The sequence below is a fragment of the Saimiri boliviensis genome, chromosome 14 (assembly GCF_048565385.1).
Source record: "Saimiri boliviensis isolate mSaiBol1 chromosome 14, mSaiBol1.pri, whole genome shotgun sequence".
Lineage (NCBI taxonomy): Eukaryota > Metazoa > Chordata > Mammalia > Primates > Cebidae > Saimiri > Saimiri boliviensis.
The window spans coordinates 40,516,432-40,655,541 of record NC_133462.1 but is presented as its reverse complement, the minus strand read 5'-3'; the positions used below and the strand labels follow the sequence as shown (position 1 = coordinate 40,655,541).

The window sequence follows — 139,110 nt, the reverse complement described above, 5'->3', positions numbered from 1 at the left end:
GGACGTATGAAAACAGTCAATGTCAGAGTGTTGTTTTGTTTTGAGACGGAGTCGCGCTCTGTCGCCCAGCCTGGAGTGCAGTGTCAAGATCTCAGCTCACGGCAACCTCCACCTCCTGGGTTCAGGCAATTCTCCTGCCTCAGCCTCCTGAGTAGCTGTGATTACAGGCACCCGCCAACACACCTGGCCAATTTTTGTATTTTTATTAGAGCCCGGGTTTCACCATGTTGGCCAGGCTGCTCTCAAACTCCTAACCGCAGGTGATCCACCCACCTCGGCCTCCCAAAGTGCTGGGATTACAGGCGTGAGCCACCACTCCCGGCCAAATGTGGAGCGTTTGAGCATACAAGTGTGCTGGAGTGAAAACGCTTGAGCATGTGTGATTGTGAGGACATGAGAGGACTGGGTGTGTGAGTGGGCACACACATGTAAGCCTGCAAGTGTGCTGTGTGAGATGGGGGATCTCCCTGTAGCCTCGAACTCCTGGGCTCTGGCAGCTTGTTCTCCTGTGTACCCCTGTGTGTGTGGCCGGGATGAGGGTTCTCAGGGCGCAGGTGATCTGGGTTAGATTGCAAATGACAGTGGACATTTCTGTACCTACAAGTGTGTGTCTCTTGTGCAACTGCTCTGTGCAGTTGGATTTTTTTTTTTAATTTTTTTTTTTTTAATTAGAGACGGGGGCCGGGCACGGTGGCTCAAGCCTGTAATCCCAGCACTTTGGGAGGCCGAGGCGGGTGGATCACAAGGTCAAGAGATCGAGACCATCCTGGTCAACATGGTGAAACCCTGTCTCTACTAAAAATACAAAAAATTAGCTGGGCACGGTGGCGTGTGCCTGTAATCTGAGCTACTCAGGAGGCTGAGGCAGGAGAATTGCCTGAACCCGGGAGGCGGAGGTTGCGGTGAGCCGAGATCGCGCCATTGCACTCCAGCCTGGGTAACAAGAGCGAAACTCCGTCTCAAAAAAAAAATAAAAATAAAAAAATAAAAAAAAAATAGACGGGGTTTCACCATGTTGGCCAGGATGGTTTCAAACTCCTGACCTCATGATCTGCCTGCCTCGGCCTCCCAAAGTGCTGGGATTACAGGCGTGAGCCACCGCACCCGGCCATCTCTGTGCGGTCGGACAGGTACAGCTGCCTCCCCAGGCGAGGGCCTCCAGGACACAGGAACACGCATTGTGCACGCCCAGCCCCTCCCCGTGCCCTCCGACACACCCACATCACCCCCACCGGTCGTGTCCTTGCCACAGACAAACCAGTTAGGTGACCCCAGAGAACAGAGAGGTCCATTGTTTGTGGTTGCTAATCAGCCCCGTCTGCTGGGCCCCCTCAGCCGATGGCCCCCCGATTTCCTGCCCGTCACCAGAGCTCTAGGTGGGGAGAGTCTGCAGCTCCGAGGCCTTCAGGGGATCCCGTGACTAGCCCATGCTGGGGGCTGCGCCCTCAGTACAAACAGATCACCACAGCCCAAGGCTTGTTCCAGTCCAACGGGGAAACTGAGTCACGCCACTCCAAGATTTGTACATGTCAGCAAGCGGGGTGGAGGGGGTCCAGGGCCGGGTAGGTTTCTTTCTTGCCTGTCTCTCCCTCCTGCCACCGGCTCTATGACCTTGGGCAAGTCACTTGCCAGCTCTGGGCCTGTTTCCCATTCACACAGAGCACATGAGGTTACTGCTTGCAGCCAGGCGCAGTGGTTCACGCCTGTAATCGCAGCACTTAGGGAGGCCAAGGCAGGAGGCTCACTTGAGCCCAGGAGTTCAGCCTAGGCAACATGATGAGACCTCGTCTCTACACAAAATTTAAAACTGGCATGGTGGCGCATGCCTGTAATCCCAGCTACTCAGGAGGCTGAGGCAGGAGAATTGCCTGAAGCCAGGAGGCGGAGGTTGCGGTGAGCCGAGATTGCGCCATTGCACTGCAGTCTGGGTAACAAGAGCGAAACTCCGTCTCAAAAAAAAAAAAAAATTAAAAAGGGCCGGGCATGGTGGCTCACACCTGTAATTCCAGCACTTAGGGAAGCCAAGACGGGCAGATCATGAGGTCAGGAGTTCAAGACCAGCCTGACCAACATGGTGAAACCCCATCTCTATAGAAATAAAATAAAGGGGACGGGTTTTGACATCTGACAAAATGCTGCTGCTGTCATCCGCTTCCCCAAAACCTCAAGCAAGAAATGTCCTCCCAATGGCCCACACGAGTCCCTGCACGAGCTGCCCCATCCCCTTCCCGACCTTTCCTCCTCTCGTTCTCCCCATCCTCACTCTGCTCCCGCCACATGGGCCTCCTCACTGTTCCTCCAACACACCACGCGTGGTCCTGGCCCAGGGCCTTTGCACAGGCCGTGCCTCTGCCTCCAACACCTGCCCCAGATTTTCCTATGGCTGACTTCCGACCCACCCCCAGTGAAGCTAGCCCGACACCCACCTTGCTTATTATGCACCAACTGTATACTAAGCCCAGAGATTTCAACTGTGGACTCTTTTTCATCGTTCCAGTAAATCCATCCATCGATCCATTCACTCCTGAAACTCTGGACCCTCCAGTTCAGGACCTGGGCCACCCAGTGCCCAGCTTTGTTTTTTCGTTTTGTTTTTGAGACGGAATCTTGCTTTGTCACCCAGCCTGGAGTGCAGTGACACGATCTCGGCTCACTGCAGCCTCTGCCTCCAGGTTTAAGCTATTCTCCTCCCTCAGCCTCCCAAGTAACTGAGATTACCGGTATACGCCACCACGCCCGGAGAATTTTCATTTTTGTAGTAGAGATGGGGTTTCACCATGTTGGCCAGGCTGGTCTCGAACTCCTGACCTCAGGCGATCTGACCACCTCAGCCTCCCACAGTGCTGGGATTACAGGCATGAGCCACCGCACCCAGCCAGCCTAGCTTCTTCGTGTTCATTGGTTGGTTCATTCATTCACTCATTCATTCATCATTCAGCAAATGTCTATGAGCGCCTATTCTATGCTGCTGAACCAGCTGGGCTGGCCCTGGAGGAGAATCAACTTCCCCTGCAATTTCACTCTCATGAGTCCCCAGGCTGGTCTAGGATTTGTTTAGATGCCCTCATATTGGGGAGCTCATTCCCTAAGAATAACCACCACCAATACCAACCAGTATCAAGTACCACCCATAGTGGCGAGTTCTCAGGGTGACAACATCTGCTCCCAAGCCCAGCTCAGCCCAGACGGTGTGTGCCACATCAAAGAACCCGAGTTCAAATGCCACATCCATTTCTAGCCCTTGGACAAGCCCCTACCAGTTTTGTCTCGGTTTCCCTAGCTGTAAGATGGAGATAGTAGTGCCTCTCTCGTGGGCTCAGCACCATGCCTGGTACACAGCTGGTGCTTAATACAGGAAATGTGTCCTGTTAGTTAAGGTCTGGTGGGTGTAGCTCCTGTGGCCGCTGTCCATGAGGGTGAAGAGGGTGGGGAAGGGGTGGCTGGAGTTTCTGCACATCAGGACACGGGGCGTGGTCCATGCAAATGAAACACAAATCTTACGCAAATAAACGTCTGTGAGCAATGCGGGGTCGCCCACAAGCCGGGAGGGCAGGGTGCATGTGTCGGGGGGCTACTGGGCTCCCCGCAAGCTGAGCCCAGGCGCAGAGACGCTGACTTGCATCCAGCCCAGCGTTCAGCGCTCCGTGTAAATGTTTACCCCTGGCCGGCTGCCAGGCTCCACGCCGCCCCGCACTGGGCAGCCAGGAAGCTGGTGTAAACGAGGGCTGTGGGGCCACAGAAGGCTGGGGAGGAGCCCAGACGGGGTCGGGGTGGTGGGGAGGGAACACGTGAGTTGTTAAACACCGACTATATGCAGTGATCAGGAAGCCGCTGGGCACCCAGAGCAAGGGGGAAGCTCAGGGCATTTCTGGGGGCCCACGGGTACCCCTGCACCAGCCAGAGGCTGAAGTGAATAGGGTAGGCGGTCAGGGAAGGCTTCCTGGAGAAAGTGCTATCCAAGCTGAGATTGCAAGGGGCGTGGAAGCCAGGTACAGTGGCTCACACCTGTAATTCCAGCACTTTGGGAGGCCAAGGTGGGAGGATTGCTTGAGCCCAGGAGTTTGAGACCAGCCTAGGCAACACTGTGAGACCGCCCCCTCCCTATTAAAAAAAAAAAATTAAAAATTAGCCAGGCATGGTGGCTCACACCTGTAGTCAGTCCCAATTACTAGGGAGGCTGATGTGGGAAGATCTCTTGAGCCTAGGAGGTAGAGGCTACAGTGAGCTGTGATCACACCACTGCACTCCAGCCTAGGCGACAGAGCAAGACCCTGTTAAAAAAAAAAAAAAAAAAAAAAAAAAGAAGGCTGGGTGAGGTGGCTCACATCTGTAATCCCAGCACTTTGGGAGGCCGAGGTGGGTGGATCACTTGAGGTCAGGAGTTCGAGACCAGCCTGGCCAACGTGGTGAAACCCCCTCTCTGCTAAAAATACAAAAATTAGCCAAGCATGGTGGCACGTGTCTGTAATCCCAGCTACTCGGGAGGCTGAGGCAGGAGGATCGCTTGAACCCAGGTTGCGGTGAGTTGAGTGGAGATCGTGCCACCTGTACTCCAGGCTGGGCGACAGAGCGACTCCATCTCCAAAGAAAAGAAAAAAGAAACAAAAAAGAAAAAGGGGGGTATGGGAGCGGGGAGGGAGGGAAGACGTGCTCTCCATGGAAGGACCTGGCTGTGCAGACGCCCAGAGCTGGGACTCAGTGTTCAGGACAGCGCCGGTCCATTGCGGCTCACTTCTGGGCCTGCTTATCCATCTGGATGGGAAACAGACTCAGAGAGGGGCAGAGTCACTGGAGGACACCAGTGTGTAGGGAATAGTATCAGCCCCAGATTCCTGCCTCGAGGCTGCCCTAAACACCACCCTCCCCGTGCCCTTGTCCTGCAGTGCCACCTGCAGAGAATGACCTCTCTGCTTTCACTCTTCCCCCTGGCTCCTCAGCTGCAGCCGCTCCGGCCTCCTCGCTGCTCCTGGGATACGACACCACGCTCGGTCTGGCCTTCGGGCCTTTGCACTGGCTGTGTCCCCTGCCTGGGATGCCACTCTCCTCTGCCTGGCCAACTCTTACCTTTGTTCACGTCTGGACCCTGTCATCGGCTCCTCAGGAAGGCACTCCAGGACCCCCAGATGGGGGCGGTTCCCTGTGACTCCTGGCACGGAGCCCAACCCCTTCCTTGTTCAATGGTTCCTTGAGGAATCATTCCCATGTGATTATCGACCGTTTGCAGGCGTTGTTCCAAGTCAAGGACCCCACTGAGTCCTGGCTCAGCGCCCTGCACCCACTGGTTGCCGGAGGGACAGACCGGGCGTGCGGCTGACCATCCCGTGCCCGCAGGCTGAGGATGCAGCGTTGGAAGGCGGCGGCCTTGGCCTCGGTGCTCTGCAGCTCTGTGCTGTCCATCTGGATGTGTCGGGAGGGCCTGCTTCTCAGCCACCGCCTCAGACCTGCGCTGGTCCCCCTGCGCCGCCTGCCTCGAACCCTGGACGCCCGGATTGCCCGCCTGGCCCAGTGTAAGCACCACCCCTTTGTGGGGTGACATACCCCCAATGTAGGGGGTGAAATTTCAGGCAGTGGAGTAGGAAGTGGGGGGGGTCATAGGTCTTTTAAAGATAGGGCCAGCCGCCGGGCTGTAATCTCAGCACTCTGGGAGGCCAAGGAGGGCAGATCACCTGAGGTCAGGAGTTCGAGACCAGCCTGACCAACATGGTGAAACCTCATCTCTACTAAAAATACAAAAACTAGCTGGATGTGGTGGTGTGCGCCTATAATCCCAGCTACTCAAGAAGCTGAGGGAGGACAATCACTGAACCCGGGAGGTGGAGGTTGCAGTGAGCCAAGATCACGCCCCTGCACTCCAGCCTCGGCAACAGAGTGAGACTCTGTCTCAAAAAAAAAAAGAAAGAGGCCGGGCGCGGTGGCTCAAGCCTGTAATCCCAGCACTTTGGGAGGCCGAGGCGGGTGGATCACAAGGTCAAGAGATCGAGACCATCCCGGTCAACATGGTGAAACCCCGTCTCTACTAAAAATACAAAAAAATCAGCTGGGCATGGTGGTGCGTGCCTGTAATCCCAGCTACTCAGGAGGCTGAGGCAGGAGAATTGCCTGAACCCAGGAGGCGGAGGTTGCGGTGAGCCGAGATCGCGCCATTGCACTCCAGCCTGGGTAACAAGAGCGAAACTCCATCTCCAAAAAAAAAAAAAAAAAAAAAAAAAGAAAGATAGGGCCGCCAGCTCCGTGGCAGGGAGGCAGGGACAGACATCCTAAAAGATTATTCAGGGCCAGGCATGGTAGCTCATTCCTATAATCCCAGCACTTTGGGAGGCTGAGGCAGGAGGATTGCTTGAGCCCAGGAGTTCATGACAAGCCTGGGTAACACAGCAAGACCCCCATCTCTACAAAAAGCCTTTAGAAATTAGCCAGGTGTGGTGGCGCACGCCTGTAGTTCCAGCTACTTGGGAGGATGAGGTGGGAGGATCGATTGAGTCCGAGTTCAAGGCGGCAGGAGCTATGATTGCACATCTACACTGCAGCCTGAGCAACAGAGCAAGACTCTGTCTCAAAACATTGTAATAATAAATAAATTTTCTAAAAAAAGATGGGGTGGAGGGAGGTTGCCAATTCCCCCAGTGGCCTGGCGGAGCTAGGGTGACTTCTGGGAACTGGGGTCTTTCAGCTCAGCTGTCACAAGGAATTAGGCTCTGCCCTGAGGTCCCCTGGGGGCCAGATGGCGATTAGACCTGGGCATTTGCCCGGTTGGCCCTGCAGCGCAGCGGGGGTGGGGGGGGTGGGGAGAGGTTGGATCTGAGGTCCCAGCCCAGGGGACAGGAACTGAGGGGAGGCAGGAGATGGAGTGCAAGCTAAAAGCCACAAGAGACCCAGAGATTCGGGGATAAGGGGGCTGGAGAAAGAGAAAGGAAAGACAGGGTTGAGGGCAGACAGACGGGCAAAAGCACTGCTGTAGGGACATGGAAATACCTACCCTGAGGGCGAGACCCTTTCCCAACTCCCCACCAATCCCTAGTGCCTGCCCCACGGCAGGTGCCATGGGGCAAGGGCGGTACACGGGCCCTGACTCCCGTGCCCACGCACATGTCCAAGCGTGCAGACACTCGGGCATCTGAGGTGTAGATGCCAGCGAGGTGCGTGTGCAGCACCTTTGGGTGTGGGCCGCGAGCACGCCTGTGTGCACGTCTGCGCCCGCCCCTGCCAGCCCACACGATCCTTTCTTCTTGTCCTTACAATGCACAAGGGTGACCTCCGGCACAAGCTCCACATCTTTCCTCCCAGCACTTCCCTCTGCAAGCAGTGAGAAGTCCTTCCTAGGACACTGGGACAGAGACCCCAAAAGTCAGTGCTCCCGGACTTGGGGGGCAGGTCATGAATGGAGGAATTTCAGGCGCTGGGGAGGGTCAGAGCCCACGGGCGGGTGCCTGCCTGCCCTACTGCAAAAAGGGAGAGGCCACTGAGTCCCCAAGTCCCCACGTTCTAGGCTCCATGGTGGAATTTCAGGCTGGGGACCTTGTGTTCCGGTCCCTGTGCAAGCAGCCAGCCCCATTGCAGGGAGGCAAGGACAGACATCCTAAAAGATGATTCGTAGTTTATATGGAATTCACATTTAGCCTGGCATCTGTATTATATCTGGCAAGCCCCCAAATGTCTGCCTCGAGGCACCCCTCTGGGTTGGGTGTGCCCCTAAACCCCCAGCACAGTCCCGTCCGATCCAGGGCTTACAGAACATGGAACAGGTTGCTCAGTCATCAGCCGCCCCCCAACACAGACTTCTCACCCTCTCAGCCCCAGCCAAGGCAGAGATTCTGCGAGCTTCATGGAACAAACAGGGAAACGGAGGCTGAGGTTGCGAAAATGGCCAAAGTGGCGGAGCCAGGCTCTGAGGCTGGGTGTGTCCCGTTTCTGAGACCCCCTGTGGGAACAGACACGCCCCCACTGCCCTCGGGAGACAGACAGCCCCTCCTCCCCCCAGGGCCACCCAGAGGCTCATTCTTTTGACAGCCAGGTGCACCAGCCTTGGGGGCAGGTGGAGACTCAACCCAAGATTTCCTCTCCCAAGCACAGGCGTGACGGCCACCTGCTCTGGGGCTGGGAGTCCCCCGGCCTGCAGGTCCGTCAGCAGCGCTGCCTGTCATTCCAACGTCTGCACTGCTCTCCCGGGGCTTCAGAGTTTGGGGGTGGAGCCAGCCGCTTGGGTAATAAATTTAGGCTGTCAGGCCCTGGGAATCGGTGACTTGGGCACCTCCTGGCGAGTGTGGGAGAAGGCGGCTGGACCTGGGCCAAATTTGGGTGAACGATGGAGGCAGGAAGAATGTCCTTTAAGCCTGTCTCTCTCTTGGCCACCTGTTAATGGTGTGACCTTGGGATGGTCCGTTTTGTCATTTGTCACATGGGGTGGCCGTGACAATACCTGCTGCCACCCCATGGAGTCCCCACACAGGCCTCGCACACAGTGGGCTGCAGTGCCTGCTGCTCCTTTGCATTCTGAGAAGACCAAACACCCCGGTTAGTTTCTTCACTGGGGAAACTGAGGCTCCACGGCACGGGCAGAGCAGCCGGGATGGAGTCTGAAAAGCCCCGGGGCTCAGAGAAGACGTTGGGGACTGAAGAGGGGGCTCTAGAGATAGACACCTATGACACCTAGAGACGACACCTATGACAGCCTCACTAAAGAGGAATGGGGGCATGGGAAGCAGCCCCCTAACACTCCCCAGAGAGGGTGCACCAGGGTCGTGGGGCAGCCCAGCACAGAGGCGGGGTCCAGATAGGATTACGATGGAGGACGGGGAGAATGGAGCAGCAACGGGGTGAGAGGGGTGAGTTCCAGACCCTGGGCAGCTCAGCTCAAGGTGGGATGGGCTGGAAAGCGGCCCAGAAAGGGTGAACCAGGTTCGGGGCAGCCGACACAGGCTCAGGGTTGAGAAAGGGGTGCTGGACCAGCGTGGGGGTGTGAGTGTGCACGTGCCCCTCAATGCCGCCCAGAGAGGGTGCGTGAACAGCTCAGCAAGAGGGTGGGAAAATCTGGGATCTGGGAGTTAGATGAGAAGCCGTCCAGGCCTGGCGTCCCAGCAAGGGTCTTCGTTTGCAGGGGTGCAGCGGAGGCACCCCTGCACCCACTGACCGCCCTCCTTTCTCTTCCTCCCCTCGCAGACCGTGCACTGCTGCAGGGCGCCCCGGATGCGGTGGAGCTGCGCGAGCTGACGCCCTGGGCCGGGCAGCCCCCGGGTCCGCGCCGTCGGGAGGGGCCCCCGCGGCGGCGCGCCCGTGAGCGGTCGGGGGCGCGGCCGTGCGGGCTGCGCGAGCTGGAAGTGCGCGTGAGCGAGCTGGGCCTGGGCTACGCGTCCGACGAGACGGTGCTGTTTCGCTACTGCGCAGGCGCCTGCGAGGAGACCACGCGCGTCTATGATCTGGGGCTGCAGCGCCTGCGCGAGCGGCGGCGCCTGAGGCGGGAGCGGGTGCGCGCGCAGCCCTGCTGCCGCCCGACGGCCTACGAGAACAAGGTGTCCTTCCTGGACGCGCAGAGCCGCTACCACACGGTGCGCGAGCTGTCAGCGCGCGAGTGCGCCTGCGTGTGACCCTACCTCACCCAGCCGGCGCGATGGCCACGCCCCCCGCCCCGACGGCACCCCCGGCCGGCCCAGCGGCAGACTGCGCGTGCGCAGAGCACGTTGGCGCGGCCTTCTGACTCTCGCGATAACTGTACTGAGATAAAGCGTGGGAAATGGAGCTGGCTCGTGATTCACCCTCGACGAGGGGCTCGCGGGTGGGCCGTGAAAACGGGGACCAGTGGGAGGATGCAAAGTGGGTCCAGCTTATAGCGGACAAAAAGGAAAATAGGATGAACGGGGCCACGCTGGCAAAGACCGTCCTTCCCGCCTCCCTACGGGTCCCTCTGCCCGTCCCGGGCGTGTCCCCACCTCTCGGCCGCGTGGGCTTCTGGAGAAGGGGCCCTACGCTGCGGAGGAAGAGACCGAGGTCTAGGTGGACCCAGTTTCCGCAGCTCGTTCCCGTCCTCACCTTTCTGCGGTGTGGGCCTCTGGGGTCTAGGTGGACCTCGTGTCCCCAGCTTGTCCCCGTCTGTACCTCTCTGCTGTATGGGCTTCCGGAGAGGGGAAAGGGAGCCACAGTGCACGAGGAGACTGAGGTCCCGCCAGACCCAACTCCCGGGCGTCTCCTCGTCCGCGCTTCTCCCACTCTGCGGGCTTCTGGGGAGGAGGAAGGCGGAGCTGAAGTTAGTAGAGGGAGGTGGAGCCACTCTGGGTGAAGAGACAGGTCCAGGTGGACCCACTTCTCCCGCTCTCTGGGCTTCTGGGGAGGGGGAGGGTTAGCCACTCTGTGGATGAAGAGACTGAGGTCCAGGTGGACCCAGTTCTCCATCGTCTCCTTGTCCGCGCTGCTCCCGCTCAGTGGGCTTCTGGGGAGGGAGAGCCTGAGGTCCAGGTGGACCCAGGCCTGCCTTGCCCTACGGCCTCCTCGGGCCGGTCCTCCCCCACGAGGGTGAGCTGAAAGCCACTGTCTCCTTCCACCAGCTACTAAAAATACCCGCAAGCTGCCCACCTCCCGGCGGGGAGAGGCCTGGGGCAGGCGCCAGGCCCATCCAGCCCGAAGCCGGCGCCTGCTGGGGTAGAGCTGGGTCCCCAGAGACCTGGGTCCTCTGCTCATAAAAGCCTTGGCTGGGCCTCGAGGGGGGATTTACGACGAGCCCCTGCGGAGGATGGAAAAAGCCCGGCACGGTGTTTAGATTTGCCCACGGTGTCACCTTGATGCTTGGCAGGCCTTGGGCGTTGGGTTCCCAGAGCGCGGGAGGGGTCGGAGGGTCCCACGGTCTGGGGGGCGGGGAAGGGGCAGGCACTGCGAGCCCAGGGCGGGCGGTGGCGACGCGGGACCCCTCCCCTCCTGCCCCTCAGACTGGGGGCTCCCGAGGCCACAATTCTTCCCCTCAGCTGGGCCCCGTCCCCTCTCTCCCACACATCTGCCCTTAGGCCCACCCTCTAACCACAGTGTTCGCCCCAGGCTCAGTCCGCCCCTGCCCTCCCTTCCCCCCACAAAGCTGGAGGGCAAAGACCGCCCCCAGGGAGAATCCCTGGCACCTGGCTCACGGGGACCCCCAGCTACAGCTGGAGACACCCACGGAGGCTAATCAGCAGGACTTCCAGGAGCCCCGAGAGCAGGGCTTGGCGGCCAGGCCCCAGCCCGTGGGTGGTCTGCTTGGGAAGCAGTTTCAGGGCTGCTGCTGGCTGGGGCCCCCGTCCACCCCCAATCTCCCCCTCCTCCCCGCCGCCGTCTCCTGACTGAGGTTTGGGGTGCTGGATTCCTCCACCGTTTGGGCTGAGACTGGCCTCCGCAGAGAGGCTGGAGTTCTCAGATGCTCCGGAAGCCCAAGTGACCCCTTACTCTGAGCCTCAGCTTCCCCATCCTAGATAGCCTGGCCTCAGAGAGGAGAGTTGTTCAGCCCAGGACACTCACGGGGGTCTGCCGCCCCGAAGCTCCCCTGCCGACGTGTATGTGTGTGTGTGAGTGTTGTTCACCCTCCAGGGCCTCCCAGGACCTCGGCCTTCCTGCACCCCGCGAAGATCCAGAGTTCCAGCCACAGGCCGACGGCCCAGCCTGCCAGGGAATTGGAACAAGAACAGAGAAGCCCCTGCAGTCCCCGGGGGCTGCATTCTCATCAGCGCAGGCCGCACACCGGCTGGGGGTCTGTCACACAAGGCACAGGGACTGCACAAGGGTTGAGCAGTCAGGACCCATGACCCTACATGGGCTGTATGGGCTTCTGGAGAGGGGAAGGGAGCCACACTGCATGAGGAGACTGAGGTCCAGCTCAACCCGGTTCGCCAGGGACTCCTTGTCTGCAGTTCTCCCACTCTGTGGGCTTCTGGGGAGGACGAAGGCGGAGCTGACGTTAGTAGAGGGAGGTGGAGCCACTCTGGATGAAGAGACTGAGGGTCCGTGTGGACCCAGTGAGAGAACTGCACACTCAAAAAGGGACACTCATTTTCTTCTTTGTCTAAACTCGCCCAGGCTGGAGTGCAGTGGTGCAATCACTGCTGACCGCAACCTCTGCCTCCCAGGTTCAAGTGATTCTTGTGTCTTAGCCACTGGATAGCTGGGATTACGGGCACCCACCACCAAGCCCAGCTAGTTTGTTTTGTGTGTGTGTGTGTGTGTGTGTGGTTTTTTTGAGACAGAGTCTCACTCTGTTGCCAGGCTGGACTGCAGTGGTTTGATCTTGGCTCACTGCAACCTCTGACTCCCTGGCTCAAGCAATTCTCCTGCCTCAGCCTCCTGAGTAGCTGGGATTGCAAGTACCCACCACCACGCCCAGCTAATTTTTGTATTTTTTTTATTATTATTATTTTTTTTTTTTTTGAGACGGAGTTTCGCTCTTGTTACCCAGGCTGGAGTGCAATGGCGCGATCTCGGCTCACCGCAACCTCCGCCTCCTGGGTTCAAGCAATTCTCCTGCCTCAGCCTCCTGACTAGCTGGGATTACAGGCAAGCGCCACCATGCCCAGCTACTTTTTTGTGTTTTTAGTAGAGACGGGGTTTCACCATGTTGACCAGGATGGTCTCGATCTCTCGACCTCGTGATCTACCCGCCTCGGCCTCCCAAAGTGCTGGGATTACAGGCTTGAGCCACCGCGCCCGGCTAATTTTTGTATTTTTAGTAGAGACGGGGTTTCACCGTGTTGGCCACTATGGTCTCAATCTTCTGATCTTGTGATCTGCCTGCTTCGGCCTCCCAAAATGCTGGGATTCCAGACGTGAGCCTCTGCGTCCTTCCCGGCTGAATTGTTTTTTGTATTTTTAGTAGAGATGCGGTTTCACCACGTTGGCCGGCTGGTCTTAAACTCCTCAGGTGATCCTCCTGCCTCAGCTTCCCAAAGTGCTGGGATTACAGGTGTGAACCACCACGTCCAGCCTGAGAGGAACACTCTCAAAGTCACTTCTCATTCACAAAAGCACACTGCATCACACCTGTGGTCACAGACACACAGAGTGCACACGTAGCCTGAGTCGCCATCCTGTTCATCACACCTGCAGACACACTTGTGTCCACGCACAGCCCTGCAGCAGCCACACAGCGAGACCCACACAGACACAGAGAGTCTCGCGCACTCAGAGAGGGGCCCCTGAACTGTCCCACATGCGAAGGTACACTCAAGGGCAAGACGCGGTGGCTCATGCCTGTAATCTCCGCCTTTTGGGAGGTTGAGGCCGGACAATCGCTTGAAGCCGGGAGTTCCAGATCAGCCTGGATAACATAGCGAGACCCCCGTGAGGGTGCATGCTTCCAGTCCCAGCTACCTGGGAGGCTGAAGTGGGAGGATCGCTTGAGCCCAGCAGTTCCAGGTTTCAGTGAGCCGTGATCATGACACTGCACTCCCATCTGTCTCTAAAACTATAAACAAATAATAAATAAAAAACACACTCTCAGGCCGGGCACAGTGGCTCACGCCTGTACTCTCAGCACTTTGGGAGGCCAAGGTGGGTGGATCACTTGAGGTCAGGAGTTCGAGACCAGCCTGGCCAACATGGTGAAACCCCATCTCTACTAAAACCACAAAAATTAGCCAGGCGTGGTAGGGCACATCTGTAACCCCAGCTACTTGGGAGGCTGAGGCAGGAGAACTGCTTGAACCCGGGATTTGGAGGTTGCAGTGAGCCAAGATCGCGCCATTGCACTCCAGCCTGGGTAACAAGAGTGAAACTCCGTCTCAAAAAAAAAAAAAAAAAAAAGGAAGGTCTAGAACAGACAGGTCTAGAAGCAATTGGAGATGCATCACCCAGGGCTCCGACACCTGCCCCCGGGGCCATAGAAAGGTCTAGAACAGACAGGTCTAGAAGCAGCTGGAGATGCATCTCCCAGGGCTCCAACACCTGCCCCCAGGGCCGTAGAAACTTCTATCTCTGGACACTTGGGACCAGATCACTGTTGGTTGGGAGGCCATCTTATGGATCATAGGGGGTTGAGAGTAATCTGGCCTCTCCCACTAGGTGACCTCATCCCCCTCCCGCACTTCGATGGCCACAAATATCTCCAGACCTTGCTGAGTGTCCTGGGAGTAGAATCACCCTGGGGAGACAAGCACTGTCCTAGAATGAGGAGAACACATCATCAGTTTTCTTTTTTTCTTTTGAGATGGAGTCTTGCTCACATCTCCCAGGCTAGACTGCAATGGCGAGATCTCAGCTCTCTGCAAACGCCGACTCCCGGGTTCAAGCAATTCTCCTAACTCAGCCTCCCGAGTAGTTGGGATTACAGGTGCCTGCCACTGCACCCAGCTAATTTTATATTTTTAGTAGAGATGGGGTTTCACCATGTTGGCCAGGCTGGTCTCAAACTCCTGGCCTTGTGATCTGCCTGTCTTGGCCTGCCAAAGTGCTGGGATTACAAGCATGAGTAACCACACCTGGCTCTATTTTTTCTGAGATGGAGTCTGGCTCGTGTTACCCAGGCTAGAGTGCAATGGCGAAATCTTGGCTCACTGCAACCTCTGCCTCCCAGGTACAAGCAATTCTCCTGCCTCAGCCTCCCAAGTAGCTGGGATTAGAGGCACCCGCCACCACAGCCGGCTAATTTTTATATTTTTAGTGAAGATGGGGTTTCACCATTTTGGCCAGGCTGGTCTTGAACTCCTGACCTCAGGTGATCCACCAGCCTCAGCCTCCCGAAGAGCTGGGATTACAGGCATGAACCACCACGCCCGGCTACCTCATCGGTTTTCCTTGCAGTATGACATCTGGAAAGGGTACAGTCACTGTCTCTCTGCACCCCTCCCAGGCAGTTGACAACATCACAAACAAATCAGCCGGAACTCTCCCTCGTGGATGGGGCCCCAAGGGTGCCAGTTCCCAGGGTGAGGTCCCCAGGAGGTGAGGCTCCTAGCAGGTGAGATGCAGTGTGGCAAGGTCTCTGGGGGCAGGTCCCAGTGGGTGAAGTCCCCGACAGCCAAGATCCCTAGCAGGCAAGGTCACCAACAGCTGAGGTCCCCAGCAGGTGAGGTCCTCAGCAGGCCAGGCTTCCACAGGGGATGCTCCTGGAAGCAGTGAAGCATGTAAGGTCCGTGGTAAGTGACATGCCTAGCCACCAAAGGCTCCAGCAGGTGAGGCCCCAGGCAGGTGATGCCCCAGGCAGATGATGCCCCAGGGAAGTGAGCCCAGTAGATGAGGTCCCAGCAGATAAGGCCCCAGGTAGGTAAATCCCCAGACTAGTGAGTCCCTAGGTGGGTGAGGTCCCACTCAGGTGAGGCCCCGGGAAAGCACCGTCCCCGGCAGCCCAGGCCCCACGCCGGCCTCTCAGGTGAACCAAGCCGCTATGCTGCGCACCGTCTGGTACCTGGGTTCCTGCTGCAGCTTCCGGCAGGCCTGGCAGAAGCCCAGTGCCCAGCTGAAGAAGCGAGGCCGCAGCGTGTCCCGCCAGCGGAAGTAGCGCAGGTAGCGGGCGTGGTCCTTGTCCAGCCCCTGCAGGTACCGGGCCAGGTCCTCGGGGCTCTGGAAATCGTCCACGTGGATGAAGGCGTCGGGCGGCAGGAACTTCTCCTAGTTGCTCCTGCTGGGGCCCAGCACCACGGGCACGGCCCAGGCCGCCAGGGCGTTCCTCCACAGCTTCTCGGTGATGTAGTCGGGGTGCAAGGAGTTCTCGAAGGCCAGGTAGAACTTGTACCGGGACAGCGTCTCCATCATGGTCCCCTGGGGCAGCGGCTTGTGGGAGCTCCCGTACACGTCCACCTTGAGATGGGCCTGCAGGGTCTGGTAGTAGCGCACCCTGGCGGACTGTGGCCTCCAGCTGGACACCACCCAGGCCACCAGCTGGGTCTTGGCCGAGAGGTTGAGCGGGCGGTGGGCAGGCTGACCGGACCACGGCTCCAGCCAGCCGTAGGGTGTGAAGATGTCGGAGTCGCTGCGGTAGGACATGGTGAGGTTGAAGTGTCCGTCCAGGGCTTGCAGGTGCCAGCAGTGGCTGGGGGACTCCATGCTGAACCAGACCCAGCGCTGCCCCGGTGGCCTGGTGGGAGGCGGGAGCTGGGCCTTGGGGTTGTACATGATGTCCCGGTGGTGCACGATGACCGCGTCTGCCTGTGGGTACACCTTGCGGTCGGCAGTGATGTGGCAGTCAGCCATGCTGGGCACCATCTCTGAGCAGCGGGGCAGAGCCACGGGTTTGTTAAAAGGCCACGTCCACAGCAGGATCAGGAGGGTGGGGCGGGCGGGGGTCCCCATGCTGTCCTGGCAGCGGGACCTATTGGGAGCCCCAGTGACAGGTGCCACTGCCATGAGGGACCCAGTGGCATTGTCTCGGTACACACGCAGGTAGGAGAAGAAACACACAGCCACCAGCAGCTGAAACAGCAGCCCGGCCAGACAGTGGCGCCACGGCCATCGTGGCATGGTGGGGCCCAGGAGATCCATGGGTCAGAGTAGCTGGAGGACGAAAGAGAGGAGTAAGGGTCACTGGTGACAATCACCTGCTTACCAAAGCTCCCGGCCGTGAGTCCTTAGAGGAGCTGCTATTATTCCCATTTTAGAGATGAGAAAACTGAGGCCAAGTGACTCACAGTAAAAATCAGCACAGCTGGTGTCTGAACAAAGGGAGCTTGGCCCAGAGTCTACTTCCTCCCACCCATTAGACAAGCCCTTTCCTGGCATCCCCGAACTCTTCCCCAGGCTACTAAAATACATAGGACATGTAGGCAGGGGACAAGGCATAGCCATTCATCATTGCTCCCCGTGTCCCTGAGGCAAGGCTTGAATCCATGATTCAGGCAGGGAAAGGTACAATGGGATTGGGTTTTTCAGGTCATATACAAGCTGACTGGCTGAGCACAGTGGCTCATGGCTTGTTACTTCCAGCACTTTGGGAGGCCGACGTGGGTGGATCACCTGAGGTCGGGAATTTGAGACCAGCCTGACCAACACGGTAAAACCCCGTTTCTACTAAAAATACAAAAATTAGCTGAGTGTGGTGGCACACACCTGTAGATCCAGCTGCTTGGGAGGCTGAGGCATGAGAATCGCTTGAATCTGGGAGGCAGAGATTGCTGTGAACCAAGATCACACCACTGCACTCCAGCCTGGGCGACAAAGGGAGATGCTGTCTCAAAAATGAATACAGTAGGCCAGGTGCCGTGGCTCATGCCTGTAATCCCAGCACTTTGGGAGGCCAAGGCGGGCAGATCACAAGGTCAAGAGAATGAGACCATCCTGGCCAACATGGTGAAACCCTGTCTCTACTAAAAATAGAAAAATTAGCTGGGCATGGTGGCATGCACCTGTAATCCCAGCTACTCGGGAGGCTGAGGCAGGAGAATTGCTTGAACCTGGGAGGTGGAGGTTGCAGTGAGCTGGGATCATGCCACTACACTCCAGCCTGGCGACAAAGCGAGACCATCTCAAAGATAATAATAATAAATAATAAATAAATAAATAAATAGGCTGGGCATGGTGGCTCAAGCCTGTAATCCCAGCACTTTGGGAGGCTGAGGCGGGTGGATCACGAGGTCAAGAGATCGAGACCATCCTGGTCAACATGGTGAAACCCCGTCTCTACTAAAGATACAAAAAATTAACTGGGCATGGTGGCACGTGCCTGTAATCCCAGCTACTCAGGAGGCTGAGGCAGGAGAACTGCCTGAACCCAGGAGGTGGAGGTTGCGGTGAGCCGAGATCACGCCATTGCACTCCAGCCTGGGTAACAAGAGCGAAACTCCGTCTCAAAAAAAAAAAAAAAAAAAAAAAAAAAAAAAAAAACGAAAAATTGGCCGGCACGGTGGCTCAAGCCTGTAATCCCAGCACTTTGGGAGGCCAAGGCGGGTGGATCACGAGGTCGAGAGATCGAGACCATCCTGGTCAACATGGTGAAACCCTGTCTCTACTAAAAATACAAAAAACTAGCTGGGCGTGGTGGTGCGTGCCTGTAATCCCAGCTACTTAGGAGGCTGAGGCAGGAGAATTGCCTGAGCCCAGGAGGTGGAGGTTGCGGTGAGCCGAGATTGCGCCATTGCACTCCAGCCTGGGTAACAAGAGCGAAACTCCGTCTCGAAAAAAAAAAATAATACAAAAAATTAGCTGGGCATGGTGGCACGTGCCTGTAGTCCCAGCTACTCGGGAGGCTGAGGCAGTAGAATTGCTTGAACCCAGAAGGCGGAGGTTGCAGTGAGCCGAGATCATGCCACTGCACTCCAGTCTGGGTAACAAGAGTGAAACTCCGTCTCAAAATAAATAAATAAATAAATAATACATTAATTAATAATAAATAGCTGGGCTTGGTGGCTCACGCCTGTAATCCAGCACTTCGGGAGGCCAAGGTGGGCAGATCATCTGAGGTCAGAAGTTTGTGACCAGCCTGGCCAACATGGTGAAACCCCATTTCTACTAAAAATACGAAAATAAGCTGGGCATTGTGGCTTGAGCCTGTAATGCCAGCTACCCAGGAAACTGAGGCGTGAGAATCACTTGAACCCAGGAAGCAGAGGTTGCAGTGAGCTGAGATCCTGCCTGGGTGATAGAGCGAGATGCCATCTCAAAATAACATACATACATACATACAAAATAAAATAAAATAAAACATTTTTAAAAGACCAGCCTGGGCAACATGGCAAAATCCCAACTCTACTAAAAATACAAAAATAAGCCAAGCACAGTGGCACAAGCTTGTAGTCCCAGCTACTTGGGAGGACTGCTTGAGTCTGGAAGTTCGAGGCTGCAGCAAGCTGTGATCGTACCACTGAACTCCAGCCTGGGTGATAGAGCAAGACTTTGTCTTAAAAAAAATAAAATAACCAGCTGGGCATGGTGACTCATGCCTGTAATCCAAGCACTTTGGAGGGCAAGGCGGGCGGATCACCTGAGGTCGGGAGTTCAAAACCAGCCTGACCAACATGGTGAAACCCCGTCTTTAAAAATAATAATAATAAATAAAATAAAATAACCATCCTGGCCAACATGGTGAAACCCCATCTCTACTAAAACTACAAAAACATTAGCTGGGCGTAGTGGTGCATGTCTGTAGTCCCAGGTACTCGGGAGGCTGAGGCAGGAGAATTGCTTGAAATCGGAAAACGGAAGTTGCAGTGAGCCGGGATCATGCCACTGCACTCCAGCCTGGCGATAGAGCGAGACTCTGTCTCAAGAATAAAATAAAATAAAATAAAACAAAAATAAGGTAACACACCAAAAACTTTCACTTGTACACCTTAAATGGGCTCGCTGTATGGTTTGTGAATTAACATCCGATGAAGCATTTTACTTTTCTTTTTTGAGTTGGAGTCTCGTTCTGTTGCCCAGGCTGGAGTGCCGCGGTGCGATCTCAGCTCACTGCAACCTCTGCCTCCCAGGTTCAAGCGATTCTCCTGCACACCACCATGCCCAGCTAATTTTTGTACTTTTAGTAGAGACAGGGTTTCACCACATGTTGGCTAGGATTGTCTCGATCTCTTGACCTCGTGATCTGCCTGCCTTGACCTCCCAAAGTGTTGGGATTACAGGCATGAGCCACTGTGCCTGGCCTCAGATGAAGCTGTTTTAAAACAACATAGTGGTAGCAGAGTGTGGTGGCTCACGCCTGTAATCCCAGCACTTTGGGAGGCTGAGGCGGGCCGATTACCTGAGGTCGGGAGTTCAAGACCAGCCTGACCAACATGGAGAAACCCTATCTCTACTAAAAATAGAAAATTAGCCAGTGTAGTGGCGCATGCCTGTAATCCCAGCTACTCAGGGGACTGTGAGGCAGAATTGCTTCAACCTGGGATGTGGAGGTTGCAGCGAGCCGAGATTGCGCCACTGCACTCCAGCTTGGACAGTAAGAGTGAAATTCTGTCTCAAAAAAAAAAAACAAAACTGAAACACAATGACATAGTGGTTGACTGCCTTCTCTGTGGGACCGAGCTGGTCTCAACCTTGCAGTGCTGAGTGGAATTCCCTGCAGGTGACCTGAGTGTGATGAACAGGGATCCAGACACCAAGTCCCAAGTTCATGCCAAGGTTCTGGAAACAGACTCAGAACACAGGCGCTAGGGGACATTCCGAGCTCAGAGTGGGAGGGACGCTGAATTTTGACCAATCACTGCTTTGCACTCAGGCTCTAGAGGCTCAGGCACAAGGTAAATTTTTATAAAGTAACTGACATTAAAATGAAATTATGTCAGCCCACGATTTATGGTACCTTCTAGGAGACAATGAAGTCTTTGTCAGTGACCTTCAGGAGGGTAGTTTGTGGGAAACAAGTGATTGGTGGGGGGTAATTAGGACTGAGATCCCACCCAAACTGAACCCAAGATTACTTTTCCTATTAAAAGACAGAAAAATGCCACTCTGGGGTGGGGCGAGGTGGCTCACGCCTGTAATTCCAGCACTTCGGGAGGCCGAGGCAGGGGGATCACGAGGTCAGGAGTTCAAGACCAGCCTGGCCAGCATGGTGAAACCCCTTCTCTACTAAAAATACAAAAAGTTTGCTGGGTGCTGTGGCGTGCTCCGATAGTCTTGGGAGCTGAGGCAGGAGAATTGTTTGAACCTGGCTGGCGGAAGTTGCAGTGAGCCGAGATTGAGCCACTGCACTCCTGCCTGGGTGACAGAGCGAGACTCTGTCTCAAAAAGAAAGAAAGAGAGAAAAAGAAAACTGCTACTCTGCTGAGACGCCACAAAGATCAGGAAGCAACAAAGAAAAAATAAATGGCTGGGAGTGGTAGCTTGTGCCTGTAATCCCAGCACTTTGGGAAGCCGAGGCAGGCAGGTCCCAGGAGCCCAGGAGTTCCAGACCAGCATGATTGGCTGGGTGCAGTGGCTTACGGCTGTAATGCCAGTACCTGGGGAGGCTGAGGTGGGCAGATCACCTGAGGTCAGGAGTTTGAGACCAGCCTGGGCAACATGGTAAGATCCAGTCTCTACTAAAAATAGAAAAATTAGCCGGATGTGGTGGCCAGTGCCTTAATCCCAGCTACTCAGGAGGCTGAGGCATGAAAATTGCTTGAATGCGGGAGGCAGAGGTTGCAATGAGCCAAGATCACGCCACTGTACCCCAGCCTGGGTGGCAAAGCGAGTGTCTGTCTCAAACAAAACAAAACAAAACAAAAAAACACAAATGGCCGGGCATGCGCCTGTAATCCTAGCATTTTGGGAGGCTGAGGCGGGCGGGTAACCTGAGGTCAGGAGTTCAAGACCAGCCTGGCCAACATGGTGAAACTTGTTCTCTGCTAAAAAAAATACAAAAGTTAGCTGGGCATGGTGGCACAGGTCTGTAACCCCAGCTACTCAGGAGGCTGAGGGCTGGGGCAGGAGAATTGCTTGAACCTGAAAGGCAGAGGTTATAGTGAGCCAGGATCACGCCTCTGCACTCCAGCCTGGGCGCCAGAGCAAAACTCTGTCTCAAAATAATAATAATAAAAAACTCAAAACAAAACAAGTTCAGAGTGAGCAACAGAATGAGACCGTATCGCTACACACGCAAAAAAAAAAATACTGAAAATTAGCTGGGTGTGGTGGTGGCACGTACCTGTAGTCCCAGCAAGGCTGAGGCGGGAGAACTGCTTGAGCCCGGGAGTCTGAGGCTGCCGTGAGCCATGATCACAGCACTGCACTCCAGCCTGGGCAACAGAGCAAGATTCTGTCTCAAAAAAAAAAAAAAAAAGAAAAGAAAAAAAACCCCTGCATCTTAAGTCCACCCCGAGAGGACAGAGAGAATCCACGGCCAGAGAAGATGAGTGCGCACAGGGTGCCGACGGGGTCGGGGTGCAGGGGGGATTCCACCCCAGAGCTCTGCCAGGGAGGTGGACGAACATCCCTTTCCTCCTTGTTTGGCGAATGACCTAGAACCTTCCCTGCCCTCCCCCACGGTGGTGCCCAGAAAGACCCCTGACTGTGACTCGGGGGTGCTGACCAAATTCCGGGTCATGGGCAATTTGGTGACTTTCCGCCAGGATTTTGTGTCAGCCCAGCCACACCCGGAATCGGGGCAGGCAGGACGGGGGCCGAGGGGAGGAGGAACAGAGACAGGAGGCTTTTCCTGGGTGGAGGAAAAGGCAGAGGAGGAGAACTTACCTGGGGGGGCAGCGAGCGAGCGAGCGAGCGGTGGATGATGGCAGCCCACCAGGAGACCACAGCAGGGTTCCTAGGGCAGGGAGGAGGTGCGGACAGAGACGAAGAAAAACAAGGAAGTGTATGTTATGGCACACACCTCTCACAGGTGACCCAGGGTATTCAACCTTGTGGCCAGGATGTTGTCTGAATGCCAATTTCTGGGATCTCCTAATTTCACCCATAAGATTGGATAAGGGTGCAGGAATTCGGAGGCACAGGACATGACCCGGGTTCCAGCTGCAGCCTGAAGGCTAAGGGGCTTTTGGGTGCATAGCTGATCCATCCATCCATAAAGTGAAAGGGCTGGCCTAAAGCACTGATTCTCAAAGTGGGTTACGTATGGGGCCCCATGGGTTTTGGGGGACATGGTAAAGGGAGGGAAGTGAGCAGAATTTTAACCTTCCAAACATGGCTTGTGCACCTATTGTATACCAGACCCAGGGAGACTGCAGGGAGCAGCTGGGAGAATCAGTCAACACGTGACTTTTGCCAGGGAACAAACAATTATGATTCAAAGACGATAAAGGTGGCTGTGAGGTGGTCTGGGCTTCCTGGAGTTTTGAGCTGGCCGCTGAAGCCCTGTAGGAGTCCCCCAAGTCAGAGAGGAAGAGAAGAGCGTTCCACGTAGAGGGAAGAATCTGTGGTCCAGGTGCAGCGGCTCACACTTGTAATCCCAGCACTTTGGGAGGCGGAGGTGGGTGGATCACCTGAGGTCAGGAGTTCGAGACCAGTCTGGCCAACGTGGCAAAACCCCGTCTCTACTAAAAATACAAAAATCAGCCAGGTGTGGTGGTGGGCGCCTGTAATCCCAGCTACTCAGGAGACTGCGGCAGGAGAATCGCTTGAATCCAGGAGGAGGTTGCAGTGAGCCGAGATCGCACCACTATACTCCAGCCCACTCCAACCTGGGCGACAGAGGGAGACGCAGTCTCAGAAAATAAACAAACCAAGGATCTGTGCAAAGCAGAGGTCCAGGCGCATCAAGGAACGGCAGGAACTCGGCAGGCTGGGTCTTCACAAGCGGAAGATGACACAGAGCCACTTCTGGAACTGGGCCAAATCCAACATTCAGCCATGGTCAGTGGTGACAAGTTTAGCACCAGGGTGATAAGCTGTTCAAAGCTTCAAGCAGTGTTTACCTTTTTACCTTTTTTTTTTTTTTTTTTTTTTTTGGACAGAGAATCTCACTCTGTCGTCCAGGCTGAAAGTACAATGGCATGACCACGACTCACTGTAGCCTCCACCCCCCAGGCTCAAATGATCCTCCTGCCTCAGCCTCTCGAGTAGCCAGGGCTACAGGCATGTGCCACTATGCCAGATGAATTCAGTTTATTTTTTGTAGAGATGAGGTCTCGCTGTGTTGCCCAGGCTGTTATCAAACTCCTGAGTCAAGTGATCTGCCCCCCTCAGCCTCCCAAAGCGCTGAGATTACAGGTGTGAGCCACTGTGCCCGGCCAGGTTACCATATTAATGAGATGTTTTATCAGGATATGCTACGCACAGGGCATCAGCGGGGTGGGGTGGGTGCAGAGGAGAGCGGAGAGGAAGAGGGGGATGTTTCAGGTGTACTAGCAAGCGATGAGGGCCCTCTGACCCAGAGTGATGGCTGAGGCTTCCTCTGGTGGCCTCACCAAGTTCCTCATATACCTCAAAAGCACTCCGTTTCCCCACTCTGTCCTGTGAATCACAGAAGTCCAGGGAGCCAGGTAAGCTTCCCGGAATGGAGGGGAGAAATGATCTGGAAGGCTGTCTTTGGGAGAGGATGGCCTTTAACTCTGTCACTAATTTGGTTTATTTTTTGTAGAGACAAGGTCTCGCTATGTTGCTCAGGCTGGTTTCAAACTCCTGAGCTCAATCGTTTGGATTTTCGGTTGCTGGAAGTGCAGTGGCATGACCACGACTCACCGCAGCCTCCGCCTCCCGGGCTCAAGGGATCCTTCTGCTGACGCAGAAACTGGGTGCAGAGGTGACCAAGTCTGAAGTCCAGACTCCACGTATGATGGCTTCCCTGTTCTAGAAATCATTTCCAGGAGGCTGCTTCCTGCTGCCTAGGGTTCCACCATTTCAGTGCCCAGCCAGACCCAGGCCAGCAGGGGGGACTGAGGGGAAAGGGCCGGACCAGGGGCTGGCATCTCCCAGGCAGGCCATTTCCAGAAGGGGTGACCTGAGTCTGCTCTCTGCTCATTACCTTGCTGGGGGCACTGTCTGTGACTGATTAAAACATCACTCATGGGGCTATCAGTCTTGGTGTCACTTTGTCCTGGTGTTCCAGGACAGGGGTCCCGATCAGACCCCAAGAGAGGGTTCCTGGATCTCAAGCAAGAAAGAATTCAGGGAAAGTCCCTAGAGTAAAGTGAAAGCACGTTGTTATTTTCTTGTTTTGAGACAAGACTTGCTCTGTCGCCCAGGCTGAAGTGCAGTGGCACAATCTTGGCTCTCTGCAACCTCCATCTCCTGGGTTGAAGCGATTTTCCCGCCTCACTTTCCTGAGTAGCTGGGACTACAGGCATGTGCCACCATGCCCAGCTAATTTTGTATTTTTAGAACACCTTAAGAGACAGGGTTTCGGCCGTGCATGGTGGTGGCTCACGCCTGTAATCCCAGCACTTCGGGAGGCTGAGGCAGGTGGAATAGGAGGTCAGGAGTTCGAGACCAGCCTGATCAACATGGTGAAACCCCGCCTCTACTAAAAATACAAAAATTAGTCAGGTGTGGTGGTGTGTGCCTGTAATCCCAGCTACTCAGGACTCTGAGGCAGGAAAATCGCTTGAACCTGGGAGACAGAGGTTGCAGTGAGCTGAGATCGTGCCATTGCACTCCAGCCTTGGCAACAAGAGTGAAACTCCATCTCAAAAAGAAAAAAAAAAAAAAAAAAGATGGAGTTGCTCTGGTTCACATGCCTCTGAGACTAGGGCCCCAGGCAAGCCTGGATGGGAGGGCTTCCATCCCACACAGCCGTGAAGACCAGGATCCTGAGAGAGGGCGTTCATTGCTGCCAGTCACTTGGAGTCTCCAATGCACCAGGCTGTCTCTGGTTGGACAGTGGTACTCTCGGCCCCCTGCCTCCTGCCTAATTCCCAGCCACCCTCAGGGCTTGGTGCAGATAGCTCCTCCAGGGAGCCTCCCCCGAGAGGGGTTCTCCTGCCCTCCCAGCCTGACCAGTCCCTTTCACTGGCTCCTCCAGCTGCCTCTGTCTCCCCGATCCTAGCTCAGGCCACACTGTGTCCCTTCTTTCCCCTTCTGGCCTGGGGAACAGAAAACCTAGAAGAGCAAGAGATGAAGGAAGGTGGAGTGAGAAACCCAGGGACAGGTCTCTGGTGGAGGCCCACAGGGCCCCGCCCTTCCACAGGTGTGATCACCAGGCAGTGGGGGGCTGTAGGACTGGGCTGGCTGAGACAATGGTGCTCCTGGGGGCTGAGGCCATACTCCAGGCTGAGCTCCAATCACACCTGAACCCAGACTCCGCCTAGCCCCAACAACAAGGAAGCAGAGGTTGGTAAATGCTTTATTGGGGCAGTAAGGAATCCCGGTCAATTTAACCACACCTGCCCTTCCCAGCGTGTCCTATCCCTCCGCAGGGACTGGAAATGAATCTCATGTGGTTTTTTTTTTTTTGTTTTTTTGTTTTTATGAGACAGAGTCTTGCTCTGTTGCCCAGCCTGGAGTGTAGTGGCACAATCCCAGCTCACTGCAACCTTCAGCTTCCCGGAAGAATGAATCAAATGATTCTGCCTCAGCCTCCTGAGTAGCTGGGATTACAGGTACGCACCACTATGCCCAACTAATTTTTGTATTTTTAGTTGAGGCAGGGTTTTACCATGTTGGCCAGGCTGGTCTCAAACTCCTGACCTCGTGATCTACCTGCCTTGGCCTCCCAAAGTGCTGGGATTACAGACATGAGCCACCTCACCCAGCCTTTTTTTTTTTTTTTAAGACAGAGTCTCGCTCTGTGTCCCAGGCTGGAGTTCAGTGGCCTGATCTCGGCTCACTGCAATCTTTGCCTCCCAGGTTCAAGTAATCCTCCTGCCTCAGCCTCCCAAGTAGCTGGGACTACAGGCACACGCCACCACGCCTGGCTAATTTTTGTATTTTTAGTAGAGACAGGGTTTTACCATGTTGGCCAGCCTGGTCTGGAACTCCTGACCTCAAGTGATCCATCCACCTCAGCCTTCCAAGGTGCTGGGATTACAGGAGTGAGCCACCGCGCCCAGCCACATGCTCTTTTGATAGAGCAGGGCAGAAGACAGAGATTCCTGGTGAGGTTACCGCACCCCACTCGCATGTGGTCATTCCCACACTGGCACTGTCACCCACGGAGCTCCTGCCCTGTCCCGGAGATCCGCCCTGGCAGCTCATGGCCCACCCTCAGACTGGCCCTCACCCCGAATCCCATCTTGTGTCCCTTGTACTGGTTCCCTCCTCCTGGGACATCCAACCCCAGTCTGCCTTGTTCATGTAGCCAGGAGTCTGGAGGGCTGGGGCTGGGGGTTGGGATTCCCACCCAGGCCCCTTGGCCATCAGATCCACAGCTGGACCAGCCTCTGGCCACTAAGATCTAGAAGAGGAGCTGCAGCCCATTGCGAGAGATAGTGTGTGCTTGTCCTGACATTGCTGTGTGACCTGAGAGATTTCCTGGCCCTCACCAGGCCGGTGCTGGGTGGGACCTCCCTGTCCAAGAGCCCGGAGTAGGGTATCATGAGGACCTCCTCACTGGCGTCTCTGCCCTCATCGGATCCCCAGTCCTCCCTCCGACTGGGCTGGGTGGGTGATGGAGCTGCCAGCCTGCTGGAAATTTCTCTCCCCTTGGGGCCTCAGGGCTGGGAGCCAAGGGCAGCTGCAGCTCAGGAGGAGGGAGAAGGCCCACAGGCTGGGCTGGGTGCACCGTGAACCACACGTGAGATCTGAGGTAGGCGGGAGGCAATGGGGGTTTGGGGCGGTGCCCGGGTTCCACAGAGGGCAGGCCTGGGTCCCCCAGTGTTGGCCAGGTAGCTGGGCCTCTGCCCTTGTGGGAACCAAGGAGGGTTTCCATGTCCCTCTAAGCCTCAGAGGAAATTCCAGAGGGAGAGAAAGAGAAGTTGGAAAAGGGAGCTATTCATTCTGACATGAGTTCAGGTAGAGGTGGTGACCACGGGGGCTCCAGGGGTGCCAGGGGACACAGCAACCTGTCCCCACACCTCTTCCCCTGGGGACTGGCCCTGTTCCAGCCTCTTAGGAAGCCCTGGCCTGGACTCCTGAGGGTCCTGATCCCTTCCTGGGACCTCTGGCTTGCAGCCAGGCAGTGGGGAGAGGGGCCCAGGTGTGTGGTGTGGGTGGCAGGTGAGTGATGGGCCCTGCGTGGCTGGCTCAGGCCCGGGGTCACCAGGGGGCTTGGCAGAGACTCTCCAGACCCCCCACACCCTCCCACTGTATTCCTCTCCACCGTCCCACCTGGGCCTCAGGGAGGCATCACAGGCACCTCTGCATGTCTGCTGTGCAGATGGGGAAACTGAGGCTCTGAGAGCACCTGGGATTCATCACCACCCTCTACCACCAGGTCCCTCTTGGCATTCTCTACAGAGCAGCAATTTCTCCCAAGCGCAGAATGTTCTGGAAGTCCTCATTTACAGTCAGAAGCCACATGCAGCCCCTAACTGGTGGAGCAGGGCTCTGTGCAGGGCTTACCTGACTTTGGAGTTCTTGACCTGAGATCTGACTTTTACTTCTGGCAGCTGTAAGCCCTTGGGTGAGTTCCTCAACTTCTCTGGGCCTCAGCCACCTCCTCTGCAGAGTGGAGCCACTGTCCGCACCTTCTTCAGGAGGCTGAGGTCACACTGATCTTCCCAACATCCTGCAGGGTCTCTGCATACCCCCTGCAGGGAGGAATGATTGGCCTGGGTCCCTGGCCCTCTGTGGGCCTCAGTTTCCCCTCCCCTAATACTTTATTTTTTTTTTTTTGAGGTGGAGTTTTGCGCTGTCACCGAGGCTAGAGTGCAATGGCACGATCTTGGCTCACCACAACCTCTGCCTCCCAGGTTCAAGTGATTCTCCTGCCTCAGCCTCCCAAGTAGCTGGGATTACAGGCATGAACCACCATGCCCAGCTAATTTTGTATTTTTAGTAGAAATGGGGTTTTTCCATGTTGTTCAGGCTGGTCTCGAACTCCTGACCTCAGGTGATCCGCCTGCCTCGGCCTCCCAAAGTGCTGGGATTACAGGCATGAGCCACCGCGCCCGGCCTCTAATACTTTTAAGAATCATACCTCTCCCTGCTCATCCACAAGGCCACACACACGGTCACAGCCACTGGCAGACACAGCTTAGAGCCCCATATGTGGCCGCACACAGCCCACTTCACCACATCCAAGGACACAGGTCCATGGAGACACAGCCTTGCATGGTCACATAGAGACACACACAGACTCAGAGAGGCCCACACACTCAGAGAGGGGCCCCCACGCCATCTAACACTCAAAGCCTCATTCCCAGGGACACACAGTCCATCTCGCACTGGGAATCACCACCACCCACGAACACCCACATAGCCATGGGTGGGCATGGCGACACATCCGCAGGCACTACCAGAGTCACACCGAGGTCACGCCCACAGTGATGCGTTCGTGACACCGACCTGCTGATGGTCATACCGAGTGTCCCCCCAGCCATGTGCATACCCCTGCTGACGGTCACACACATACCCTTCGACCTCCTCCTCAGGGGACGCTTCTCCTCCCTGACCTGCCCTGCACAACTCAGGAAACACATGCACGCCCTTGGGCCCTGTGCCCTGGGCCAGAGAGGGTCCCTTTATCACAGTCTTGCCCAACTTCACCTCTGGAGAGCATGGGCCCCACTCAACCCTTGGAGCCTGCATGTCCACTGTGCAAATGGGGAAACTGAGGCTCACAGAGCACCTGGGATTCACCACCACCTTCCAACACCAGGTCCCCCTTGATATTCTCCAGAGAGCAGCAATTTTCCCCCAAGCCCAGAATATTTCAGAATGTTCTGGAATGTTCCAGAAGTCCTCATTTACACTCAGAACCCACTTGTGCCCCCTAAGTGGTGGAGCAGGGCTCTATGCAGGGCTTATCTGACTTTGGAGTTCTTGATCCGAGATCTTCAGAAAACCGACTTTCACTTCTGGGTGCATGCCAGAGCCCGCTCTCGGAAGCCAGCTGGAGGAGAGGACCCCCGAGGGATCTGACCTCCACCTACCCCAACCAAGGGGCTTGACCTCTAGGGCCATAGAAAGTTCTAGAACAGTGTTTTCTGCCCCTGGATATTTGGAACCATTGTTGTCGGTTATGGAACCCCGACCTGTGCATCGTAGCGAGTTCAGAGTAATCCTGGCCTCTGCCCACTAAGTGACCTCATCCTGCTTTCCTGGTTGTGACAACTGGAAATGTCTCTGGACATTGCCAAGTGCCCTTCGGGGCAGAATCGCCCGCGTGAGCACCCCTCACGAGTGAGGGACATAGGAGTTTTCCTCGAAGCATTCTTGCCTAAAAATGGTAAAGCGGGCTGGGCACGGTGGCCCAAGCCTGTAATCCCAGCACTTTGGGAGGCCGAGGCGGGTGGATCACGAGGTCAAGAGATCAAGACCATTCTGGTCAACATGGTGAAACCCCGTCTCTACTAAAAATACAAAAAATTAGCTGGGCATGGTGGCACGTGCCTGTAATCCCAGCTCCTCAGGAGGCTGAGGCAGGAGAATTGCCTAAACCCAGGAGGCGGAGGTTGCGGTGAGCCGAGATCGCGCCATTGCACTCCAGCCTGGGTAACAAGAGCGAAACTCCATCTCAAAAAAAAAAAAAAAAAAAAAATGGTAAAGCACTGTCTGTCTGTACCTCTCATGGGTGGTTACAAACAGAGTAGAACCACAGGTCAACCAGCCAGCACCACCGCCCGGGGCAAGGCTTCAAGGGTGCCAGTTCCCAGGGCCCAGTGCCTTCCAGGGTGAGGTCCCCAGCAGGCGAGATTCAGTGTGGCAAGGTCCCTGGGAGCTGGACCCCAGCAGGTCAAGTCCCGACAGGCGAGATCTTCTAGGTGCTGCCTCCAGCAGGCAAGGTCCCCAGCAAGGCAGGCTCCTGGCAGCCGTGAAGGTTGGCATGTGAAATCCCAGGTAAATAATATGTCGGCCACCAAAGCCTCCAGCAGGCAAGGCCCCAGGCAGGTGAGGCCCCAGGCAGGTGAGGCCCCAGGCAGGTGATGCCCCAGGCAGATGATGCCCCAGGGAAGTGAGCCCAGTAGATGAGGTCCCAGCAGATAAGGCCCCAGGTGGGTAAATCCCCAGACTAGTGAGTCCCTAGGTGGGTGAGGTCCCACTCAGGTGAGGCCCCGGGAAAGCACGGTCCCCGGCAGCCCAGGCCCCACGCCGGCCTCTCAGGTGAACCAAGCCGCTATGCTGCGCACCGTCTGGTACCTGGGTTCCTGCTGCAGCTTCCGGCAGGCCTGGCAGAAGCCCAGTGCCCAGCTGAAGAAGCGAGGCCGCAGCGTGTCCCGCCAGCGGAAGTAGCGCAGGTAGCGGGCGTGGTCCTTGTCCAGCCCCTGCAGGTACCGGGCCAGGTCCTCGGGGCTCTGGAAATCGTCCACGTGGATGAAGGCGTCGGGCGGCAGGAACTTCTCCTAGTTGCTCCTGCTGGGGCCCAGCACCACGGGCACGGCCCAGGCCGCCAGGGCGTTCCTCCACAGCTTCTCGGTGATGTAGTCGGGGTGCAAGGAGTTCTCGAAGGCCAGGTAGAACTTGTACCGGGACAGCGTCTCCATCATGGTCCCCTGGGGCAGCGGCTTGTGGGAGCTCCCGTACACGTCCACCTTGAGATGGGCCTGCAGGGTCTGGTAGTAGCGCACCCTGGCGGACTGTGGCCTCCAGCTGGACACCACCCAGGCCACCAGCTGGGTCTTGGCCGAGAGGTTGAGCGGGCGGTGGGCAGGCTGACCGGACCACGGCTCCAGCCAGCCGTAGGGTGTGAAGATGTCGGAGTCGCTGCGGTAGGACATGGTGAGGTTGAAGTGTCCGTCCAGGGCTTGCAGCTGCCAGCAGTGGCTGGGGGACTCCATGCTGAACCAGACCCAGCGCTGCCCCGGTGGCCTGGTGGGGGGCGGGAGCTGGGCCTTGGGGTTGTACATGATGTCCCGGTGGTGCACGATGACCGCGTCTGCCTGTGGGTACATCTCTCGGTCGGCAGTGATGTGGCAGTCAGCCGTGCCGGGCACCATCTCTGAGCAGCAGGGCAGAGCCATGGGTGTGTTAAAAGGCCACGTCCACAGCAGGATCAGGGGGATGTGATGGGTGGGGGTCCCCATGCTGTCCTGGCAGCAGGACCTCTTGGGAGCCCCAGTGACAGGTGCCACTGCCATGAGGGACCCGGTGGCATCGTCTCGGTACACACGCAGGTAGGAAAAGAAACACACAGCCACCAGCAGCTGAAACAGCAGCCCGGCCAGACAGTGACGCCAAGGCCATCGTGGCGTGGTGGGGCCCATGGGTCAGAACAGCTGGGAAGAGAGGAGAGAGGAGTGAGGGTCATTAAGGACAATCACCCACTTCCTGGCCAAGCATCCTGAGAGAAGCTGGTATAATTTGTGACAGAGCTTGCAATAAATGCCCCAGTGCCCCTGAGTTGGGGATTGAATTTATGACTCTGATAGGGAAAGGGTACAATGGGATTGGGTTTTGTAGGTAATGTAAGAGTTCTCCAGATAAGGCCGGAGTTGACGGAAAGAGTGTCCCTTGGATGAGGAAAGACCCAGTGCCAAAGCCTGGCGTGGTGAGACACCTGAGCGGTTTGCAAATAAAAGGAAGTGCTCAGGGCTGCTGGTTTAGGCTTGTCTACTCACTTGGTGTTTCAATCAACAAACACTCAAAGATAACCCCTCTGGCCCTCAGACACCCCGTCCCTATCCTAGGGGAGAGGCCAGGGCTTGGGGAGAGGTGGGAAAGACAGGAGGGAGAATGGGCAGGTGTGAAGACTCAGGCGGCAGGGGCTGACCAGGCAGGCAGTCGGGGGACCTGGGACCCGAGGGAGGAGCAAGCTTGTGGCGAAGGCCTGGAGCCCAGCACGGAACCGGAGAGAGCCCGGGACACACAGAGTGGACGCACTGGTTCTGGGAAGACTGAAAAGGAAAACGTTCAAAGAGGCTTAGAGGGCGATTGGAGGAGGAGGAGGAGGGAACCCGAGCCGGGCTTCGTGATGGGTGGGGTGAGGCTTGGAGGCCAGGGTGGGCTGTTGACAATTTTAAATGTAAATCTAAAAACTGAACAGTACATTTAAGAAAATTTATAGGCTGGGTGCGGTGGCTCACGCCTGTAATCCCAGCACTTTGGGAGGCCGAGGCGGGTGGATCACGAGATCAAGAGATCGAGACCATCCTGGTCAACATGGTGAAACCCCGTCTCTACTAAAAATACAAAACATTAGCTGGGCATGGTGGCGCGTGCCTGTAGTCCCAGCTACTCAGGAGGCTGAGGCAGGAGAATTGCTTGAACCCAGGAGGCGGAGGTTGCGGTAAGCCGAGATCGCGCCATTGCTCTCCAGCCTGGGTAACAAGAGCGAAACTCTGTCTCAAAAAAAAAAAAAAGAAAAGAAAAGAAAAGAAAAGAAAATTTATAGCCCGGGTCGGGGGGCTCATGCCTGTAATCCCAGCACTTTGGGAGGCCAAGGCAGGTGGATCATCTGAGGTGAGGAGCTTGAGACCAGCCTGGCCAACGTGGTGAAACTCCGTCTCTACTAAAAATACAAAAATTAACCAGGCCTGGTGGTGAGTGCCTGTAGTTCCAGCTACTTGGGAGGCTGAGGCAGGAGAATCACTTGAATTGAGCTGAGATCACATCGCTGAGCTCCAGCCTGGGTGACAGAATGAGATTGTCTCAAAAAAATAACAGTAATAAATTTAGAACACAGTGTCTCAAAAAGTAATAATACATTTATAACAAAGTGTCTTCCTCTGTCACCCAGGCTGGAGTGCAGTAAAACATGATCTCAGCTTACTACAGCATCGGCCTCCCAGACTCAAACAATCCTCCCACCTCAGCCTCCGGAGTAGCTGGGACTACAGGCACATACCACCATGCCCAGCTAATTTTATTTATCTACTTACTTATTTTTGAGACAGAGTCTCACTCTGTTGCCTAGGCTGGAGTACAGTGGCGTGATCTTGGCTTATTGCAACCTCTGCCTCCCGGGTTCAAGTGGTTCTCTTGCCTCAGCCTCCTGAGTAGCTGGGATTACAGGTGGCTGCCACCATGCCCAGCTAATTTGTATATTTTTAGTAGAGGCAGGGTTTCACCATGTTGGCCAGACTGGTCTTGAACTCCTGACCTCAAATGATCTGCCCGCCTCAGCTTCCCAAAGTGCTGGGATTACAGGCGTGAGCCACCACACTCGACCTAAATAAAAACTTTTTTCCCCACCAAACACAACACTATGGTTTTGGTAGACACCTATGTCACCAACGCCATGGAAAATGCAGTGCCTACATAGACATGTTTATGGTGACCAATTTCCATATGATTGTTATTTCTTAGGATGAAAGAAAGGATGTGAAGTAGAAATAAAATGTATCATTAAAATTAAATTGGCCAGGCACGGTAGCTAAATTTTGTATTTTTAGGACACAATTTCACCATGTTGGCCAGGCTGGTCTCAAACTCCTAACCTCAGGTGATCTGCCCGCCTCAGCCACCCAAAGTGCTGGGGTGACAGGCGTGAGCCATCACACCTGGCCCATTTAGGCTTTTTTTTTTTTTCCTTGAGACAGAGTTTCACTTTTGTTGCCCAGGCTGGAGTGCAAATGCGATCTCAGTGTGAGCCACCACACCTGGCCAATTTAATTTTAATGATGCATTTTATTTCACCCAATACATTCAAAGCGTTATTTCAACATGTAATTAATGTAGAAAACCATTAATGATCTCATACACATAAGGAGCAAAAGAAAAAAAAAAAGAAAATTCTTAATGAGCTACTTTACCTGTAATCCCAGCTAATTGGGAGGCTGAGGCAGGAGAATCACTTGAATCTGGGAGGCAGAGGTTGCAGTGACCAACAAGAACGAAACTCAGTCTAAAAACAAAAAACAAAAAATGGCCTAAATGGTGACTTTTATGTTGTACATACATACATATATGTATATATGGAATTACAATGAAAAAATAACATAAAAAACCATTGACTTACAGATTTGTACACCTTACGTGAGCTCACTGTAAGGTATGTGAATTACATTCCAATGAAGTTTTATTTTATTTTATTTTATTGCTGTATTTTGAGAATACACCAAGCAAGAATCTCTTGTATTTTTTTTGAGGACGGGACACCCTGGGTCACCTGACCGCGGACGGTGGTTGGACAGAGCCTGGCTTTCGCCAGGTACACGTACTGCTTCCTTCTGCTACCTGGTCTGGCCTCGGCCACGTCCTGAGAATCCAGCTGGCACTCTGTCCTCAGCCTCAGGTGGAGGTGCTCTCATCCTGGGCACACTGCCCCCGCTGCCCGGGCAGAGTGTCTTGGGACATCTTTATTCCCAACCCAGAATGTGTGGGAGACCTCGTCGGAAAGGCCTCCTGGCTCCATCTGTCCTCCCTTCGGCCCTGGTCCCATCTGCTGTGATTCAGGATTTAGCTGGCTGGACACAAAATCCCCTGAGGGGCCAGGAATGTGGCCAGTGGCCCCTAGTCACAGCCAGGGTTCTTTCTGGGTGCCGTATGTGCCAGGATGGAGGAGCGGATGGAAGGTTCTGGCTGATTTGCCAAACCAGGAGGAACTGGGCATTCTTCTTCTAAAAAAAATATCTTGGGTTCAACTTGGCTGGAACCTCAGCCCTGACCACCCCTGAATCACCCATTTCCCCGTTTTCCCCAGTCTACCCTTCTTTTTATTTCTGAATTGGGACGGAGTCTCCTTCTGTCACCCAGGCTGCAGTGCAGTGGTGTGATCTCGGCTCATTGCAACCTCCACCTCCCAGGTTCAAGTGATTCTCCCGCCTCGGCCTCCCAAAGTGCTGGGATTACTGGCGTGAGCCACCACACCTGTCCCCAATCTTCCCTTCTAAAAGTCGTTAACAGACACTTCACAGTCTCCTAAGAGGGGCCGCCGTGAACCCAGGGCCCATGTAATTACATCTTGCTGTCAATTGCTTTATAAAAATTGACCTGTGCCGAGGCTCCAGGGCCCAGAGCAGGAATCGGTTAATGTTCGGCCTCCTTCCCACTCCTGGCTGGGACTGTCCCCGGAGGCCCTGTGTTTTGAGTCTCTTTCCAGAACCTTGGCGTGAGCTTGGGACTTGGCCTCTGGGTCCCTTTTTGTCACAATCAGGTCACTTGGTGGGATTTCCACTCTGCACTGCAAGGATAAGACCAACTTGGCCCAACAAAGAAAGCAGGCAAACACTGTCATTTTGAAACGCTTCATCCGCTGGGCACGGTGGCTAATGCCTGTCATCCCAGCACTTTGGGAGGCCGAGGTGGGCAGATCACCTGAGGTCAGGAGTTCGAGACCAGCCTGGGAAACAAGATGAAACTCCTGTCTCTACTAAAATTACAAAAACTAGCTGGGTGTGGTAGCAGGTGCTTGTCCCATGTACTCAGGAGGCTGAGGCATGAGAATTGCTTGAACCCAGGAGGCAAAGGCTGCAGTGAGCTGAGACTGAGCCACTGCTCACCGGCCTCGGCAACAAAGCAAGAGACTCACTCACAAAAAAATGCAAAACCACCAATATTTCCTGAGCACTTACTAAGTGCCAGGCCCGGCACTCCCTCGAGGAACTGGTGGGTGAGTCACACAATACACAATCCTTATAAGGGAACTAACAATTAAAATTGTGGTCTTCTGGCCAGGCATGGCGGCTCACGCTGTAATCCCAGCTCTTTGGGAGGCTGAGGCGGGCGGATCACCTGAGCTGAGGAGTTCAAGACCAGCCTGCCCAACGTGGTGAAACCCCACCTCTACTAAAAATACAAAAATTAGCCGGGCGTGGTGGCGCTCGCCTGTAATTGCCTCGCCTTTTTTTTTTTTTTTTTTTTTTTGAGATAGAGTTTCCTTCTCTTGCCCAGGCTGGCGTGCAGGTGGAGTGCAGTGGCGCAATCTGGGCTCACTGCAGCCTCCGCCTCCTGGGTTCAAGCGATTTTCCTGTCTTAGCCTCAGTAGCTGGGATCACAGGCGCCTGCCACCATGCCCAGCTAATTTTTGTATTTTTACTAGAGATGGGGATTCACCATGTTGGCCAGGCTGGTCTTGAACTCCTGATCTCAACTGATCAGCCCACCTCGGCCTCCCAAAGTGCTGGGATTACAGGCGTGAGCCACCATGCCGGCCCGAGATGTTCTCTTCCCAACGCTGGGCACTGGCCCCATGTTGGTGGCGGAGGCCTCCTCTGGTGGCCTCATCAAGCCCCTCTGTATGCCTCAAAGCCACTCCCTTTCCCCGACCCCTCGTACAGAGGATGTCCTTAAACTCTGTCACTCCGAAACTGGGTGCACAGGTCACAGAGCTCACAGTCCACCTTCAGGTGTCACGACTTGCCTGTTCTAGAAATCATTTCCTGGAGGCTGTGTCATGCTAGCCCTGACTTTCACCATCTCAGTGCCCAGCCAGACCCAGGCCAGCGGGGAGGATCAACGGGCCAGGGCTGGGCCAGCAGCTGGGGTCTCCCAGGCAGGCCATTTCCAGAAGGAGTGGCCTGAGTCTGTGCTCTGCTCATGGCCTTGCTGGGGGCACTGTCTGTGACTGATTAAAACATAACTCATGGAGGCCGGGCACGGTGGCTCACGCCTGTAATCCCAACAATTTGGGAGGCCAAGGTGAGCGGATCACCTGAGGTCAGGAGTTCAAGACCACCCTGGCCAACATGGAGCAACCTCATCTCTACTAAAAATATAAAAATTAGGCATGGTGGTGCACACCTGTAGTCCCAGCTACTCTGGAGGCTGAGGCAGGAGAATCACTTGAACCCGGGAGGTGGAGGTTGCAGTGAGCCAAGATTGGGCCACTGCACTCTAGCCGGGGGGACAGAATGAGACTCCGTCTCAAAAAGAAAAAAACCAAAAAACCCTAACTCATGGGGCTGTCAGTCTTGGTGTCACTTTGTCCTGGAGCCCCAGGCTACACAGTGATCCTACAGGTGTGAAGACTGAGGTCCCGAGAGAGGGCGCTCATGACGTGAATCACTGGGAGTCGCCAATGCACCAGGCTGTCTGTCTCCAGTTGGACACTCTGCCCTGCCTCCTGCCTAATTCCCATTCATCCTTCAGGGCTCGGTGCACACAGCTCCTCCAGGGAGCCGCCCCAGATAGCCCGTCTCCTGCCCTCCCAGCCACATCAGTCCCTTCCACTGGCCCCTCCAGCCACCCCAGTGCCCCGATCCTAGCTCAGGCCACAAGGATCTCTTCCCTCTGGCTCAGATGAGCTGAGACTTGCTTGGGGTGTGCAGTGATGCCACCTGTGCCCCTCGTTGGGGTCTTGGCCTTCATTGGACACCCCAGCTTCTCCCTCAGCCTGGGCTGGGTGGGTGATGGAGCTGCCAGCCTGCTGGAAATTTCTCTCCCCTTGGGGCCTCAGGGCTGGGAGCCAAAGGCAGCTGCGGCTCAGGAGGAGGGAGAAGGCCCATGGGCTGGGCTGGGTGCGCTGTGAACCACACGTGAGATCTGGGGTAGGCAGGAGGCAATGGGGGTTTGGGGCGGTGCCTGGGTTCCACAGGGGGCAGGCCTGGGTCCCCCAGTGTTGGCCAGGTGGCTGGGCCTCTGCTCTTGTGGGACCCAAGGAGGGTTTCCATGTCCCTCTAAGCCTCAGAGGAAATTCCAGAGGGAGAGAAAGAGAAGAGAAGTTGGAAAAGGGAGCTGTTGATGCTGACAGCAGTTCAGGTAGAGGTGGCGACCATGGGGGCTCCAGGGGACAGAGCAGCCTGTCCCCACACCTCTTACCCCCTGGGGACAGGCCCTGCCCCAGGCTGCCAGGAAGTGTGGCCTGCCCTACCGGGACCCCTGACTTGCAGCCAGGCAGTGGGGAGAGGGGCCCGGTGTGTGGTGTGGGTGGCAGGTGAGTGATGGGCCCTGCGCAGCTGGCTCAGGCCCGGGGTCACCAGGAGGCTTGGCAGAGACTCTCCAGACCCCCCACACGCTCCTGCCCTATGCCCCTCCACCGTCCCACCTGGGCCTCAGGGAGGCATCACAGGCACCTCTGCACCTCCACTGTACCGATGGGGAAACTGAGGCTCAGAGAGCCCCTGGGATTACCACCACCCTCCATCACTGGGTCCCCTTACGCATTCTCCAGAAAGCAGCAATTTCCCACAACACTAGAATGTTCCAGACGTCCTCATTTACAATCAGAAGCCATCTGCAGCCCCTAAGGGTTTGAGCAGGGCTCTATGCGGGACTTGCCTGACCTTGGAGTTCTTGACCCTAAGATCTTCAGAAAACCGCCTTTCACCTCCAGCAGCTGTGTAACTTGGGTGAGTCCCTCGACTGCTCTGGACTTCGGCCACCTCCGCTGTAGAGTGGAGCCCCTGCCAGGACCTTCTTCAGGAGCCTGAGGTTCACGCTGATCCTCCCACCATCCCACAGGGTCTCTGCACATCCTGTCTGCAGGCTGGAATGGTTGGCCTGGGTCCCTGGCCTTCTGTGGGCCTCGGTTTCCCCTCTTGTAATACTTTTAAGAACTCAGCCTCTCACTGCTCATCTACAACTTTGGTGCCACCAAACAGGGAGTGGGGGAAGCCCCAGGCGACGGTGACAGAAACCTAGCACCCCTAGAAACCTGACCCTGACCTCCCCCCTGACCCCCTGGCACCAACACACTGGGGTCTGCCCACCCCTGGTAGCCAGGCCCAGCCAGGTTCATGCAGCTTAAATTTCAGCCTGAGGTGGGTGAAGAGGCGGGGCCTGGACATGCTTCATTTTCCGATTTCTAGCAATAAAGGCCGCGGGGCCATGTATTGTGGAGTGGAAATAAAGCCCGTTGCAAAACCTTGTGTTTGGAAAAACAATAGCATTTACGTCCTGCCCGGGGAGAGAAAATTCCAGGGAATACATAGGGCGGGGGAACAAAGAGGGCTTTCTCTCATTCTGGAAAGATTTTGTGAGGTGTGCGAGTGGCAATTTTAGAATCAGAAAAGCCAATGGAGGTATTTGGGTCTTTTTTGTTTGTTTTTTTGTGAGACGGAGTTTCGCTCTTGTTACCCAGGCTGGAGTGCAACGGCGCGATCTCGGCCCCCTGCAACCCCTCAAGTAGCTGGGATTACAGGCACCTGCCATCAAGCCCAGCTAATTTTTGTATTTTTAGTACAGACGGTGTTTCACCATGTTGGCCAGGCTGTTCTCGAACTCCTGACCTCAAATGATCCACCTGCCTCGGCCTCCCAAGGGGCTGGGATGACAGGCGTGAGCCATCGCGCCCGGCTCAGGGAAGGTATTTTCAAGAACGAAAACAGTTATGAGAAGGTCTGTGGGAACCCGGAGCGTAAAAGCCTAATTTTCTTGGTTTGTTCTCAGGGGGTATTTTCAAGGTTTCTAAGATACCTGTCTGTCCGTCGGCAAAAATTACAGCCAGCAGAGTCAGCAACGTGGGCACCAGGCCCAGCCCCGCGGGGAGCGTATGAAGACACCACCGTGGGAAGATGCGCTGGAATTTGCAGTCCGCTCTGTCCCTGCTGGTGTTCTCTGGAGAGTGGCAATTTTCCCCTACCCAGACTCTCAGAATGTTCCATAGCCCTCATTTACACTTGGCCTCCACCTGCAGCCACTCAGCCTCTGGGCCCAGCTGCAGCCCCTGGTCACGCCCCTCCCAAAGCATGACGGTGCTGAGATCGGACTTCAGAACAAGGGCAGGGCCTTACAAAAACTGAGCCCCGGTGTGGCAGCACACGCCTGTAATCCCAGCTACTCAGGAGGGTGAGGCAGGAGAATCGCTTGAACCCGAGAGGTGGAGGTTGCAGTGAGCTGAGATCATACCACTGCTCTCTAGCCGGGGCAACAGAGTGAAACTCAGTCTCAATAAATAAATAAAGAAAAATAGTCGGGGCGTGGTGGCTCACTCCTGTAATCCCAGCACTTTGGGAGGCCGAGGTGGGCGGATCACCTGAGGTCAGGAGTTCGGGACCAGCCTGGCCAACATGGCGAAACCCCATCTCTACTAAAAATACAAAAATTAGCTGGGCGTGGTGGCAGGTGCCTGTAATCCCAGCTACTTGAGGGGTGGAGGCTCAATAATCACATGAACCTGGGAGGCGGAGGTTGCTGTGAGCTGAGATTGCACCACTGCACTCCAGCCTGGGGCACAGAGACTCTGTCTCAAAAAAAAAAAAAAAAATCCTGTTTATTTCGTGGTTTGTCAGTGTCTTCCCCAGATTGGGTGGCTCACGGGGCAGGGCTTGGGTGCCCACTATGACCTGGCACCCAGTAGGCGCTCAGTAGACAGGTGCTGAGTAAGTGTTCCTGTCTGTGATGGAAGCTCGAACTCCCACTTGGAGAATTATCAACAAAGAATAAAGATCTCTGGACTCTGGGACAGGAGTGACCCTGCCCCTACCCACCCCCCGCTGACCACCCCAGGGATTATAGCCTGTCTCAGGGAGATCTGCAGGTGAGGTGGCCCTCACCCCCAGTGACATGGGGCAGGACCTCCCAGGGCTGGAGATGGAGGAGCCTGGGTGGCAGGCGCAGGCAGGCAAAGAATGCTGTGGAGGACGAGAACGAATAAACAGGCTCCCTGGATGTCAGAGGCTGGGGGTGGGGGGACGCTTTGAACCTCACGCCTGGCTGGGGATGTCTGGACACGGCAGGCGGCCAGTGGGTGTCATCAGGGCTAAAATTAACCTCCACTTCCCGCTCGGCCCCTCCTCCCGGGCCAGGAGGGAGGCTGGGGCCCGGCCATCACTTCTGTGAGTGCTGTGTGCCAGACCCTGAAGAAATCAACGCACTTGTTCCTCTCAACAACCCCGACAGCTGGTATCAGTAATGGCATTGTGGCGTATCCCCACTTTACAGGCAGGGAAATCGAGGCACCGAGAAAGAGGGAGGCTCAAAGCCACACAACTCGCAAGCGGCGGAGTCAGGACTCGAACCCGGGGTTCAGGGAGTGGTGCTCTCACCCAGAGGCTTCCCTGAAAGCCAGGGGAGAGGCAAGAGGCTCCGAGTGATGAGTTCCTGGGGGAAGCGGGCATGTGGCCTCTCACTCCCTCTCTCCCAGGGAGGGACCTCTCCAGAGGCTTCCAGAGTTACAGCAACTTTGGGTCTTTTTGTGTAAATTCCAAGAGATGCCTGCTGCGCCAGTGACCTGCCGGGGACCTAAGGCACCCTCACTAAGCCAGAGAAGGGTCAAGGAAGGGACAGGGACAGGGCTGGTGGGCTGTGGAAACCTCATGCAGATGGTGAGATATTAAAATACGTCCACTCCACAAAAATTAGCTGGAAGTGGTGGCAGGCGCCTGTAATCCCAGCTACTCCAGGGGCTGAGGCAGGAGAATCGCCTGAACCCGGGAGGCAGAGGTTGCGGTGAGCCAAGATTGCACCGCTGCACTCCAGCTGGGGGAGAGAGCAGGACTCTCTCAAAAAAAAAATAAAAAATTAAAAAACAGCCGGGCGCAGTGGCTCACACCTGTAATCCCAGCACTTTGGGAGGCTGAGGTGGACGGATCATGAGATCAAGAGATTGAGACCACCCTGGTCAACATGGTGAAACCCCTTCTCTACTAAAAGTACAAAAATTAGCCTGGTGTGGTGGCACGTGCTTGTGGTCCCAGCTACTCAGGAGACTGAGGCAGGAGGATCACTTGAGCCCAGGAATTCAAGACCAGGCTGGCGACATAGCAAAACCCCTTCTCTACCAAACAAAAATTACAAAAATTACTTGAGTATGGGGATGCGTGCCTGTAGTCTCAGTGACTAGGGAGGCTGAGGCACGAATCGCTTGAACCTGGGAGGCAGAGGTTGCAGTGAGCCAAGATTGTACCACTGGACTCCAGCATGGGCAACAGAGCAAAACTCTGTCTCCAAAAAAAAAAAAAAAGTCATGAATGATGCTATAAGTATATCCCAAGAATTGCATGGGATGTACTTACGCCAAGCCACGATTCATTATCTTTCTGGAATCCAAACTTAACTGGATGTCTTGGATTTTTATTCGGTAACTCCAACGACTTTAGCTGCGCGGGGGTGGAGGAGGCTCCCTGCAGGGGGTAGGTGCAGAGAGCAAAGGCAGGCAGTAAGGAGGCGAAATCAGAGCCACACCAGGCGCTCAGGTGGCTTCCAGGACTCGGACTCCTTCCTTGATGGCCTTCCCAGGTGCCTCTGGGACCAGCCCAACGGAGGAGGCTTCGGGGCCTCCCTGGCCCCCACCCCCAGCGCCAGCCCCTCACTACCTCCCAGGTCCCTCCAGCTGGGCTCATTATTCATCTTTAATGGTCCTCACTCAGCAGGGGGAGCGCAGGCCCGGAACACCTGGGACTCCCAGACTCTCAGTGGGCGGCCTCACTAATGGGGGTTGGAGAGCCCATGAGGGGTGGGAAGGGGTCCCAGCCCACCGAGGAGCTGGCCTGGGGCAGGAAGTGTCCGATTTGAGGCGGGGGTGGGAAACAGACTTCTGCCACCCCCACCCTGCCATGTCCTTTCCTGTCGAGGTGGGAGACCAGGAAGGCGCCTCTGGACACCTTCACCCCTCCCGATCTCCACATGGACGGGGTTCTGCTGGGCCCCCAGACGCAGAGGGGGCTGCTGCGGCACCCCTGCCTCCCCATATCCCAGGCAGGGGTAGGACGGTCGCCCCAGCCTTGACCCTCCAGCTACCCACGTGCCAGGCTTGGTCGAGAGAATGGCTCTAAGGAGTGGAAACTGACCAGCAGAGAAGGATCTAGAACCTCAGACTCTCCGGTGCTCTTAGCCACTCTCCCGCCTCTCCTCTGAGCCATCACACATGCTGTTCCTCTCCCCTGAACAACTTTTTTCCCTTCCCCTGGAATCCTCCTTGGACACCCTGAATGGGTCAGTTACCTGCGCTGCGTCTCCATCTGCCTGTGTGACCTCATAACACCCTGCTCTGCCCGAGTTTCACGTAACTGCCCAGTTCTGTATTGTCTCCCCCGCTGGGCTGTGCACCTTGGGAGTGGGGACTCAGTCTGTCTTGGACAAGGTCCAGCTCACAGTGGACAGACATGCCCTGCTGTCAGTCATAGCTGCCCCGGCTCTGCTCCCATTTGCTGTGTGACCCTGGGTAAGCAGCTAGGCCTCTCTGAGCCTCGTTTTCCCCAGCCGTAAAAATGAGACACCAGCACCTCCCTTGTAACCCAAATTGCACTGAGATGGCAGAGACATCATGTACGGAAGGTGCTGGAACTGTGCTTGGGACCCCAGAGGAGGGGCAGCCGGTGTTTATTTAAAATTTTAGGCTAATTGGCCGAGTGCAGTGGCTCACACCTATAATCACTGCACTTTGGGAGGCTGAGGCAGGCACATAGCTTGAGCCCAGGAGTAGGAGACCAGCCTGGGCAAGATGGGGAGACCCCACCTCTATAAAATAAAAAAATATCAGGGTGTGGTGGCGCACACCTGCAGTCCCAGCTACTTGGGTGGCTGAGGTGGAGGACCGCAGGAGCCCAGGCACTGGGAGCTGCAGTGTGCTATGGTGCACCACGAACTCCAGCCTGGGTGGCAAAGGGAGAGCCTGTCTCTTAAAAAAACAGACAAGGATGGCGTGGTGGCTCCTGCCTGTAATCCTAGCAACTTCGGAGGCCGAGGCGGGCGGATCACTTGAGGTCAAGAGTTTGGGACCAGCCTGGACAACACGGTGAAACCCCATCTCTACTAAAAATACAAAAATTAGCCGGGCGCAGTGGTGCCCATCGGTAATCCCAGCTACTCGGGAGGCTGAGGCAGGAGAATCGCTTGAACCCGGGAGGCGGAGGTTGCAGTGACCCGAGATCGTGCCGCTGCACTCCAGCCTGGGCAACAAAAGCAAAACTCTGTCTCAATTAAAACAAAAACAAAAACAAAACAAAGCAAAACAAAAAACAGACAAACAAAAACTTTAGGCAAATTAAAGATGTCCCAGCCCAGGCAAGCTGGCTCATGCCTGTAATCCCAGCACTTTGGAAGGCCGAGGCGGGCGGATCACAAGGTCAAAAGATGGAGACCATCCTAGCTAACATGGTGAAAACCCTCTACTAAAAATACAAAAATTCACTGGTTGTGGTGGCATGCACCTGTAGTCCCAGCTACTGGGGAGGCTGAGGCAGGAGAATCCTTTGAACTCAGGAGGTGGAGGTTGCAGTGAGCCAAGACTGCAACACTGCACTCCAGCCCGGCGACAAGAGCAAAACTCCATCTCAAAAATCATAATAATAATAAGAAGAAGACAGGGTCTTGCCTTGTTGCCCAGATTGGAGTGCAGTGGTGAGATCATAGCTAGCTCACTGCAACCTCAAACTCCTGGGCTCAAATGATCTTCCTGCCTCAGCCTCCCAAGAAGCTGGGACTACAGGCATGAACCACACCTGGCCTATTTCTGAATTTTTTGGTGAGATAGAGTCTCACTATGTTGCCCAGGCTTGAACTTCTGGCCTCAAGTGATCCTCCTGCTTCAGCCTCCCAAAAGTGCTGGGATTACAGGCGTAAGCCACCGTGTCCAGCTGCAGATCATGCTTCCACTGTAGACAGGCGCTTCTGGGCCAAACGCTTCCCTTTTCCTGGGAGCAACACTGGCCCACTAGGATACCCCCAAAAGAGCCACTCAAAAAGGGGGCTGAAGCCAGCTGTGGCGGCTCACACCTGTAGTTCCAGCTACTCCGGAGGCTGAGGTGGGAGAATCACTCGAGCCCAGGAGGTCCAGACTGCAGTGAGTTATGATCCTGCCATGGGACTCCAGCCTGGGTGACAGAGCCAGACCCTGTCTCTAAAAAAGACGTGGCCAGAGACCCAAATGGGCATGCCACATCCCTGTGCCCACAGGGTCCCCAGCAAAGCACAGCGGGAGGTAGAGGGGGTGGACTGGGAATAGAGATCTTAGGAAGGGGACGGGAAGTTGTCCTGGCTGGGTTCTGGCGGGAGGCTCCAGCCTTAAAGCCTAAAGCTGGATCGCTCATTACTTCAGAACTCCAGAAGCTGGGGCGGGTCTTGCCCCCCCTTGTCCTGCCTGGCTGGGCGTCAAAGCCTAGAACCCAAGGGAGCCATAGTTCCCTGGTCCCGCTTCATCTCGAGCATGCCCTGTATCCACAAGGGCCACGCAGCCAGTGAGCCACCTGGCCCATGGGGAAACTGAGGTACAGCAGCCCGGGCCTCCCTCCCTGCGTAGCTCCTATCTAGCCACCCTCCCTCCACTTGCTGTGGTCCTCCTCAGAGTGTGGGCGCCCACAGGGGCCTGGTTTGGCCCCCAGCGCCACCATTGGCACACACGGGGTCCCTCCTCTGAGCCAGCCAAGCCTCCCCTCGGGCTTCCTGGAAAGCTGGGTGGTCGGGCCGAGCTGCAAGGGGCTCCGGCAGGCCTGGCCCTGTCCCGGGCCCCAGCCCAGCCCGCAGCTCACCTTCCGGGGGTCCTCACTGGGCTCTGAGGCCTCGCTGAACCAGAGTAGAAAAGGTGTGAGCCAGGGCAAGGGCGGGGCTCTGGGGGGGCCTCGCAGGGGGCCTGCTGGGGGAGTCAGCCCAAACAGAGGGGCCGCAGGCAGCGTGATGACCCGGCCCGAAATCTACAGCCACCCCACCCCACCCCACCCCAGCTTTTTAAAACCCATCCAAAATCTTCTGTTTTGCCCTTTGGTTTTTTCTCAGCAGTCTTTCTAAAATACATTTTACAGTTTACCTTCCTTCTTTTAGAGGTAACACAGGCTCGTGCCAGAGAGTTCAAAAGATTCCAGAGGGTGATAAGAGTACCAGCCGGCCTGAGCCCCGTGAGCCCCACGCCGGCCCCAGAGGCTGCTACTTCCCTCCAGCCGTGCTCCACTTTTTCTTTTCCCCACGGAAACAGCACCTCGAACTGCAGCTGCCTCCTAACAATGCAGCTCGGATGCCTTTCCTTCGAGTGCAGAACTTCCCCCTCTTTGGTAACGACAGTGTAATATTCCAACCCCAGGCTGGACCATCGTCAGGCTGGAGTGCAGTGGCGTGATCTCGGCTCACTGCAACCTCCACCTCCTGGGTTCAAGCGATTCTCTTGCCTTAGCCTCCCGGGTAGCTGGGATTACAGGCTCACACCAGATGCCTGGCTAATTTCATTTATTTATTTATTTATTTTTCATTTATTTATTTTGGAGACAGCGTATTGCTCTATCCTCCAGGCTGGAGCGCAGTGACGCAATTTCAGTTCACTGCAACCTCCGTCTCCTGACTTCAAGCGATTCTCTTGCCTCAGCCTCCCGAGTAGCTGGGATTACAGGTTCATGCCATGATGCCTGGCTAATTTGATTGATTGACTGATTGATATTTTGGAGACAAGAGTCTTGCTCTAGCCTCAGGTTGGAGTGCAGTGATGTAATCTCAACTCATTGCAATCTCCGCCTCCAGGGCTCAAACAATTCTCCTGCCTCAGCCTCCCAAGTAGCTGGGATTACAGGCACGCACCACCACACCCGGCTAATTATTGTATTCTTAGTAGAGTTGAAGTTTTGCTATGTTGGCCAGGCTGGTTTCGAACTCCTGACCTAAGGTGATCTGCCCGCCTCGGCCCCCCAAAGTCCTGGGATTACAGGCGTGAGCCACCATACCTGGCCATTTATTTTTTATTTTTAATTTTTAGTAGACACAGGTTTTCACCATGTTGGTCAGGCTGGTCTCCAACTCCTGGCCTCAAGTGATCTGCCCACTTTGGCCTCCCAAAGTGCTGATATTACAGGCATGAGCCACTGCACCTGGCCAAGACCTTACTTTAAAAAAAAAAAAAAAAAAAAAAAAAAGGCCAGGTGCGGTGGTGGCTCATGACTGTAATCCCAGCACTTTGGGAGGCTGAGGTGGGTGGATCACAAGGTCAGGAGTTCAAGACCAGCCTGACCAACATGGTAAAACCCCATCTTAAAAAAAAAAAAATGCAAGGCCAGGCGCGGTGGCTCAAGCCTGTAATCCCAGCACTTTAGGAGGCCGAGGCGGGTAGATCACAAGGTCAAGATATCGAGACCATCCTGGTCAACATGGCGAAACCCCGTCTCTACTAAAAATACAAAAAAAATTAGCTGGGCATGGTGGTGCATGCCTGTAATCCCAGCTACTCAGGAGGCTGAGGCAGGAGAATTGCCTGAACCCAGGAGGTGGAGGTTGCGGTGAGCCGAGATCGCGCCATTGCACTCCAGCCTGGGTAACAAGAGCGAAACTCCGTCTAAAAAAAAAAAAAAACAAAAATTCAGGCCGAGGCGGGTGGATCACGAGGTCAAGAGATCGAGACCATCCTGGTCAACATGGTGAAATCCTGTCTCTACTAAAAAATACAAAAAATTAGCTGGGCATGGTGGCGCGTGCCTGTAATTCTAGCTGCTCGGGAGGCTGAGGCAGGAGAATTGCCTGAACCCAGGAGGCGGAGGTTGCGGTGAGCCGAGGTCACACCATTGCACTCCATCCTGGGTAACAAGAGCGAAACTCCGTCTCAAAAAAAAAAAAAAAAAAAAATTCTCTGGGTGTGGTGGTGAGTGCCTGTAATCCCAGCTACTGGGGAGGCTGAGGCAGGAGAATGTCTTGAAGCCCTGGGCGATAGAGAGTCTGTCTCAAAAAAAAAAAAAAATTCTCTGGGTGTGGTGGTGAGTGCCTGTAATCCCAGCTACTGGGGAGGCTGAGGCAGGAGAATGTCTTGAAGCCCTGGGCGATAGAGAGTCTGTCTCAAAAAAAAAAAAAATTCTCTGGGTGTGGTGGTGAGTGCCTGTAATCCCAGCTACTGGGGAGGCTGAGGCAGGAGAATGTCTTGAAGCCCTGGGCGATAGAGAGTCTGTCTCAAAAAAAAAAAAAAAAAAAAAAAAAATCTGACGGGACTCCCTTCACATACGTGGCTGTCAGTGATGGAAATGCTGTTACGCTGCACGGGACTGTTTGTTGAATGAATTCTGAGTCTTGCCCACAGGTCTGGAGGGCTTCTCTCCCTCTGCCTTCCCTCGCTCCACTGCAGCCATCATGTCATTCGGGGGAGGGTGAGAAGGACCCTGATCTCCCGCCCAGAGTCCACGCCACCCAGACGTTGCAGCAGAGCCAGGCAGCGTGCATAGCCACCCCCCAGGGGTTCTCAGGCCCCACCTCTGAACCTCCCACCCTTTGCAGACCTGGAGATTCATTCATTTGTTTATCCATTCATTCATTCCGCGCATAGTTCTCCAGCTCTGCTGCGTTTCTCGGCCGGGTGCCGGGGTGTAAGCAGAGGATGTAACAGCCAGGATACGTCCCAGTCCTCCATACATGTAAACAACACACGCGATGGTGATATGGGATTTAGAAGCTGGCACGGGCTACGGGCAAAACTACAAGGCAAATGGGTGTGCAGTGCTGCTGGCCTGGGGGTGGGGGATGGATGAGGAGGTGGCTTGTGAGCTGAGGACTGAAGGAGGTGAGGGGTGAGCTCAGGACATCTGGGGGACAGGCATTGCAGGCAGAGGATGCAGCCTGTGCAAAGGCCCTGGGGCAGGACTGTGCCTGGAGTGTTGGAGGGAGAGTGAGGAGGCTCGTGGGGCTGGAGCAGTGAAGAGGGGAGTAGGGGGAGGGGATGGGGCGGGACTGCAGGGCCTGGTGGTCTGTAGAGAGGACTTGGGTTTTCTCCCCAAGGGAGGTGGGAGCCATGGAGGGCTGTGGGCAGAGGAGGGGCGGGACCTGACTCAGGGACTCACAGGCGCCTTCTGGCTGCTGTGGAGAGGACAGACTGTGGGACGCTCAGGGGGTAGCACGGTGACCAGGGTGGAGGGGACTAGGTTTGTCGCGATGATGGGATCAGACCAGAGGCAGATTTGGGACAGATTCTGAAGGCCAAGGGGGTTGAGATTCGGGAGGGCAGGACCCGCCCTCCAGCCCCAAGGAGGGGCACGTGTCAGTTCCGGGGGGGGGGGCCTTCTCACCTGTGTCCCATCCTAATCATGTCAAACACATTTCTAGGAGCCCGTCCCGCACTGAACACAAGTTTAAAGGAGCTTGTGGGGGTGCAGCTGTGCTCAAGCTGGCGGCGAGAACACCTTCCTTTTCTCACTGGGGTGTGTTTGTTCCAATCGCTGAGACCACTTAGAAAGTCTTAAAGGAATAACTTGCCATTTTCCAAACAGCTGTTATTAGGGGAAGTAACACTTTGTCTTTTCTTGAGACAGAGTCCTGCTCTGTTGCCTAGGATGGGGAGCAATGGCATCTCGGCTCACTGCAACCTCCGCCTCTCGGGTTCAAGCGATTCTCTTGCCTCAGCCTCCTGAGTAGCTGGGACTAAGGCACCCGCCACCACACCTGGCTAAGTTGTGTCCTTTTGGCCTTTTAGTAGAGACAGAGTTTCACCATCTTGGTCAGGCTGGTCTCGAACTCCTGACGTCATGACCCGCCTGCCTCGGCCTCCCAAAGTGCCTGGATTACAGGTGTGAGCCACCGAGCCCCGCCCCAAAGTAACGTTTCCTTTAGTGTCTGCTACCTGCATCTCCTGGGCCTCGGTTTCCTCATCTGTAAAACAGCACTACTGCCTTACAGAGCTCACGCAGGGCTGCATAAACGACTACAATGAGCCAAAAAACTGTAACTGCGCCTGCCTGGCAGGTGGGAAAGCTTGATGTTCCCCACCCTACTCCCATTTTTTTGGTCTTATGAACGTTTTCTTGGCTCACTAAGAGCTGAGAGACCCCCGATGGCAGGGCCTGCAGGGACTGGGTCAGTGCCACTGTTATTTTTATTTTTTGAGGCCAAGTCTCACTCACTCTAATGGGGTTTTACCGTGTTGGCCAGGGTGGCCTCAAACTCCTGACCTCAAGTGATCCGCCCGTCTTGGCTTCTGAGTGTTGGGATTACAAGCGTGAGCCACCGTGCCGGGCCAGGCCAGTGTTCTTGGAGCCTTGCCTCCGCTGGGGGTGTGTCTCCAGGACTGGGTTCTGGGAAGCAAATGCGCGCCCTGCAGCCCCCAGGACCTCTCCTTGGCCAGGAGACGGCTGATCGCCCACCGCTCTCCCTGCCAGCAGGCCTTTTGCTGTCGCTGTGTGCTCTGCCCGGACACCCTCCTGCTGGGCACACCTGGAAAAGCCTCTTCATCTTTGAGCCCTCTCTGATGCACCGCCTCTTCCTCTAGGAAGCCCTCCTAGCTCCCCAGGGAGGCTCTGCCCCTCTTCAGTTCCAGGCCTGACTGTCTGGGGCTGGGAAGAATGCTGTGAAGTTCGGGGAAACTCCAGAAGGGTCCCCCACTGTCCCCCAGGGAGCCCGCATGGTCCAGATGGGGGCCCTCCTGCGTGTGGGGCGGGAGTGATGTCAGCCCTCCACAACCTAGTAAATGTTTATGGGCCAGGGGGCCTGAGCTTTGGGGTTCCCTGGAGCCCAGCAAGAGGCTGCCCCCTCCTGTTCCATTCTGGGGGTGCCTGTCCTGCAGGCGGGGTTGGAGAGGAACTGGCAGGCCTGCACCAACCCTGGCGGGTGGCCCGGAATGGGTTGGGTGGGCAGAGCCCCTGGTCTGAGCCATCGGCTCCCCTGAACGCAGGCAGCAACTGTAGCTGGGGGGTGGGAAGAGGCTTGTTGCCTTTAAATTTCCAGCACCCTCCCCCCCCGGGCCTTAGTGCATGGAACCGGCCCCAGAAGCGGCCTTGGTGCAGGGCTAAGGGTGACTGTTGTGGGGACTTGGACTGGTCCTTTCTCCTGTACGGTCCTTAGCCGCGGATTTGCCCATTCCTAGAAACTGTCACCTCCCGGCCGCTGTGGGCAGGATGCCTGGGAAGGAAGGGGGATGAGGAGACAGAAAAAGGCCTGCAACGTGGAGGAAGGGATGGAATCTGACGCCTGTGTCACCTTGAGGCTGGGGGCCTGGGGATGACCTTCTGGGCCCACGCTGGCAGGCCGTGCTGTGGTGGGTGCTGCCCCCTGCCGGCCGCAGTGGAGACAGAGGCTGGTGCCCTGGAGTGGACGGGATGCCTGCAGGGAGCGGATTCGTCTTTCTTCTTTGCGGGGCATCTCTGAGAGGCCCTGATTCCCATTTATTAGGTGGGAAAGCTGAGGCCTGGGTGTTGCCGTCCTCCAAGGGCACAAGGGAAGAATCAAGTGGTGGGATTTGAACCCAGAGCCTGTTTTAATGACGACTCTGTTGGGGCTTGGACAGGGCCCCTGCCCCTCCTGGCTTGTGGTGGGCGTGTCTAGCCTTTCTCAGGGAGCCCCGGCCCAGGCCCAGGCCCCCAGCCCCTGAGGTGGAAGTGACCCTGAGCTGTTGTGTGGCCCCGCTTGGGCCAGAACACACGTTGACAACCGTGCTCTCTCCATACAGGGTGGCCGAGCACAGTGGCTCATGCCTATAATCCCAGCACTTTGGGAAGCTGAGGAAGGACTGGTCAAGGCCAGGAGTTTGAGACCAGCCTGCCCAACACAGCGAGAACCTGTCTCTACAAAAAATAAACACACAAACAATGACCTGGCTGTAGTGATGGCACACCTGCAGTCCCAGCTCCCGCGGAGGGTAAGATGAGAGGGTCACATGAGCCGGGAGCTCGAGGTTCCCGTGAGCCACGATCCTGCCACTGCCCTCCAGCTCGGGATACAAAGCAAGACTACGTCTCAAAAAGACAATTTTTTAAACACAGACAGGGTCTCACTGTGGTGCCAGGCTGGTCCCAGACTCCTGGCCTCGAGCAGTCCACCCGCCTGACTGCCCAAGGTGCTGGGATTACAGGTTGAAACCACCACGCCCAGCCGACAAAATATTTTTTAAAAATATGCCAGGTACAGTGGCGGTGGCTGCACCAGGTACTTGGGAGGCTGAGGCGGGAGGATTGCTTGGGCCTGGGAGTTCCAGGCTGTTTCTGCTTGGGGGCTGACAGAGGAGATGAGGCTGAAAGTAAGGTTTGGCTTTTTACCACATCGCGGCCCCATGGGTGGGCTTGAGGAAAGGAAAGAGATGGGGCCAGACACGGGTGAGGAGGGGAAAGCAGGCCCACCAGCAGGCCCTGATCCACCCCAGCCAGGGCTGTGCACAGTTCTGCTCCCCTGGGTGGAGCCTGGAGCGCCCTCATTTACAGCCCACCGCGGCATGCTGGAGCTCGCAGGCTTCCTCTCCAGCTACCAGGGAGCCTGGGCCAGGTCTGGAGAAAGGGCCCGGGTGGTGCCAGCATTCCGGGGCTGCCTAAATCACCAGGCCTGACAGGCGGCGGCGGGAAGGGATCACAATTCTTTCCCTTATCGCTGCCACCAGCCAGATGCTGAGGGGGGTCCTGTCCTGCTCTGTCCCAGCCCCAGGGGCTCCAAGTGATCTGCCAGCTGGGGACGGCTGCTGGGCCAACCTGTCTGGGGCTCTCCGCTCCAGTGCCCAGGAATTTGGAGATGGGGCCTGGGCGTGTTCTCCACATGCTGTTGGCTTTGGGGACAGGCCCAGAGAAGGGATGGCTCATGATCTGCATGGGGGTTGTGACCGGGGCCGACAGCGCTGAGGGCAGGGCCGTGGTGCTGCGTGGCGCTAGGGCCGTTTCCATTTGCTGGCAGGTCACTTGCGCGCTCCCGCCCTGCCCTGGGAACTGGTGGAGGCAGAGGTGGGGGCGTGTCCCAGCCAAGTCTCCCCTCTGCGGCTCCGGACAGCCCCAGCCCGATGCACTCCCAGTTCTTCAGGGCCAGGCTGGTACCCTTGGCAGGGACAGCAGGCGGCAGGCAGGCGCGTGTGCAGGGGGCCTTATCTCATCTCCCTTCCTCACTCCCGCCTGGATCCGCCCTCACTGGCCGCCGTGTCGCCATCACCAAGCCCTCTGGACACCGACACACACATAGACACAGAATTTATTTCTGGATGCATTCTGCAGGCTGGAGGTCCCGGCAGGCGCAGGGCTCACTCGTCGGGCCTTGAAACCAATCGCCAGCCCTCTATCCGGCCTATCTTGAACAGGGCGGCTGCGATGCCGAAGTACACACAGCAGGCGGCACCCACCTCGTAGTTGCGCACTGCGGAGTGGGGAGGTGAGGTCAGGCCCTGCTGGGGCTGGGCTGGACCACGATGCTCCACGCCCCAGCCAGTGCCCACCCTGGGAGCCAGACTGAGACCCCGACAGGACTCCCTCTTCAGGGATTATTAAGTCACTTAGGAAGAAGGCCCTAGACTCCGATGTGGAAACTGAGGCACAGAGGGGGGCCCGAGTCCAGGTGGCTTCCCAGCAGGAACCCAGGCTGTGGGTCCTCGTCCCGCCCCACACCGACTGCCCCCTGCGAGAGGAACACCGTGCTGCCCTGGCTGGCGCTGGGGCAAGGCTGGACACGAGGCAGTGGTGACACGTCGGTGTCTCCGTGTCTTCTCTGCCCATCGCCGCCAAGGCCAGGCCACAGAGCTGCCTCGTGGTCTGTGTCCCGAAGAGCCCAGACGGTGCCCCCCCATTTCGCCTGGCTCTCCTGCCCTGAAGCTCCTGGGCCAGAGGAGAAAGGAGGCGTTTTCCATGCACCAGGGACTCAGAGGTTTTGAAGAGAGACAAGGAGGCTGGCCTGGGGCAGGGAACAGTTCCAGCCAGGGCTGGGCCACAGTCAAAATCTCGGCCTACCTCCAACCTCTGACCAGTTCTGGTGGGAGCCGGGGTGGTGCACGGCCGCCCCAGAGCCTTGTTGCAGAGGCACAGTGACGGCGTGGGCCCTGCCCTTGCACCCTCCCTGCCTGCCTGCCTGGAACCTGCCATCCGTCACTCCCAACACGCCAGGCCAGAGTGCTGGACCAAGGGGGCTCGCTCACTCCTCCTGCCGGCCCCGAGGGCCCGAGTCTTTACAGCCTTTACAGGGCAGTGAACAGCCAGGCTCTTCCGGCAATGACAGCCTGAGGGCCCGAGCACTGGCAGGCTGGGGGTCAGCCCCGGGCACAGGCAGGCACTGACCCCGAGCCCAGGCCCGTGGGAGGGCTGGAGGAGTGGGGTGTGGCTCGTGCTCCAGGTGGGCCTCCTCCACCAGGGCTGCACCCTCTGCTGGCTGCAAAGGAGGCCACTTCTCTCCCAGGCGGCCTCGGGCCACTTCACTCCCTCCCTGAGTCCTAATACCCGTATCTGTAAAGTGAAGGCTGTGGGGGCAGCTCCCCTGCAGGGCGAGGGCCAGCACCTCCTCGCTGACTCACTGGCCAGTGGTGGAGACGGGCAGTGGCTGTGTCCTCTGACAAGCCACGGCAGATGGAAGGGGCTGGAGTGAGGGTGGCGGGGATGCTGGCTTGTACACAGGGTGGTCAGGACAGTGAAGGGAACAGCTTTGCAGGCAGTGAACAGCACAACGGCTCTGGGGCAGGACTGTGCCTGGCATGCGGGAGGAACAGCAAGGAGGCCCGTGCGGCTGGAGCAGAGTGAGGAGCAGAGGCGGGGACGAGACGCGCAGGGCAGGGGGCCCTGCCGGCTGAGCCGAGGCCCTAGCGCCGTGGTACACAGCAGTGGCTACGACTGAACTGGCTGAGGTTCAAGGGGGCTGCCTGGCTCCTTGTCCGGGGTGGAAGAGTGTGCAGGGTCAGCAGAGGTCAGGGGTCGTTCTGCCACGCTGGGAGGAGGGTGGGTGGGGTGGGGCCCACTCACCGCGTGATCCCACAGTCAGGCCCCCGGCGCAGCCACCGAGAAAGTAGTTCAGGGGGTCGTCGGGCTTCTGGCGGACCTGGGCGGTGATGCAGGAGGTGAGGCCGAATATGGCCCCGACGGCGGCTGCGGGCAGACGAGAGGAGTGGGTGCTCAGCACGTGCCGCAAGAGGGGCACGGAGGGAGCCTCGTGCCAGCGTCGGAATGGAGACACGCCACAGGCTGGCCGCTCGCTGTGCAGCCGCAGTCCTGCCGCTGATCTCCGGGGCCTCCCCACCCGACACGTGTTCCCGATAAAGGAATACTCGACTTTCCCCTGGCGGCCGGGACCGTGGACACGGGCCGGGGAGTGTGGGAGAAGACGCAGCTGTCAAATGCGCTCCGAGAGCTGGGGCTGTGCCAGGAGAGGGCCCCGCCATGCCCAGCCCAGCTCACTTACCTCCAGTGAATGTGTACCGTCCAGCCCTGAGCGCTCCATCAAGGAAGTTGTTCGCAGGATGGAGAGTGACGCTGTAAGCAGCATAGGTCCCACCTGTGAGACGGAGGGGAGGGAATGGGAGGGGAGGGGAGAGGAGGGAAGGGAATGGGAGGGGAGGGGAGGGGAGGGGAGGGAGGAGGCTCAGACCCCGCTGCAGCTAAGCCCTCGCTGGGCCGGGCAGCCCACAGGGTGGTCTCTTCCCCTCAGTCCTCACGATGTCCCCAGGTGGCTGCAGGAGCACCCCTTCTTTGTCCGTGGTGCCCCTGGCTGCTGAGTGGCAGAGCTGGATTTGAACTTGGGTTTGCTGCTCCGAAGTTGGGGGGCCTCTCACTTCTTTCCCACTCCCCCCAGGCCTCCCTGCCTCCGTTGGCCACTTACTCAAGCCTGACCAGCACTGGCTCCCGCAGAGCCCCCGCTGGGTGCCCATGACCCATGCTGGCCCTGGCAGGGCAGCGGCCGGCAGACGGACACCCCTCCACGTGGTGGGCACAAGCACATGCCACAGACCTCTGTCCTGCGGCTGCCTCCGGCCTCGCAGCACCAGCTCAGCGGTGCCCCCAACAGGCCCTGGCACCAGCTTCAGCTCTGGGTTCCCATCAATGGCTCTATTCTCCTGTGGGGCCCCCAGCTCCTGGGCCTAATCCCCCTTGGCAGCGGCCCCACTTCCCTGCCCGGCTGCCAATGCCTCCTCCTTGCCACTCTCGACCCTCTCTCGCCGGCAGCTCGGGCCTGGGCTCGTCCCGCACACCTGGCTGCCTGGCCGCCGCCCAGCCTCGCCACTAGGGTCAGCTTTTCCATCTCTGCCATCTCCCCTGGTCACCCTGCCCCTGACATTGGTTTGTATGCATGAGGGGCCTGGGCAGAAGTCAGGCCCAGAACATAGGGCCAGGTAGGTGGCGGGGACAGAGGTTTGATCCCAGACCACTGACCCCACTGGGAGTCTAGGGGCGTCCTGGGTGAGGCCAGTGCCTGCCCAGCTTCACAAGCCCCTCCACAGTGGACGGGCAGATTGAGGCGGTGCGAGCCAGGCTCCCCCATCCCGTGCCTGACACTGCTCAGGGCAGACAAGCACCCCCCCTCTCCTACAGCCTCAAAACATGGCCTAGTTGCACGCAGGGACCTCCCAGGGCCAGCCCACCCAGAGAAAATAGAACCGCCACGGACCGGACGGGCCACAAGGGCCCTCATCCTCCTCAGGGTCCAATGGGCTCAGCCCCGTGAGCCCCTCCTTCACAGGAGGGACCTCAGAGATGCAAAGCAATTTCCCTGAGGTCACCCAGCACGGCCGGCCTGGAAGCCAGGCAGATCTGACCAAAGCTCATGCTTCACCCACCACGACTGCCCTAGGGGAATGGGCTCCAGCCCAGTTTCCCAACCAGCTGGACCCACAGGACTTCCCAGGCCTAGTAGTGACCCCCCAGCCTCAGATCCAATTCAGCTCATGGTGGTTCTATCCCTCAGGGGCGGCTGGGGGGGGACTCTCACACCCAGCAATGATGTTCATATTCGGAGCAGCCCAGAGGAGGGCTCATCTGCTCACCCCAAGCACAGATGGGGAAACTGAGGCCCAGGATGCACAGAAAGGGATCACATATAAGGAGTGCCTTGTGGATCTGGTTTCTCCTAATCCCACGCTGACCCTGGGATCCCTACCCAACCTCAGACAGGTGGATGAAGGACCGGGCACAGCGGCTCACAGCTGTAATCCCAGCATTTTAAGAGGCCAAGGTGGGTGAACCATTTGAGGTCAGGAGTTCAAGACCAGCTTGATTGACATGGTGAAATCCCATCTCTACTAAAAATACAAAAATTAGCTGGGTGTCGGGACACACGTCTGTAGTCCCAGGTACTTGGGAAGCTGAGGCAGGAGAGTCGCTTGAACCCGGGAGGTGGAGGTTGCAGTGAGCCGAGATCACACCACTGCACTCCAGCCTGGGCAAAAGGGTGAGATTCTGTCTCAAAAAAAAAAAAAAAAAGAATAAGAAAAAGAAAGAAAAATGGATAGAGGGAGTACCAGGTCTGGAGGCTGCAGCGGGGAAGGGGGTGCAACTGCATCGAGTGTAAGGGACTAGAGTCCCGCACAGGGCCACCCCAGGCCTCGCCACCTGCTCTTGGCCTAGCAGCCCCATCCTCAGTCACACTCCAGTGTGCCCGTGCGCGCGCGCGCACACACACACACACACACACACACACAGACATGTCCTCCCATCTCGGATTCTTTTGTCAAATTATTTATTTTTGAAACCGAGTCTCGTTCTGTCACCAGGCTAGAGTGCAGTGGCACAATCTCAGCTCACTGGGACCTCTGACTCCCTAGTTCAAGCAATTCCCCTGCCTCAGCCTCCCAAGTAGCTGGGATTACAGGAGTGCGCCACCACGCCCAGCTAATTTTTGTGTTTTTAGTAGCGATGAGGTTTCACCACGTTGGCCATGATGGTCTCCATCTCCGGCCCTTGTGATTTGCCCGCTTCAGCCTCCCACACGGCTTAGAGCCGTGAGCCACCGTGTCTGGCCTATTTATTTATTTGCTAACTGAAGAGAGCTGGACTCCATGAAGATTCTTCGCAGACTGGGGTACAACAGCACAATCTCGGCTCACTGCAACCTCTGCCTCCCGTGTTCAAGCTATTCTCCTGCTTGAACAGGGTTTCACTTTACTGGCCAGGGTGGTGTTGAACGCCTGACCTCAGGTGATCTACCCGCCTCAGCCTCCCAAAGTGCTGGGAGTACAGACTTCAAGGTCAGCCACCGGGCCCAACCTTGAAGATTCCTAATGAAAGGGGACTACCAGCCCTGGCTGGGACCTGCTGAGTCCTGATCTAGGGCTGGGCCAGCCATGAGAGTCTCATAACCGTCTCATCTCAAGGGGGAACCACCGACAAGACTCAGTGACACCCCCAGAACCCAGTCACCGAGCGACTTCTGGGCGGAACCTCCTTATGCCACCCCCCTATGCAGTGTCCTGGCCAAGGGAGCCCCAGCTCATGGGCCACACTGATACGGTGGGTGTGCCCACTACCCTCCATCCCTTCCAAAGCCCTTGCACTGGGAGTGGGCGAGCTGCGACCCCTCTGATTATCCCATAGAGGCCAAGGACGGCTCCATGCCGACTGTACCCAGCTGTCATCAAACTGCGGTGTCCCGCCACACCCACCCCTCCAGGAGCCCCCAGACCCTTCCCTCTGCTCTGCCACTGCTGCTTCCCTCTGAGCCTCCCGCAGTGACCACTAGACACAGTGTGAATTCATTCAGTGACTTAACACTCACTCACTTATTCATTCAATCACAAAGTTACCAAGTACCTAACAGAGTGCCACGTTCACTCACAAATGGTCCCCACAGGATGCTTCATTCATTCATTCATCCATCCATAGTTATCGTGTGCCCGCAGGTCCTGGGCTCTGCTGAGTACAGTCTCCCGCTGTCCAGGGTCCCCAACTCAGGGAAGCCAGCCAGGAAACAATTTATCTTCCTCAGAAGCAAGTTTCAGCCAAGTCCTGCATAGTGAGTGGAGCCGGCCACTGAAGAATTTAGGGAGAAGGCTGGGCAAGGTGGCTCATGCCTGTAATCCCAGCACTTTGGGAGGCCATGGCATGCGGATCACCTGAGGGCAGGAGTTTGAGACCAGCCTGGCCAACACGGTGAAACCCCATCTCTACTAAAAATACAAAAATTAGTCAGGCACGGAGTCGGGTACCCGTAATCCCAGCTACTTGGGAGGCTGAGGCACAAGAATTGCTTGAAAACGTGAGGTGGAGCTTGGAGTGAGCGGAGATCGCACCACTGCACTCCAGTACGTGTGATAGAATGAGACCCTGTATCCCCCCACCAAAAAATTAGGGAGAATAAATGTTATCCTGGAAGACCCCTGGGCACTCTGGAGGGTTCACAGAAACCACTGACCACCCCTAAATCTAAATCCGACACCATCAGAGATGCCCTGACATGGCACCTCTGTCAAAAGTTCCCACTTCTGACCAGGCATAGTGGCTCACGCCTATAATCCCAGCACTTTGGGAGGCCGAGGTAGGTGGATCACAAGGTCAGGAGTTCGAGACCAGCCTGGCCAACATGGTAAAACCCCGTGACTACTAAAAATACAAAAATTAGCTGGGCGTGGTGGCATGTGCCTGTAATCCCAGCTACTTGGGAGGCTGAGGCAGGAGAACTGCCTGAACCTGGGAGGCAGAGGATGCAGTAAGCTGAGATCACGCCATTGCACCCCAGCCTGGGTGACAGAGCAAAACTCCAGCTTAAAAAAAAAAAAACATAGGGTGCGGGGGCTCATGCCTGTAATCCAGCACTTTGGGAGGCTGAGGCGGGCAGATCACAAGGTCAGGAGTTCCAAACCAGCCTGGCCAATACGGTGAAACTCCGACTCTACTAAAAAATACAAAAATTAGCGGGGTTTGATGGCGGGTGCCTATAGTCCCAGCTGCTTGGGAGGCTGAGGCAGGGGAATCCCTGGAACCCAGGAGGTGGAGGTTGCAGTGAGCCAAGATCATGCCACTGCACTCAAGCCTGGATGACAGAGCAAGACTGTCTCAAAACAAACAAACAAAGTTCCCACTTCCCCCTCTAAGACCCTCCAGGAAGCCTCCCCTCGCCCCAGAGACTTCACTCAGCAGCACCACACTGCGAGACAAGCTGTCTCTTCCAATGGCCTCCTGGGACCGCAGCCCATCCATCTTGTATTCATGCATGAGGAACACACACACTCTCTCTCACATCAACACCAACATACACGTCTTTCTCAGGGTCAGATCCTATCCCCTGGGTGGCCCCTTGAGCCCTTTCTCCTGAAGACCCTCGATAAGGACCTGATGGGAACATTCCTTGCTTCAGAGACCCCTAGGAAGAGGTCAGCCACCTGGACTCACAGCCCAGCTTCGAAGGACCCTGCAGCAGTTAACATGCTTCTCCAAACTTCAGTCCCTACCTCGAAGAAATGGAGATATAATAACGGTCTGTCTTACTATGATTAATTATGCAAAATATAGGAGTGATGCCCTAATTCACCTCCCAATGGAGCTGCAACTGTGGCCAGGTCCGGTTTTACATATGCTGGAAATACAGAGGTGACCAAAATGATTCCTCAGCTTATACACACACCAGCCATGATTTTTTTTTTTTTGAGACAGGATCTTGCTCTGTCGCCCAGGCTGGTGTGCAATGGTGCAATCATAGCAAACTAGAGTCTCAGACTCCTAGGCTCAAGCGATCCTCCTGTCTCAGCCTCCCAAGTAGCTGGGACTACAGGTACGCACCACCATGCCAGGCTGTTTTCCTTTTTTTTTTTTTGAAATGGAGTCTTGCTCTTTCACCTAGGCTGGAGTGCAGTGGCACAATCTCAGCTCACCACAACCACTGCCTTTAGGGTTCAAACGATTCTTCTGTCTCAGCCTCCCAAGTGTGCCCCACCGTACCTGGCTAATTTTTGTATTTTTAGTTGAGACAGGGTTTCACTATATTGGCCAGGCTGGTCTTGAACTCCTCACCTTGTGATCTGCCCGCCTTGGCCTCCCAAAATGCTGGGATTACAGGCGTGAGCCACCACACCTGGCCCCTTTTACTTTTTTGGCAAAGATGGGGATCTTGCTATTTGGCCCAGGCTGGTCTGGAACTCCTGGCCTCAATCAGTCCTCCCACCTTGGTCTCCTGAGTGCTGGATTACAGGTGTGAGCCACGGCTCCTGGCCCAGTGTGTAAAGATTCTTGGCCAGGTGTTGTGGCTCACACCTGTAATTCCCAATACTTTGGGAGGGCGAGGCAAGTGGATCACCTGAAGTCAGGAGTTTGAGACCAGCCTGAACAAGATGGACAAACTCCATCTCTACTAAAAATACAAAATTAGTCAGGGTAGTGGTGCATGCCAGTAATCCCAGCTACTCCGGAGGATGAGGCAGGAGAATCGCTTGAACCCAGGAGGCAGAGCTTGCAGTGAGCTGAGATCGCGACATTGCACTCCAGCCTGGGCAACAAGAGCAAAACTCCTCTCCCCACCCTCAAAAAAAAGATTTTTTTTTTTTTTTTTTTTTCTGAGACAGAGTTTCTCTCTTGTTACCCAGGCTGGAAGTGGAATGGCGCGATCTCGGCTCACCGCAACCTCCGCCTCCTGGGTTCAGGCAATTCTCCTGCCTCCTGAGTGGCTGGGATTACAGGCACGCGCCACCATGCCCAGCTAATTTTTTGCACCTTTAGTAGAGACAGGGTTTCACCATGTTGACCAGGATGGTCTCGATCTCTTGACTTCGTGATCCACCCACCTCGGCCTCCCCAAAGTGCTGGGATTACAGGCTTGAGCCACCGCGCCCGGCCCGAAAGAAAAGATTCTTGTTTTTGTTTTTGTTTTTTTTGAGACGGAGTTTTGCTCTTGTTACCCAGGCTGGAGTGCAAAGGTGCGATCTCGGCTCACCGCAACCTCCGCCTCCTGGGTTCAGGCAATTCTCCTGCCTCAGCCTCCTGAGTAGCTGGGATTACAGGCACGTGCCACCATGCCCAGCTAATTTTTTGTATTTTCAGTAGAGACGGGGTTTCACCATGTTGACCAGGATGGTCTCGATCTCTCGACTTTGTGATCCACCCGCCTCGGCCTCCCAAAGTGCTGGGATTACAGGCTTGAGCCACCGCGCCCGGCCTGAGAAAAAAAAGATTCTTAATCAGTGGAGACTTCCAGCCCCATCTGGGACCTGATGAGTCCCAACCTGGGGCTGAGAATTAAAAGCATGATGTCCATGAAATGCTCAGGGTGGAAGGGATAAGACTCTGGGATCTCCGCTATAAGAGAACGCGAGGGCTTGTGGGTCCCTGTCATTCCCTGCAACGCTACCCTCAGTAGCTCCTGATCCACCTCACCTAGGACCTCTCTGGCGGTCCCAGTAAAAGCTTCAGATGTCCCTAACCCCCCAGCACCCCTTGACCACAGAAAGAACTCATCCCACCCCAAAACATTCTCAAACTTCTGTACCACCCTCAGATGCCCAAATCATGACTCATGACCCCCTCTAATAATCTTGTTAACCGCTAGAAAGTCTCGGGGTCCCCTGGCTCCTTGGACGCTGATAATGGCCCTGTCTCACTCAACAATTTGAGTCTGGCGATCGCTTGGGACCTCCTTAGACGACCCCAGGGAATAGTTTGTCACATGTCACGACCCCCAATGCCAACCCTGCTGGACCACCTGCCAACATCCATTTCACACAAGATACCCCCCCACGGCCGCCCAAGACACCCCGATAACGACCACATGCGTACCCGCGAGACTCCCAGCTCCGTCCGATCCACTCAGACAGCCCCCAGTGACCCCAAGACCTCACAGCGCCCCCGGCCCTCCACTCTCGGGGCCCGACCGGCACCCACCGACTACGGTGCCAGTAGCGGTGGTGCTGGCGGCTTTGCGGTGGCAATCGGTGCCATCGGGGATGTCCAAGTACTGAGTCATAATCCTCGGCGCCATAGCTCGCAGCTCCTATTCCGCACCGGGGACTCAGTCGACTTTGCAAATGTTAAGGGCAGACACCGCTGGCGATCGCGAGACTTCCTGGGCTGCGCGCGCAACCTCACGGCGGAGAAGGCAGGCAACAAGTGCGCAACTTTATTGACAGCCGCGGACATGAACAAGGATCGCGCGCACGCGCCGGGAACAGGTCTAGTGGAAGAGAGCCGCACGTGCACCCCCAAGCCGATTCCCAGAGGGGGAAACTGAGGACCACTGTGATCAGTACAGACAGATTTCCCTAGTCCCAGCTCAGTGAATCCTAGGTTAGGGAGGTTTTGAATACCAGAGAGGGGAACTAATCTAGAGAAAGGTCCAGGCTCAGACTGGAACGGGCGGGATTCCACTTGACGGGAGCGAGACGTCATTGTGAGGCGCGGCATGGCAGGGATGTGCCCACACCCGTGTCAGAATCAGTATGGGGGGTGGTCATGCCCTGTGGTCAATCACCAAGCTGGAGTCGGAGCCGCGTGCTACTGTTATGGGGCATGGACAGGGGACGGGGATTGGCGGGAAAGTGACCAATGACAATACTAGAAGCTCAGCGGGACGTTGCCTCTGTTCAACCAGCGGCTGCCCACGCCCTAGGCCGGATGAAGCACACAGGCGCTTGGCTTGGGGGCGTGACTAGAATTGGAGGCATAACCCGAAAGGGACTTGACCAATCCGAGACTGTATAAGGAATGAAAGGGCGTAACCGTGCCTGGATCTGCCCCTGACAGGCAGCAGGATCGGGGGCGTGGTCAGGCTTGTTGTTTCGAGGAGTCCGGGCCAATCCTGGTGTTAGCTTCCAAGTCGGGCGGGGACAGTATCAAGGTGTGACCAATCACGTTTTTAGAGCCTGAGTTGGGCGAACCGCCGGAGAATCTGGCCAATCTGGGGGCGTGGCTGTCAAGATCTGGTCCAATCCTAGAGTGAACCCGAGCTCAGCGACGGAGTTTCACGATGCCGGCATCAGTGGTAGTCTTTGGGTTTGTGGAGAGCACGACCCAGCCCCATGGGGCGGAGTCTAGCGGGGTCAGCGACCAATCGCGCCGAGGTCCAGAGAGGCAGGGTCCTCCCAGAGGCGGGGCCTGTGTCGGTTCCGGGCCGCCCGGGTGTGTGCCCAGGCCTGCACAGCTGCCTGGGCCATGTCGGCGCCGCCCGCCCTGCAGATTCGGGAGGCGAACGCGCACCTGGCAGCCGTGCACCGGCGCGCCGCGGAGCTGGAGGCGCGGCTGGACGCGGCGGAGCGCACGGTGCACGCCCAGGCCGAGCGCCTCGCTCTCCACGACCAGCACCTGCGCGCCGCCCTGGACGAGCTGGGCCGCGCCAAAGACCGGTGAGGTCCGGGGTCGGCCAGGTGCACTTCACCGAGGCTGGAAAGCGAGGAAGGGCAGGGGAACAGTGTGGAAGCGGGACTGCTTATGGGATTGATAAACACACCAAAAAAATCGAATTAGTAATCAGTATGTAAAGTTGAGAGACGTGGCACAGGTGTGGACCTTTAACTTCAAACAGGGCCCACTTTCCCACAGGTGCTGAGCGACGCAGTGACCACAGACCGCCCTGTATAGGCACTGGGAGCCATAGCAGGCTCGTCAGCAGGGGAGAAGGGAATCATTTTAGCATTTTAACTTTTTAATTTATTACTATTATTTGAGAGGGAGTTTCGCTTTTGTCGCCCAGGCTTGAATGATATTAGCATTTTAACTTTTTAATTTATTACTATTATTTGAGAGGGAGTTTCGCTTTTGTCACCCAGGCTTGAGTGCAATGGTGCAATCTCGGCTCACTGCAACCTCCTCCTTCCGGGTCCAAGCAGTTCTCCTGCCTCAGCCTCCTGAGTAGCTGAGATTACAGGCGTCTGCCCCCTCGCCCGGCTAATTTTTTGTATTTTTACTAGAGGCGGATTTTGACCATGTTGGCCAGGCTGGTCTCGAACTCCTGACCTCAGGTGATCCGGCCACCTCGGCCTCCTAAAGTGCTGGGATTACAGGCGTAAGCCACCGGACCCGGCCTAAATTTATTATTTTTGTGGCAAGGCCTCACTCCGACCTCCATGCTGGAGTGTAGTGGGACGATCTCGGCTCACTGTAGCCTCGACCTCTAGAGCTCAGGCGATTCTCCCACCTGTTTTCCGAGTAGCTGGGACTATAGGTGTGCACTACCACACCTGGCTAATTTTTGTATTTTTTTGTAGAGACAGTTTTGTCATGTTGCCCAAGCTGGTCCTGAACTCCTGTGGTCAAGCAGTCCTCCCACCTCACCCTTCCAAAGTGCTGGGATTACAGGCATGCACCACCACACCTGGCAGATTAAAAAAAAAAAAAAAATCCTTTAGAGATGGGGTTAGACTGTATGCCTAGGCTGGCCTCCAACCCGGGGCTGCTCAAGTGATCCTCCAGCCTCAGCCTCCCAAAGTACTGGGATTACAGGCATGAACCACCATGCCAGCCTATATCAGCATTTTTGAAAAGTCCCTCTGGCAGCTGAGGATGAAAGAGATGAGACAGCCACCCAGGAAGGAGGGAGGAGCTGGGGTCCAGGTGGGAACTATTAATTCAGAGCAAATTGTACATATTCATTCATCTTCACTGAGCACCTACTGTGCATCAGGCAGTATGCTGGGTACTGGACCACATCGGTAAGACCTACTCAGCCTTGCCCATTGGGTGTCCACAGTCCAGTGGAGAGAAAGACGTATCACTGAGCAGTTACATCATCGGTGTTCAACGGCTGCGATGGAGGGGCATATGGGGCTCTGAGGGGTCCCAGAGCAAAGGCTTCCTGGTGGAAGAGCCTGCTAACAGATGGGAAAAGATACTGGAAAAAAACGAACTTGGGAAGAGTGAGGGGACAAAATGAGAGGTCTCATAAGAAAACGGCATAAACTGGCTGGGTGTGGTGGCTCACGCCTGTAACTCCAGCACTTTGGGAGGCCGAGGCAGGCAGATCACCTGAGGTTAGGAGTTCGAAATCAGCCTGGCCAATATGGCAAAACCCCATCTCTACTAAAAATATAAAAAATGAGCTGGGTGTGGAGGCACACACCTGTAGTCCCAGCTACTCAGGAGGCTGAGGCAGGATGATCGCTTGAACCAGGAGGCAGAGGTGCGGTGAGCCGAAATGGTGCCTCTATACTCCTGCCTGGGTGACAGAGCGGACTGTCTCATATGAACAAATGCCATAAACTAAGTGGCTTAAACCAGAGGTTTATTTTTCAGCATTCTGGAGGCTGGTGTCTGAGAGCAAGGTGCCAGCACAGTCAGGCTACGGGAAAGGCCCTGTTCCTGGCTTGCAGGTTTCTGGCGGGCAGAGCGCGCCAGGGAGTTCTTTTGTATTTCTTGATATAATCGCACTAAGCACTACTCCCGTTGTAGAGACCCCACCCTGACAACCTCATCCAACCCTAATCACCTCCCAAAGGCTTCAGTCTCCAGATACCCTCCTATGATTAGGCTGTGTGTCCCCACCCAAATTTCATCTTGAACTGTAGTCCCATAATCCCCACGTGTGGTGGGAGGGACTGGTGAGATGGTTTCTCCTTCATGCTGTGACAGCGAGTTCTCACGAGATCTGATGGCCCAGTGCAGTGGCTCTTACCTGTAATCCCAGCACTTTGGGAGGCTGAGGTGGGCAGATCACTTAAGGTCAGGGGTTTGAGACCAGCCTGGCCAACACGGTGAAACCCTGTCTCTAATAAAAATACAACAACAAAGAAATTAGCTGGACACGGTGGCACACACCAGCAGTCCCAGCTACTTGGGACGCTGAGGCAGGAGGCCACAGTTGCAGTGAGCCGAGATCACACCACTGCACTCCAGCCTGGATGACAGAGCTAGATTCCATCTCAAGAAAAAATGAACAAATGGGGAAGGCAGGCAGCAAACCACACTGCCATGTGTGTACCTATGCAACAATCTTGCATGTTCTTCACATGTACCCCCAAACCTAAAATGCAATAAAAAAAAAATCCATCTAACAAAAAAAAAAGAAAAAATGAACAAATAAATGAAAAAGGGAGATTTGATGGTTTAATAATAGGCCCCCCCTTCACTGGTCTCTCAGTCTCTCCTGCTGCCCTGTAAAGAGGTGCCTTCCATCATGATTGTAAATTTCCCGGGTCCCCCCCGCCAGCCAAGCTATGTGGAAATGTGAGTCAATTATATCTTTTTCCTTTATAAATTACCCAGTCTCAGGTATGTCCTTAGAACATCATGAGAACAGACTAATACATCTCCCACTGGGGTTACGGCTTCATCATATGAATTTTAGAGAGACAGAAACACTCTATTTAGCTTGGGCACAGTGGCTCACACCTGTAATCCCAGCACTTTGGGAGGCCAAGTTTGGTGGATCACTTGAGGTCAGGAGTTCAAGACCAGCCTGGCCAACAAGGTGGAACCCCATTTCTACTAAAAACACTAACATTAGCTGGGCCTGGTGGTGGCATGTGCCTGTAAAGCCAGCTACTCGGGAGGCTGAAGCAGGACAGCTGTTTGAACCTGGGACATGGAGGCTGCAGTGAGCCAAGATCATGCCATTGCACTCTGGCCTGGGCAACACAATGAGACTCCTTCTCAAAAATAATAGGCCGTAATAATAATTATAGGTGGTAGCTAACACCCGTAATCCCAGCACTTTAGGAGACCGAGGTGAATGGATTATGAGGTCAGGAGTTTGAGACCAGCCTGGCCAACATGGTGAAACCCCATCTCCTACTAAAGAAACAAAACATCAGCCAGATGTGGTGGCGCCTGCCTGTAATCCCAACTACTCGGCAGGCTGAGGCGGGAGAATCGCTTGAAGCTGGGAGGCAGAGGCAGCAGTGAGCTGAGATCAGCCATTGCACTCCAGCCTGGGTGTGGTGGTGGGGGTCTGTGATCCCAACTATTCGGGCAAGACTGTCTCAAAAAAAAAAAAAGTAAAAACCACAACAAAAAAAAAACAAACATTCCATTCATGACCAGGAAGGGCCCTGAGGCAGAGGTGAGGAATGCGGGCTTTATCCCAAAGGTGATGGGGAGCCTTTTGGGTTTCTGCAGCAGGGAGGAGCAGGCCCTGTGGTCCTGGGTTCTGTAATCACCTCCTTTTGCCTTCCTGCCAGCGAGATTGCCACACTTCAGGAGCAGCTGATGACATCGGAGGCCACTGTCCACAGCCTGCAGGCCGCCGTGCACCAGAGGGATGAACTCATTAGGCAGTTGCAGCGCCGGGCTGAGCTGCTGCAGGACATCTGTCGCCGCCGGCCACCCCTGGCTGGGCTGCTGGCTGCCCTGGCTGAGGCTGAACGTCTGGGGCCCCTCCCGGCCACTAACCCCAGCCCCCCACCCCCCGGTGGGCCTGGTCCACCCCTTGCCAACAGCACTGGGGAAGAAGCAAACGGGGACCACCTCCAGTCTGCGGTGTTTGGGACCACAGTGTGAGCCGGGTTGCAGATTCCGGAATGGAGACAGAGGGCACCGCTGTCAGTGTCCTTCCGAGTCACCAGTGTCCTGAAGGTGGACCCTGTGGCAGAGCCACAGTCCTGCCTAAGCATCAGAACAGGCGAAACAGTCAATGGTTTCAAATAGGCCCACAGGCCAGATGCAGATGTGTAACCCAGACAGAAGTGTTCTTGTTCATGTGTTTATTTTTAAACTTTGAATCAGTCACCCTGGCTAAAAATCTGGCAGTGCATACACAAAGATCTGGATTTCTGGCAAGACTTGGCCATGCTTGCCTGGAGTCCAGGTCACCCTCTTTAGCCAGGGTGTGAGTTTCTGTCTTTTTTTTTTCTTCTTTTTTTTGAGACAGTCTCATTCTGTTGCCCTAGCTGGAGTGTAGTGGTGTGGTCTTGGCTCACTGCAACCTCCACCTCCTGAATTCCAAGCGGTTCTCCTGCCTTAGCCTCCCGAGTAGTTAGGATTACAGACCCCCACCACCACACCCAGCTAATTTTTGTATTTCCAGTTGAGATGGGGTTTCACCATGTTGGCCAGGCTGGTGTCCAACTCCTGGTTTCAAGTGATCTGCCCACCTTGGCCTCCCAAAGTGCTGGGATTAAAGGTGTGAGCCACTGTGCCACACCCAGCTTCATTTTATTTTCTTTACTCAACTTCTTACCATCAGAGTGTAAGCTCTATGAGGGCAGGAATTTTTGTCTTGTTCTCTCTGTCACCAGTGCCTGACACATCCCAGGAGCCCCAGGAGAAACAGGACGGATCTGTGGGCTCCTGAAGGGAGTCAGGGGACCCCTAGCACATCTGCTGAGGTGATGAGGCCCCCTCCAGCCAGCCTAGCTTTTTTTTTCTTTTTTGAGACAGAGTCTTGCTCTGTCATCCAGGCTGGAGTGCAGTGGGATGATCTCGGCTCACTGCAATCTCCGCCTCCCAGGTTCAAACGATTCTCCTGCCTCAGCCTCCAGGGTAGCTGGGATTACAGGCGCCCACCACCACACCTGGCACATTTTTTTTTTTTTTTTTGAGACGGAGTTTCGATCTTGTTACCCAGGCTGGAGTGCACTGGTGTGATCTTGGCTCACCACAACTTCCGCCTCCTGGGTTCAGGCAATTCTCCTGCCTCAGCCTCCTGAGTAGCTGGAATTACAGGCACGCGCCACCATGCCCAGCTAATTTTTTGTATTTTTAGTAGAGACGGGGTTTCACCATGTTGACCAGGATGGTCTCGATCTCTTGACCTCGTGATCTGCCTGCCTCAGCCTCCCAAAGTGCTGGGATTACAGGAGTGAGCCACCGCGCCCGGCAAATTTTTTATTTTTTAGTAGAGACAGGGTTTCATCATGTTGACCAGGCTGGTCTTGAATTCCTGCCCTCAGTTGATCTGCCTGCCTCAGCCTCCCAAAGTGCTGGGATTATCGGCGTGAGCCACTGTGCCTGGCCCTAGCCTAGCTTTTGTAGCAAGCAACTGTCTTTATACGCCCTAAAGAATCTATTTTTGAACTCCTTGTTTTTCTGCTGTCCTTCTTAGCCAGAGACATTCAGGGTGCTTTGCTTTTTATCAAACCAGGGAAAGGAGAAAACTCCTGTGCCTTTCTATGCCAGCCTGTCACCCTAGCCTGGTGAGCAGCCATTCCCCTGCCTCTTAACTCAGGGAACTGTTATACCAGGAACCACTGAGGGGCACAGCCTGTTTCAGCCCAGAAAGGTTGGAGGCTACCCACAGCCCTCAGGATGGCGCCTGCCTGCCTGCCTGGCAACAGCGACCCCTCAGCGCAGCAACAATGGCCCCATTTTCTCCTCTGGATGAATAAGGAAGGGAGTTGTTTGTACAAAGCAAAGGCAGGCTGTGGCCTGTCTGTGCTCAAGAATAAACCGGATGATTTCTTGGCCTGGGTCCTTCCTTCATCCTTTCATCCTGGCCTGGGGGCAAGAGGGGGCCCTCTGTGTTGTCTGTGCCTCATCCTGGGGTCCTGCTGGGCCAGGCAGAATGTAGGGAGCCTGTGCCAAGCACTCTACACCTGACTGCATCTAATCTTCAAGGTTCCCTGTAGACACAGGCTTTGTCCTCACTTTACAGCTGTGGAAAGTGAGGCCCAGGCCAGGCGTGGTGGCTCATGCCTGTCATCCCAGCACTTTGGTCACGAGACCAGCCTGGCCAACATGGTGAAACCGCATCTCTACTAAAAATACAAAAATTAGCCAGGTGTGGTGGTGTGCACCTATAATCCCAGCTTCTCTGGAGGCTGAGGCAGGAGAATTGCTTGAAACCGGGAGGCAGAGGTTGCAGTGAGTGGAGATCGCACCACTGCACTCCAGCCTGGGCGACAGAGTGAGATGCGGTCTCAAAAAAAAAAAAAAAAGAGGCCCAGATGTGTGAACGGAGAGACTAGGGATCTGGAGGGCCAGGGCCATTTCCAATTTCTATGGAAGTTATTGCTGAAATTCTCTTTTCTTTTTTTATTTTCAGACAGAGTTTTGCTCTTGTCTGAAAAAAAAGAAAAGGCTAGAGTACAATGGTGCGATCTTGGCTCACCGCAACCTCAGCCTCCTGGGTTCAAGTGATTCTCCTGCCTCAGCCTCCCAAGTAGCTGGGATGATAGGCATGTGCCGCCACGCCTGGCTAATTCTGTATTTTTAGTAGAGACAGGGTTTCTCCATGTTGGTCAGGCTGGTCTCAAACTCCCAAACTCAGGTGATCCACCCACCTCAGCCTCCCATAGTGCTGGGATTACAGGTGTGAGCCACCACGCCTGGTTTTCTTTTAAGAGACAAAGTCTTAGCCAGGTGCGGTGGCTCAAGCCTGTAATCCCAGCACTTTGGGAGGGCGAGGCGGGTGGATCACGAGGTCAAAAGATCGAGACCATCCTGGTCAACATGGTGGAACCCCGTCTCTACTAAAAATACAAAAAATTAGCTGGGCATGGTAGCACGTGCCTGTAATCCCAGCTACTCAGGAGGCTGAGGCAGGAGAATTGCTTGAACCCAGGAGGCAGAGGTTGCGGTGAGCCGAGATTGCGCCATTGCACTCCAGCCTGGGTAACAAGAGCGAAAGTACGTCTCAAAAAAAAAAAAAAAAGAGACAAAGTCTTACACTTGCCCAGGCTGGAGTGCAGTGGTGTGATCACATCTCACTGCAGCCTCAAAATCCTGGGCTTGGCCAGGTGCAGTGGCTCATGCCTGTAATCTCAGCACTTTGGGGAGGGCGAGGCAGGCAAATCACCTGAGCTCAGGAGTTTCAGACCAGCCTGGCCAACATGGCGAAACCCCATCTCTACTAAAAATACAAAAATCAGCTGGGCATGGTGGCACAAGCCTGTAGTCCCAGCTACTTGGGAGTTTGGGGCAAGAGAATCTCTTGAACCCGGGAGGTGGAGGTTGTAGTGAGATGAGATTGCACCACTACACTCCAGCCTGGGTGATAGAGCGAGACTCCATCTCAAAAAGAAAGAAAGAGAAGAAAAATTACTGGGCTCAAGCTATCCTGCCACTTCAGTCTCCCAAGTAGCTAGGACCACGGGAATTCATCACCATGCGAGGCTGAGTTTTTGCATTTTTTCTAAAGTCTCATTACGTTGCCCAGGCTGGTCTGGAACTCCTGTCCTCAAGTGATCCTCCCGCATTAGCCTCCCAAGAAATTCTTACTGAACATTTAAAAATGAGATGCCAAAACAGCACTGCAATAATCGTGGTTATATTAGTTCTGTACATAGAAAAAAAAACTGCTGCTTGTAACACTCAGACACGAAAGTATTTCTCTATTTAAATAATTTTGGATTGCAGTGAGCCATCAGGATTTTGGCAGCTAGATGTCACTGTGGTTTCTCATAAAACTGATGTGACATTAGTGGTGGCTTGAGTCAAGATGCTGGGTTGCCTGTAACCTATAGATTGGTTTCAGACTCCAAAGGCAACTGCTTTTCTTTTCTTTTTTTTTTCTGAGACAGAGTCACTTTGCCATCCAGGCTGGAGTACAGTGGTGTGATCTTGGCTTACTGCAACCTCTACCTCCAGGGTTCAAGTGCTTCTCCTGCCTCAGCCTCCCCAGTAGCTGGGATTACAGGCATGCATCATCATGCCCAGCTATTTTTTTAATTTTTAGTACAGGTAGGGTTTCACCATGTTGGCCAAGCTGTTCTCAAACTCCTGACCTCGGGTGATCTGCCCACCTCGGCCTCCCAAAGTGCTGGGATGACACGTGTGGGCCACTATGCCCGGCCTCTTTTTTAGTTTATTATTTTTTTAAGAGGCAAGGTCTTGCTCTGTAACCCAGGCTGGAGTGCAGTGGTGCGATCATAGCTCGCTGCAGCCTCCAACTGCCGGCTCAAGTGATCCTCCTGCCTCAGCCTCCCAAGTATGTGGGAACTACAGGAACTCACCACCATGCCAATTTTTTGTAGTTTTTGTAGGGATGGGGGTCTCACTATGTTGCACAGGCTGGTCTCAAACTCCTGGGCTCCAGTGATCTTTCCGCCCTGGCCTCCAAAAGTGTTGGGATTACAGGCATGAGCCACCGCGCTCAGCCAAGGCAACTTCTGATAATACAGTTGTGCTGTGACGAGGTAAGGCCAGGCCTGGAGAAGCCTCCAATGATCCGGGGGTCTGGACCCATAGTAGGTCCCCGGACAGGGCCCACCTTGCAAGTCCTGGGGAGCCCACCCATGTTAGTGGGCAGGTATATCCGATGTCTCCGTTGAAGGCCTTCAGTGTGGTGGCCTCGTCCCTTGAGGTTTATGTCCGGGATCAGGGCTGTTCCTCCACTTGGGGCCACAACCTCTGGCTCACTGCCTTGTCAGGAGCAAGCCTACCAAGTCACGTTTCAGGCCTGAAAACCAACAACAAAAAATTAGTCAAAGTCCTGGGTCACCAGTGACAAGCTACTTGGCAGTGTGCGCTGAGGTGTTCCTCAGGCTCAGCTCAGTCCCTGTGGTTTGCAGGACCTGGCCTGGGTGGGAGGTCTTGGGGCCCTAGGACCTGGGCCACCTGGGGCTCTTTTGTTGTATAATACAAACAGCGTCTCTGTATGTTCCCCAGGCTGGTCCAAAATCCTGGGCTCAAGTGATCCTCCCCCTAGTCCCCCACAAAGTGCTGGGATTTCAGGCATAGGCCTCTGCGGCTGGTCGGAAGCTGGGGGCCTTATGAACTTTGATTCCTTGGCAATTTTATCAGCCCTGGCTCAGGCTGAGAAGCCCAGAGAGGGAAAGGGACCTGCCCAGAGTCACACAGGAATCTGGCCTCAAGCCTCCCCAACACTGACTTATCTCCACCCAGGGCATTTCAGTCCCTGCAGGCCAGGGGCCTGCCCCTCCTCCTCATGGCCAGTAAGGGATGCAGAGCCACAGGGATCTGGCTCTGTCCCAGGCCCTGTGGGGCTGGCAGTGAGTAAGTACTACTCAGGCTGCCCCGCCCCAGCACAGTGCATTCACGCAGCTGGGCCCCGCCTCGTCTCCAGAGGCACCTTCCATTAGCAACAGTCTCCCTGGGCACAACACAGCTAACACAAGTCCTGGCAGGCAGGACTCTGGGACAGAAGCAGGCCCGGTGAGCATCTGAACAAGGGGCAGTCGGCAAGGGTGGGCTTGCGGGAGCCCCCACCTTGACCTCTTTCCCTTCCAGCTGTCCAGAGAGCCCAGACCCAGCATGGACGCTGTGGACGCCACCATGGAGAAACTCCGGGCACAGTGCCTGTCCCGCGGAACCTCGGGCATCCAGGGCCTGGCCAGGTGAGCTGCACCCTCACCTTCCTGACCCCAGTCCCTAAGACCACTATTCCAACCCTGTCCCCTCCCCGCCAGGTTTTTCCGCCGACTAGACCGGGATGGGAGCAGATCCCTGGACGCTGATGAGTTCCGGCAGGGCCTGGCCAAACTGGGGCTGGTGCTGGACCAGTCGGAGGCAGAGGGCGTGTGCAGGAGGTGGGACCGTGACGGCAGCGGGACACTGGATCTGGAAGAGTTCCTTCGGGCGCTGCGGGTAAGGCCTCACCCCGAAGCCAAGGCGTGTGCCCTGGGTGTGGGATGACAGAGGATGCCGAGATGTGGAGACAGGGGCCTCCTCCCTAACAGCTGCTGTTAAGAGGCACCTGCCAGGGGTCACATTCCCAGTGCTCTGCACAGGGTCCTGGGGCTTTTGAGTCCGCTACCCACCACCCCCAGTCACCACCTCCTGTCCCAGCCCGCCATGTCCCAGGCCCGGGAGGCAGTCATCGCAGCTGCGTTTGCCAAGCTGGACCACAGTGGGGACGGTGTGGTGACGGTGGACGACCTCCGAGGGGTGTACAGTGGCCGCGCACACCCAAAGGTGCGCAGTGGGGAGTGGACGGAGGACGAGGTGCTGCGCCGCTTCCTGGACAACTTCGACTCCTCCGAGAAGGACGGGCAGGTGGGTGGCTGCACAGGGGGATCCCTTCAGAGGCAGCCCCTGGCCGTGCCCCCTCACAGCCCTCTGTTCCCAGGTCACGCTGGCGGAATTCCAGGACTATTACAGCGGCGTGAGCGCCTCCATGAACACGGATGAGGAGTTTGTGGCCATGATGACCAGTGCCTGGCAGCTGTGAGCCGCTCAGGCTCGGCCCTGCTGGCCTGGCCTGTCACTCCCCGCCCCTACCCAAGGACTCCCCCTTTCCTGGGCCCCTACTCTCCTGATTAGCCACACCACAGGGCGGGGAGGGGCAGGTGGGGGAATGGAGGCCGCAGGACTGGCTAGACCAGGTCCCTGCTGGGTTGCCAGGCAGAGGTAGGACAAAGGTCTTAACAGGGGTCACTGGTACAGGGCCCCAGGGAGAAACACTCTCCCCACTCATGCCGACTGGAGGCCTTGGAGCCCCTGGGGATGCCCCTGCCGAGGCCTCCTGATTGCCCCCACCCAGCCTGCTGCTCCTTGCCCCTCCCCTGGAGGTCCCCCAGGAAGCTAGGCAACCCGGGTGGGAGGCTGTGTGAGGAGGCCAAGCTGGAAGGCAGTTTGGACCTGCTCAGGTGTGCAGCGAGGGGCAAGAGGCATCCTAACCTCAGAAACCAAAACAAAGCCTTTGGAAAAAAAAAATCTATAAATCATCAGCCCCAAATCAGAAGATGGCAAACAGGGAATAAAGAAAGTAGCAAGACCATACCAGTGTGCCCAGTGTCTACCTGGAGCAGCCTGAGGCTGGGAGCCCTGGAAGGGGGACAGAAGTCTGGCCACTCCCCACAGGGGCGGGGCCTGGCGGCAGGGGTCGGGGGCCAAGTGTGGGTACCGGTGGAAGGCCAGGGCTGTTGCTGGACCCCGGCGCTGGTGACACTCGGGGTGGCAGCATGAGACACCAGGCCACTGGAGGTTCTCACCAAGGGAGGTGGAGGCTGTTCCTGGTAAGGGGCTTCCAGAGGCCCCTGGGGGAAGCAGAGGCCAGTGTTTTAGGTAAAAGTTTAATGTAGTTCCCAAATACATTTCATATGACAATCTTACAGAAATGTTCCAAAACACATGGGCGTTATCTGGTTGTACTCGTCACTAGCTGGCTAAGGCTTAAAGCAGAGACGTGTGACTGGGTCTCTCGGGAGGGCCTCTGGTTCTTCCCTGGCTCAGGCCTGCTGGGGGCTGGGGGCCAGGGCTCTGGCAACCTAGAGGAGTGGGCGGCACAGCTGCAGAAGGCGGCCTTCTCTTAATTTCCTCTGAGCTCCTGAGGAGGCCCTGTGCCCAGAGGACCTCCTCCTTAGCCTCCGCAGGTAGGTGGTGCCAGCTGGCTCTTGGCCACGCTCCAGGGTCAGGTGGGCACAGGCGTCCGTCCACTCCAGTGTGCTGCGTGCTTGTGAGACCGCCTGTTCTGGGACCAGCCCCCAAGCGCCTCCACCAAGACCTGGTGAGGGTCCCCCTCTGGCTCCCACAGAGGCCCCTGGCCCTGGACAGTCCTGGGGGCAGGGATGCCTGCGGCTGGAGAGCGATGGCTAACAGCGGGAAGCAGTTTGTGCCTGGTGCCTGATGACACCGAACCACGTGACAGACAGGGAGTGCGGGTGGGCAGGGGACCCTGGGAACCCTCCCAGGTCCAGTGACCTTTTCCCAGATAGGCACTCTCCAGGCCTAGGCCAGACAGGGCTCCAACTTCTCAGTACCCCCTGACTCAGCCTGGAGGAACCTGGGTGGGAAACAAGTGGGGTCCCTGCCCCCTACCTCAGAGGCCAGAACCACAGGAGGGACAGACGCCTCGACAGAGCTGTGCCTGCTCAACGCTCGAGAGCATCTTAACCTAAGAAACCAAAACAAAGCCTTTGAAAATAAAAAGAAAAAAAGATGTAAAATATACACCCCCCCAATCAGAAAGGGGGAAACGGGCAATGAAGATAGTAGTTAACAGCACATCCAACGGGCCCAGTGTCTACACTCGTGTGAGCAGCTCCCCAGGCTGGGCAGGGGTCCCAGGCCTGTAGCTGGAGACCCCCGGGCAGGGGCAGAAGGCCAAGGGCCAGCTGCTCCCCACAAGGGCGGGGCGCCGCAGCAGGGAGGGAAGGGTGTGGGCGGCGGCAAAGCCAGGGGCTCTGGCTGGACCCAGAGGCTGGCGACACGCAGGGTGAAGGAACGAGGTCTCCAGTCCCAGTGAGAAGCTGTGACAAGTCTTAATGTGCCATTTCAATTCAAAGGAGGGGAGGGAGGAAATGTTCTTGTTTGTTTCACTCATCAATATGATGAGGTCTCATGTCCCAAACCACATTCAGGCAGTTTCCGAGTCTGCTTTTGAACAGGACGCGCGGGTCCAGACTGGCCGGCCCAGCGGGGTGTGTGTTTCCCAGCCCCGCACCTGGACGCTGCCTGTGGGGTGGGGGTAGGCGGGCAGGCGGACAGACGGACAAAGCAGCAGCCTGGTGCGCAGCCGGGCTCCCGGCCGCTATGTGCTCCCAGTTGTCTGCCCGTCCCCTTCGTCACCAGCACCTGCAGGGAAGCAGCAGCCCCGAGTCAGGATGGAGCCCGCACTTCCCAGGTCTTGCCAGCCCCACCAGGAGCTCGGCACTGGGTCAAGGATGGCAGGCAGCTCCTTCTACCCCCTCAGGGCAGGGGCCGCCTGGCTCACCGGCTGCAGTGGCCCCTGAAGGAGCCAGGACATCGTCATCGTCGCTGTCGTCCTCCTCGTTGGATGGGGCTGCTCCAGGCTCCGGGGCCGGCATCTTGGCCTCCTGCTCCTGCTCCACGCGGCTGCGCAGGGCGAGGATGCGATGGTGCAGGGCTGCATACAGCTGACCTGTGTCCTTGGAGCTGGCCTGGGAAGGCAGGGGTCTATGAGACCCCCCAGACTATAGTCCTACCCTCTCCTGCCTTCTACGGAACGCAAGCGCCAAGCCCCAGGGCTCAGAGGTGACACCGCCACAAGGCCTTGTGGGGAGGCCACTGGCTCTCGGCCTGCCAGCCTCTCCCTGAAAAGACGCCATCACCCCCAGGTGGCTGGGAGGGCCCCAGAGGTCAGGGTTGGACTGGACTGTGATACCACAACATAAGAGAGACGTGACTGCCCCACGGGCTGTTAACCCTAAATGAGTCACAGCCCCTCAGCCAATCCCCAGCAGCTCCTCTGGGTCAGGAAGAAGACAGGATCACGACCTCTATTCCTGGAGGCTGGGACTGGGCGGATACCATTGTGCTCCTTGTGTCCCAGGCAGCAACTGTGGCCTGTCCCCATCCCTACCGTCCTGCCTAATTTGTGTGCCCAAGAGCCCCCGCATGGCTTGGCGGGAGGCAGGGTTCTGGATGCAGCCGTGTGGCCGGCTCACCGAGATCAGGAAGACCTTCACACCCTGGTCCTCGGTGTCCATGGCCGTGATGCGGATGCTCTTCTCGCTGGCCTTGTCGATCTGCATCTGGGCCCACAGCTTGGTGTTGAGGATGAGTCGCAGGCTCCCCTGGGTCCGCATCACTGCAACCAACAAGGCCACTCAGCCCTGGCCCCCGCCAGGGCCACCTCCCAAACAGCCAGCTCCAAGAGCCAGCGCAGAAGGAAAGCGACATCACCGGGCAAAAGCCCATGACCCTCCCAGGACCCGCCCATAGAGCAGGACCCTCCCTGAGGCCAGCCCCGGCACACTGCTCCCGGGTTGGGGCTCCTCCTTCTCAAACCTGGACCACTGAAGGCCACAGCTGCGGGTGGCCGTGCAGGCTGGTGCTGCCAATCGGGCCACAGGCTGCACGCAGCCTGTGCAAGGCTGTATTTGACCTATACAGGTGGGCACAGGATGGCAGTACCCTTGCAGAAGGAGTGATTACACAGGAGCACGGGGTGGGCTGTGGGAGGAAGGGGCTGCCACTCGAGGTGTGTGTGCTTCCTGTGTGTGACATCAGCCTCTGTGGAGCCCGTGCCCTCCCGAACGGCCTCCCTCGAGTGGACCAGCTCTACCCTCTGATTTCCTCAGGAGAGGCAGAGTAGGACTGCAGCTTAGCGTTTCCACGGAGAGGGGACAGGAAGACCCAGGGCAGCAGATTACAGAGAGAAATGGGACGGCCTTGCCTCTCTAGAAGATGTGACACCCACCCTGGCCTGGGCCCATCCTGTGGACTCAGCGAAGCCCCAACCTTCCTGCCGGCCACCTCTCCCCACTGGACCAGGCTTGGAGAGGGTCAGAAACTTGTCCCCCTGCCCTGGCCCAGCCAACAGATCTCCCTGAGCCCAGGTGCCCACCCCAGAGGCCTATCGGGAGAAAGATGGAGGTGATTTTGCTTTCCCTGAGGCCAGAGAGGGCACTGCTGCCACGGGGCTACAGGCTAATGACCCCAGCAGAGGGGATGACCTAGGGATTCAGGGCTCCATGCCCCCTCCTTTCACCCACATTTGAACATTTCCATGAGAAAAAAGGAAAAACTCAGTAAGACGTCCATGGGGAACAGAACAGTCCTGGCCCGCAAGGACAGCCCTGTCTGTACTGACCAGGGCAGTGTTTCTGAGTCAAGGTGCGTGACCACCACCCTTGAAGAGGGCCACCTGAGTGTCTGCTGGGCCTGAAACCCACATTTATGATAAAAGGATGGTTCTGGTGCAGTAGCTCACACCTATAATTTCAGGGCTTTGGGAGGCTGGGGTGGAAGGACTGTTTGAGGCCAGGAGCTCAAGACCAGCCTGGGCATAGGGAGACCCCAAGACAAAAATAAAAAAAATTAGCCAGACATGGTGGTGTACATCTGTAGTCCCAGCTATTCAAGAGGCTGAGGTGGGAAGATCACCTGAACCCAGGAAGTTGAGGCTATGATCACGCCACTGCACTCCAGCCTGGGTGATGGAGTGAAACTACCTTTAGAAGAAAAAAAAGACATGCCCACGTTTCAAACGTGCACACATACAGGCCGACTTCCCTAAGTGGCTGTGTATGCAGGTACTCCAAGCCACATGTCCACCAATAGGGAAAAGTCTATTGACTGTCAATGCAATATTAAAACAGAACTTTTTTATAAAACAATATTATTTTATTTTTATTTTTGATCTGTTGCCCAGGCTGGCATGCAGTGGCATGATCTCAGCTCACTGCAACCTCTGCCTCCCAGGTTCAAGCAATTCTCCTGCCTTAGCCTCCTGCGTAGCTGGGATTACAGACGTGTGTCACCATGCCCGGCTAATTTTTGTATTTTTAGTAGAGATGGGGGTTTCACAATGTCAGCCAGGCTGGTATTGAACTCTTCATGTCAGGTGATCCACCTGCCTCAGCCTCTAAAAGTGCTGGGATTACAGGTATGGGCCACTGCAATGGCCACAATTATTAGACTTGATGTTTTGAGTTCTTTTCCTTTCTATCATAAACCTGCCACTTTTACTGTCAGAAAATCAGTCTAAAATCTTCCATAGACTTTTGTCTTTTGACACTAATAGGGTCACGGATGAGCTGGCAGCTAGAGCCAGTGCGTGAGGCGGTGTTGAGGGCTGTGTGCAGGGAGTAGGTCTGAGGGGGCAGCTCTCATGGGGGAACTGACTTCGCCCCTCGACACTCACAAGGGCAGGGTCAGGACCTCCCCCTTTATTCCCTTTGGAACTGCAGAGTCCCCAACACTCCCCATGGGGACCCGGCCACAGCCTCTGCAGCTCACCTAGTCGGGACTGTAGCGTGCCGTCGTCGGTGGACGCCATGTCGTTGAGTCTGAGCAGCCCCCGGCCTCTCTCCACCCAGGACTGTGAGGCCTTGTCGAAGACAAACAGCTTGCACTGCATCTGGAACACAGCGGCCGCCGGTGAGCGGGGACCCAGCTGGTGTCCGGCTGCAGCTGCATCCCGAGTCGCCCTTTAGCCTGCGTGGACGGCCTGGGGACCACCTGAGTTTTTTGTCCTGCCCTCAAGCTAGAACAGGCTTTATGGTGTAAAAGGGGTATCCGAAATTACTAAGTGAGAAGCCTCTCTGCGCACTCTAGGACGGCTACACCCACGTGGGGAAGCCAGAACCCTCACACACTGCCGGTTCGGAGCCCATGGCCCACTGCTGTGGAAGAGAGTCTGGCGGCTCCTCAAAATGCTCAACAAGGAATTACCATATGCCTGAGCAATTCCATTCCTCAGTATCTACCCAGGAGAAATGAACATTTGCTCATGTTCACACACTGCACATAGATCCGCGCAGCAGCCTCATTCACAAAAGCCAAAGATGAGAAGCCAGCCAAGTCACAAGGAAGGAACTGGCACACATGGCCCGTCCCCACAGAGCCTGTCACTCAGTCCTCAGAATGAGGCTCCGACCCCGGCCGCAGCGTGGATGAAGCTCTGGCTCAGTGAGAAGCCAGACACAAAAGGTAGCATAGTGCGTTGACGCCATTCGTAAGAACTGTCCGGGAGGCTGAGGGAGGAGGAGGAGTGACTTTGAGGGGGACGGTGCTCTTTCTGGGGGAATGGTACGGTGTTCTTTTTGTGGGCAAAAATGTTCTACATTAGATCGTGGTGAACGTTGTCCAAATCTGTGAATATGCTAGAAACCACGGAATTGCATGCTTTAAAAGGGTGGATTATACAGCATGTGTATTATATTTCAAGACAGCAGTTTTGTATATATAAACAAAAAAAATACGGGCAGATATCCCTGCATCGCTTTCCACATATCCCCCTAAGGCAAACTCTTCCAACATGAACAGATCAAAACATGGTAAGTGGGGAAAAAAGAACAGCGCTCTTAAAACCCTGCAATACGCCACCTGCTTTACAGACACAGACACTTGCTTATGTGTCAAAGGAGAGGAAGCAGATGGATGTGGCCCACCAAAGCCACCCAACCTGGGTGGTGTGGCCTTGGGAGGATGGGAAGGGGGGACGCCGGCGGGGGTCAGTGGGATGGAAGCTCTGGATGCACCTGATTTTTTCCCTACGAAGACACCACAGGATGCCAGGTGACAAATAATTACAGTTGCCAGCCCTGGGTGAAAAAAGATGTTTGTTGTGACAGTCTCTGTCATTCCCTGAAGCATCCAGAATGTCTCTGCCCAGGTGCAGTGGCTAATGCTGTAATCCCAGCACTTTGGGAGGCCAAGGCAGGAGGATCACATGAGGTCAGGAGTTTGAGACCAGCCTGGCCAAAATGGTGAAACCATCTCTGCTAAAAATAAAAAAATCAGCCTGGCATGATGGTATACACATGTAATCCCAGCTACTCAGGAGACTGAGGCATGGGAATCCCTTGAATCCAGGAAGCAAAGGTTGTGGTGAGCTGAGATCACGCCACTGCACTCCAGCCTGGGCAACAGAGTAAGACCCTGTCTCAAAAAAAATTAAACAGAACAAAACAAAACAAAGAATGTCTCAAATAGATCCTCCTCCTCTGAAACCAAAGCCATGCAAGAAGCGTCCTAAGCCTAAGCTCTCCACAAGTGCCACCAACAAAGTCCCAGAGCGTGGGGCCAGTGGCCCCTGTCACCTCAGGGGGAGCTGTGTGCTCGAAGGATGTGGGCCCAACCCTTGGGGTTGGACCCCCAGGTGCATGAGGACCCAGGGCCACCGAGGAGGGGCCGGCCCCTCACCTGTAACACGTTGCTCTCCGCCTCCTCCCCGGTGATGACTTCCACTTTTTCCAACAAACACTTCCGCGCCGTTGCCTTGGTGTAGGCGGCTGCCGACTCGGCCAGGGACTCTGAAAAGTCATTGGCTAAACAAGACTGACTGATTATTTGGCGAGGGGAGAACATAAGCTCACAGGAGATGAGAGGGCTGGTTCTGGTCTCCAGGACATCAGCTGCCCCTGGCAGGCCCGACCCAGCCACCCAAGTGGACCCTAGACACAGCCAGGGAACAGGGCCTCAGAAGCTACAGGGAGACCGTCTGGGGGCCGCCAAGTGTGGCCCCAGACTCCTGTGTTCCCGCTGAGCAGAGGACAGGGGGACAGTGAAGGACTCCTCCATGCCAGCAGCCTGCGGCTCCCTCCCCTCCCCACGGCTGCAAGGCGACAACATGGGCCCTCGAGTTCTTTATCACAAACTCTTCTCTCTGCTCACTGCAAGGCAGGGTCTGGGAGGTCATGCCCCCTCTTAGTAGCTGGTTCACGTGTGGTTGTTGCTGCTGCGGGAGCTGGGCCCCTTATCCCTCCTGGCTGGGGGTGTGGATGGACCCAGTGTGCCCTCATCACCCCCATGATGACCCACCATAAGCCCCGTGCAGCGGGCACAGTAACATACCCTTCTCGGGGGTGGCCTCTTGGGACGAGGACTCGGACCCTGACTCGGCAGCTGCATTTTCCCTGTTGGCATCTGAACTGACCTCATTTAATTTTGGAAAGCTCTGCAGGGACACAAAGGCGGATGAGGAAGAGGTGCTTGTGTGGTCCTTCAGGGGCAGCTCTGAGCACCTCTCTGCTTGGCCCCCAACATCATGAGCCCCCAGCACTCCTGCCCGCTCCTGGTGACAGCCTGAACTGCCTAGGAGCTCTGTATGTGGCTCCTCAGGTGTCAACAAGAGGTGAGTGCCACCAGCTGACAGTCCCCTCAGGCCACACTGGTTACTCGGTCTGGGTGAGGCAAGACTTTCAAGTATTTCATGAAACAGAAAAACGGCAGCGTGGCCACGAAGGAAGCGCAGACCCGAGGCCGAGCTGGAGTGACCAGGCGGCTCAGGGCAGGCTGGCACACAGTCACAGCGGAGCTGGGTGCAACTGGGAAGAAAAATGAACACACGTAGAGGTAAGCAAGCCATTCTAGAACCCTCTCCCAGGCTGGCTGGGCTCTTGGGAATGGAGACAGGCCTGTCGTGTACCCAAGGCTTTGGCTGAGGTTATGTTCTCAGGAGCAGGGAGGCCAGCAGCCCTGTCCACTCACACAGCTGGCCCTGTCCCACAGGACTTTTGTCAGTTGGCCTGGTGGAGAGGAAGCGTGGACCCCGACTGCCAGCAGGGCCCTGCAGCCTCCAGGGAAGCCCATCTTCGGTTGAAGCTAGCCCAGGTCAGCAGGGAGGAGCCAAGAAGAGCGAATGCCGGCTCCTGGCCAGCCAATGGCCCTGGCCAGTCTTCACATCGAATCTGAGTGGGGTCTTCTCTCTCTCACTTGCTACTGAGGGCATTCTTATCTCACACAGGATACCGAGGCAGCCCCATTCTTCATGTCCACCCAACCTGGGGCTGGTACCGAGAACCTCTGGTCCCCAAGAACAGTCCCAACACAGCCACTCACCAAAACTCGCTCACTCATATTCTGGCCAAATACGAATTTGTTGCTGGAGGCGTCGGCATTATTGGTTGAGTTCTCTAAACTGAAAAGAAGATGTGCAGTGAGTGGGAGGTGTCATGTGGGAATGTGGCCAGGCAAATGTGTGGGCACCCATGGAGCACACATGTGCACACACTGGCACAGAGGGCACAGTGGAGAGGCGTCGCCCATTGCAAATGGGCTGGCATGTCAGACGCAGAAAGCCACATGCCTCCCTGTGCCATTGGAAACATGAACCCTTAGCTCACCCTGATGGGCCTCACAGCATGAGGGAAGCCACCCCCACCTACTCTTTCCATCCATCTCCCAGGCAGGACATGCTGTCTTCTGAAACACCTGTTGGGGCAGCTGGGCTGTGGGTAGCATCACCCCCAGCCATGTCAATCAAGGTCATGCTGAAGTCTTTGCACCAGATGCCCAAACCCAGGGTAAGGAGGCACCTGAGTCACCTCTGGCTCTATTCCACTTTGGGCATGAGGTCTGCATGACAGAGGGCACCCCAAGAGCTGGGCTGTATCCTCCATGGGCCCCTGGACAACCCCACAGAACTCTGGTCTTGTTTCAGGCATCCAGTGAATCCCAGGACAAGGCCCACCCCTGGCCTAACCACAGTTGTGCCCAGAGTGGCAAATAAGAGAGAGGGGCCCGAGGGCAACTGGGTACCAGGCCTAAGTCAGGTACTGGGCCCACAGACCCCTCTGTGACGGAGACCCTTGTGGCCACCTGCGTCCCCACACCAGGCTGGCCATGGGGCCCGAGACACACACCTGGAACTGATATACTGAAGGAAATAGTTTGTCGCGGTCGGCGTGTCTGCGCTGGGGTGTCCAGCATTCTCCATGTCGGCTTCGTCTGTGCTCTCATTGATCAGCTGGGAATGAGATGAAGCACTGAGTACTCAGGGAGGGGCAGGGACCTGGAGCTCCATGGCTCAGCGTCTGCAGTGCCCTGAGCTGCACGGTGCTCCTCAGAGACATGAACCCTCTCCTGTACCCACCTATGTGTGCACACATGCATGTGCTGGGGGGCAGGGCTATAATCAACTCCCCCACTTTTTGTTTTAAGAGTTAAGATGGGCCGGGCGCAGTGGCTCAAGCCTGTAATCCCAGCACTTTGGGAGGCCGAGGCGGGTGGATCATGAGGTCAAGAGATCGAGACCATCCTGGTCAACTTGGTGGAACCCCGTCTCTACTAAAAATACAAAAAATTAGCTGGGCATGGTGGCGCGTGCCTGTAATCCCAGCTACTCAGGAGGCTGAGGCAGGAGAATTGCTTGAATCCAGGAGGCGGAGGTTGCGGTGAGCCGAGATCGCGCCATTGCACTCCAGCCTGGGTAACAAGAGCGAAACTCCGTCTCAAAAAAAAAAAAAAAAAAAAAAAAAGAGTTAAGATGGAAGAGACCAGCATAGTGGCTCATGCATGCCTGTAATCTCAGAACTTTGGGAGGCTGAGGCAGGCAGATCACCTGAGGTTGTGAGTTCGAGACCAGCCTGACCAACATGGAAAAACTCTGTCTCTACTAAAAATACAAAAATTAGCTGGGCATGGTGGCTCATGCCTGTAATCCCAGTTACTCGGGAGGCTGAGGCAGGAGAATCACTTGAACCCGGGAGTCGGAGGTTGCAGTGAGCCAAGATTGCACCATTGCACTCCAGCCTGGGCAACAAGAGCAAAATTCCATCTCAAAAAAAAAAAAAAAAAGTAATAATTTTAAACAGTTAAGATGGAAGAGAGCTCCTAAAGCTTCAAGGAGTCTTTTCTACCTTGTTATAAAACCACGCCTAAGCTGGCCTCTCTGTCAATGCTTCTGCACCAAGAACACAGAGCATTTCAGAGCTGGAATTTGGGGGCTTACTATGAACACAATAGAAGCAGCATTTCTTGAGGGCCTCTTCCCTCCCAGCCGCTATGCTGAGTCTGTCAAATGCATGGTATGCTTTAATCCTCCCAAGGCCCAGGAATAGACCGTGTTAAGAGACCCTGTTTGACCAACAAGGAAGCAGAGGCTCGGATGGTTAAGAAACCACGACTCTGGCCGGGCACGGTGGCTCAAGCCTGTAATCCCAGAACTTTGGGAGGCTGAGGTGGGAGGCCAGGAATTTGAGACCAGCCTGGCTAACATGGAGAAAGCCTGTCTCTACTGAAAATGCAACAAAAATTAGCTGGGTGTAGTAATGGGTGCCTGTAATCCCAGCTACTCGGGAGGCTGAGCCAGGACAATCACTTGAACCTAGGAGGTGGAGGTTGCAGTGAGCAGAGATCATGCCACTGCATTCCAGCCTGGGCGACACAGCAAGACTCCATTTCCAAAAATAGAATCTATGGCTCACATACATTTGCCCTGGAAGGAGAGGCTGGGATCTGACAGAGACTGCAAAGCTCGCACGAGTCTCTGACTTCCATAAGAAGTGGACCCCACCGATTTCTAAGCAGCTGTTGCCCCAGACTCCAGGCAGACTCCATGGGGTCTGAGTTCCATGGGCCAAGCCCTTCCAGCCTCTTGCCCTCCCTTCCTCCTTGGAGGGAGAAGCCACTGAGGAACTCTATTTTGGCTTAAAGCCATGGCGACAGCAACATCAACTTTCCATGCTTCTCGACTTGGGCTTCTGCTGGGCAGTAAGCAACAGAGGGAAAGCAGAAAACACGAGCCGGAGCTTTCTGCACGCTAGAGAGGTTTTTGTTTATTTCAGGGTCCTCCACGTTGACACTACTGACATACTGACATCGGGCCCAGATTATTCCTTGTGGTGTGGCTGTCCTGGGCACTGCAAGGGGAGTGCCCTGTCCTCCAGGAGCACCTCCCACTTGTGACAACCACAAATGTTTCTAGATATAGCCATCGATACTGCCTCTCAGACTTTGAAAGAAGTTTGTGGCCGGTGGAGCTGCTAGAGATCCCACAGAACATTCCATGTCTGTGGCTGGGAAAGGTGGTGCTGGCTGGCCCTCGTCGTCCAGGATCACTGGGACATGATCATGGTCCAGGGTCACTGTTCCCGACCATTGTCAGCCTCTCCCCACCCTACAATCTCCAGACTAGGCCCACATGCACCTGGAGGGCATCCAGGAGGTGGCAGACACTTTGCTTCCTTTCAGGAAGTCAGTGTAGTCACACCATCCTGCCTCACTTTAAAAAAAAAATAAGATGACGGTTGTTAATGGGGGCAATTCTGCTCCACAGGGAATACTGGCAATGTCTGGGGATATCTGTGGTTGTCAGATGTCAGAAGCATTGGGTGAGTGGAGGCAGCTGACCACATCACCCCACGTCGGCACACGCACATCAGCAGCTGACCACACCACCCCACGTCGGCACACACACACCAGCAGCTGATCACACCACCCCACATCAACACACGCACACCAGCAGCTGACCACACCACCCCACACCGGCACATGCACACCAGCAGCTGACCACACCACCCCACATCAACACACGCACACCAGCACTTGACCACACCACCCCACATCGACACACGCACCCCAGCAGCTGACCACACCACCCCACATCAGCATACGCACACCAACAGCTGACCACACCACCCCACATCAGCACACGCACACCAGCAGCTGACCACACCACCCCACATCAACACATGCACACCAGCACCTGACCACACCACCCCACACTGGCCACACCACCCCACACCGGCACACACACCCCAGCAGCTGACCACCCCACCCCACACTGGCACATGCACCCCAGCAGCTGACCACCCCACCCCACACCAGCACACACACCCCAGCAGCTGACCACACCACCCCACACCGGCACACACACCCCAGCAGCTGACCATAACACCCCAAACAGGCACACGCACGCCAGGAGCTAACTGTGCCGTGAGCCACAGGGCTGCCTCGCTAATACCTTCTTTGTCCCATGCTCCCTTCCCCCATTAAAAGGCAAATCTGCTGACTTTCCTCTGTTTAACCTGGGAAGGCCTAAAAAAGTCAACGCACTGGTTCAACAGCTCACATACCTTAACTCTGTCCCTCAAGTTCTGCCCAAATACAAAGGCTTGTTGTGTGGCAGGGTCTTTTTTCTCACAGGCTTCCTCTTCAGAGGCATTGCTGGACTCATTTTTCTGGGGCTCTTTCTCCTACCCAAAATGAAAACAAAACAGTCATCAAAACCAGTGCCCTACTTAGCCCAGACGAAAGCCCAGCAATCCCACACCAGATCACAGACTCCACATGTTTCCTCTGGAGGTGCCTGTAGTCCCAGCTACTCAGGAGGCTGAGATCGTACCACTGTACTCCCGCCTGGGTGACAGAGCAAGAACCTGTCTCCAAACAAACAAAAAGAAATGCCTGTGCCCTGCAGAACCCTTAGTGTCCGCAGAGGACAGGAAATGCCATGGATGCTCATCATTAGCCGAGGAACTAAATAATTTAGGCTATGACGGGAAGTAAAAGTCCAGCATAGCTGTTACCGCCAAGAGGGAGATAGGCCTCTGATAGACCCACAATACACGGATCAGAGAAGAGCAGCTTGTGGGACATGGAAGTGGGATTCCATTTCTATTAAAGCAAACCCAGTCCCAAGTGTGTGCGCATGTGTGTTGAGGAATGCCCAGGAAAATAAGCCGGGAGAGAGAATTCAAACTACTGACAGGTTGCCCGGGACCTCTTAGCTGGATCATGGCTTCCACTTGTTACCTTCTAGGATTTCCATATTGTGTAAATATTTTCAACATGCAGGCATGACTTTTGTAACTAAATAACTTAAGACCAAATGCATTTATCTTGAAATAATGGAATATGGAGTTGCTAGTAACTTGTATATGTCTTTCTTGTACCACATGATCAAAAAGGTGTTGTAGAAATTTGAAAACAAATTTGAAAAGGCTTTTGGCAGATCTCTGGGGTCTCTGGGCATGTGTACAGTGGACATGAACGTGAGGCAGGGAGCGTTTTCCTGGGAGGTGCTGTGAAGGGACCTGACAACTGTGAACTTGGAGGCAAGAAAGGCTGCAGGCAGCTTCTGACCAGCTCGCGTGTCCAGTGGGCAGGGAAGCCTGGAGTCAAAATGCCAGGCCCAGAATCAGCGGATCACAGAGCTGAGGGTCCAACTGTGAAGATAGTGAAGAGTTTAAATGTTTCTCTATGGTGCTCCCTAGAAACTCTGCTGTTGCTGACTCTACGGTGTATCCTTGTGCCTGTGCAAGGGTGAACGTGGCTTTTTAAAATTAAACACACACCGTGTTTGGCGACCTGAGAGTCCTCAGAGGATGGGCTAATCCCTGGCCTCACTGGGGCCGCCTGCAGACCATGGGGGACACGTTCCTGGCTCTTGGCTTTGTGCGCTGTGTGACCCCTGCTCACACTGACTGGTGCCCACCCTGGGTCAAAGCCCACAGAGTCACCTGAGATGAGGCAGGCAAACAGCAAAATGTTTCCGACCACAGCGTGTCTGTGTCCTGGAGGGGCCTGCTTAGAGGATTCACTTAAAGTGATCATCAAATCCCAAGGCCTGTAACTGGTCTCAGACTCTGTGTGGTGGTGGGGAAGAGCCTCTTCTCCGCTTTCCCAAAGACAGTACCAGAAGCTCCCCCATGGGTCGCTCCTGACATCTAAGCCCCATTTACAGGAGATGCCTCACTTAGCTCATGGTCCTGATGGACAGTGTGTGCCATGTCTGTGGGTGGCTTGGAAAAGCCCAGGCTTCTGCTGCAGGGCCGAAGAAGGATACACAAGCCGAGCCCTGCAAATCTCAACAGCACTGGGTGTTGTCAGAGGGCATCATGGGTGTGGCCCACGTGGCTCCACCCCAGATCCACATGGATCAGTGGCTTTGGAGCCAGACGCAGGAGCTGGGAATGGCAGCCAGTAGACCACAGGGTTCCAGGATTAACTTTAGCGACTGGGGCTGCCCAGCCTGCTGCAGGGAAGACAGCAAATCACAACTTCTGAGCACAATGATTAGGAACCAACTGTGTGCACAGCTAAGGAGGGGCTCGGACCAGCAGGAAGAGGGAGAGACTGAGGTCTCTCCAGAGAGGGGCAAGCTCTCGGTAGCTGGTGCCACCAGGTCAGCCTGTGTGCTCATTGTCGGGGAGGAGTGAGGACACTGGGAGAGGGCAGGACGGGTTGGGTCACCTCTAGGTCCTTCTCCAACTCAGAACTGTACACCTGATCTATTTGAGAGACCCCAGCAGTCAAAGCTTCTGAGCCGTAGGATGTGGTGGAAGTGATCACTACTTCTAATTCAGCAAACAGGTTTGACGGAGGGCCTGGGGATGTCTTAAAATTTAATTGTGGACAGCCATTTTCACCTTTTGAGCCAGAACATCTACCGGAGATTGGGGGGGGAGGGGAGTAACGCCGCAGGCCATGGACACGGATAGAGCAGAAAATAAACACACAGATCCAATCTGGCTTTTACACAGAAGACACCATGTGGTGTTACCCTAACTCTGACTTCAAATCCATCTCTGCTAACTTCAAAGGAGGCACTTCAACGGCCCTTATTTCACAGTGGGTTTGAAACACACAGCTTTTGGCCCATATAATCCAATCCATACCCTCACTTAAATGGAACTCTTTTTTTTTTTGAGGCAGGGTCTGCCTCTGTTGCCTAGGCTGGAGTGCCATGGCATGACCTTGGCTCACTGCAGCCTCCACCTACTGGGCTCAAGTAATCCTCCAGCCTCAGCCTCCAGAGTATCTGGGACTACAGGTACATGCTACCAGGCCTGGCTAATTTGTGTATTTTTGGTAGAGACAGGGTCTTGCCATGTTGCCAGGCTGGTTTTGAACTCCTGGCCTCAAGCAATCCACCTGCCTCGGCCTCCCAAGGTGCTGAGATTGCAGGAGTGAGCCACTGTGCCCAGCCTAAATGAACCATTTCTGAGATGACTTCCAAGGCAAATTTTTCAACTGGAACCACACATATAGGAGTCTGAGAGGTGGTCTGGGTGTGGGCGCAGAGAGAGGGGAGACGTTCCTCATCTAAAACGTTGCAAGACATCCATTAGCGACAGCTGTTCCTCAGGCCCTAGTGACTCCCCAGAGTGCAGTGGTTCTGGTACTGCCTCAAGAATCACTCCCTTGAGACATGTGTCGGTCAGCCTGGGGCAACAGGCCCTTCCAGCAGAACTTGCCTGGGAGGCCCTCTTCTTCCGACTGACCCAGCAAGACCACCCTTGGGAATCTAGTTATTTGGTTTGTCAGGTACTGTTATTCATGGAGCCCACTGAGCAAATCCAGACAGCCTTACAACAGGCCCAGGTAGAAACTGCTGGGAACAAGTGACAGCCCTCGGACTCCACAGAGTGCTGGGAAGGTGGTCCTCCTGCTCCCAAGGGGCCCTGAACGCAGTGTTCCCCTGACCCAGGACCCACTGACCTCAAGTGCATGCACCTCATCGGCAGCTTCGGAAGGACTTCTCCGTGCAGGGTTGTCAGGGGATGCTGCTGGCACTGCCCCCGTGCAGTCGGCTGGGAGGCTGACCCCATTGGTGCCACTGCTGGGCACTGTGGGAGGGAAGGAAAGTGGGAAATCACAGGTGCTTGGTGGCCCTCCCACCCCTACTCATGTAGCTGAGGGGCTGGGCCCCGTCTAGTCTAGGGCCCTCCCCCGGTGAAGCCCACAGCACACATGTCCTTTCTAAGGAAGGACCTGGTATCTCCACAAAGAGCCAAAATTCTTGGATTAAAAAAACAAGAGAAACAAACAAAGAAGAGAAAGCTGCCGGGCACAGTGGCTTATGCCTGTGGTCCCAGGGCTTTGGGAGGATGACGTGGGAAGACTGCTTGGGACCAGGAGTTTCAGACCAGCCTAGGCAACACAGCAAGTCCCCATTTCTAAAATAAAATAAAGATAGAACAAATGAGCTGGGTGTGGTGGTGCACACTTCTTTTTTTTTTTTTTTTTGAGACGGAGTTTCGCTCCTGCTACCCAGGCTGGAGTGCAATGGCGCCATCTCGGCTCACCGCAACCTTCACCTCCTGGGTTCAGGCAATTCTCCTGCCTCAGCCTCCTGAGTAGCTGGGATTACAGGCACGTGCCACCATGCCCAGCTAATATTTTGTATTTTTAGTAGAGACGGGGTTTCACCATGTTGACCAGGAAGGTCTCGATCTCTTGACCTCGTGATCCACCCGCCTTGGCCTCCCAAAGTGCTGGGATTACAGGCGTGAGCCACCGTGCCCGGCGTGCACATTTCTTGTCCCAGCTACTTGGGAGGCTGAGAGGTGAGAGGGTCACTTGAGGCCAGGAGCTCGAGGCTGCAGTAAGCTGTGACTGCAGCACTGCACTCCAGCCTGGGTGACAAAGCAAGACCCCATCTCTAAAAAAAATTAAAAGAAATTAAGAAAAAAGATGACCTTGCAAGTTTTTAAAGAGAACCCGTGAAGACTGAAGCTGAAGTTCTATCTGCAAAGACACAGGGAGAATCTCATTCCCAGGAGCTGGCCTGCTTTTATGAAGGCAGTGAATGAACAAAGCACATTTCACCCACACAGTTACACTCGGCTGAGAGCTGTGAGGAAGCTGTGGAAGCGCCTCTCACTCCTCCGCTGTCAGGGCTCAGGAGGCTTGGGGCTGGAGGCAGCTGGGGGGTGATTTAAAGGATCATCTTCCCTTATCTCTTTGTATTTCTGGTGCATTCAGCAGTCACCTCTGTCGAGATAACGCTGTCCAGGGTGCGACTTTAGGAACACTCTACCCCGCCGTCTGAGCCTGGGTGCCAGGGCTGCCGTGTCTTACCTGTCTGGGACAGCGCCTTTGGCTGCGGGGCTTGTAACACTGCCGGGCGAAGCACACTCCGCTGCTGTTCCTTGGGCTTCTGGCTTGGCAGACCTGGGAACAGAAAGTAGCCTTCCCAGTGCCCGCAGACCCCTGCCCACTCCCAGGCACTTCAGAGACTGATACCTGGCAACCTATTCCACACAGGCTAGACTTTGCAGGGAAGCACATTAAAAAAAAAAAAAAAAAAAAACCTTGAGGTCTTGTTCTTTTTTTATAACCTTACAGGCAGATCTGGCTATTGTTATTTTCATATGTGATTAAGTGAAATTCCCAGTAACCGATCATGTCTGTGAATTAATCCAGTTAGCACAGTAATGTGACAGGGGGGTGGGTCAAGGGACACCTGTTCTCTGAGAGCTGGCCTCAACAGTCAAGTGGAGACAGTGAGAGGGGAGCAGTGAATTCACAGGCGGCTCCCTGGAGGCTCAGGACTCGGTGTGGGGTCGCATACACGCACTTTTTGCATCTGTTTTTCATAACAGCCATGCTGATTAAGTCCCTTTGCCAAACACAGATGGGACAAGGACCACGAGGGAACGTGTCTGCCCTGTGCAGCATCCCTGGCAGCCTCACAAGCAGTGCACCGCTGGAACGCAGCTGGCCCACTAACTGTGAACACGGTGGTATGCAGGGGCCAGAACACTCAGCACACACAGGCTGAACCAAGTGCGCTACTGCTGGGCATGGAGCCCGTCCAATGCACCCCAAGCCTAGCCTGCTCCCGTGCTGCCACCGCCCACTCTTCTAAGCACACAGTGCTCACAGTCAGGGATCCCAACCTCCCTGCTCAGATAGCCTCTTGTTAAAGGAGCTTTCCAGGGCTCATGGGTCAGGTCACAAACGCCCTTTCTAGAAAACAGGCTGAGCCCACAGTGTCCTAGTGTGGTTGAGCAGAGGTCTGAAGAGCGTCAGAAAGCCACCCCCCCGCCTCAGGGAGGTAGGTGACCTACCTGCGCTGGGGGCCTGGCCGTGGATCAGCGTTGGCGGCTTCAAACGGAAGCCACTGCTCCTTTCCTCTAAAAGCAAGATAAAATATCAACAGTAGGCTGTCTGGGTGAGGGCTGGGCCTAGGGGGCAAGGGCAGTAGAGGACTATGGTCTCAGTCTCAGTGACCTTGGGCCTGGATAACCCAGGAAAACATCTCCAATTTACAACAGAAGTCCCGCCTGACCAGCAGGCCTGAAAGGCGCCTGGAGGAGGGAAGAGGAAGGGGCGGAAGGAATGACTGCTCTTAGGGCCAGCTGCTGACCATGGGGGCGGGCGGGGCATCAGCTGCCCTCCCGGCTGCAATCTGCTGTGGGCTCAGGAGCTGATCTGCACGGCGACCCTGAACCTGGCCTTGAGATTGTCAGGGAGCCACAGAACTCAGGTGCCCAGCCCCTGCTTCCCTTTGCTAGAAGGCTTGTCCGTCAGAGGATACATCTGTGGCCAGGAAGAACGTCGGCACCACTACAGATGTCTGGGAAGTGAGACAGGTTTTTTGTGATGAAAAGGTCAAAGGTGGCAGACGGTGAGCCTGCCTCCCTTTCCAGATGTGCCTGCACAGCTTCCCTGTCTCAATGAGGGTGCACTCCTGGTCACCGTGGAAGAGGCCGGCTCCCCCAGACCAGAGTCTGGCCTGACAAATTCACAAAGTTAGAGGGGAAAGGTGAACATTCAGGGGCTCCTGGGATGGCTCGAGCGCCTGGTCTTGCTCAGCCACCGTCCACAAGGACCCCCTCATCTGTGCCTTGGCCACTGTGCCCATATGGGGAGTGGGGACGGTGGTCTAATCTGATCTACAACAGGAAGGATTGTCATAAAAGGCCTGTGACTCAGGTAGGCAAGTCTGTTCCTGGGCAAGGCACAGAGACTGTGGCATTATGGCTCCTGGAGGTGGCCCTGTGTTCCTGCTAAGCTTTACCCCTTGTCAGGTCACAGGACACAAGATCAATATACAAAAATCAACTGTGTTTCTAACACTAGCAGTGAAGAAGCCAAAAGCAAAATTAAGAAAATAACTCCATTTACAATAGCACCAAAAGGAATAAAATATTTGGGAATACATTTCACAAACTGAAAGTGTAAAACATTGTTAGCACCAGGTGCAGTGGCTCATGCCTGTAATCCCAGTGCTCTGGGAGGCTGAGGCAGGAGGATTGCTTCAGTCTCAGAGTTTGAGATCACCCTGGGCAACAGAGCAAGACCCCAACTCTGCAAAAAATTAAAAAGTTAGCCAGGTATGGTGGTGCATGCCTGTAGTCCCAGCTACTCAGGAGGTTGAGGTGGGAAGATCACTTGAGCCAGGGAGCTTGAGGTTGCAGTGAGCTATGATTGTACCACTGCACTCCAGCCTGGGTGACAGAGCAAGGCCTCATATCAAACAAAACAAAACAAACAAACAGAAAAAAACATTGTTGGAGCCGGACGAAGTGGCTCACGCCTGTAATCCCAGCACTTTGGGAGGCCGAGGCGGGTGGATCACGAGGTCAAGAGATCGAGACCATCCTGGTTAACATGGTGAAACCCTGTCTCTACTAAAAATACAGAAAATTAGCTGGGCATGGTGGCGCATGCCTGTAATCCCAGTTACTCAGGAGGTTGAGGCAGAAGAACTGCCTGAACCCAGGAGGCGGAGGTTGCAGTGAGCCGAGATCGCGCCAGTACACCCCAGCCTGGGTAACGAGCGAAACTCTGTCTCCAAAAAAAAAGAAAAAAAGAAAGGGCCGGGCGCGGTGGCTCAAGCCTGTAATCCCAGCACTTTGGGAGGCCGAGGTGGGTGGATCATGAGGTCAAGAGATCGAGACCATCCTGGTCAACATGTGAAACCCCGTCTCTACTAAAAATACAAAAAAACTAGCTGGGCGTGGTGGCGCGTGCCTGTAATCCCAGCTACTTAGGAGGCTGAGGCAGGAGAATTGCCTGAGCCCAGGAGGCGGAGGTTGCGATGAGCCGAGATCGCGCCATTGCACTCCAGCCTGGGTAACAAGAGCGAAACTCCGTCTCAAAAAAAAAAAAAAGAAAACATTGTTGGAAGAAATTAAAGGAAGGACAATGCAAAGACACCCCCAAAGGTCACATGCTATCTGATTCCATTTTTGTGAAACGCCCAGACTAGGCAGAAGTTGAGCGGTTACCAGGGCTCAGGGAGGGGGCTGGGGGCAGGCTGCAACTAGCGGGGATGGGGTTTCTTTTCGGTATGATGGAAACGTTCTAAAATTAATTACGTGATGGTCACACAACTCTGCAAATGTGCTAAAAACCATTCAAATGTATACTAAAATGATGACAAAACCCAAAACGCCTTGTCAGCCCAAATTTTCAGACTCAAAATCAAATCAAGATTTAGCAGGCCAAGGAAGGGCCCTCTCCTGTTGTGCCCCACATGCGCCGCCGTGCCTGGGCAGCAGGAGGCCTGCAGCAACCCTTCTTACTGTAATAGTTGTAAGAAGGAGTCAAGCCCCAGGGCGTCCGGCAGCCTGTTAGCAGGGCTGGTGCCTCTCCTGTAATAGACTGGTTATAAAAAACAAACTCAGGAGAGCCAGATCCTGCAGGATGCGGGGGTGAGCTGCCAGATGTTCCTTCTCCAAGGGAAACAATCAATTACATTTCCAAAGCATGGCAATATGCGGGAGAAGACTGGCAATTTAGATAGGTTTTCAAAGGTCAAATTCACAGTTCAGGTAATTTTTAGCAAGCTCTTCAAGCTGGCTCTCGACGCTGATGTTTTGGCCACAGATTGACTGCCCTTCCACACTCTGCTCCATGCAGAGCCCGAGCTAATGCTGAGGGGAGCCCGGGGGCTGGCCCAGACTGCCAGGCGGAAGTCGGAGCCTTGGATAATCCCTGCCACCGACCTGCCATTAGTGCTGGGCCTGGAGCCTGGCCCTCTCCAGAGCTGCAGACAGGCAGCGTGCTCCAGGGGCAGCCAAACTGGAGGGCCCTGTCACAGGCCCTGCTCCATGAAAACAAGGGTGGTCCTTTCTCATTCCTTCCAGAAACTCTCTTCTGCAACACAGGTTTCGACACAAGTTGCTGAATCATATCCAGAGCCCGACATCCGACGCATACCCAAAGGCTGTGGGCCTGTAGAGGATGCTGCACCAGTCTCTGAGGGACACGCATCACTCCAGGAGGAGGAGGTTTCCCCTCCTGCCGGCCTTTGCCCTTCTGTGAAGCCAGCAGGTGCCCTCTCTGAGGGTGCTTTCGCCTGACTCAGAGAGCCCCAACTGATGTCTGCGGGAAGTCTGCTTGCCCCTCAGGGAGCCCTGACTTAACCTGGGAAGGGACGGCAACAAAACCATGTGCATCAGATGTTGAGATGGAGCTGGAGCTGGGGTCCGTGCATGGACGGCGCTGGTGCAGGGTGGGGAGGAGGCCCAGCCATGCGGAGGGCAAGGAGGGATGCCCAATGCACGGAGGACATTCCAGTGAATGCCACTCATCTTCAGCTCTGCCCGCGGAGGGCCAGGAGTAGGGCTACGCCTGAGGCAGCGAGACTGCGGTGCACGTCGAACACTCAGACCTTGGCTTCTAAAGACTGTGCTCCATGAAGAAACCAGTGCCCACCTGAGAATGCGGATTCCAGGGCTGCGATGAGAAAAGCTGAGCCAGAAGGCTCTTGTGACAAAGCAAAGGAAGTGCTCAAAAGAACAATGGGGACCTGCCTGACAAGGCTCCCACTGGCCGAATCTGGGACAATCTGAACATTAAATCAAAACAGGTAACCACAGACGGTCACCCAATGACGCCGACAGGAGCTTTTCCACCCATGTTGACACAATCAGTCAAGGAACAAACGTGGGGAGAAGAGCAAGCTCCTCCTTCCAGTGAACGCCACTAATCGACATGGAAGGGATGGTGCTCAGAAAATCCCACAGGTGGTACACGCCTGTAATCCCAGCTACTTGGGAGGCTGAGGCACAAGAATTGCTTGCTAACCCAGGAAGCGGAGGGTGCAGTGAACCGAGATTGTGCTGTTGCACTCCAGCCTGGGCAATGGAGCGAGACTCTGTCTCAAGGGAAAAAAAAAAAGGGGGAGAATCCCATGGGGCAGTCGTCAGCGGGAAATGTCACCCAGAAGACAGGACTGGGCACAAGCACTGGAGGGCAGGAGTGCGATGAGGGACTGGAGGTCCCGGAGTCTCTCTCAGAAACCATCTAGCACAAAAGGGAAAGGAGCTGTGCAGTGGCGAAACCTGGCAGCCAGCACCGGATCAAGCACCACAGCTACCCCACTGGTGAGGGGACAAGTGAGCACTGTGCATCACTTCTGCGATGTGTGCGTTGCTTCGGTGGCGTTCTCATCCAAGACGCCACACCTGGGTCTCACCTCCAAGACACACTGCACAGGCCCCAACTGAAAGACTTCTACCAAACAGGTGACTTGTAATCCTCGAGGTCCTAAAAGTCAAGGGAAGCCTGAGGACCCTTCCCGATGAAAGTGGAGGTATGTAAGGTATGATCAAGGTCCAATTCCTTTTTTCTAATGGACTCATGGGGCTAACTGGAGAAAGCTAAATGGGATCTCCAGATAAAAGAAACAGAAAAACACTTCATAGTTCTTCTGTAAGTGTTAAAGCTTTTCAAAATTAAAGCTAAAAAACAGAATGCCGGCAGGCGCAAGGATATGAGGTTTGCTTTGCAGAAGTGATGTGAGGCTAACATGACTGCCTCCCATGCATAAGGGCACTGGGGCTTTAAACTATGGCCATGTTGGGGCCTGTGAAACAGCTGCCCTGCTCCTAAGGCTGGAGGGGAAAGTTCTGTGGGGAGAGAGACAGGAGGGAGGCCGTCGCTCACAAACCACCTAAGTGATCATGAGATTTGAATAGAGCTAAACGGCACAAATGGGTCCAGACACACAGCTTTAGTAACTGATCAGCTAAGCAGAAACTGCCTCACGGCGGTAGGCTCCACCCCCCATCCAGACCACCACCTGCTGATGACACCCCAGGAATAACCAAGATCATGCCCTTCCTGAGGACCCTGAAACAGCAAGCCCCTCTGCAGGGTGAGACCAGGTGGTGGCTCAAAACAGTTTGTTAAGAGTCAAAATGACTGTTGGTGAAACGGGGCCATCAACTCAATGCTGAGAGTTATAAAAACCCGCCTCTTCCCTTGACACCGACATCACGCCAGCAGCTAACTTATCTCACAATGCTTTTGAAGTCGGCAATGAATTTATATAAGGTAGGTTGGGTTACAGAATTCAGGTTGTTAAACTTGCTCATTAAATCTTTTATGAGGAATTTCAGCCACGTGGGAGAAACTTTCAGGAAACTTTGGAGCCGGTTCTCCAGTAAAGGACAAAAAGGCAGGCTCCATATTCTTCACGGAGCGGGAGCAGCTTTCCTTAAAGTTTTAAAGCTGTGATTAAACAAATTTATCTGGCTAGATCTAAGCAATGCTAATTAATGTGAGAATTTAATGCACAGAAAAGGGGTCTGGAAAAATCACTAACTTCACAGGTGTTACCTTTGGGATGGCAGGGTGAGTGGGGAAGGGGCAGGGATTCTTTTTACTTGCTGTATTTCTGATTTACGTTAAAAAAAAAAAAAAAAAATTGGCGGGGCGCAGTGGCTCACGCCTGTAATCCCAGCACTTTGGGAGGCTGAGGCAGGTGGATCACGAGGTCAAGAGATCGAGACCATCCTGGTCAACATAGTGAAACCCCGTCTCTACTAAAAATACAAAAAATTAGCTGGGCATGGTGGCACGTGCCTGTAATCCCAGCTACTCAGGAGGCTGAGGCAGGAGAATTGCCTGAACCCAGGAGGCAGAGGTTGCAGTGAGCCGAGATCGCGCCATTGCACTCCAGCTTGGGTAACAAGAGTGAAACTCCGTCTCAAAAAAAAATAATAAATAAAATAAAATTATGAGCCAGGTGTGGTGGCTCACGCCTGTAATCCCAGCCCTTTGGGAGGCCAAGGTGGGCAGATCACCTGAGGTCAGGAGTTCAAGACCAGCCTGGCCAACAAGTGAAACCCCGCCTCTACTAAAAAATACAGAATTACTCTGGTGTTGTGGTGTCCGACTGTAATCCCAGCTACTGGGGAGGCTGAGGCAGGAGAATCCCTTGAACCTAGGAGGCGGAGGTTGCAGTGAACTGAATCACACCATTGCACTCCAGTCTGGGCAAAAAGAGTGAAACTCCATCTCAAAAAAACAAAACAAATAACCCCCCCCCATTATGAATGCATTACTCGTACAAAATTTTGGAAAATGAGTAATACATTACCTCACAGGTTGTTTTAAGGGACCTAAAGCTCCATGCAAGCAGGCTCTGCTTACAGAAACAGAAACTTAAGGGGTTCTGAAGCCTCATCTCATGTGAGATCCCCAAACTATGAGCTGAAGAACTGGGGGTAAATTTTCTTTTTCTTTTTTTTTTTTTTTTTGAGACGGAGTTTCGCTCTTGTTACCCAGGCTGGAGTGCAATGGCGCGATCTCGGCTCACCGCAACCTCCGCCTCCTGGGTTCAGGCAATTCTCCTGCCTCAGCCTCCTGAGTAGCTGGGATGACAGGCATGCGCCACCATGCCCAGCTAATTTTTTGTATTTTTAGTACAAAGTCAACTTGGGGTTTCACCAAGTTGACCAGGATGGTCTCGATCTCTTGACCTCGTGATCCACCCGCCTCAGTCTCCCAAAGTGCTGGGATTACAGGCTTGAGCCACTGTGCCCGGCGGAAAAATTTAACAGCTGAAAAAGAACTGACTTTAAATGCCTGGTGAAATCTGATTTTCCAACACCAACTGCTTTTCCTCCCAGGAGAACCCCTAGGCTGGGTGGGAAGGCAGAGGGGCAGGGGGTCACCTCACTCTGAGTTGGAATGGCCTGCAGATGGCTTGCAGAAGCTTGATGGCATAAAACATTGTTTTTTGATATTGTCAGCAAGGAGGTGCAGGTGGGGGAGGGAACAGGAGGAAAAATAGCATGAATGGGTGGGGTAGATCCATAGAGATCACCTCTTCCACCTGAGGGGTGGATTCTCATGTCCCAGGAGAGGAGACAGGACAGCAAGCGAACAGGGCATTCAGTCTTTCCCCAGAAAAGCAAACCCCAAGACTCTCTGCGGCACTATGAGGGTCTCCAGCTCAACGGCCTTCATCTGTCTGGTGACTACAAGTCAACTCTGGTCTACTGGGATACTCCCTTGTCCCTGCACTGCTGCGGGGGCAGCAGATAGGGCAGGGCAGAGCAGGGAGTTGCCGGATGCTCCAGGCCACGTGGGAGCCCTGACTCCTTCTCAACTGTCGAGGCTTGCCCATGGGGTTCCCCTCCCTCACCTAAGATCTTACTTCACTAGGGCAACTGCTTCCCAGGGTGTGGGCCGGCCAACAAGTTTCCACAAATGAAGCGGAATTCGGAGGTGAAGAACTCACTCTATGCAGAGTGGAACCAAAGACATCACTATCCAAATGACTGGTGCCCTCACACCTCCAGTTACCCTGAAGATCAAGAGCTGAGTGTCTCCTGGGGGCCGCCATGCTGGACGGGAGGTGATTTAGGTAGGCCAGGAGAGAAGAATGATTGGCAGCCCCTCGCCTCTTTAGCCTACATTCACAGCCCAACACCCACTCTTCTCCACACTGGTTATTGACGCAACAAGTGTGGTTCAGCAGTGGGCAGTGATGGGGAAGGAATAAAATCAACAAGCAGGTGAAGCTCCTTCATTCCACAGAACACTTGTCCAAGGGCGCAGAGATCCTTAAATAAAGGACGTCAACTGCAGCCTGGACTGCAGGCCATCCAACAGTTCCGCAATATCAGGTCAGCAGATGACAGCGTAACAGCACAGGAGAACCTAACGCAGCCGTGCAAAAGGACGTGGCCGCGTCCAAAATCAACACGAGCAGAAAGGGGTAGGAAAGCGAGTGTGTGGAGGGGTGACTTCGGAAGAACGCTGGCTTCCGAGGCTATGCGTTTCTATTAGCACATGCGTGACTTCAGTAAGCAGAAACAACTTGACATCCTGAAGGTTCATGACTGTAAAATGATTTACATGGAATGGATTTCAGTTAGGTAACTGGAGAACTTCTCCAAACTCTCGTGTCTCTCCATGTTGGTGCTACAGACAGCTAAGACGGAGGTCACCAGACAATGCCTGTGGTGGCGTTTACCCTCAGATCTTCAGGGGTGTCCCCATGGCAGGAGGCCGGGCTCTGAGTGTCCCACTAAGTAGCAGTGATGGCGCTGTCTGTCCCCTGAACCTCTCTCCTGCACCAGCCTGTGTATGTGTCCACACTCCAACCTCCATGCCTGTGCTCGGACCGGACCTCACGTCCAGGGCCTCCAAGCCCTTTAGCCTGCCCTGCTCCACAGTCTGAGCCAGGACCACCCTTCCTTCCAGGCCCCTGCAAGCTCCTGTCTTCTGGGAGTTCACAGCAGCACACGCGGGCCTCTGCTGGGGCCTCCTGGCTTGCTGGTTACCGTGTGTGTGCACATGCATGCGCATGTCTGGGCGACCGCACTGGACTGCCCGTGCTGGGCACGCAGCTGAAGGGTCAGAACACCCCACCCCTATACCCCCAGTCTGTGCCCAGCCTTGGAAAAAAATGTCATTAACAGAGGCCCCAACAGGGCCCTCAGCAGTCAACCCCTTTCCTCCATCTCAGAGGGACGATCTCTCCAGTCTTCCTCAGGCCATACTTCTCGCCATGCCATCAGTGTTGCTGATTCTAGACAGCGACACCTGGTGCTGCACTCTGGCAAGCTCTCACCTCACTGACCGAGCCCAAGCCTCAGATCAACTCTAACTGGAGCCAGGCAGGAAGGACACAGCGGAGGACACGTGGTGCTGAGGGAAACGGTGGCTTTGTAAGCATAAACGCTTTCACCATTTGGTAAGTTTGCATATTTTACCTGACTGTGAGGGTGGGAACTGGGTTAAAGAGGACGTTCTTTCTCGCTTGACGGGAGGGCAGTAATTTCCATCTTCTCGATCAGAATCTACGGAAAACGATGAGAAGAGGAGGAGAAAAATCAGGTCGCTTCCGTTTTTACAACAACCGAAGAAGGTCAAAGGTGTCAGAGAGCTCCTTACCTTCTCCGCCTTCAGGACTGGAGCCGCCAGCTGACCTCTGAAACAAGGAGCACACAGCCAGGGTCAGAGGGCATTAGGCTCAAGGCAACCGAGCAACTCTTGGCTCCGTAAAAAATATCCCAACATGCACCGCGGGCAGCTAACTCCCGGAGCCCAGCACCTGAATCTGAGCCAGGATTTCAGCCTGAAGCTCAAAAACCCCCTGATGAACCTCTGCACCCGGCTTCACAAACGCATGCCAAGGAATCCTCTTAGTGGCTGGGAAAGCACCCACAGCACCCAGATCAGTTTCTTGTTTCTCCACAGGTTACGCTAACTAGCCCGCCACCCCCAAACTCAAACAGAGCTGAACCTCCTCCAAACCCTGTGAATCCTGCCAAGAGCTGAAAAGCGACCCTCTCTACCCTTGAGGGCAGCGGAATTGTGTAAAACGGTCTTGTCGCACTGGATAGAGTGGTTTCCCTTCCTTGCCCTGGAACATTCTACCGAGCACATCCCTGTCTCAAGGTGGGCCGTTATTCCCCGAGCAAGTGAGAGCTTGGATGTTCTGGACCAAAGCCTGCTTGTGAGGCGTTTAGAACAGAACCATCAAAGACAAAGCCAAGTCACAGGCTGAGGGGAGGGGCCTGAAGAATTCCCTATTCCACAACCTTCAGCTTTAGAGTGTGAACAACTAGCAACCAAGACTTAAAATGGGTTCGTGACCAGCCTGACCAACATGGTGAAACCCTGTCTCTACTAAAAAGACAAAAAAAAAAAAAGTAGCTGGGCGTGGTGGTGCACGCCTGTAGTCCCAGCTGCAGGCTGAGGCACAAGCATCGAGTGAGCCCAGGAGGCAGAGATTGCAGTGAGCTGAGATCAAGCCACTGCACTCCAGCCTGAGTGAAACTCTGTCTAAAAATAAATAAATAAATGAAAACGAAAAAACACACCACTTAAAATGGGCTTGGTGCAGTGAGGCTGAGGCGGAAGGATTTCTTGGGCTCAGGAGTTTGAGACCAGCCTGGGAAACATGGCGAGACTCTGTATTTACAAAAAACCCAATCACACAAAAATCAGCTGGGCATGGGAGTGAATGTTTGTAGCTGCGGCTCCCCGGGAGGTGGAAGCAGGAAGATCACTTGAGCCCGGGAGTCTGAGACTGCAATGAGCTATGATCGTGCCACTGCACTCCAGCCTGAAGGACACATCTCATCTCAAACAAACAAAACCCAAATTTAAAATGAGTAGTGGTGACCCTCTCCCCCAGCACAATCTCTCATTTATGTCCCGTCTCAGAATTTGGCTGCCAGAAGCACAGTGACCAGTGAGTGCCACTCCTCCCAGCATACTCCCTGCAAGAGCAAGCAGAAAAACCAATTTTCTTATTTTCCAAACTGCTCCTTAGAGGTCAAGTTTAGCCAAATGAGGCCCGCGTGCCTTGACGAGCTGCCCGGGCTTACGGCGGGGGGTGGGGGTGGGTGGGGTGCTTACGGGAGATGATGCCTGTGAAAGTGCTTTGCAGACTGCAGAGTGGTCTGGGAAAGCAAACAGCAATAAATAAGACCAAAAAGCACAGGAGCCGAGGGAGACCCTTCTAAAGTTGGGGCGGCGCATTTTCCCATAAAGGGCCAGACGGTCGGTACTGCTGGCTTTGTGGGCCACATTTGGTCTTTGTCATATAGTTCTTTGTTTTTGCTTTTATAATCCTTTAAAAAATGTAAACACCATCTTAGCTTACAGGCCCAGGGCTGGAATGTGTGGCAGTGAGAGCCCAGAGAAGGTAGGACATTTACCTGAAGTCACACAGCCCACTCACGACGGTAAGTAAAATCCTAACCTGGACTCTATCCTCCTGTGTGAGCTGACAACATGGGTTTGTGTCAGCTTATTCTGATCCTGGGAGTCGTGTCACTGGTCCTCACAATAGGAGCCCGCTTGGCATTTGTTCAACAAAAAGACACTGCATCCTAGGCCCCCTGCAGGCCATGGAGAAGCTGGAGACCTGAGTCCAGACTTACGGGGGGGAGCTGGTCTCTGAGCTCCCTTGTCTCCTCACCCCTGCATGGGATGTCTGAGCGTCTTGCTTGATGCCTGTGTTCCAGGAGGGCTTTGGAAATGGTCCCAGGGAACTGTGCGAGTGAGGGCTGATTATCACTATCCCCACGAGATGACATCATCAAAATGTGTGGGAAACACAAAATCCTTGTAACACAACACTGGGTTGTATTAGTCACTGAGGCAACTGTGAAAATACTGGAGTCCAAAACGAAATGCCGTCAAGCAGGCTGGCCCTAGAGTCAGCAACAACTGCAGCCGGACAAGGGCACGAGGGGTGCAGAGGTTGCTTAGTTCCTGCCGCCTCCTGACAGCTGGAAGAACTGTCAGTTTATTTGAGCTCTGCCATTTTCTAGGGGTGAAACCATACCTTGTCCAGGCTTCAGCCTTCTCACCTGGAAAATAGGGATGCTACTGCCTCCCTCACAGGGGCATGAGGTGATAGGCGGGGCAGGTAAGATGCTCAGCCTGGTTCCCTGTGCACTGGGAGCAGATGATTACAATGCTCAAGACCCACACCTGATGAAGCCAAACTCACTTTAGCACTCTGGGCAGGCTTGAACCAGGAGTCAGGGGTGTGGAGTGACTCCTGGGTGCGGCTAGGCCAGGGGTCTGGATTGGGGGTGACCTTTCTAGAAACACCAGAGCCTGGGGTTGCATCTGACACTACTGAGCTGTCACCAGCTTGTCACCCCTGCTCTTGGGTAACATCAGCGGGGTGGGTATAGGCTCCAGCTATCACTCATCCTCATACTCAGCAAGCAAAGGTGAGATAAACACAGAACCAGCATCTGCCCACTGGGTTGCCAAAGCCTTCGCTCATGCAGCCCAGCCTTGGCGTCCCATGCCCGGGCCAGCTACATCAGCCTCCTAGCACAGGCAGCTCTGAGAAATGACAGCTGGCACAGCCTCCTTTCCCTTGGGGTAACTCATGCCCTCCAGAGCCCTGCAGGCTGGCTTTGGCCTCCAAATGCTCTGTGCAGGTTCCTGTCTGAGGCCAGCCGCCTCTGCACAGCCCAGTCTCCTCGGACGCAGCACTGCTCGCCTCACCTCTGCCTTCCCTGGCCTCACCTGTCCTCCCACCCGTTCCTAACAGCAGGCCCAGGCCATCCCCAGGCCCAAGTCCTATCCTGTGGCTCTAGGCTTTTCTCTTCCCTTTTAATCCAATGAGCATTTCAACTGTACCAAAATCTTTACACGATGGCCTCCCTGGTCCTGGGTGACACGTCCCTTCCTGAATGACTTCTGGGACCAGGAGATGGCCACACTCTCCTTGGCCTCTGTAGACAACCTGCTCTCTCATCCAGTGATGCCCTCCTTTTCCCTCAGGCGAGAACAAACCCCTTGGTGAGATGACCTCTAGGCCCCTTAGACTCTTCCTCTGTGGCTTATTCTGATCCTGGGAGTCGTGTCACTGGTCCTCACAATAGGAGCCCTCTTGGCATTTGTTCAACAAAAAGACACCGCATCCTAGGCCCCCTGCAGGCCATGGAGAAGCTGGAGGAGACCCGAGTCCAGCCTTACGGGGGGGGGGGGGGAGCTGGTCTCCGAGCTCCCTTGTCTCCTCACCCCTGCATGGGATGTTTCCCCCGCCACCTGCAAGTCTAACTCTTTGATCTGGTTATCCAGGTTAATTTCCACGTGTCAATTTCCTAGTTTCCCTGTTTTTGATTTACAATTTTATCTCCTTGTGGTTGGAGTACTTACTCTGTATTTCTTTTTTTTTTTTTTTGAGATGGAGTTTCGCTCTTGTTACCCAGGCTGGAGTGCAATGGCGCGATCTCGGCTCACCACAACCTCCGCCTCCTGGGTTCAGGCAATTCTCCTGCCTCAGCCTCCTGAGTAGCTTGGATTACAGGCATGTGCCACCATGCCCAGCTACTTTTTTGTATTTTTAGTAGAGACGGGGTTTCACCATGTTGACCAGAATGGTGTCGATCTCTTGACCTTGTGATCCACCCGCCTCAGCCTCCCAAAGTGCTGGGATTACAGGCTTGAGCCACCGCGCCCGGCCTTTTACTCTGTATTTCAATCCTTTTACATTGGAGGTGGGTTCTGTGACCTACAAACAGTCTCCCATGCAGCCCTTTCCATGTCCACTTGAGAACGACGTGCACCCCGCTATGTGGGTGGGGAGTTCTACACGTCTGTTAGGTCTGGTTGGCTGGTAGTGCTGTTCAAGTCCCGTTTCCTTACCGATCTTGTCTAGATGTTCTATCCATTACTCAAAGTGGGGTACTGCAGTCTCCAACTCTTAGGGTTGACTCGACTTCCTCCCTTCAGTTTTGTCCGTGCTTGCTTTGCATCTTTGGGGGCTCTTTTCACGCTACACCACACCTCTCAGGGATCGTGGATGCTATGGATGCTCTCCCCAGAGCAGCATGTCCAGGTCAAGAGTGAGGCTCGAGGCTCCAGAGCAGCCCTGGAACATCGTGGTACTCCCAGGTATTCTGGATTCATCCTTCCTTTCACCCATCACCTCCAACCTGTCAGCAAGTCCCGTTAGCTCTAGCCCCTTGAGAATATACCCTTCCATCCTGCCTTAGTGACCTCCTCAAGCACGGGGTCCCCTCGGCCACCAGGCTCTGGCCATGTGGCCTCCTGTTATCTGAACATGTTGACTGCTTCTGCCTCAGAGTGCTGCTCTGCCAGGGCATAAGCACCCTCCCTCCAGGTCCTCGCGTGTCTAAGATGCTATGAGCGTCACCTCCAGGGTAGGCATGCACTTACTCCCTATCCCCACAGCCCCTCATGAGCCCTCTCTGGAGCTACTCTGTTTTGTTCTATCACAGAGGGAAATGATCTCAGGGGTGTCTCCTACAACACAGTTCATCCACCCAACACCAGGACACCCTGCACAGAAGGTGCTTGCTGAGGACTTGCTGCATGGGTGGAGTCTGTGTCCCCCCATGATGTCCCCTTCAGTGACCCTGAGAACAGGTGCCTAGGCAGGCAAGATTCAGATGCTGCCTGACCCCTAACCTCAGGAGACCCTCAAATCCGTGCCCCAAATCTCTTCTCTTGGTCCTGGAAAGGCTAGGAAGCCAAGGCCTGGGAAGGAGAACATAGGAAGATTCCAACCCCGGGGGAACCTCTTGCCAGCAGCTCTCCACTAAGAGCCAGAGGAGGGAAGCAAGAAAACAGAGTGCGTACCTGTGGACAAGCTGGCTCTTCTAGAACTCCTAACCCGCTGCCCACCTGAGGCGCCGCCTGCCCTCTGCCCTCGTCCAGGCCTCCCTACCCTGTACCTTGCTGGGATGGAGGGCCTCTCCTCTCAGGAGACGTTGGAGCTTGCTGTCCAGCTAGCTCATGCTGTCTTCCCCAAGGCAAACAAAGGTTTGGGGTGCAGGAAGCCCCTTTAAGCCACCCAGCCCCGCACACGGCCAATGTCAGCTTCCCAAACATTAAAGCTCCACAGACATTTTCCATTTCCCAGACTCGGCAGCCCAGGAGTCTGGACATGTTTGGTGTCAAGGCAGTCTGGGGCCACCCCTCATCCCAAACAAGGAAGGGGTCCTCAGAGGTTGGTCCTGAACAATGTCTGGGACACACTTGGGATCAGGCCCAGAGGTCTGCAACCAGAGCTCAGGAGGATTTTAAAAGCAAGCTCCAGGCTGGGCGCGGTGGGTCACGGCTGTAATCCTAGCACTTTGGGAGGCTTAGGCAGGTAAATCACCTGAGATCAGGGGTTCGAGACCAGCCTGTGCAACACAGCAAAACCCCGTCTCTGCTAAAAATACAAAAATTAGCCAGGTGTGGTGGTGCATGCATGCCTGTAATCTCAGCTACTCAGCAGGCTGAGCCAGGAGAATCACCTGAACCCAGGAGGCAGAGGTTTCAGTGAGCCAAGACTGCGCCACTGTACTCCAGCCTGGGCAACAGAGTGAGACTCTGGCTCAAAAAAACAAAAACAAAAGAGCAGGCTCCAAGGACTCGAGCTTACTGGGGAGGAGCGAGGACAGAAGCTGGACATGAGAGCCTCATTTCCTCCTCCTCCTCCTCCTCCGCATTTCCCAAACTAGATCCACTGCCTGCGAGCGGCAGGACTTCAGGACGACACCTGGGAATGCTGGGTCAGCACCCATTTCAACACCTGTGATGACAACATCCCAGATTAATAATAATGAGAAAAGATGAAGACGCCCTCCAGCGGCTCTGGCTGCAGGCTGGCCAGAGTGCTGATCATGCGCCCCTGCCGGCAGGGTGGCGGCTGACCTCGCAGCAAGCTCCCATCAGGAGCCACAGGGACCTTGTGGGAAGTAGCTCAATTCTGTGAGGCATGTGAGTCCCTGTTGCTAAGTACAAGACAAGGGGGCACATCCCATCTGGAATGGGAATGCAGGGGTGGGAAGCGTTGGTTCTTTGCATAAGGAATGAAACAGTGAAAATCGTGGTTATCACATTTATTAAGAATTGCCCTGTTCAAAACACGCGGCTCTTGTGAGACTGCCTGGTGTGGCCTCAAGGAGGACACGGGTGCCAAGGTGGCCCAAGAAAGGGGACAGCGCTTTCAGAAGCCGACCCGATGGATACAAAGACAAGGAGGAAACAGGAAGGAATGGAACCGTCTACCCGGTCCCCTGAGAAAGTCCAGAAAGCAAGGCCACCTCAGATAAAGTCCCTCTAGAAAACCATGGCAACCATGTGGTCTACCAGGACCTCAGTGAGTCTGACAAGTTAGAAAATCTGGCTGGTCATGGCTGGATGCCTGGGATGCAAAAGAAATTGTGGGCCAGTTCAGTGCTTTTTATTCTGTGACTGACACGACCAGCTCAGAAATTCTTGTCAAACAGGCAGGCCCTGAGATAACCAAGGGAGAGGCGGCTTCCGCAGGTCTGAGTGTAGAGGGGTGCTGAGGGCCAAGTCCTGTGCAGGGGCTGGAAGGTGGGGGGCAGCTGTCTGGCCAGAGGGACTCATTCCAGAACCTTCTTAAGCTCCCTGGTGGGTCTAATAAACATGTCTGAGGCTCCGCAGGGCCTTGGCAGGGAGCTTCAGTCCAGTACAATTCCAGCAGGCTCAGAGTGAGTGCCTAGAGCTGCCTGCTTTCTCTGGATCAAACAGAGAACTTAACTGGGATGTGGTTTCGTCTTCTTCAGACTGTCTTCTGAGAGCCAGGGAGTCTGATATATAGAGACTTTTTCCTGGTACTGAGTCTTCCATGGCCAGGGTTCTGAAGAGACTGAAAGATGATAAGGGCCCTTTATAAGCAACAGCAAGCCACTATTTATCACCAAGAACTCTCAGCTTTACATTCCCCACAAGGGACTGTGGAATAAAGCCAACTAGACGTGATGGATGAGACCTGCTGGGTAACAAGGGGGCGGTTTCCTGAATTCCAGTGTGATACACAGTGAGACCCAAATTTCTTCTGATGCAAATGAAAACAGTCTAAGTTCATCAAAGAAAACTCTCAGGTCAAGCAGCGGCTGGGGTTGAGTTTCAGCTGACTTGATCTATGGCTTAACTAACCTAAAATAAAGTCTATTTTGCTCTGGGCTCTGAGAAGGCCCAATTAGTAGAGAAAGCCAATTAATGGGAGCCCTCAGCAACCAGCCAGGGTATTGGTATTCTCTGCAGACAGCCTGAGGGAAGGAGCCCTGGACAGCTCAGAGCTGTCACAAGTGGCTTCTGAGAGTGGGGATCCGAAAGTTGCGAATGCTAAAACTGCAAGGAGCATGTAACAGGCGTGGCCACCAGTGCTATACTGGAACATTTACACAGATCCCTGCAGCCCCCAATCCTGGCTGTCCCACGGTGACTACAAGCTCATCCCAAGGCTCTCTGCCATACAGGTTCACCTTTCACTTGCCGGTGTGGGGGACTACTTGAATTTCTCAGGATCACAGCCTCAGACCCAAAGTCCCTAAGAATCAGGATGCTGAGATCTACCTGGGCCAGCCAGGACCCAGAGATGAATACCTGTACGAGGTGAGGCCCCTCCGGACACTCCAGCATGGGTTCTGTGAGAAGTTCGCAGGGCACCGAACAGCCTGTGTGCTCTCAAAGAGCACCTGCTGCCACAACAGTTCTGTGATCCACTTGTCTGTTTGCTACTCTCATTCCAGAACCTGTCACCTCTGCAGCTGGGGAGTCTTATGTGGGCCACATTTTTCAAACCCAGGCACCTCTAGGGTAGACCCTAAAAACAAACTATCTGTTCGCAGAGAGCTGAAGATAGAAACATTAGAACACCATCTCCTGTGCTCTCAAAGACCAGAGGCGCAGAAACTCACCACACCTGACTCAGGAGAAGTTTCCAGCAGCTGCTCTGCCAACAAAAGAAAGGCGCAGCCACCTCCTAACTCTCGCTCTGGCAGCTGTCACATGCGTTCGTGGGAGGGCTGTGCTCCCAGGGCACTGTGGGACAAGTGCCTCCTGGCTGGACTCCTTTCCGTGGATCCCATGTCTCAATACCCCAAACCTACTTCTGCACCACAAAGGCCACTACTGCCGATTCCCCGCCTAGCCGCTGGCATGGATGGAGAAGCAACAGCCTCTGTTGCTTCTTTTTCCATCACACACTGACTCTTCCAAAATGTTAACACAAGACTCCAACCCACCCGTGGCCGAACAGTGCTTCTCGAGTGTCCTGGGGTTTGGTGGCTGTAGCTGAATGTCAATAGTGTCCTTAAAAAGGGGGAGACTGGTGTGTGCTAGAAGGAATCACTGAGGTCTGGGGTAAGGTTTGGGACTGTGCCAGGCTGGAAGGCTGCCTGGTGCTCAGGCAGGTAGTAGAGCTGGGTCCCTTCTTTTCTTGTTAAGAGTCCTTTTTCCCTGTCCTGAGAATAGGGGTCTTCTGTCATGAGTTACCTAGAGGATGGAGTTTTCAATCCTGAATGTAGGATAATGTTTACCTTTCCCAATTTATCAAACTTCAAAAACCAAAGACATTTCTTGTTCTTGAGAGTTCACAGTCTTCTCCACCTATAATCTTCAAAAGGCTTCTTAATACAAAGATAAAGGGCTCAGGGGATTCCTTCTGGGTTCAAAGGAAGAGTCTTTTCTTCTTCCTGCTTTGATTGAAGACAATCAGTTCACCGCCTTAACCACAGTCCAAACACAATCAGTCTTGCAAAGCAATCTGTGTTGGAGAGCGCCTCTTCCTAGATATCAAAGGAAGCCTTAGCTTCTTGGGTTTCTAAGACACTAAACTTCAATGCCCGCATTCAGGGAAACAAGAAAGAAAAATGGAAGGAGGGTGAAGGGGTCAGATCAGGTTTGGAAGGTTCTACTTCACATGACTGAATTCCTCCTGACCCCTCATGTCTTTTTTGGGAAATAGGATTCACCTCTTGCTGTGGGTATATATTCCCCCAATTTAGAAAAGAGTAAAAAGGGACTTGATCTTCCCTGACTTTTCAGCAGCACAAATTAAAGGGAGTTGGAAGAAATCCCTGTCATTTTTTTTTTTTTTTTTTGAGACGGAGCCTCACTCTGTTGCCAAGGCTGGAGTACAGTGGCACGATCTCAGCTCACCACAACCTCCACCTCCTGGGTTCAAGTGATTCTCCTGCCTCAGCCTCCCGAGTAGCTGGGATTACAGGCATGCGCCACCACGCCCAGCTAATTTTTGTGTTTTTAGTAGAAACGGGGTTTTCACCATGTTGGCCAGGTTTGTCTCGAACTCCTGACCTCAGGTGATCCACCCGCCTCGGCCTCCCAAAGTGCTGGGATTACAGACGTAAGCCACTGCGCCCAGCCTCCTTGTCATCTTTTAAGATACCATCAGCCTATTACAATGAGCTAGGGCCAGGATCTGAGGGACCCGAGGGGAAAGGGGCCGGTCTGGGTTGGCGTCTCCTTGGGCAATAGGAGTGCCAAGTAGGTGTGGACTTACCCCTGCCAGTTCTCGCGGAAAAGGAGGAAGCTGGGCTTCAGGAGCGGGAGGCGGAGGAGTGCTGGCTGAGGCGCCAGCAGGGGCAGGAGGTTCTAGGGCATGCTCGCCAGCTGACTCGGGGTGACCCGTGCCATGGTGGGGGGCCTCAGCCTCCCCCCGAGGCTCCTCTCCCGAATCCGACAAGTCTTTTTGCTCTGCAGGGGACTGGGAGCACAAAAGACAATTTTCCTTCAATGTGAATAAAGGCTGCACCAGACAGCAGGGAGGGCGGGCAGGGGTCAGAGGCTGGAGATGGCTCGGCCTGCAGCAGCTCCTGTGCCTGAAAGGACGGTGGGGAGAGCAGGCACTTGCTGCTGGGCTCTGCTCAATAAAACTGGCTCTCACGGCTGACGAAAAGGAAAGTCAGTGGGACTGGGTGCCATGTGACTTTGCAAGGAGCTTGGCGGTGTGTGAGAAGCAGGACCCTTGTTTCCAAAACTACAGTCTGCCTGACAAGGAGCTACTCAGCTTATGGGCCTTGGTGATCAAGGAACACAGATGATCATGCAAAAGATTTAAATTCCTTTAGTATCTCAGAAATACTGAAGTGGGGGAGTTGGCCATCAGCACCATTTCTGTGCTTTAGGAAAGGGGAAGGTGGGGCTGGAATCCTACAGTTAGGGAGAAACCAGGGAGGCGTGGGTCAAGGGCTTCTGTTTCTCACTACAGTTCTTCTGGCACTTTCCATTTGTTCTGCTTACACCCAGGATGCACAAAGTGCTTTCCCACCTCAGTGAGTGCAGGTGTGGGGTGACACAGACACCAAGAGCTGGTTTTTGCATCAGCGGTAGGTGGGTAGTTCAGATGGAGGAGAGGGGCACATCCGCAGAGCCCTTGGGCCTAGGATTCTCCCAGGTGCATTCCTCAATACCCTGGGCAAGGGCTCATTGGAGAGCAGCCGGTTCTGGAGTCTTCCTCCCCACAGTACAACACCCGGCATCCTTTAAGGTGGTTCTTGGGACTCCGGCAGGGCTTCGATGGGCTGAGAGCTCTGTGGCCATAACTCCAAGACTCTTTTCTTGAGAAACAGGTTATACACCTGGCGTCCTAAAACAGACAGGTTCCAGTCCCCAAACCTCCCTCTTGGCATTGTCCAATGACATGGAGCCATTTCTTGTACTTGGTGACCTAACCGAGTACTGTACAGGGCTGCCCCATCTCCCCGTGGACGTGGTGGTGTTTCTTCTGAGTGTGAAGCGGCTGGTCTCCTTAGACAGGGCTTGGGCACTACTTAAAATGTAGGGATCTGGGAGGAGGAAAGGAACTACCGAAAGAGGATGTAAGAGAACGTTCACAAATTCCTAGGAAAGCAAAGGAATCCTCACGTCTCAAAAGGACGCTGTCGCCTCTCTCTACCCAGGGCAGATCCACAGACCAGCCGCTCTCCAAACCTGCACAGGGCACTGTGGTCGGTCTGGCCACCCATGTGTGGTGCTACTTTATGGTTAGACACTTAACATCTCACAAGAGAAAAACTAAACCAAAATCTCAGTGGGGTACTGCCTATCTCTCATTAGAATCACCTGAATTTTTTGCAGCCACTGCTTTTGAAATGTAAATATTCAAACACCCTTATGTAATTCAAAATGCTAAACAGGAGGACGAAGAGGAGAGTTATAAAGTAGAAATCCCAACATCAAAACAGAATGAAATTCATCATCTTTGGGTAAAAAGAACTGATTAGTACAAGTGTTGAGAAGTATTACATCACTCCCTCTCTCTCAGATTAGAAAATTTCTTGGGAGAATTAACCAATGTTATTCCAGCATTTTCTACCCGGGTCCTAGCATTTCTCCTGGGCAGGAAGAGTAAGTTCTAAAGAACCAAGATGAGACCTGGGGTTTTCAACATGCCTGGTAAAATCAGACATCAAGATTCTGCCAGCCTTTGACCTCATCCTAAAATTCACATGGCTGGCAAGAACCACATGCACCAGGGCTAAGCCCGTCACCCTAACTGTTAAGTAAGCCACAAAAATAGGTCTAAACATTCTATGACCACATTTTCAATCATACTGTCTGCTAAACAGCCTTTCTGTAACTGCCTTCTGTCATTTTACCAAATGGGCATGATTCTGCTAGTGTAATCTCAAGGCCTCCCCGCTTCAGGTTAACAAATGCTCTGGAGGGAGAGGAAATGAAAGAAATGTTTAGTATTTACAAATAATGGAATAGCCCACATAAGGATATTTACATTCTCTTCACATTAAAAAGAAAAAAGAAAGAACTTTACCTCCATCCAAGGCAGCTAAGAAAGGTTTGGTTTTTGCCGGCCCCCAACAATGGTGCCTGTAAATGTGCGTTGACAGCAGAGCCCTCTCCAGGAAGCCCAGGCATGGGAAGGTAGTAAATAACACTCCTGTGCTGACAATCTGGCTGTGACTTCATTGTAGGCACTAGGACTACAATTAAAACCATACACGGCTTTTTCTACCCTGGAACAATAGTAGGATTTGGCAACCTGACCCGAGGCTCAGTGATGCCACCGGCACCCACACGCAGGCCACAGTTCCAACCGGTAGTGTGCTGAAGCGCAATGTGACACATCAACGGGATCTGAAAACTGCTGTGTGGCTTTGCCACTGAACAAAAACAAAACACTCCCGGGCTAGCAGCTTAAGGCCTTTTCAACTCCAAATCCTTTTTCTAAATCATGGTTCGGCAATAAAACCTGAGCATATGGAGCGTCTCCTTGGAATGGCGTGAAGGGGGATGGGGGAGAGGAAGGGGCCCTTTTACTTACACCCCATCAGGTGGTGTGAGATCTCCTTTACTGAAAGGTAAGTCAGCTCATCCCAAAGTTGATGAGACTTCTTGATCTTTGGAGATCAAGAGGTTGTTAAGGTCACTACAAGTGACATCTGAGGGACAATTAGGACAACTTAAAACATAGACTATATATTGGAGGATATTACTGAATTAACCTTTTTTTAGAAGTAACATGGTAGTAAGGCCACACAGGAGAATGGCCTTATCCCTATGAGACACCCAAGGAACAATTCAGGGGAGGAATGTCACGTGGGCACAACTTCCAGTATCAGAGCTGCAGCCAGCAATGTTAACAGAGAAGCCAAATGCAGGACACCCATGTGTTGGTGGCATCATACCTTTCCAAGGATTTGAAATTTTTCAAAACAAAATGTTGAAGCACAAAGGCCAGGGGTCGGGGAGGGGATGGGACACTGCCTCAGAAAAACATCACTGCAGTTCTAACAGCTCACTCCCAGCTTAGCTTCTAGAGAGCAACAAGACAGGGATACGCCGATCATCTCCACAAGAGAGAATGAAACCAGAAGGACCCTCAAACCCTAATTTAAGACAAATACTGTGGCTGCTCCCTGCAAGCCCTGTACCAGAAAGCCAAGGAGAAGCAAAGTCAGCCGCCTGCCCTGTATGTTTACTTTCCACCTCACTCCCGAGTGGCAGGAAGGATTCCAGGGCCATGTGGACACTGTCATCCGACAGCAAAGCAAATGCCCATGAAGGCTCCTCCCGCCTGCCCTCAGCACAGAGTTTTCCCACATGCCTCTTCGGTGATGGTGCCACAGAAGTGCAAGTGACAGAAGTGGGCAGCTGAACTCCCAAGGCTGGAGGGCAGTTATTTTATTTTGTTAAGAACTATACTTGGCATTTTTAAAATGCCTTCCTAGCTGGCCTGGTTCAACTCCAACTTGTTTACGTAATTTGTATAGGCCCCTTGAAGGTCATACATGCAAATTAGCCTGCCTATCACAAAGCAATAGAACCCCCTTAGATGTGAAAACAGTACTGACACAGGAGCTAGTGACTTTCAAAGCACTTGTATTTATCTGAGCAAATATTACACGTTACTATTCATCTTGCTGCTTCTTGCTGCTTGCCCTAGGTCTTCAGATTTAAAGAATTATTGATTTCTATTATTTGTTTTAAACCAGGGGTGGCAAACTGTTTTCTGTAAAGAATCAGATACTACATACCTTTTTTTTTTTTTTTTTTTTGAGATGGAGTTTTGCTCTTGTTGCCCAGGCTGGAATGCAGTGGCGCAATCTCAGCTCACTGCAACCTCCGCCTCCCAGATTCAAGTGATCCTCCTGCCTCAGCCTCCAGAATAGCTGGGATTATAGGCATACACCACCATGCCCGGCTAATTTTGTATATTTTAGTAGAGACAGAGTTTCTCCATGTTGGTCAGGCTGTCTCAAACTCCCAACCTCAGGTGATCCGCCCACCTTAGCCTCCCAAAGTGCTGGCATTACAGGCGTGAGCCACCAAGCCCGGCCAAATTATCTTAAGACTCTGCAGGCCACACAGTCTCTGTCCAAACACTACTGCTACAGCAGCCATGGGCTACTGCAAAGGGAAAGGCTATCGCTCTATTCTTGGTGGCTCATGCCCATAACCCTAGCACTTTGGGAGGCTGAGGCAGGAGAACTGACTGAAGCCAGAAGTTTGAGACCAGCCTGGGCAACACAGTGAGACCCTATCTCAAAAAAAAAAAATATTTTAAATTAGCCAGGTGTAGTGGTGGTGCCTACAGTTCCAGTTACTCATAAGGCTGAGGCAGGAGATTGCTTGAACCCAGAAGTTCAAGACTGCAGTGAACTATGATCATGCTCCTGTACTCCAGCCTGGACCAAAGAGTGAGGCTCTGTCTCTCAAAGATAAATACATACATAAACAAGTAAAATAAGACAATAACACAAAAAAACAAAACAAAAAACAGGTGGCAGTGCTGTGCCTTAATTTGCTAATCTTTGTTTTAAAATAAAAATGGTTCAAAAGGGCCCGGCGCGGTGGCTCACGCCTGTAATCCCAGCACTTTGGGAGGCCGAGGCGGGTGGATCATGAGGTCGAGAGATCGAGACCACCCTCGTCAACATGGTGAAACCCCGTCTCTACTAAAAATACAAAAAATTAGCTGGGCATGGTGGTGCGTGCCTGTAATCCCAGCTACTCAGGAGGCTGAGGCAGGAGAATTGCCTGAACCCGGGAGGCGGAGGTTGCGGTGAGCCGAGATCGCGCCATTGCACTCCAGCCTGGGTAACAAGAGCGAAACTCCGTCTCAAAAAAGAAAAAAAAAAAAAAGGTTCAAAAGACGATCATAATAAAATGGAAAATTCTAGAAAATCCTGATTTTACTGAACACCTGAGGAACGACTGTAACATGTCCAACAGATCTCTAACACACCTGCTAGATATAGTGAACCTCAAAGAATCAGTATGTCAGCATGTTCAGCTCTCTTATTCTTTCATTCTCTAAAGGTAGTTTCAGTAAACAACCTTTCCACCAGTTCCAATAAGTAGTTCACATCTGTTTCCCTGGTCCCTTGCTCCACCCTGACTCATCCCGGTCACCCGCTCCAGTCAACTGCTTTGACCCCTGCTTACCCGCTCTGACCTGCCTGTAACCGTCCTTCCCACCAAACTACCCACCCCGCCACTCCGGCTCGGACCCCTGCTCCCTTTAAAATAGCCAATTGGAATTAGACTAGACTGTGTGGTCTAACCCTAGCCAATAGGGGAACGACACAGCAGCAGAGGCAACCTCCATCAGGCATAAGTACCCCTTCCCCTCCTTGTCCGGGTGTGTGCTCACCATTGTTCCATCTGTGAGCTGCACCCTTCTATAGAAGTCAATTGCCTTGATGAGGAAATTTATATTCCAGCGCTACTTCTTTTGTGGCACTGAAAATTCTACCTATAACACACCCAACTCCTCAGACTTTTCTCTAAAACTAGAGGAAATGCACCAGTCCTTTCAAACTGATGGAACCTCCAAAGGACAAATCATAAAGCCATGTCATTAAGCTGTATTGGTCAGGGCCCAAGGGAGAGGAGATAGCAGAGGCAGATTTATCTTGGAAATACCACCCGGAAAACCAAAACAAAACTGGAAGGAAGTTCTCATACATTTCTGGATTCTTCTTCAGCAAAAAAATGAACAATGGAAAAGTTTCACGAATTAAAGTTATAAGCTTAGCAGACAAGCCCAGGCTAATACACAGGTATCTGGGGAGGGGTGTATTGGGGGAGGTTTAGGACAACCGTTTTCCTCTTCTCCCCAACCCCACAAACAAACACAGCCACTCCCCACAGAACACTTGAACATTGCTCAGGAAAACTGGGCCACACCAAGATCAACTCTGGCTTCGGGACAGGATCTAAGACCAGTAGCCATGAGTCCCAGTCACCTGTGAGGGGACCGAAGTTACAGGAGCACAGAGTTGATGAGATACTCAAATGCTGTTATTGCCAACAAGATGGAGACATCCTCAAAATGCACCGAATTCAGCACAACGCTTGGTCACTCTAAAATGTTGGGATGGGTATTAGATGGGGAATGCCGTCACTGGGCATGGTGGGGGGGGGACCACACATTATTTCTGGATAAACCATGGGGGGTCCCCAAGCAAACTGGGGAGTCATTGCCACACAGTACCAACTAACGTTTGACACAACTCTGACTTTCCACACTGATTTGTCAGAAAGGAAGAGAAGCCAATGGCTTCAAGGTAAACAGCATCCGCTGATGTCTTATCACAAAACCCGGCTGCCTCGCCAATCAGACCTTCCATAGGCTGCCAGCTCATCACCATGAATCAGGCGACGTACTTCCAACCACTCTGTGACACAGACACCCCACATCCAAGGGAGAAGCAACCTCACGGAGACGGGATAAATATATAATGCAAACCAATGAACAATTACCCCAAATGCAGGTATGGCAAGTTGGTTAGAGCCAATAAATCCAGCCTTAGAGGTCTTCTTTCCCCGTAACCACCACTGCTCTCCGCCTTTCTTTCCCTCCCTTCCTTTTTCCTTTCCCCCTCCCTGCCTGCCTGTCTTCCTTCCTGTCTTTGCCCCCTACTGTCCCTCTGCTGTTGGTTTTCCTAAGGTGCAGTAGCATTTCTCAAACAAATCGGCAGGAATTAGAAAGAAACTCTCTAACAGTGTTGGAATAAACTGCGCTCTGAGCCCTTTCCACAGTAGACCTAACCTCGCTCCACGGTAACCTAAAGCCACCGGACCTTCCTCTCCAAGCTCAACGTGACGGTGTAAAGACCTCTGCTTAGGTCTCCTCGTCTGTGGGCAGAAGTGGCCTTGGCAACACAACCTGGAAAAGAGACTCTCAGTGAAGAGAGAACAAATTAGAGTAACGAAGTGAAGAGAGAACATACCGGCCCCTTACCTTTTGTCCTTTATCCTTCTGAAACACAAAGACGGGCGGAGCAATGGCAGGCTTTTCTGCAAAAAGAAAAATTAGTTTTTTTCCCCCCAACACTATATGCATACAGTAAACAAAGCGACATTTGTTTGTAATAAGTTAAACATATATACAGATCAAACTAACAACTCCGGAGAACATCAAATCACTTAGAACAGCGTCTTGACTTGGACGCCTGGATGCACAGGTATGTTAGGTTTGTGAGATGCGCCCTGAATGATGTGACAAGTTCGCTCTGCTGTATGCATTTATTATCAATAAGGAGCTCTCCAGACTCACGGAGAGTGGGTGTGTAAATGGGCGTGGGAGAGCAGTGGAGAGTATGGCAGCTGCTATTTGGCACCAGCAGCTGTGGCCTTGCAGGAATGTGGCACAGAGACACCAGCTTTTTATGTGGCACCTCCTGAGTTGCAAATGTTAGACTAACGTAACTTTTTAAAGTTTACAGGCCAGAGGGCAACCAAAAAGGGCCGCGTTGCTCATGCTCTTTGCAGAGACAGTCCTGGTAGAAGAATTCCAGCGTTCAACCTGGATCTCTGAGCGCCGGTTGGGAAGATGTCTGGAGTTGCTAGAGGTCTGAGAGTCCATCCTGAAAAGCAGCTGCTGAAGGAAGAAACACTGCCTCAGGGCCTTGGGCCGGCATGCCCTTTGATGGACTGTGGGGGTGCTCCCAGGGCTTCCTTCACCACTCCGGGCCCACAGTGGAGGCCACACAAGAGCAGCTGTGAATCTGGTGCGTGCCTGCTGTGGGCTGTGCACCAGTGCCTCCACGGTGAGCAGGGTGTGGACAGAGCCTTGCTTTTGTAGGGCCCCCAGTTGTGGGGAGCCAGACAGGAAGCATGCACTATACATGATCACGATGAAGGCACTCCAACTGGCATTGACCTGGTCTGCTCTGGAGTCCAGGGAAGGTCCCGAGAAGAGGGGGCTGTGCTGGGGTCTCAAGAAGGACTGGAAGGGAAAGCAGCAGCAGCTCAAAGGCACAGCTTGTAGGGTGAAGTGGGGTAGGGACAGACAGTGAGCATGCTGAGGAGCTGGGGAAATGTAAAAGGCAAGGGGATGCCTGGTGTTGGTTTAGGTTGAAAGTGAACAGTTTGGGGAAGGGAGAGTGAGGGTGGCTGTGGGGAGACCAGGTGCGTAGTGACTAAGGTGGAGAGAAAGGGACAGCACCAAAATGACCAAACAGATACCATCCCATTCCTGCAGCAGCAGGACAGACTCTGGTCTTGAGCCTGGGCCAACCGTCCACAGGCAGGCAGCCCACTGATGGTGACGTTTCCCACATTGTGCTCCCCAAAGCCTCACCACACTGGGGCCCAATTCACTGGGCACAGCCAAGGCAAACACAGGGGTGGCTGATGTGCACAAGACCGAGGGACTACAAGGGAGCAGGTGGGGGTCAGAGGGGTCTCCAACCAGACTTCCAGGCTTCCCTCAGCAGACGTCTTGCCAGCACAGCGCACAGGTGCCGCTTGACAAACATGAATGAATGTGCCTATGCCAGGCAATAAATGACGTCAAAGGAATGCTGGGGGGACTCTGGGACAGAGCAGCAGCTTATCCACACGGTGTCTGCTACCAGGATCCCAGAGGCCTTCTGGTGCTGCCCCTGTATCCCACAAGCCCAGCTCTGCATTTGCCTCCGTCAGCTGCCAGGTGACAAGATGTACAAGAAGGAGTCAGGGTTTGAGTCAACTCAGCCCTCTCCAACCACGTTTTCTTTAGGGAGCTACCCACTTCTTGTTCCCCTTCCCCCGGTTCAGATGGCGCCAACCTCAGCCCCAGCTCCAGGCCTGACCAGGAAGAGTCCCACATGCCTTGGTGAACACATGGCACATGAACAAGGCCAGGCCTTTCGTTGGAGCTCCTGGGGCTGCGAAATTACCCTGAGGCTGCCAGCAATTGCACGTCACTGAGGGGGGCCTTGGACCAGAGCCAACCAGAGGGAGGCAGAGGGAGGCTATGGAAGGGTACGTGTGGGTCAAGCTCTGAAAGGGGCCACCCACCTCCTGTTCCTGTACCCACCCCTGCCACCATTCAGCCCTCCTTTCCTTCTCTGCCTCTGCTCTTACTCCCTAGATCTGGCCTCCGCAGAGCAGCCAGAAGCACAGCCATGAAATGTACACTTAAAACTGCAGTATCTCCCACAGACTAGAGGCGGAGTGCCTTGAGACAGGCCACACCTGGCTACTCACCCTCCACCTCCCACCATGGTGGCACTGAAGAGCCTGCCGTCTCTGCATGTCCTGTACTTAGGGTGCACTCCTGGACTTCTGCTTGGTTTAGTCCCGCTACCAAGAGCCCGTGATTCACCTTCTTTTCCGTGGCCACTGCTTACTCCTGCATGGACACCGTCTCCTTCAGGGAGCTCCCAGTGTGAGATGTGTGCCCACCCTCCTGCACTCCCTCCCGAGCAGGCCTTATATCCTGCCACGGGGCATGCAGGGACCATGGCCACAGCAGCCAAAACAGCTGTCCCCGGCCTATCACCCAGCGCATGCCACATAAACACCCTGCAATGAGTGTTTGAACTCAGCCCTCTCTCTCTTATTCATCTACACAACACCAGCTGCTGTGCACTCACAAATATTTACTGAGCCCTCATTCTGTGCAGGCGCCACCGGAAGAGTGAAGAACAGGAAGCTGAGGGCAGACACTCCAGGGGAAAGCATCTGATTGAAAGGGATGGGTGTGTTTGCACTTGGGTGACCAGGCACTGTGGAGTCCTGGCGCTCCCAGAGGGGTTTATCTGTGTGGTGACAGCATCTACCCCTAGGATGTAAGTTCTATAAAGCGGGGCCTGATCTATTCTGTTCACCTCTGTATTCACAGTGCCAAACACAGAGCCTCACACCTAACAGGCGCTCAATGGGCAGATAGGGAGTGAATGAAATATCACATGCCACAAGGATTAGGACCCAGGGAGGCATGGTCAGGGTTCTCTAGAGGAACAGAACCAAGAGGATACAGCAACAAGAGATGAACACGGCCCATCCGGGCCCATCGGGACCCCTGTTGATGGCAGGTCTGGCGTTCATGACTGACCCAGCCAGCCACTGCACTAACGTGTAGAAATGAGCTTCAGTCACATCTCCACCCAAAACACAGAGCGTCAGTTACTCCTGCTGTAATTCTACTCAGACCAAAGGTCGATCAACTGCAAACCAGCACGGCTACTGCAAATGGACCACACACAAGCCCCATTCCAGGCAGGACTGCCCCCTCAACCACCGGAGGCACGGATTGCTGTTCGTAACCACTCCCCATCACCAGGCTGATTCTGGCTATATCAGCGAGGAAGCAGCGTGCATTCAGCTACCTTCAACTCAAGTTTGGAGGACAGGCGCCTTGGAAGTAGGGAGGCTTCTACAACCTGCTTCAATTCCCAGCCCCGCTTTTCTTTCACAGGTCAAAGGAAAATCACCACTGGAGATTTCTAGAGACCCATCACATCACAAAGACCTAAAATACTAAAATATGAATCAAATGTAGACTATCTGACCCAGAAACTGTCAACCAAGCGGTTGGGTTTTGTTTGTTGTTTTTTTTTTTTGTCCTATAAAATGCTCCCTGTTGAAACCTAGTCTGTAAAAAAGCAGTCAGTCTGGAGACTGACTTCACACATCAGTATATCAAGAGATCAGAAAACCAATACAAAGACAGGCACAGTGGCTCACGTTTGCAGTCCCAGCACTGTGGAGGCTGATGCGGCTGGATCACTTGAGCCCAGGAGTTAGAGACCTGCCTGGGCAAAACAGTGAGACCCTATCTCTACAAAAAATAAACAAATTAGCCAGGCATGGCGGCGCACCCTGGTAGCCCCAGCTACTTGGGAGGCCGAGAGGTAGGAGTACTGTTTGAGCCAAGGAGTTGGAGGCTGCAGTGAGCCATGATCATGCCACTGCACTCCAGCATGGGTGACAGAGTTGAGACCCTGTCTCAAAAAAAAGAGAAAGAAAAGAAACTAATTTGACTAGATGCTTCCAAAAGTTATTTGACCAGGGAGTCCCCCCCCATTTCCAGGGACCCCCATGATGAGGCCTGAGTGGTCCTTTCATGGATCACTGCGGACAATGCTGATGTACGAAGTGGGGGAGACTCAGAGCCTCTCCTCCTTCGATACAAGTCACCTCAAACGACGTGTGAGGTGCTCTGGCCCACCACACACTTCCTCTCTGGCCTCACCATGGCTTTCCAGGGCGCTGCGCACCAAATCCCACATGGCTACTGCTGACTTCAAAACCCTCCTCCCATCCAGCATCCTCCCTGAGACCCTTCTCAGCTCACATGCCCAGAAGGGACCCAGCCTGAGCCCAACAACAGTGATCCTATAAGACGATCACAGACCTGAGCTAGGAAGAGTCCAGGAAAATGGCAAGGGGATATGGCCTGTCCAGAAACTGAAAGGAATGAGCCCCTGCTCGCATCCAGGCCCACAGTGCTGGCTCTCCCTCCCACCCACTGCTACCCTCAACCCAGTTGTGAGGCTCAGATGCAAAATGGGACAGACCAGCTGGGATCCCCAAACCAGGGCTGGTGTCCTTGTTCTGGTCTTTGCAGCTCCAGCAATGAGCACAGATGGGCTAAACAGCAAGCCAGCCCCAGCATGGGAAGCTTGGCCATCTCTGTTCTTCCAAACCTCTGCCTTATGTTAGGAACCCCTTGGCCCTGCCCCCCAACCTCCACCCAGTCATCCTTGTGTGGCTATGGCTGTCAGGGTGCTCTGTCCCACCCAGCTGAGCCTGGGAACTACTCCCCTAGCTGTACAGAGGATGAACAGATTCAATCTTAATATTAGCTCAGCAATTCCACACATCCCAGCACCCACTGTGCACCAAGCACTGTGTCAGCCTCTGAAGACACGGCGGTGACACAGGGAGACACGTCTCTGCCTGGCACGCCCATCACACCTTATCCGAACATTATGACACAGGGGAGGCACAGGAAGCCCTGGGAACATAGAGCTGGGGCTTCCAACCCAGCAAGGCTGTGGAAGGGAGTGAATCAGGGAAGGCTGCTGGGAGAGGGGCTGTCTGGACAGGACAAACAGCATTTGACCATGGGACCAGGAACAGGGAAGCACACGACAGCAGAGGGAGGAGTGCTAGAGGAACCAGGTCAAGGTGGTACATGCAGTGGGCCTGGCACTGTGCTAGTGCTTGGGACATGCCTTGGGGACAGACTGGAAAACAAACCAGCTAGGGCAAGAGGAGCTAAGAAGGGGGCACCTCCACCCTTCCTTGGGGTCTGCACATTTACACCTGTATGGGCCAGTGTAGAAGCTCCTGGGAGGGAAACGCCAATCAAATTGAAGCAGTTCCTATGACAGCTTTTTTGAAGAGTCAAAGATTGCTGCAGTGAAGGCGGGGATCCGGATGGAAAGTGGTCTCTTCCCCTGGAGAGATAAAGGCTTCCTCCTGACCCTAGAGGAACTATTCTTGCAGGGGGCTGTAGGTCTCTGAGGATGTGAGGGGCCTGAGGAGGTGGGCCTTTCCTCTAAAGCAGAAATGACCAACGTGGGACCCAGATGGCTTGGGAGTGTGTGTGCAAAGTCCATAAAACCCTCACCCTGAACCTTGAAGTCACCTCCGTAATTTGGTGGATAGCGTCTTTGTCTAGGGAGAGGGCCCAGATACTACCTCTTCAAAGACTGAGTAAGCAGAATGGAAGGAGGAGGACTGTTTTCAACAGCCTCACAGGTGAGCGAGTTAAATAGCAGGCACCCTGGTAGCACCTCTACAAGCAGCCTCCAGGGACCAGGACTCGAAGGTTTTACCTGTATCTTTTCTGCCGAGGGACTAATTGGTGGCAAAACCTTGACAACAAAATGACTACTTCCGTGTCTATTTCAGAGGCAGTGAGGAGGGGAGAGGGTGCAGTAGAGCCCCTTGGAACAGGGTGGATGACAGGGGCTTCCCGGACTGAATGAAAGGAGTGGGGTCTTTGCAGCCTCTGCAATCGAGGAAAGCAGAAAGCAATGAGCTGGCCTGAACCCAGTGGGAGCCCAGGGAAGAAGAGTGAGTTTCCCAACCCTCCACGTGAACAAGGGTGGTGGAATCCTGTTCCACCTCTTAGACTTCTCCTAGCTTCTGCCATGATACACACAACAATGGCATCCACAAATGGCATTTCCCAGATGTGAGAGGGTTTCATACGTGTGGCCCGCGTTCTTCCAGCACTTCTTTATGTGTTAGGTTTTATCTGCATCACGTCACTGAATCTTCACAACCACCTTAGGAGGTGGCTTTACACCAACATCCTTTCACAGGAAACGAAACGGATAACCAGGTCAAGCGACTTGTCCGACATGGGCCCAGGTCTCCAGGACAGGTGGGTTGACTCTGGAGCCTGGGCCCATGCTCCTGAGCGCCACGATATGCTGCTGGCCAAGTAACACAAGTGCAAGAGGGAGGAGCTGCCTGGGACTCCAGCTGGCTTCCTCTCACCTTTTTTGTGTAGGCGGGCCTCAGAGCTACAACACACACTCTCTTTCCTTTTGAGAAATGTCAGCAGGAATAAAGTCAGCTGCTATTCTGGATAAGCACCTATGGAAGAGCAGGAACCAAACTAGGGGGCTAGTCATGAGTTCCGGGGTTGGTACAAGGCTTCCCACAGCTCATGTGACCGCCTGCCTTGGCCAACACCCTGTGTGATTATCTCAATGGCAGATCCCTGATGAGACTGAAATCCTTTAAGGTTTCCAAGACAAGAATCCAACACAGATTCCAAGGCGCACACTAAGTGAGGAAACAGGCCGCACTCTGTCTTCGTCTGTCAAATGTTTGACCCTGAATGCTTTGCATAACATATTCGGAATCCAAGCTGAGAGCACATGTACTCTCTCCTCTTCCATATAAACTTTCTTTCCTCACTGCTGCGGAGAGAATAATTTACAGAGAACTAAGGGCAGCCCTGCCTTGCAATAAGCTTTGCTTCCCCATGGGGCCATGGCTGCCTCCAGCTGGTCGTGGAGGATCTCCCACTAAAACGAAATAAAAGAAACTTTGAAGACCCAGGAAAACACATACAGGACAGAATCTGGAATATCTTTGCTTTTTCTGTTTATTCCCCTCCTGACTGATGACTCCAACACCTGCCAAGAAACTGCCCTCATCTGGAAAGCTACTTAGAACTCCTGACCAAACTGTCAGCAAGGTACTTGTGTAAAATTAGCTTTAATCCTGGGCTGATATGTCTTAATCTTCTTACCTACAAAAAAATATGGAAAGCATCTCGCCAACACAAATAACAGTCTATTAAAATGCAGCAACTCCTGTAATCTGGTGACAAAATCAAAACCCTTCAAGTCATTTATTTTTTCAGAAATTATTATCAACAGCTGTGTGCTACAGCATGAAGGTAAATCTGTCACGGATGTGTCAGCTCTGTCCTCCGACTGATTCTTCGGTGAGGAATGGAACTGATCTCAAACACGCAGTTGCTAGGCGATGCCTCTGCGGATCTCCGTGTAGAGCATGCTCCGGGTTCTCCAGCCCAGCTAGCAGAGGGCGGTGGGAGCCTGGATGACTCAATTTTTTTCTCAATGTGTGAATATATTTCTATAACTTTCAACTGGTCTCATGGAGATTATGGGGATACGCATTTTGGAGATGATGATAGCTTACATTTTATGTACTTCTTTCTGGAATGCCCAACATCTTGCCATTACCTTCAACTACTGAACACCATCACTCTAATCTCACCACCAGATACTTACATTTCCAACAACCATGCAGGAGCAACAGGCATCTGTTATAAGGCCTTTACTGGACTCGAGGTAGGTACTTTACATATCTAGTCTCATTTATCACAGTCACCTCCCCAAGACATCCTCACATCCCATTCCACCCCCATGAGGGCCAAGCCACCTTTATTAGTCCTGCAGCCAAACCCTTCTATGCCTCCACTCCTGCCCAACCCAGACCGTAAGCCGCTGGGGCAGAACTTGCACTTCTGAACAGAAACCCCATAAAGTCATACGAAGTCAGTAACTCTGCCTACAATTATATGGACAGCTGGGCATGGTGGCTCATGCCCATAATCCCAGCACGTTGGAAGGCTGAGGTATGTGGATCACTCGAGGCCAGGAGTTTGAGACTAGCCTGGGCAACATGGTGAAACCTTGTCTCTATCAAAAATACAAAATTAGGGTCGAGCGCGGTGGCTCACGCCTGTAATCCCTGCACTTTGGGAGGCCGAGGCGGGTGGATCATGAGGTCAAGAGATCGAGACCATCCTGGTCAACATGGTGAAACCCCGTCTCTACTAAAAATACAAAAAATTAGCTGGGCATGGTGGCGCGTGCCCGTAATCCCAGCTACTCAGGAGGCTGAGGCAGGAGAATTGCCTGAACCCAGGAGGCGGAGGTTGCGGTGAGCCAAGATCGCGCCATTGCACTCCAGCCTGGGTAAGAAGAGCGAAACTCTGTCTCCAAAAAAAAAAAAAAAATACAAAATTAGCTGGGCCTGGCAGCATGTGCCTGTAATTCCAGCCATTCAGGAGGCTAAGACACAAGCATCACTTGAACTCGGGAGGCAGAGACTGCAGTGAGCTAAGATCACACCACTGCACTCCAGCCTGAGCGGGAGTGAGACTATGTCTCCCCAACCACCCACCCCCCCAAAAAAGAAAGAAAAAGTTGTATGGAGAAATCAAGGATCCAGATTTAACAGCACTTTTCTGTTCCACCACTAGGTGGTGTGACACCAACACAGCTGAGGTTACATGCAAGTGGCTAAAGAAGGGGAAAGTTCCAGTAGAGACAAAGGAAATCCCCTCTCTACACTGAAGTTTACAGGAAGGAAATCCAAAAACTACAGAATTTATGCTGAGGCAGCAGAACAAAACTGATGATACTGGAGAGTGTGGCCTCTGGTCTTTGCCTGCATTCAAACCTGCCCTGGCCACGTGTGGTTGGGATACCACGCTAGTCAAAGTACCTCCCAGCACAATATCTTCATTTGCATAACAGGGCTGGTATTTCACCCCAGGCGGTTTCGGCCAGGATGAAATGAAATTATGCACCTGCTGTGTCTGGGGAAGTGGCTGGCACACGGGATGATTCCACACTGGCACTGGTAGCATGATTATACTCAGAAGATTGCAAAGCAAACACACTGATGACACCTAAAGCATGGGCCTTGAATTCAAGGACAGCTGCCAGCCCCCGGCAATGATAAATGCGTCAGAGTCTGACCCCTTTTAAGGGGTAGAATGGTTGGATCCAAGAGCTGCCTGGATGCCTGGGACACTCAAGGCAACCATTCAGGTGCTCGAAATGCCTGAGCCCTTCTGAGGTTGCAGGAAACAGGCAGGATCTGAAGGAAGGCCGAGCTAGCCAGCTTTGCTCTCACCAGCAGGATCTACCAAGCACAAACTTTTGCTAGGCGCCAAGCCTGGGACTGGAGACAGGAAAGAAATGGCAGACAAGGCCGCAGCTCCCTACTGGGAAGAGAGAGACCAAACAAGTACCCACTGTGTGCAGAGACAACTGGAGCATTTTGGGGCTGGGTGCTGTAGAGAAAATACCATAGGAAGGTGGGAGTGAGTGAGTGAATGGGGAGGGCCTCGCTGAATCACACACATGAAGGGTGAGTAGGGATGAGCCAGGTGAAGACAGGGGATCCTGGGCAGAGTGAACGCCAAGTCAAAGGTCCTAAGGAAAGGGAAGAGCTTGGAGGCCCATGTGGGAGGGGAGGAGGGCGGCAAGGGCTGGTGGAGCCCACAGGACGTTTAGCCTTAGAGGCCATGCTGAGGAATCCGGATTTATCCAGTGTAAAGGCTGGGACCCAGGCCCTGAACTCTCAGGACCCAGTGGCCATCACCATCAATACCGCAAAACATCCTCTCTCCTCTGAGCAGAGGGTAACTGCCTGTTTTCTCACCCTCTCCCCTGGAGAAAGGCAGGCTCTCAAAGACCGTTTTCTCCACTCACGCTCTGCTCTCACAGATGCAACGCGGGAATTAATTCTGGGTAAACAAGTTCCCAAAATTCTCTGTGGCAAACCTGGGGGAGTTTAATTTAGCAAAGGCATTTTAAACTTACTGCAAAAGGCATGGCCTGCCTTCTAAACATGTGCATGGAGTAACTACTACTGTCTCTAGAATTTCCTCCTTTTCTTTGAACACTGTAACAGCAGCAGTGAAATGCAGTGTCCTACGAGGGTCAGTTTTCGGGGAGACCGAATGCCATTACCACGAGTTTACTGACTCACCGGGAAGGACAAGCACGAACTCCTAGACTCCACGGCTGCAGACAGGCACACCGGCCTACCCAACCCTACCCAACCCTACCTGCTTCCATGGCCTTGGGCTTCAGATGCTGCGAAATGCTGCAGCCAGGACTAGGGGCATCCCTGAAGGTTCTTCCCAGCCCTGACATCATGTCAGGTCCTCACCCTGGATCGGAGACAGTGTTAAAGGTCAAGGAAAAGACTGCTCTTCCTTAACGGGGATATGAAGTCCATGAGGCCTAGTTAGGCGCCAAAAGGCAGAATGGAAAAGAAGGTTGGGAGGAGGAGACTTAAGCCCTAGCTGGCAATTAATTTATTCATGGGTAGGCTCCTCTGATCCTAGGACCAGTGGTTCTCAGTCAGGAGTAACTTCATTCCCTGGGGACACTGGTCAGTCTGGAGGCATTGCGGCTGTCATGTTTGTGGGGGTGGGGAAGAAACCGTTACAGGAATCTAGTGGATGGAGACCAGGGATACTGACCAACATCCTCCAAGGCTCAGAACAGTGCCCTACCACCCAATGCCCTACCAGCTCAAATGTCCAGGGTAAGAAACCCCGCATTAATCTTGGGCAAAAAAATCGAGTTGGATCTCTAACTCACATTATACACCAAAATAAATCCCCAACAGATTAGACAGCACAAACCAGGGTGACCCTCCCCCTCCCCCGGCTTCTGGAATTCACTGCCTCTCTCCCTCCTCAGTCAGACTGTGGCTTTAAATATGTACAGGATCCTAGGACCTCAGTAGGTCAGATAACTATGGAGCACAAAGTTTCTTGGGTGTCAATGAAATCTTGTAACCAAACGGTTCTCAACTGGGGGCAATTCTGCCACTAAGGGGACACTGGCCAGTGTCTGCAGACCTTTTATCTTGTCATGACTGGGAGTGGATGGGTGGGATGACTGGGTGCTATTGGCTCTACGTGAGTGGAGGCTAGAGGGGCTGCCCAACATCCTACAATGCACAAGATGGCCACCACCAGCCCGATGTCAGAATGCTGAGGTGAAAAAACCCTGGTATAACTCACAGGGTGCTTTCTCTCTGCTCAGGCATCCACTAAGGAGAATGACAGCTGGCAGTAACTGACGTGTACCTCCACATTCCAGTGGGTCAATTACCAGAAGTATATTCTCTCTCACACCACAATCCTCAGACTTGCTTATCATCATTCCCATTTTACAGATGCAGGAGCTGAGGTCAGACAACTTGCCCAAGGTTCTGGGGCAGGAGGCACGACACAAACCAAGGACAGCCAATCCAGAGGCTTCCCGCCGTGCCACAAGTTGCCAACAGGAACTTGCTGGTCGGCCCCGGTTTAGAATTCAGTGTTGGCCAGGCAGCGGAGAAACCCTCAGTGGACACTGCGGTTTTGCTAGCACACACCAGTGGTTCTCAAACTTTCTGGTCTCAGGACTCCTTTCCACACCTGTCAATGACTCGACATCCCCAAGAGCTTTTGTAAATGTGGGATGTAGCTACTATTGATACCGCATTAGAAATGAAACCCAAGAAAATTTCAAAATATTTATTTAAGATCATAATAAACTCCAGAAAGGTTTATCTAAATAACACATTTTTATGAAAAATGAGTATTTCAAAAAGAAACAAAAACACCAGTGAGAAGAGTGGCATTATTTTACACTTTGACACATCTCTTTAACGACTGGCTTGATAGAACATACATAATTTCTTTTTTTTTTTTTTTTTTTAAGAGAGCAGACCTTGCTATGTTGCCCAGGCTGGCTTTGAATTCCTGGGCTCAAGAGATCCTTCCACCTCAGCCTCCCGAGTAGCTGTGACTACAAGTGTGTGCCACTGTGCCCGCATGAATTCTCTTATCTGCTTCTGTAGTCCATCTGTTGCTATATCACACATCCAATAACCTCTGGAAAAAACTCCACTGTCTATTTTCAAGTGAACGAGAATAAAAAAAGGGTAAATAATGTCTTTGTGTTGTTATGAAATAGTTTTGAACTTGCAGTCCCCTTGAAAAGGTCTTGGGGATGGCAGAGGCCCTGGACCATCTTTGAGAACCACCGCCACATGCTATCTCTGAGTTCTAGCATTCCAAGGACACTAAATCCCAAATTAACTACAGACCATGAGGTGCTTTGTGCTAAGGAGCACTCTAAGGGAACAGAATGCAGAGTCTAGGAGGGGGCATAACAGGGTTGAAACTCAAATACCAACCAACGTCACAAGTACTGGATGAGAAGGAAGTGGGCTAGGTCCCAAGCAACATGGCGGAGACCACAGTATCCAATTTAATCTATCTGCAGGCGGCAGCTGTTCCTCAGCACTGACAAATCACTGCTGTGCAAGAACGCAGGCCAAGGTTGGTTGCTGTTTTTTTGAGAGAAATCAAAAATATGACTTTTTCCCCCTTTGAAATCTCAGAATTTTAAGTGTTGGCTCCTAATAACAAACAAAAACCTAAATGGACCAAATTAAATATGTCTGCTTGCCCTTCAAGCAAGCTTGCAACTTCTGCCTGTGGTTTTCAACTCTGGCTTCAAGTTGTTAAACATCTGTGAGGCTCTTTAAAACCACAGACACCCTGAAACTCCTGGAACCATCTCCAATGGTGCGGCTCAGGGAGCAGTTTTATCCCGACAACCTCCTTAAACAAGTGAGAAGCCCATCCAGGGCTGGGATCCACAGCCAGTGCTGTGTAGCAGTTCCAAGTGCCAAGACTACGGAGGAGGACGCGAACTGTGGCCATGTGGAAGGTGGTGGTGGGAAGCTTTACCCTGAGGTCTCAGGCCGTGTTATTCTCTACTGTGTCGGGCAGAGTCAAACAGAACACCACTCCACCAAGACCCCTTAGAACAAAGAAAATACCACCTCTAGACCCTGAATAGATAATGAAGCAAGCCCAGCTGCCTCATGATTGCTTCAAAGTACCATGGAGAGCTACCAATGCCCAGCCAAGCCAATACCAGCCATCTCTGCAGTTCTTGCGGTTCCCTGGTAAGTTTCCGTGAACGGCACTCTGTTCTCGGATTCCCCAAATGCATCTCACCTTTCCCCAAATGGCCCTCCATCTCCCACTGCACCTGGGACTATTTGCTGTCTGAACTCACTTAGGAGGCCATTATTCAACTCCCCTTCTCCCCCTAGACACTGTGCCTCCTCCAAATGCCACTTGAAGTTCACCCCCTTCCTGTCGCCTCTGCTCACTCCAACCACCTCAGAGAAGGCATGCACACCAGACCCAGACTGACCCTAACACCCAATGAACGCATGAGGGTGCCGGGAAAATCCCATTTTCTGGTAAATGGAGAGGCTGGCTGAAGATTTGTTTGAAACATTTTGCAGAAGCCCAGTGAAGGATTTTCTGTCCATACACAGGATTCTGGGCAAAATGCAAAGTCTCTTCAAAGTGTATAAAGATTTTGCAGCCTGGACACCCCTCAGGTACCATCAGGCCCCTTCTGCTACAGAAACAGGAGGCACAGTTGAGGTGAAAGCACACAATTCTGCTCTCAGGAAAAATCCCAGAGTTAGTTTTTATCATAAATTCATGAGAATTTTCCAAATGCTGATTAGGAAAAGGTTCCAACTATTTCAGTTCTACCAAACCAATAAAAATCAATTGCATCTCATCCTCTCAGGGGCTATGTTTTAAATCAACACGGTGCAAACCAAGAAAAGCCAAACTATCCTTGAAATCTCTCAACTCTTACCTGGTCAGGCTTTTAAATCAGTGGTTCTCAACTGGAAGCAATTCTGCCCCCTCTCCAGGGGACACTGGCAATATCTGGAGACATTTCAGTTGTCACTACTGGTGGGTGCGAGGAGGGGGTGTGCTATTAGCATGTGGTGGGGCAGAAGCCAGGCATCCTGATGAAGATCCTGGATCCTACAGTGCACAGGGCAGCTGCCCATAACAGAGAATTGCTTGGCCCCAGATGTCTGTAGTGCTGAGGCTGGGATCACTAAGTGACAGGCAGGACAGAACTTAGGCGGACCCATAGCCCAGGCCCTGCTGTTCTCGTATCAGGGGCTCAGCCCAGGGCCAGCTCTGAGCAGGGCAAGTTCACCCACACGGTGGAGACTCCTTGCTGAGCCCTTAAGCTGAATGTGTCTGGAACAAAGTGCACTGTGGTAGAAACAGCGACCTGAGTGTTTATTACCAAGAATGAAGATTGGTGCTAAATAATGGATGTGTATTAACTACTCCATTGCTCACAGCAACTGCGAGGTGGGTATGGTTATCATTATTCCTATTTTATTGGTGTGGACACTGAGGCTCAAAGAGGTTAAGAAATGTGCCCCAAATTACTCAGAGTGGACAGCAGAATCAAACACAAATCCAGGGCCGGACGCAGTGGCTCATGCCTGTAATCCCAACACTCTGGGAGGCCGAGGCAGGCGGATCATGAGGTCAAGAGATTGAGACCACCCTGGCCAACATGGTCAAACCCCATCTCTACTAAAAATTCAAAAATTAGCCAGGTGTGTTGGTGGACACCTGCAGTCCCAGCTACTTGGGAGGCTGAGGCAGGAGAATCGCTTGAACCCAGGAGGCAGAGGTTGCAGTGAGCTGAGACTGCGCCACTGTACTCCAGCCTGGGTGACAGAGTGAGACTCCATCTCAAAAAAAAAAAAAAAAAAGCACACACATACACCACACACACACACACACACACACACACACACACACACAGAGTACTTGATGAGGATGGAAGCCTGTGTCCCCACCATTAATACGGGTGAGTCTGTCACCTGGGGGTGATTCTGCAAACCCCCATCCCCACTCCCCAGGGCTATGTCAGGAGACATTTTTTTTTTGTCATGATGACCCCAGGGGTGAGGGGAAGGTGTGCGCTACTGGCATCTGGTGACTACCTTCAAGTATGCCACTGTGCTGCTAAACATCCTACAATGCACAGGACAGTCCCCCTTCCCCCAACAGAGAACGATCAAATCCTGATGTCAGCCTACAACGCAGAACAACTCCAGAAACAGGATGAGTAACGAGTCTGGGAGACATCAATGGTGAAATGCCAAGCGGGGGAGACTTACCCCCGGAGAAGGGTGAAACATGCACACACACTCTCAGCGGAAAAGCACTCAGGTGGACTTTAAAAGTCATGGACCACAAGACTACCAAGGAAGGGCTGTGAGAGTTGCTGTCACCATCCATGAGGCGATCACCATGGTGACAAAGGCCAACAAGATGCTTTACACAACTGAAAACATTTCCTTGTACAAAAACAGAGACACCTATCCTGTCCTACTCAAACCAGCAGGTCTCAACCCTGGCTGCGCATGGGAATCCCTGTGCTGCTACCTGTACAGAGGCCCAGGACCCACCCAACATCCCAGAGAATTGGAATCTGCAGGGCGTGGGGACTGAGCATCTGTGGTTTTAGGAAATTTCCCTAGGTGATACGGATGCCCAGCTGGGGTGGACAGCCGCTGCTCAGCCTGACACAGAGGTGGGATGGGCTCACAGAAGAGAGACAGCAAATGGGTGGAGGAGGGACTTGGTGTGAGGGGAGCAACTTGGGATCTCGGTCTGGCAAGGCAGAAGCCATCTGACTGGAGCTTAAACAGCAAGAGCAAACCCATGACCATGGGGCAGTCCCTAAAGCTTCAAAAGGCACAGGCAAGGAGGTCCCACTTCACACAATGAGTAAGAAATTAAACATTCTTGCAGGCTGTACAAGCCAAAACCAGATATGGAGTGTTCAAGAAACACACAATGACCGATTAAAGGATGGCAGGGATATCTGAGGCACAAATTCCACTAAGCTTCGATTTCCTCAGAACAGCTATCCCAGAACTAGTGTCAGAGGCAACATGCTACGAGAGTGTGATATTTACAAGGGGAAAAAGTGAGGTTCAAAACATTCCATTTCTCTCTTTGGCCCTTACCAATTCAACTATGCCATTTACAAGCAACAGTTCATGGTTACAACATATGCTGGAAATAGTATCCCCTGAAAAAGGGCAACCCGTATTTTCCCCTCTGTGCTCAAATGTATTGCTCACAACAGGGTCCTCACTGATAAATTCATTCATTCAACCAGTATTTCCTGGATACCTATTCTGGGCCAGGTACCGTCCTAGTTGCAAGGGCTCAATCGGTGATCATGGCATAAAAATCCCTGACCTCATGGAGCTTACATGGGGCAAACATGCAAGAAACATCTAGCATGCCAGATTGTAAGAGCTCTGCAGGAAAATCAAGCTGGGTGAATGGAACAGAGAACATAGATATAATTTGAAATAGGTGGCCAGAGAAGCTCTCATTAATAAAGTAACATAGGAGTAAAAACCAGAAGTGTGCCACGAGGGTATTGGGGGAAAACTGTTTCAGTTAGAGGAATCAGCAGGAGAAAAGGCTAAAAGTGGGGAGTGTATGGAACAGTCCAAGAAACCTGAAAAGCCAGAGTAGTTAGGGCAGAGCGAATCAAACAGAGAATGGTGAGAGAGGAGGACAGGGAGGAGGTATCGGGGGCCGCTACGAGGTTAAGAAAGTTTCAGATGGGTAGGGGTAAAGGGAATGGGGGGGCCCAAGCATTGGCAGTGTTGGTAGGGAAAAGTGGTCACCCTTTGGAAATAATTTTAAATCAAGCAGAGAATGGCAAGAGAGGACAGAGAGGTACTGGGGGTCGCTATGGGTTGAGAAGTTTTCAGATGAGTAGGGGTGGAGGGAAAGGGGTGCTCAAGCACTGACAGTGTTGGTAGGGGAGAAGTGGTCACCCTTTGTAAATAATTTTAAGTCAGGCAGAGAACGGCAAGACAGAGAGACCTCTCTAGGTATTGGGGTTCACTATGGGTTGAGAAGTTTTCAGATGGGCAAGGGTGGAGAGAAAGGGAGGCCCAAGCATTGACAGTGTAGGTGGGGAGAAATGGTCACCCTTTGGACATAATTTTAAGGTAGAAAAGACAGGATTTGCTGTGGAGTATGAGAAAGAGGGAAACCAGGGGTGACTTCAAGGTTTGGGGCCTGAGGAATTCAAAGAATGGACCTGCCTAACTACAATGGGAGAAACACTGTGGGCTGGGCAGGTGTGATGGGAAGATAAGGATTTTGTTTTGGAAACGTTCTAAGATGTGCCTATGACACATCCAAATGGAGATGTTAAAAGATGATGACGGACATGAGTCCTGAGTGCAAGAAACTATATGGGCTCAGGATGTAAATACATAAAATATGTCCTACTGATTCCCATCTATCCAGTCCCTGCATAACTAAATCTCATGAGTTGGAATGCTGCAACCCTCCACGGGCTCCTTTATTTTAAAAAAAGATATAGCAGCTGGGTGCGGTGGCAACGCTGGGTAGCCTGTAATCCCAGCACTATGGAAGGCCAAGGGGGGAGGATCACGAGGTCAGGAGATTGAGACCAACCTGGTCAACACGGTAAAACCCCGTCTCTACTAAAAATACAAAAATTAGCTGGCTGTGGTGATAACGCTGGCTGTGGTAATCCCAGGTACTCCAGAGGCTGAGGCAGGAGAAGAACAGCTTGAAGCCGGGAGGTGGAGGTTGCAGTGAGCCGAGATTGTGCCACTGCACTCCAGCCTGGGCGACAAAGCAAGACTCCGTCTCAAAAAAACAAAGAGAGATGTAGCATAAAATGGCCAAGAATCAGGGAGATCACCTGTGCTGCTACCTGTACAGATGTCCAGGGCCTGCCCGTAACACCACACAGAATCGCAATAGGCAGGGACTGAGCACCCGTGGTCTGGCATCTGAAGTCAGGCCACCTTGGTTCACAGCCCTGCTCCTTCCCAGCTGTGTGACATGCCTTGGATATGCGACTTAACTATTCTAAATCGCTTTCCTCACCAAGTGAATGGGGCTAGTAGTATCTATACCTCATACCAGGGAAAACAGTATGTCAAGACCTTGCACCATAACTGGTACTACCTCAAATGCTCCACGAGACCGAGCACTTCCTATCATCATTCATTCATTAGTGCAATTCGGTATGGAAAACCCTCCAGTCACAGGGAGCACCGGATGGGGGAATCAGGGCCAGACAGGTAGAGAGCTTGCCTGCATATGTGCAAACTACAAAAGGAGGAAGCTAAAAATAGCCCTCAGAAGTCCTGAAGCTACAGCGATGGCAACACGACTGTGGATGGAAGCAGATATCAGTCTTACGGTGCCTCCTCTGGGGGATCTGGAAGTGTAACCTTGTCAAAAACACCCAAGAGGGCTGTCAGCGCTCCACAGAGGAGGGAATCGCACCGTCGGTCTCTGTCTGGAAGTGCAGCAAAAAGGGCCAAAAAGCAGCCAGGGCCTTCGGCCGCCCAGGCACTGCGGTGGGCCCTAAATGAGGGGGAGACGAGGCGCCCGGAAGGATCCGAGGGGAACTGGTGGGAAGTAGGAGCCGAGTTCGGGTCAGGGACGGGGTGAAAACCGCCTGGGCTTCCTCCGTCTGCGGCGTGGGGCTGGCCCGCGGAGGACGAGGGCCTCAGGGGCTTAGAAGACGGGCAGCCAGGCCGGGGAAGGGGAGATGCCGGATGGCCGAGGACGAGGGGGCGGGGAGGGAGCGTGGCGCGCTCCGGGCCACGACCAGGCCCCAAGGTCTATTTACATCCGTGGCGAGGCACTGGGGCCGCGCCTCCCGCCCCCTTCAGCCCCAAGCCTGGCTGCGTCGCGGAGGTGCCTTAGGGTCGCGACCCCAGCAGCCTCCCAGCTCCTCTAGCCAGACGACAGCAGGGGCCGGGGCTGCCGGGAGTGATGGGCCGGGCCAGTGAGCCCGGCCTGAGGGGACGCAATGCGGGGCGGCTGCGGGGCCCGCCAGGACGCAAGCCCGGACCTGAAGGGACCCTCGCACTTAGCGGTGCTCTCCACACGGGCTTGTTGCCCCTGGTCCTCCCGCCGCCCGTTCCCCGGCCGCCAGCCGGTCCCCGACGGCGCCTCCCCTACCTTCGTTCGCCAGGTCCGCCATTTTACTTCCTTAAGCCCTCCCACAAGGCCCCGCGCCGGCCCAGGCTCGCCTGCTTTCTGCCAGAAATTCCCGCGCGTGCGCACTTAACAAGCCAACTCCGTGTGAGACTGCCAGCTCGCGCCTGCGCGCTGAGCGCCGCGCGGAGGAGCTTGAAGATCCTCTGCCCTGAGGAGCCGCGCTCCCAGTCAGCGCCTGCGCACGAGGCGATTCCACCTCCTTTTCCCGCCGACAGAGAGGGAGGCCAGGGCGCATGCGCAGTGTTGGCGCTCGCGTGGCCGGCGCGGCGGCGGCTATTAAGGGTTAGGAAGGCGGTGCGATATGAGCTGGGTCTTGACGCCCTAGTTTTCCCGCTCGTTTTCCGGCGATTCCCGCCGTGGGACAGTCAGCAG

General features: G+C 54.2%; 7 protein-coding genes and 1 pseudogene across 12 annotated transcripts in view; 3 read left to right on the top strand and 5 right to left on the bottom strand.

Moving 5' to 3' along the window:
• The window catches only part of NRTN (neurturin), a 21,258-nt gene extending 11,526 nt beyond the window's left edge, over positions 1-9,732 (top strand). The window contains exons 2-3 of one of the 2 annotated variants that reach the window (XM_010349512.3): positions 5,225-5,507; positions 9,157-9,732. In XM_010349512.3, coding sequence (XP_010347814.1) covers positions 5,339-5,507; positions 9,157-9,581 — 594 coding nt within the window. In that variant the 5' untranslated portion in view covers positions 5,225-5,338 and the 3' untranslated portion in view covers positions 9,582-9,732. Of the gene's footprint in view, positions 1-4,937; positions 5,508-9,156 lie in introns of both variants that reach the window. The other variant, XM_039467114.2, reaches the window with a different exon arrangement.
• Positions 9,733-13,752: 4,020 nt separating this feature from the next.
• LOC101046574 (4-galactosyl-N-acetylglucosaminide 3-alpha-L-fucosyltransferase FUT5) lies at positions 13,753-28,047 on the bottom strand. The gene is given in 3 exon segments (XM_039466472.2): positions 13,753-16,431; positions 22,042-22,111; positions 27,742-28,047. A coding segment is annotated over 1 exon segment (1,113 nt). The 5' UTR covers positions 16,420-16,431; positions 22,042-22,111; positions 27,742-28,047; the 3' UTR covers positions 13,753-15,306.
• A 1,453-nt stretch (positions 28,048-29,500) lies between these two features.
• Positions 29,501-34,106, bottom strand: LOC101046882 (4-galactosyl-N-acetylglucosaminide 3-alpha-L-fucosyltransferase FUT5-like). Its single transcript, XM_003938842.4, has 2 exons — positions 34,032-34,106; positions 29,501-31,556 (listed from the first exon to the last, which is right to left on the bottom strand). The coding sequence occupies exon 2, from the start codon at positions 31,542-31,544 to the stop codon at positions 30,684-30,686; it is 861 nt and encodes a 286-aa protein (XP_003938891.3). The 5' UTR covers positions 31,545-31,556; positions 34,032-34,106; the 3' UTR covers positions 29,501-30,683.
• A 16,622-nt stretch (positions 34,107-50,728) lies between these two features.
• LOC120362660 (uncharacterized) lies at positions 50,729-52,021 on the bottom strand (annotated as a pseudogene).
• Positions 52,022-52,908: 887 nt separating this feature from the next.
• Positions 52,909-62,711, bottom strand: NDUFA11 (NADH:ubiquinone oxidoreductase subunit A11). The gene is made up of 4 exons (XM_003938843.4): positions 62,508-62,711; positions 55,111-55,203; positions 54,675-54,797; positions 52,909-53,088 (listed from the first exon to the last, which is right to left on the bottom strand). The coding sequence occupies exons 1-4, from the start codon at positions 62,602-62,604 to the stop codon at positions 52,976-52,978; spliced, it is 426 nt and encodes a 141-aa protein (XP_003938892.1). The 5' UTR covers positions 62,605-62,711; the 3' UTR covers positions 52,909-52,975.
• Positions 62,712-63,721: 1,010 nt separating this feature from the next.
• Positions 63,722-69,952, top strand: VMAC (vimentin type intermediate filament associated coiled-coil protein). Its single transcript, XM_010349514.3, has 2 exons — positions 63,722-63,964; positions 67,733-69,952. The coding sequence occupies exons 1-2, from the start codon at positions 63,774-63,776 to the stop codon at positions 68,049-68,051; spliced, it is 510 nt and encodes a 169-aa protein (XP_010347816.2). The 5' UTR covers positions 63,722-63,773; the 3' UTR covers positions 68,052-69,952.
• Positions 69,953-70,999: 1,047 nt separating this feature from the next.
• Positions 71,000-75,170, top strand: CAPS (calcyphosine). 2 transcript variants are annotated; one of them, XM_003938848.4, is made up of 5 exons: positions 71,000-73,604; positions 73,680-73,786; positions 73,859-74,036; positions 74,238-74,363; positions 74,518-75,170. In XM_003938848.4, the coding sequence occupies exons 2-5, from the start codon at positions 73,704-73,706 to the stop codon at positions 74,617-74,619; spliced, it is 489 nt and encodes a 162-aa protein (XP_003938897.1). In that variant the 5' UTR covers positions 71,000-73,604; positions 73,680-73,703; the 3' UTR covers positions 74,620-75,170. The 2 variants fall into 2 exon arrangements, with proteins under 2 accessions (XP_003938897.1, XP_010347817.1); XM_010349515.3 differs by having other exon boundaries at positions 71,039-73,604; positions 74,238-74,444.
• A 279-nt stretch (positions 75,171-75,449) lies between these two features.
• RANBP3 (RAN binding protein 3) lies at positions 75,450-138,803 on the bottom strand. Of its 4 annotated transcripts, none has more exons than XM_074384745.1 (17): positions 138,700-138,803; positions 119,533-119,588; positions 112,327-112,530; positions 102,453-102,489; positions 102,272-102,358; positions 93,377-93,442; positions 92,385-92,477; positions 91,023-91,150; positions 87,656-87,775; positions 84,443-84,546; positions 83,640-83,718; positions 82,653-82,755; positions 82,002-82,126; positions 80,094-80,214; positions 77,798-77,940; positions 77,104-77,290; positions 75,450-76,964 (listed from the first exon to the last, which is right to left on the bottom strand). In XM_074384745.1, the coding sequence occupies exons 1-17, from the start codon at positions 138,719-138,721 to the stop codon at positions 76,921-76,923; spliced, it is 1,719 nt and encodes a 572-aa protein (XP_074240846.1). In that variant the 5' UTR covers positions 138,722-138,803; the 3' UTR covers positions 75,450-76,920. The 4 variants fall into 4 exon arrangements, with proteins under 4 accessions (XP_074240846.1, XP_003938894.1, XP_074240847.1 ...); XM_003938845.3 differs by having other exon boundaries at positions 82,002-82,111; XM_074384746.1 differs by lacking the exon at positions 112,327-112,530 and having other exon boundaries at positions 138,700-138,802.
• Positions 138,804-139,110: the final 307 nt, after the last annotated feature.

Coding starts and splice junctions, on each gene's coding strand:
- CAPS (XM_010349515.3), top strand. CDS start 73,704: ATGGACGCTGTGGACGCCACCATGGAGAAACTCCGGGCACAGTGCCTG. Junction 73,787..73,858: donor GGCATCCAGGGCCTGGCCAG/GTGAGCTGCACC, acceptor CCTCCCCGCCAG/GTTTTTCCGCCGACTAGACC. Junction 74,037..74,237: donor AGTTCCTTCGGGCGCTGCGG/GTAAGGCCTCAC, acceptor CTCCTGTCCCAG/CCCGCCATGTCCCAGGCCCG.
- RANBP3 (XM_074384745.1), bottom strand. CDS start 138,721: ATGGCGGACCTGGCGAACGAAG. Junction 83,719..84,442: donor CTTCAGTATATCAGTTCCAG/GTGTGTGTCTCG, acceptor TCTTCTTTTCAG/TTTAGAGAACTCAACCAATA. Junction 82,756..83,639: donor ATATGAGTGAGCGAGTTTTG/GTGAGTGGCTGT, acceptor GTGTCCCTGCAG/AGCTTTCCAAAATTAAATGA.
- NDUFA11 (XM_003938843.4), bottom strand. CDS start 62,604: ATGGCGCCGAGGATTATGACTCAGTACTTGGACATCCCCGATGGCACC. Junction 55,204..62,507: donor CGCTACTGGCACCGTAGTCG/GTGGGTGCCGGT, acceptor TCCGTCTCACAG/GTGGGACCTATGCTGCTTAC. Junction 54,798..55,110: donor ACGGTACACATTCACTGGAG/GTAAGTGAGCTG, acceptor GTCTGCCCGCAG/CCGCCGTCGGGGCCATATTC.
- VMAC (XM_010349514.3), top strand. CDS start 63,774: ATGTCGGCGCCGCCCGCCCTGCAGATTCGGGAGGCGAACGCGCACCTG. Junction 63,965..67,732: donor CTGGGCCGCGCCAAAGACCG/GTGAGGTCCGGG, acceptor CCTTCCTGCCAG/CGAGATTGCCACACTTCAGG.
- LOC101046882 (XM_003938842.4), bottom strand. CDS start 31,544: ATGGGCCCCACCACGCCACGATGGCCTTGGCGTCACTGTCTGGCCGGG.